Below are 144,179 nucleotides of genomic sequence, written 5' to 3'. Positions count from 1 at the left end.
CACCTGGGAAGCCTTTCTCACTCCAACCATGCTCCTGCAAAAGGAAAAAGAAACTTGGAAGCAGGAATGGTCGTATCATACGAGAGTGTTGATTTATCTCTGAGCATTGTCCTTTGGACTGTGAGGAGGGCACTCTGTGACCCGGTCGGCTTCTCTGTCACATCTCTTGCCCTGTTTGTATCCCAGAGAGATTACATTCCAGCCACACATGCTAATTCTGGGCCTTTGAACCTTCTTCTCTGCCTACAAGAATTGGACACAACTGACTGACGAACACACACACACTGCCTACGACACACGGGCAGAGTAAAGTCTGAGCTGTCTTTCAAAGCTGGACCAGGTACCACCACCTTCAGAAAGTCTACCCTGACCTTATCCCCCTTTCTCTGGACTTACATTGTACCTTTTGTTTACTTTCATTACTGCATTTATCACACACTCAATCTTACTTGTTGTTAATATCTCTCTTCCTTACACTCTGCCTTTTATTCCTAACCAATCACTTGGCACAGTTCCCGGCCTAAGCTAAACAATGATAAATGTTGGATGAATGAATGGTGGTGGGCGATGGATACATAAGGAGCTCCCCTGAGTTGACCAGAATAGCTGACCCTTGCTGGGGTGCTGCTGACCACACCCCAGGAAGGCTGAGGAGGAGCAGACAAGTTGGTAATATGCTCAGCGCAGGGAGAGCAGCTAATGGCAAAGTCAGATGACCTCTCAGATCTTCTGACTCCAAGTCTAGAATCTTTTCACTCTCCCACTAATTTCACTCTTCTAATTCATTATTAGGTCTCAACTGCTATTTGCTTCACTATGGTCCCAAATGCTTTACCCTTGCCATTGGAGAGAGAGAGAGGAGAAAAGTACACAACTGAAAGGCTATGAGGAGCAACACAGGCTGAAATTCCTGTTTCCATAAATATAAGCTTAATTTTACCTTAATTCTACACTGAATTAATTTAAGCTTAATAAGCTTAATTACTCTAAAACTCAATTAATAAATATAAATAATTTAATACACATTGGTTTTTAGTTTAATAAATAATCCCTCAGAGATGCCTCACATTTTCATAGCTTCATGCCTCTGTGCCTGTTTTCTCTCTGCCTGGGATAGTAGTTCTCTCAAGCAATACTTAACCAACAAGTATTTTGCATTTTTGCAATATCCTGTTGGCTACACAGGTTGGCCCAGCGTATTCAGTGGGCGTGGGGACCATCAAGGGGGAGAAACCCAAGAAAGGGAGGGATCACATGAGACCATCGTGGAGGCGGGGCACCTCAGCAGTTTGTAGATGACACCAAAACTACTACATATTTCTAATCTGAACAGTAATATATGAAGGAAGGGCAGGAGCCCTGGAGTTACTCAGACCTGTATTTGAATCACAATTCTAGCACTTACTGCATTACCTTAGTCTAGTTACCTAATTTTACCAAGCCTCAGTTTTCTCATCTGTAAAATGGGGCAAGCAGCACCTCTTAGGACTGTTTTGAGGATTAGGCATGTGCAGTGTGTGGCAAGCAGGGCACTCAAGAACTGCTGTTACAGTGACAAGGTCGGCGAAGTGTTACTATAGAAATACAATCAGTTCAGTTCAGTTCAGTCGCTCAGTCGTGTCCGACTCTTTGCGACCCCATGAATCGCAGCAGGCCAGGCCTCCCTGTCCATCACCAACTCCCGAGTTCACTCAGACTCACATCCATCGAGTCAGTGATGCCATCCAGCATCTCATCCTCTATCGTCCCCAAATAGGAAGTCATAATCCAGACACTGAGTCAAATCTTAAGAGTTCCACCCCCCGCCCCAATTTGTTTTATTATCCGAATAGGATTTCCCTTGATAACTCAGTGGTAAAGAATCCACCTGCAATGCAGGAGACCAGATTCTGGGTTGGGAAGACCCCCTGGAGAAGGAAATGGCAACTCACTCCAGTATTCTTGCCTGGGAAATCCTATGGACAGAGGAGCCTGGCAGGCTACTAGTCCACAGGGTCCCAAAAAGAGTCAGATATGACAACTTAAACAACAACAATAAGTAATACCAAAAGTCCATGTGCCCAATACACAGAGAACAAACAATACCAAAATGTCAGAGTTTGGAACAGAGAAAGGTTTACTGCAGGACCATGAAAGAGACAGGTCACTTATGACTTGAAAACCCCCAAGCTCCCTGAAAGTTTTCAGCAAAGCCCTTTTGTAATAAGTTTTGCAAACTTTTTGGTGTCACATCCTTCATTCTTGAGTTCGGGTCATGGTCAGGTAAGGATGTTCCCGTAAATCTCTATCAAATGAATGTTTTTCTCTGTTCTGACAAGAAAGGGCAAGATTCCAAGGCATAGTTTTCACCCTCCAAGGTCCCAGTCCTGGCTAAGGAGGCAGATATCAGTTGGCAGCTCCCTCAGGGCCAGGTTCCCAGACCCTGTCCAGCCAACTGGCCCTCAGGTCCTCAGGCCACCCAAATGATGGGAGCCAGGTCCCGAAGACTGCATCTTAAGCAAACGGCTCCTGCCATTAGGTCGCAGAGGCAGGGATCGGGAGAGGCTCCACCGTGGCCCGACCAGCCTTGCTGAGGGCTCTAGAGCCCTGCAAAACATAGCTCTTAGCCTGTTCCCTGGGCCCGCCACCCCCAACCCCCACCCACCACTCACCTGGTGGCCCAGAGCCTGTGAACTGGAGGGTCTGGGGTAGAAGGCCAGGAATGGCCTCTTACATTGCTCTCTGTATGAAGACTGCCACTTTGCGCAGGCCCACCATTGATTCAATGCACTCGCTAACCAGCGGCTCTTTGACGGTTGCTTGTGGGCAAGTCCAGCTGCGGCGCTGACCAATGACTAAGTAGGACCACGAACAGTCCCCCTGGCTCAGCGTTCAAGACTCTGCCTGCAACGCAGGAGACCCGGTTAGATCCCTCTCACTTTGACTTTCACAACCGTTGTCTGGTAACAGGGTAGGTAGGGGCTGTTGCACGGGTGATGCACAGGTGTGGATGTTTGTTGCTCAGTCGTGTCCGACTGTTTGTGACCCCATGGACTGGAGGCCGCCCGGCTCCTCTGTCCATGGGATTTCTCAGGCGGGAATACTGGAGTGAGTTGCCATTTCCTTCTCCAGATCTTCCCAAAGTCAACTAAACAATAAAACAATTCAATGAGAGCTAAAAACAGGGGGGTAAAGTAGATGAAGCTAAAAAAAAATACTTTTTTATTTATTTGAAACATGGAAACACTTGAGAATTTAAGATTCAAACTTGAAGAGCCAAGCAGCTGTCAAAGTATTTCATTTCTTAATTGTGACTGAAGTCCATGTTATGATGGTCTTAGAAAAATACGAAATAAGAATTAAAAAAAAAAAAATAATAACAACCGATGCTGGGCTAAGTAGTTTCCTCAAAATTACACTACTTTGTGTGGAGGCAGGGGGCAGGGAGGGATGTGATTATCTCTAGGGAAAAAAAAAAAAGGTTCAAAATGTCTGTGTCACATGAAAATGAAAGGTTTTCCCAACATTGCTACCAGTTACAAGGTAAAACAATGTTCTATACTCAGGAATTCGACACTTTGGGCTTTGAATTTTGTTGTAAATTTGTCCAACAATGTTCTGTACTCAGGAATTCCACATTTTGGGCTTTCACTTTGTTGTAAATTTGTCCCAGCTTAGCTTCTTCTCCAGTAAAGTAACACTAATGACCCTAAGAAAAGAAGCTTCTTTGTGTCTGATACAAAATATTCTTTCTTAAAATTCATCTGCTGAAAAGAATAGTGGAAAGACCCCTAACAGGCTTCTGTGACATAGAGCAAATCACTGACCCTTTCTTCTTCCTCATCTCACAAAATGGAGAGATCTGTTGTGAATAAAGTTTTTCCAGACAACTGAGAAATTAAAAGGAGAAAAAAAAATCAGATGAGGTGATATATAAAGTTTAAAATTACAAGATCCTTCTGAGGAAAAAAAAATGTGAAGTACTCTTTTGGGGTATTTTATTCTTGTGGAATTTTTTTCAAATTTTATTTTAGTTACTATCTGAAGTGGTGCTTTATCATTTAGGCTAATTAAGCTGAAATTTTTAGGGCCTATCAGAATGAAGCACTTCTAATTCAATATTCATTCTTTGCACCTAATTTTGTAGTGCTTCTGAAAGAAGTCCTCCATATTGTTTAGGCTTTAGACCCTACAAAACTGAGCCTGCTGTAGTTGCTGAAGTTTTCAGTCAAGACTAATAGACATTATCATCAATATTTCATAAAAGCAAAATGGGAAATAATCTAACAGTTTAAAAAATCTATGCAGGAAGCTATTGTGATGGTATGAAAGGGTATTTGCAAAATTGGAAAATATGGAAATAAAACGTATTCCCTACACAGACATACTTTGAAGGAGACCATTCATACTGTCATACAAGATGACCACATTATATAATCCATATATACTACAGTATGTGACATATGCTTAATGTAGAATGTAATTTTAGAGTAAAACATAAAGGTGGTAACATCTTTAAAAGAGAGAAAGGAGTTATCAGATCTTTTATTTATATGCATTATTATATCCCACATCTGGGGAGTTTTGAAGAAGTAGAGGTTCCACAAATCCAAAAGCTACTCTACTAATAATAATTCTTCTCTGAGTTAAGAAGTAGCGTAGGAGAGTAGTTAAGAAGACCAATTCCTCAGCCAGATTGCCTGGGAGCCCACCTCATTTGAGTAGCTTGTCGTGTCTGTACTTCATTTGCCTCTCCTATTAAAGTGGGGGAAGGGTGATAGCGCCTACTTCAAAAAGCCATTGTAAGGATTGAATGAATAACTGGATTTAAGTGCTTAGAAATCTGCCTACCATATATAAGTGCTACCTGTGAACTTGTATGCTCAGTCATGCCCAACTCTTTGCAACCCCATGAACTGTAGACCACCAGGCTCAGCTGCCCATGGAATTTTCCAGGCAATAAATGTTACTTAACACACCTTTGGCTGATTTCTAACTTTGGCTATCACCTCACAAATTGCTTTATCAACTTTATGAAATGTTTCATCTTATCCTACTGTCGTTCTCCCATTAATGATAGCATGTTGCCTCTAGATCACCTACTGAATTGCCAAATTTTTAGTCAGAAAGAATGTGTTATTCATCTTTGTATCCCCTTAAGTTTATTGGCTAGTCTTCTGGCCTTATTAAGGACAGAAGTAATCACTAAATATTTCTGAATTGCAACTTAACAAGTGAAATAGAAAATCGTGTGGCAGAGCTTAAATGTTTCACAGCATAGGATTATTATGGGTTTTTTCAAAAGGGTTTTTAATATTTGCTAAATTTTCCACATTAAGAAGTATAATTATGCCAATTACTGAGCAAGAGTTGAACTTTTCGATGATGAATAAAATAACAAAATTTTAGGTCGAGTTGGTTAAACAGAAGATATTAAAAAGCTTCTTTCTCTTAAGTTATCAATAAGATATTTCTACTGGAAACTGCCTCATTTATTAGTCTAACTGCCACACAGGAGAAGCCTATTAAGATGGTTTTACTTTGAACTTTCCCCAATACCTGGGTTTTTCATAATAAAACAGAGTATGTTTTTATGCCCTAAACTACTCTGTTTATGTGAGCACTAAATGACTGGGTTAGTTCTAAAGTGATGTTGTAAAGTATGGAAAATATTTAACGGAAATATTGAGTGACCATTCTTAAAGTCTCTTACCTAAGTGACAGGTAGAGAGTTTTGTTCATTTCATAGTTGTATAAATGGCCCTAAATTAATGATAAATAATAAGAAACACATGCTGATGCTGACACCACAGTTTTTTGGGTCTAGGTCTCTCCTTTGGATCCCAAAGAGAAATAGCTTTGTTTATTCCTGAATTCAAAAGAAATAAAATTATCCCTACTGTGTGCCTATCAGGTTTTTCCATAGTGCTGGAAAACTATATAATAATAAGCAAATCTGCAGTTCTATGTAGTTTTAGCAGCCTATCCAAAATACACAGAAACAGAGTGATAGCTCTACTTCTACTGAGTAATTCTTGATTAGGTCCAGGCTCAGTTCCACCTTCTCCTAATAAAAATGACAATAGACTAGTGTATATTAGATACCTCCTATGTGCCAGGTACCACGGTAAACTCTTTTTGCAGTTTAGCTAATTCAAATTTCACAATAGCCTTATGAAGTAGTAACTACCCAATTTTGCAAATAGAAAGCTGAAGTTTGGAAAATTAAGTACTTATATTCCATGACAGATGAGTTGGGCTCAATCTTTAGATTTTAGGCGCATGCTCTTTCTATCTCGCTATACTCTAACCCCTTCCACTTTTAATCTCCTTCCATCACGGAGTAGCAGTACTGGCTAATGGGTGTGGACATTCTAAAGTAAGTGGGGTGATCTAAATCCCCACCAAAACTGGAGAATTAAATGTGACGCCAAAAGCCTAAGTTACAAAAGAAATAATAAATTGGACCCCATCAACGATAAATACCAAAGACCATCAAGAAAATGAAAACAATCCACAGAATGAAAGAAAATATTTATAAACTGTGTTTCTGATAAAAGTATAGCATCTGGAGTATATAAAGAATTTCTTACAACTCAATAATGAAAAGACAATTCATTTTTAAATGGGTAAAAGATTTGAGTAGCTTTTTCTTCAGAAAAGATGTATAAATGTCCAATAAGAAGTAATATGGTGATCAACATTATCATTCACTAGGAAAATACAAATTAAAGCCACAACGAGATGCCACTTCCCATCTAGTAGAATGACTATACTCAAAAAAGAGAAAAAAACAAGTGTTAGTGAGCATGTTTGAGAAACTGGAACCCTCATACACTGTTGGGAGTGTAAAATGGTACAACCACTTTGGAAAAAATTTGGCAGTTCCTCTAAAATCTAAACTTAAAGTAGCTGTGTGACCCATCAATTCCACTCCCAAGTATATACCCAAGATAACTGAAAACACCTGTCTAGGCCAAAACTTGAACATGAATATTCATAATAGCTAAAAAGTGGGAAAAACCCAAATGCCTATCTATTGATCAATAAAGTGTGGTATATCCACAAGATGGAATATTATTTGGTATAAAAAAGGAATGAAGTACTGTTACACGTCACAACATGGATGAAAGAAGTTAGTGACAAAAGACTTCATCATTCTATTTATATGAAGTGTCCAGAAGAGGCAAATCTATGGAGACAGAAAGTAGAATAGTGGTTACCAAGGGCTAAGGAAAAGGGACAATGGGGATTTACTACTAATGGTGACAGGGTTTCATTTTGAGGTAATGAAAATGTTCTGGAATTAGTGGTAACAGCTGCATAACTCTATATAATGATACTAAGACCCCTGAATCACATAGCCTTCAAAAGAATGAACTTGATGGTATATGACATATATCTCAATTAAGCTGTTATTTTTTTAAATGCTAGTGAAAGATTATAAGAAATCATTTATTTTTTTTGCAAGTTCATATTCTGTAAGTATAAAGTATGTAAATAAGTTTTCCATGACTGATGAATTGGCTTGTGCATGCATGCTCATATCCGACTCTTCGTGACCCCATGGACTGTAGCCTGCCAGGCTCCTCTCCCCATGGAATTTCCCAAGCAAGAAAACTGGAGTGGGTTGCCATTTTCTACTCCAAGGAATCTTCCCGACCCAGGGATCAAATCTGCATCTCCTGCATTGGTAGGTGGATTCTTTAACACTGAACCACCCGGCAAGCTCTTTAAATTGGCTTCCTGACTTTTAAAAGGAATGACATGTTTTTACTGAACCAGAACTTCTAGATCAATATTTTCTTTATTTGACACTTAACTTTTTAAAAATGCTTCCCTTTTACCCTTTCACCAGAATTGTGTAGCATTAGGATAGGAATACAAGAGTACTATAAGAAAGGGGTTGTGTCAGAGGTCCCCCAGAACAGCCCACACTCAGAGATTCATATTGCAGGGAGATTCTTTACCATCTGAGCCACCAGGAAAGCCCCAGAAAGACTCACAGAACTCAGCATATGGTTGTACACGTGGCTAGGATTTATTACAGTGACATAGTAAGTTGGGCCATAAGGGGAAAAGATACTGGTGGAGTCAGGAGTCTGTGTATAGGATTCCTAATGCTCTCTCCCTCCCTGGGTTACAGGGAATGCATTCCTCCCCCAGCAACAAAAATGTAGCAACATGCTTATGATATTTCTGCCCAGAGAAGCCCATTAAAGATTCAGGACCCAAGGTTTTTATTGGCAGCTAGTCACTTAGGCACCCTCTGCCTAGTTCATACTCCAAATACAAACTCTCAGAAAAAAAGGCAGATGATCAGAGAATTCTATGCTGGTCCAGTGGTTAGGACTCGACACTTTCACAGCTGAGGGCTTTGATTCAATCCCTAGTTGGGCAACTAGGATTCCACAAGCTGTGTGATGCAGCCAAAAAAAGGCAGATGATAGGCATAAATTATATTATCTGTATATTCTAGGCTCAGTGAGGTGGAGAACAGTGGAAATACCCCAAAATCCAAATTCCCAAATGCCAACTACGAGTCAACCTTGCAAACAGGTCTTTCTTAGAAGTCTCAGACATGCTATGTTACCTCATCTCTGCACAGGAGTGGAAAATGAAGATCTCAAAACCAGCATCCCATGAAAATAGATTCTTGAGGGAAAGAGGAAGAGGATTAAGAGTTTTGAAATAGACTCAGAAGGATTTCAGGGCCAGGGGGACACTGTAAGCTTTGGTTTTCAAGTCAGAAGTCTATTGACTCCACAACCTTGGCAAGAAGATTGATTCACTAGTCTTAGGACCACTTAGGCCTGATCACTTTGAAGTAGTCCCAGGAGTTTCTAGCTTAAAGTCCTGTCTGTTACCACCATCATGGCCTTCCACTCTCCAGCCTTCCAAGTGAAAGTAAACCCCTGTTCCTTTCTGGGCATCTACATGTTCCAACAGAAAGAAGAATGTCTGAATTACAAACATTCTTTGATTCTTACCAAAAGGTAAGAATGGAATGCCCTGGCATTCCATAAAGAATCCTCACAGATAAACAGATGCTGAAATGGTTATCAGTAAGAGCAGAGTTCATGACACACCCTCGGAATACTTATCAGCCCAGCAGTTCTTATTAGCCCAGATGTGATCATCAAAGATGTAAGCTTGAGGAATAAGCCCTATGCAGGAGGGCTCCAATTTAGTCCTTTTCTTTCCTGCAAATACTGAATAAGAATAATCTTCTATCTCATGGAAGTGTAGAACAATCTGTTGGCTGTTCCCGCTCTTTTTGGAATCAACTAACACCATAAATCAACTAGAATACGTCTAAAAAAGGAAGTGAAAGGGAAGTGAAAGGGAAGTGAAAAAGTCTTTTTTCCCAGGGCAATGAATTTCTATTACATAAGAATTGTTTAACTTTGACCATTGAGTTACTAAATATATCATAATGCAGAACTCAAAGTGCATGCAAGAAAGCAGGAAAGGACTCTCTGGCCACTTGGAAATACTTAGACATTCTACCTTCACCGTCCCATTTCACTCCCCACCCCTCTCCTCCTTTCCACTCCCTACCTTCACCCATCAGCTTCCTTCTCTTGCTCCTCCTGTTTTCCATCATCCCACCTCCCCAAACAATTATAAACTGACTGTAATTTCAGAGGATTCAAATAGATGCAAAGAATTTTGTTTTCCTTTACAATTTTATTTCTCTACCCAAATGTGAACATTTTATCTCACTCATAGATTATTTCTAGCAAAAATACCTACATATTTACATGTACCTGCATCTTCTACATTAATGTCATTGTTACTGTTCAGTTGTTAAGTCGTATCAGATGCTCTGCAACCCCATGGACTGCAGCGCGCCAAGCTTGCCTGTCCTTCACTATGTTCCAGAGTTTGCTCAAACTCATGTTCATTGAGTCGGCGATGCCATCAACCATCTCATCCTCTGTTGCCCCCTTCTTCTCCTGCCCTCAATTAATAGTTTGATTTAAAAATTATCTTTAGACAATATTAAAGTTCATGAAAAATCAATAAATTCTTTTTGCTAAACTGTGTCTTTTTAGCCCTATGGGGGAAAAATATGGTAAATTCATTTTTAGCAACTGCCTTTCAAAATCTTCAGAATTCTATCATAACTGTCAGGCATCCACATGGGGAGACCTTAGTTTCCCAGAATCAGACTTGGCAGTCCTAATGATTGGCTTGGATGCCACAAAAGAAACATTCCTGACAGAGATCACACAGGGAGAAATGCTCCATCTAACTCCCTAGATTTAATCTTCACAAAGATTCAAATTATCTTGAATCCAGATAAGTCCTCTTGGAAACAAGACACAACAGATAAACCATTAGCAGATTAAACCTACCTCCAAGATAATAATTATCTCCCATTTAATTTGCCTTCCTTTTAGGTAGGATCTGTCCAGACTAAATTAGAAGTTCTCTCTGAAAAGCTGAAAAAATGGATTTATCAAAAAAATTAGAAAGTTAATTTGATATTAAAAAGCACCAATAGACTCTAGAATGCAGAAGGTAACCAGCCCATGCAAGTCAGGCCTTCTCTGACCATCCTGCCTACTTACAGGTGGGGGAATCTGAAAGCATGCAGAGACACTAATATCTACACCACTTGTGGATGAACTAGGGTTATTAGTCTGCAGAAGCAAAGCCCAGAGGCCAGGCGGGGAGAGTAGGGCATGAGGGTGAGCTCAGATATTTAAAGGTTTGTCACATTGTAGAGCAAGTCTGTGCAGCCTGATGGGGTAAAATGGAACAAATATGTGGGAAGAGATAACAACCGAACCATTGTAAAGAGGAACTCTGAACAACCAGAAATGCCCAAGCATGAATTAGGCTGTTTTGAATGGTAATGAGTTCCTGTAGTCAGAGTTTTCAAGTCTTTGATAGTTTCATTCAATATTCTACATTCCTTTTATCAGATACTTACTCTGAAGGCTCAACATAGGCTGCTGCTGCTGCTGCTGCTAAGTCGCTTCAGTCGTGTCCGACTCTGTGCGACCCCATAGACGGCAGCCCACCAGGTTTCCCCGTCCCTGGGATTCTCCAGGCAAGAACACTGGAGTGGGTTGCAATTTCCTTCTCCAATGCATGAAAGTGAAAAGTGAAAGTGAAGTAGTTCAGTCGTGTCCGACTCTAGCGACCCCATGGACTGCAGCCTACCAGGCTCCTCCGTCCATGGGATTGTCTAGGTAAAAGTACTAGAGTGGGGTGCCATTGCCTTCTCCACAACATAGGCTACACACAGGTAAATTAAATAACCATGGTTCCTGCACTCATCCAACAGAGGAGACTCAAACATACATCTAAGGCAGGACCTGTGAAATTTTTCCTAACCTCAAGAAACTATGAAGTAAAATCCATATTTTTTCCTACATTTGAAGAGCCCCAGATATGTTTTTATTCTTACCAAGAATGAGCCAACCAGATTGATAACACTTACTTATGAAACAGCTGAAGGCTAGCATAAAGAGTATTTGGGATACTATTGGGATCAAGCCATTGAAGTTATAACTGTTGGTCTCCAAATTGCATTAATAAGGAACCTCAAGTCTATCTTCCTAAAGTGAATTATTTAGAATCATCCTGTTGCTCTTGCAACAGGTTTCATGGTTAGAAGATATTGAGTTGGCCAAAAAGTTTGTTCAGATTTTCTGAATAACTCTTTGGCCAACCCAAAAGTTTTCCTTTGGAAAAATGGAATAACAGTATTTCATAATTAAGAAAGAAACACAAGGCTGGTATATATCGAAAAAGGTTTTTTTTTTAATGGTTAACATTAAAAACATTAGTCTCAGAATTAAATCCCTTAATGAACAAAGCTGGTTAAGTATTTATAATCTATCCTTGCCTATTAATGTTGGTTATTGAAGTTCATTTCTAATTATTTACCTAATCAGCACATTCCAGGACATGATTAGTTTACCTTAATCTGAATTTAACAACTATGATCTTAGACTTGGATCACATGATAGCTTGGAAAAATGACCTTTTGTAGCTAAAAGGCACCTTAGAGTTTGCATAGATTGTCAGGAGGTAGAGGAGAGAAACTCTAGGGAAATTCCAGGGGGTTAGACTCACTGAACCTCCCAGCATGGCTCCAGGCAACAGAGTACTCACAAATATGCCTTCATGGAAAATATTCTGGCACTAACAAAAGCTCATTTCTTTAAAAAAAAAAAAAAAAAAAAACACTTTACTTTTATTGCTAAGACTAATCCCCAAAACTTCTAAAAGCGAGCTATGTGTTAATCAAAGCTAGAATGCAGAAGAGAATAAGAAAAAACAAAACAACGTCAGGGATTGAAAAGTCAAAAGCAGCAGGAGAGAGCCTGCTATCTCAGTTTCTAGAATGAGAAGCAGTGTTTTATGGAAACTTCTGGATTTAGGTCTACTTTATTTCTACTTAAACAGGAGAACGGGCTTCCCTGGTGCCTTGGTGGTAAAGAATCTGTCTGCCAATACAGGAGATGCAAGAGACACGGGTTCAATGCCTGGGTCAGGAAGATCCCCTGGAGAAGGAAATGGCAACCCACTCCAGTATTCTTGCCTAGAGAATCCGCATGGACAGAGGAGCCTGGTGGGCTACAATCCATGGAGTCTCAAAGAGCTGGACACAACCCAGAGCACATGCACACATTGCAGAACTGAATTGAAGAGATTTAAGGCTATGAACAATGTCTATTTATCTCACTTCATGGGAATATTCACTCATTTAGCTAAAGAAATATTATTGTGTTGAATTACAAGCTGGTGATATTATATAACATGCAACATATGTCATATTACCTGCCTAAAATCCAAAAATCTCTCTGAATTCCAAAACACACCTGTCCCCAGGAATTTTGGATATAGGTTTGTTAGATCGGTAATAGAGTCAAAATTAGTTCTAGAGGTTTTTTTCAATATTTTATACAGGATTGTGGCTAATAGAGAGAGGCCATGTATAGAAAATTAGAAGTCCTCATAATTGAGTGGAAAGTGCTCGGAATTTAATGGAAAGTGAGTACCTCTATAGAGCTTGACTTAGGGTAGAGTGTCTCCCAAAGCCCTGGAGAAGACAGTGTTTACCCTTTGACAGCCAGTTCCTTGTCTTTCTGGACGCCTGTGTGCATGCTCAGTCGCTTCAGTCATGTCTGACTCTTTGCAACCCTATGAACTGTAGCCCACCAGGCTCCTCTGTCCACAGGGTTTTCTAGGCAAGGACACTGGAGTGGGTTGCCCAGCCCTCCTCCAAAGGATCTTCCTGCCCCAGGGACTAAATCTGCATCTCCTGCAGTTCCTAAGGCAGATTCTTTACCTCTGAGCCACCAGGGAACCCTATCTCTCTAGATTCCTTTGACAAATATTCACCCAGGGAGGAAACTACATGGAGAGAAACCTGTTCTTGAAGTCAGTGCAGAATTCCCTGTGGGATAAAATATCTCATCGCTGTACAAATTTTAAAGTGATGATTTGATTCCTGAACTAACCCCCCAAAAGTTTGCTCCTAGCATAGCAAAAGCAGTAGAATTTGTAATATGGGATAAGCTCACTTTTAAGAATGAATCTATGGATCTGAGTTCTTTTTCACAGTACTGTTTAATATGAAAAAAATGTGTTCTGCATCCCAAATAATGATATTCAAAATGTCATTTAGAACACAATGCATTTCTACATTGGATGTTGCCTGTGATACGCAGTATTTTCCTAATTGTCATCATTCATTGTTCAGGAAATATTTACTGAGCACTACTCGTAGGTACTGGAAATAGAGAGTTCAACAAGAGACAATGAACCAGCCCTCATATAGTTTAGATGCTAGGGGGAGAGACAGTAGGAAAAAACATGAAAGTAAGCTTTTCTTTTTAGATTGAAGTAAAGTTAATTTACAATGCTGTGCCAATCTCTGCTATACAGCAAAGTGATCAGTTATACACACACATACATTCTTTTTTTTAATTTTCTTTTCCATTACGGTTTATCCCAGGAGATGGATACAGTTCCCTGTGCTGTATAGTATTCAATTGGACCTTGCTGTTTATCCATTCTTAATGTAATAATTTGCATCTACCAACCCCAAACTCCAAGTCCATCCCTCTGGCTCTCCCCTCTCTCCCTTGGCAATCACAGGTCTGATCTCTATGTCTATGAGTCTGTTTCCATTTTACAGAAAGGTTCATATGTGCCATACTTTAGATTCCACATGTAAGTGATGTTATATAGTATTTGTCTTTCTCTTTCTGATTTTCTTCACTCAGTATGATAATCTCTAGTTGCATCCATGTTGCTGCAAATGGCATCATTTTGTTCTTTTTATGGCTGAGCAGTATTGCATTGTACATATGTACCACATTTGCTTTACCCATTAGTCTATTGGTGGACATTGAGGGTGTTTCCATGTTTTGGCTATTGTGAATAGTGCTTCTATGAACAGAGGGGTGCATGTATCTTTTTGAATTACAGTTTTGTCCATGTATACATCCAGGAGTGGAATTGCTGGTTCATACGGTAACTCTGTTTTTAGTTTTCTGAGCAACCTCCCATACTGTTTTCCATAGTGGCTATACCAACTTACATTCCCATCAGCATTGTAGGGGGGTTCTTTTTTGCCACATCTTCTCCAGCATTTGTTATTTAGGCTTTTTAATGATGGCTATTCTGACTGGTGTGAGGTAGTAACTCAGTGTAATTTTGATTTGCATTTCTCTAATAATCAGCAATGTTGAACATCATTTCAAGTGCTTACTGGCCATTTGTATTTCTTCTTTGGATAAATGTCTATTAAGTCCTGTCCATTTTTCAATTGTTTGTTTTTTTTGTTATTGAGTTGTACAATTTGTATATTTTGGAGATTAAGCCCCTGTCAGTCACATCACTCGCAAATATTTTTCCCCATTCTGTAGATTTTCTTTTTTTTTCCCCAATGGTTTCCTTTGCTGTGCAAAATCTTGTAAGTTTGATTAATTCCCACTAGTTTATTTTTGTTTTTGTTTCTATTGCCTTGGGAGACTGACCTAAGAAAATCTCGGTACAATTTATGTCAGAGAATGTTTTGCTTATGCTCTCTTCTTGAAGTAAACTCATCTTAATGTAAAATTAAGTATTCATAAAGTTACATTTCTCTTGTAATTTATACATCAAAACACTTGCATGATGAGTTCTACCTTATTTAAAAGTAATTTCAGATTTCCTGATACTGAGTTTGACACATTCAAAGATTCACACCGAATAACTCAAAAGTCTCCAAACTTGCAGAGAAGGCAATGGCACCCCACTCCAGTGCTCTTGCCTGGAGAATCCCAGGGATGGGGGAGCCTGGTGGGCTGCCGTCTATGGGGTCGCACAGAGTTGGACACGACCGAAGCAACTTAGCAGCTGCAGTAGCAGCTCCAAACCTTCACAAAGGCCAGGGAGGCTTTCTGAATACATGTATTCATCCTCCGGGTTCTGCTATTAAGGAAGAGGTTATCTGGAAGGAACAACTTACGCAGTGGAATAATAGCGTCATTTTTCCAAAACTCAGAGACGTTAAACAATATTTGAATCTTAAGACAATAGTGCTGAATTTGTCATTAAACACACACACACACAACTTTGCCAAAAAAGGATAGAATGCTAATTATGTTTGATTGTGGTAGTCCACATTTTTAGAAATATTCCATATATCATACTTTGGAAAACAATAGTTTCGTGCTACTGAAATGCCGAGGTTAAATTTTCTGAGTGGAAATCAAAAAACACCAGCGACCTCCCTGAAATCAGGAAATCTCAGGATTCCAGTCTCGACACAACCCAAGGAAATGAAGCCTTGGACTTTTTTGTGATGGGAATACTTGATAGAGAGTGTAGTGTGAAGGGAGGCAAAAAGAGATAAAGACCTGACTTTTTCTCCTGGCAGCTTGAAGGTGGAGTTAAAGAAACAGTGCCGGTGGAAATGGGAAGCTATAGGCAGACAGCACATGCTGGGATTCCTTGCTTGTTCCAGTAATCCAGTTAGCATCAACCACATAACACCAAGGATAGAAAGGCAACACATGCTTGATGTTAATCCCCTAAAGGAACGACAGAGAAATAACTAACTCCTGAATTGAATCATGAGCAAATGCAACTACCCCTGTACTTCTAGATTTCTAAAAGCAATGAGGATTTCTTGGGATACATGCTAACTGAGAAATCTTTTCATCAGGGTTGTCAAGAATAGCAGGATAATGTTTGGATTCTGCCCTTGATGGAGTTGTTGATGCTATGCTAGGTCGCTTCAGTCGTGTCCGACTCTGTGCGACCCCATAGACGGCAGCCCACTAGGCTTCTCTGTCCCTGGGATTCTCCAGGCAAGAATACTGGAGTGGGTTGCCATTTCCTTCTCCAATGCATGAAAGTGAAAAATGAAAGGGAAGTCGCTCAGTCATGTCCGACTCCTAGCGACCCCAGGGACTGCAGCCTACCAGGCTCCTCCATCCATGGGATTTTCCAGGCAAGAGTACTGGAGTGGGGATGGAGTTGTTAACTAGTGATATTTGGAAGATTTGAAAACTCGTTAGTTAGGTAAATGAAATCAATTCAACAGGTCTTTGTTCTATGTCTAGAATTGGTTTTTTGTTTCTTTTTTAAATTTTTTGTTGTACCCCTCCATTTCTGACATGTGGGACCTTAGTTCTTTGACCAGGGATCAAAGCTGCACCCCTTGTATTGGAAGGCAAATTCTTAACCACCAGAGTGCTGAGGAACTCCCGTGTCTAGAATTGTTAAAAATCAATCTTAGCACTGAAGGGAGAATTACCAAGATGTGCCAGACCCATCTCAATCCCACCAGAAAGGCAAGCCTACACACATTTAACCATAAATCAAGAGAGAAATATTATGCTACATAACAACAAAAATGAATCACTGATATTCATGAGACACTTATTACATACCATACCCCATTTTAAAGGGCTACCGGTGTTTTTTTGTTTGTTTGTTTTTCTGGTAGAGGCAGATTCTGTGTCCCCAGGGCCCTTAAATTTCTATAGCATCTGCTGCTAGTAGACTTCCAAAGGGAAAGAGAAAGGGAAAGTACAATCTGATGCAATGAACATTTTAATCACATGACAATATATTGCTGCTGCTGCTGCTGCTGCTAAGTCACTTCAGTCATGTCCAACTCTGTGCGAAATAGATGGCAGCCCACCAGGCTCCCCCATCCCTGGGATTCTCCAGGCAAGAACACTGGAGTGGGTTGCCATTTCCTTTCCAATGCATGAAAGTGAAAAGTGAAAAGTGAAAGTGAAGTCGCTCAGTCATATTGTTCCACTTGTAAATAAAGCCTATGAAGCATATCACGAACATCAATCTACTTGTTTTTTTCCACTGTTAGTAAATGGTCTAGGAGAAAGGTCCTGTTTATAGAGACTGAACAGAAATACCCTGAAACATATGAAGTGAGCTTATACTGTGCAATGAATAAGAACAAAATTTCAGTGTCTCTAACAAAGTTTCTTGCTCACTACACATGTCCAACATAGGTTTATTGGGGGAAAGGCTATCTATGTTTTAATACATTAAATTTAATCCATGTTTTATTAATACATTTAATTATCACAACCACTCTACGAGACAGGTACTATTATTTTCTTCTTTTTCACAATGAAGACACTGAAGCTCAGAGAGGTTAAGTAACTTAATCATGGTCACGCATCTCGTACATGGTAGATAGGGGATTTAAACTCAGGCTCCAAAAGTCATTCTTTCATACCATAAAATATATACAAATGATTTTAATTCTGATTAGGGTAGGTTAGTGAGGCAGGATGAGGTAGAGAGATGAGAGAAGTAGAGGGAGCTTCCAAAAAGAAATAACAATTGAGCTGTGTGCTGTCCAGGTAGACAAAAAATAACCTCCTTAGACCCAGTTCCTTACCTCCAAACAAGTGGGACTGATGAGATTATCTCTAAAATCCCTTTGAATTTTTTCATCACTTCAGAACCCACCTCTTGTGATACTACTGGAGATAACACAAAAGGAGTAAGCTTCAAAAATCAACATAACTGAATTATTAGCTGTGTGATCTCTGAAGAGTCGTTTATTTTTCTGAACCTTAGTGTTTTTTCATTGATGCAATACGAAAATCCTCATAGGGTTGTTGTGAAGATTAGCTATCTACGCACAGTGCCGGGCACATAGAAGGCACCCAAGTAATTTTTATCTCTCTTTTCCCTTAGCTATGTGTACTATTCTCAGTCACTCAGTCATGTCTGACTCTTTGCGACCCCATGGACTGTAGCCCGCCAGGCTCCTCTGTTGATAGAATTTTCCAGGCAAGAAACTGGAAAGGTTGCCATGCCCTCCTCCAGGGGATCTTTTCAACACAAGGATCAAACCCTCATCTCTTGGGTCGCCTTCATTGGCAGGCAGGTTCTTTACCACTGTGCCACCTGAGAAACCCCTTCCCCCTTACTTTTTCTTTAACTGTATATAATTAAAGTTCTTGAACTGACCTAAATCTTAGATCACTGTGTGGCTACACAGTAGTAGGGTACCATTTGGAGGCAGATAGTAAAGTAAAAGAGGATATTTGAGGGCATCGAATATTTTCTAAAATATACGTTAGATCTAATTTGCAGTGCATTTGTTTGGGGAAGGGAATGGCTACCCACTCCAGTATTATTGCCTAGAGAATTCCATGGACAGAGGATCCTGGTAGGCTATAGTCCATGAGATTTCAAAACTCAGAGTCGACTGAGAGACTTTCACTTTCACTTTCTTCAAATGCTATTTGCTTCTTTTGCTGTTTTTGTTTCTATAACTCAGCTGACTTATTAAACCATCACATGATAAACTGGAAATCAAGAGGTGAAGCTACATACTATTTATAAGCTGTGACTGATATGGCTCAGGAAGCTTTCAGTAGATACTGCATGGGTTGTGCAAAAGGTTCATAGTTAAGAGTTTTAAATTTTGTAATGTCACATACTGAAGTAAACATGTGAATGGAAGTAAGAAGAAAAAGTCCTATTAAAAAACTCTTTTGTCATAATTTCAACTTTTATTATCAAAGATGGAGATAATAAGATATACATCCATAGAAAAGAGTAAGAAACAAAGATCATATTGATACTTAAGAGAAAAAATATATATAAAGAACTTTATTTATGTAGGTGTTTTGTTTCTTCTCTCTGTTACTTTATTAACCAGAATACATTTTTTTAAACTAGCTCTGACTAAAGAGATTTGATGCTCTTCATTTTACTTCTTTTAATTGAGGTTTACCTTATATATACATCTGTGTTTCCCGGGTGACTCAGATGGTAAAGAATCTGCTGCAGTGCAGGAGACCCAGGTTCGATCCCTGGGTCGGAAAGATTCCCTGGAGAAGGGAACGGCTACCAACTCCAGTATACTTGCCTGGAGAATTCCATGGTCAGAGGAGGCCGGCGGGCTACCTGGGGTCACAAAGAGTCAGACACGACCTGAGTGATTTTCCTTATTTCATTATACACATTAAAATGCACAAATTTTGGCGGTACACTCAAAAACTTTTACCTAGGCATATGCCCATGTAACCACACTCAAATATATATATAGAACATTTCTAGTGCCCTTGAAAGTTCTCTACCCTCTTCTTAGTCCATACCCACAAGGTAACTACTATTCACATTTTAAACAAAGCAGGTAACAAAAATAGAAAATGATAAATGAAAAAGTAAAGGAATCCTAAACCTGATATTTTGTTTTCTGTTCTAAGAGTTTTTCTTTACAAAACTTACATTGGTGGTTTAGTAACCATTAGATACCCAAGGCTCTAAGGAATTAGCTCATTAAGTGGTAAACTAAAAACCACAGCCTGGTTAACAGAGGCAGCAGACTTCAAATTCTTTCCGTAGACGAGTCAGGCGGCCAGTTCTTTCTTCCGAAGACACATGATAAAAGAAGACATCTGGAGAATTAAATTGGACTGTCTACAACTTCAGTATCAACATAAGTACAACTCAATTAGGTCTAAGCAAAAAGTCTGCGTTGTGTTTAGCAAAGTCAAGATAAGTAATAACAGTGAGACACTTAAACCCAAACTCCTGGTTGGATCATGAAGCTATCAACTCTGTGAACAATTTGACACTAATGGAGCATGAACTTTGAGTTGTTTTTCAAGTAACTGTGGTAATTTGACGTTCTTGTATACAACGATTTTCACCCCAGCATTCCATACTTTCAGGTTATTAAATAAATTTGGGGGTACAGTGAGTGACAGAGGGTACTCTACTGAGCAGCAAGACAATAAGATCCAAGAGTCTGGTCCATCAGATGCCTAGCCTAACAACTGAACTGACATGATATTTCACTTTGGCCAGTACTATATGCTGGCTATCAATAAATTATCCAAATAGGCACACCTTTTGAGAGTAAAAGGGGCCACTATCATAAGTATGCCAGAATAGTAGAACTAAATCAGGACTAACCCAAGCAAACCAGGATATACAGTCATCTTAGCTATCACAAGCCTTCAATCCATAAAAGTTCATGCTGATTAACTCTTGATTCCAACGATTCATTTACCAGTTAAGCTAAAGCTTTTACAGTGGCAAAGACATCTGAGCAAGAGGAGGGAAAAGAAAAAACAAAGGATGACCCAGAGATTATAGCTGAGTTCCAACAAGTTAAACATATCGAAGCCACTGATACAAGGATGCAGCCTTGGCTTCTGACATGAGAAAAACAACCTGAAGAGGGTCGAGGACTCAGAGGAAGAGAAGTTACATCTATAGCTTTTGTAAATCTGTCTAGCATGTGATATAATACTCCACACACTGTCTTTAAATACTGAGAGCTGATGAACTAAGGAGGGCAGTACCCTCATTTGTTAAGATATTATCTTGCTCAGTAATAATGTAATAAGGATCATCAGTAGTTTATACAACTTGAGTGCTTACTATGTACCTGGCAATGTGTGCTAATTCCTTTATATATATTTGCTCTTTAAATTCCCCAATGAGCCTTCAAGATAATTTAACTTCTGTTCCCATTCTTTCCCCACAGATAAGGAAACTGAGGCTTAGAGGAGGTTAAGGCATTGGTCCAGGATGTACGGTGCATACTAGGACTCTAAGATCTGTCTGACTCTTAGCTGTGCTCTGGTTTTACACTACATCCACCCCTCCTGAAAGTGAAAATGATAGTCATTGAGTCATGTCCAACTATTTGCAACCCCATAGACTGTAACCCATCAGGCACCTCTGTCTTTGGAATTCTCCAGGCAACAATACTGGTGTGGGTAGCCATTCCCTTCTCCATCCCTCCTAGGGCTCTTTAATTGGGGATAAATTCATTCAACTAGCTCAAACAAGGGATATGTTTACTGACAGGATAGCATGGGAAAACACTTAGATATCAAGGGCAGAAAAGCAAATACTGTAGGACCACCTGGGGCAGGCAACTGAGAAGCTAGGAACCAAAACCATTCCCAACAGCTCTCATCCCCTGTTTCTCTGCAGTGTCTACTACAATTTTTTACAATATATTTTTGAAACCTGGGGACTTGGGATTCTATACCACCAAGCATTTCCAATGTCTAAATCTCCCTCTACTATATGTCATTTAAAAAAAAAAGAACACACATTTATTGATACGGAGGATGAACTTTTCATTTTGTTGACTACTACTCAAACTAAAAATTAAATTCTGATTTTAATTAGTCTGTGATCTTAACACATAGGAAAACATTCTCTTTTCATCTGGTTTGCTTTTAAAAGTAGAAATGAATGCAAAGAAGCACAAAGTCCTACAGGAAGGAGGTCAAGGCCCTAGCTTCCCACAGGAAATAGGTTTCCATGATTACTCTCTCCTCATGAGAGAGTGAAAAATTAATTTATTTAAAATTGGCATTTTGCAATGGGTAAATGCAACATTTCTGTGTAAAAGGTGTTTTGTTTTTTTTTCCTCATTCTTACAGTCAATCTGTGTAAAGCAGAAAGTGATGAAGCTATAACTGTGAGATATAGGGTCCTTCCCTTGAGGCCAGTGTTGTTACTTCAATGCCATGTTCCATGAATAGATCCACATTCCAGCTCCAAGCACAGTGCTTGGACTAGAGCCCAGTCCTCCTGACTTCCAGCCTAGAGCCTTTTCAACAAGTTGTGCAGATGTCTGGGGATGGAGGAGGGGGTGGCTGGTGTATGACCCAAAAAACAAGAACCTGAAGACTCAAATGTCCATCTCCTGCCCCTCCCATGACTTTACATCATGATGTTACTTGATCCAAGTGTCTTGTTGTGATATATGAAGGTGAGTTTTTGACTAAGGTTTTGTATGTGTATGTTTTGTAAATATCTGTATAATGAACTTTCCCATTGCACTGCAAACTCACAGCAAGCAGACTGTGTGACTACGTGCGTGCTCAGTCATGTCCGACTCTTTGGAACCCCATGGACCGTAGTCTACCAGAATCCTCTGTGGGATTCTCCAGGCAAGAATACCAGAGTGGGTTGCCATTTCCTTCTCCAGGGGAACTTCCTGACCCAGAGATCGAACCCACACCTCTTGAGTCTCCTGCATTGGCAGGAGGATTCTTTACTGCTGAGCCATCAGGGAAACCACACCCAGAATATAGCCTTGCACATAAAAGGCATCAAAAAGTGTTGATTGGAGGGAAGGGAAAAGGAAAGGAGGAAGAAAGGAAGGGAAAAGGGAAGGACAGATAGACTGCACAATTTGCCTCAAATGTAGGTTCTATTTATGAATCAGCCAAAAAGTAAAAGCAAAGTAAACTTGAGAGATAAATAAACTTGATTTGCCTGAGGTGTTTTTTGTTTCCCTCTCCCATGTTCCTTCTTTGTCAGGTTATTTGTTAGACAAATTTTTTAAAATAAATAGTGCTACATGGAGAACAGATTGGAAGAAGAGATAACCAAATGCTAACAGGAATTGTCAAAAAAAAAAAATGAAGGTATGTAAAAAAAGAATGAAAAGCCATTAAAAGTCTATGATATTGGTGACATTAAGAAAAAATGCAACTTGAAGAAACTAATAATAATTAAATGTTACCTGGCTTTGAAACAGTGTGCTGATTGTGCTACACAGACTGCCTTGTCAAACATTTCATAGGGAGGGAAACAGAACATGCCAAACCAGGGTGCAAAGAAAGAGAAAGGTCAGTCGGCATGCTGATGGCATGATCCTTAGTTCCCAAAACAAGCAAAGGAAGTAGCTGTATGAATGTTTCTCTACGAAAATAGGAGTGATTCCATCACTTTAAATTGTTGCCTGTGGGTTATAAACAGTAATTCTTGGACTTCCTCCGGAGCTAGACCATCTGGGAGTCATGTGACCTCTCTGACCTGTTTGAAGCACTTGTCCTCAGCTAGCAGACAAGCGAGAAGCAGCACAGGCCTAAGGTTTTCCTTCCTAAATTGGGAGGGAGGATTTAGAAAGGATTTAAGTTCTATTTCTTTTCATGCACTCTTTTTTTACCCCCTGCAAATTGAAAAAAAAAAAAAAAAAGACTGATATTATTCAACATCAACATCTCAGGAGAGCTGGAGTGTGGTTGAGAACCACTGGCTGGAAACAGTCATTCAATGATTCATTCATTCATTCAGCACGTATTTATTGAGCATCTCACATGAACCAGGTACTGTGAATACAGTGGCTAACACAACAGACAAGTCTTTTATTTTTGAAAAGATTTCATTCAGGCAGGAGAGGACAGATAATAAACAAATGGGCAGAGAAGATAATATCTCTATGAGACCATCTCCCTCCACCCTTCTCTTCCCTCCTTTTACTCCAGGTGAGGTGTACAACAGTGACCTTCTTGCCCCTCCTCAAATATGCCAAGCTTAGTCCCACCTGGAGGCCTTTCCCCATGTCCTTCCCTGTGGCTGGTAAGCTTTGCCCCCAGATATCATATAGCTTCTGTCTTCCTCTCCTTCAAGTCTCAGCAGAGATGTCACCTGTTACAGAGGCTTCCTTGATCTTCCTATGTAAAACAGTCTTTGATCTCTTCCACTAGAATGTAAGCAGTATGGGTTTTTCTTGTTTTGTCTATGTCCATATCTCTCAAGTTTAGAACAGTGCTGTTAGAAATGCCCATTTACGCACACGCCCAATGACAATGTATCTAGCCTCAGAGGACCTCATCTCTTGTCTGCGCTGTAGTAGCTGGTCTCCAAAGTTGGCCCACAGTGAACTGCACTCCTGGTATTCACACCTTGGGTAGTTCTTTTGCCTTGAACCTGAGCTGGCACTGTGCCTCATCTGTGTCCAACAGAATGAAGCAGAGGTGACACCTGATGTCCCAGGCTATCGCATAGGAAGCCTTGCAAATTCCATCTCGGTATCATGGAACACATATTCTGGAGGAAGCCAACCCCCAAGTTAAAAAGTCCAGCTATATTGGGACTTCCATGTGTAAGAAAGCCCAATCTAGCCACGTGGAGGGCCATGCAGAGAGACTCAAATGTTCAGCTGGTCCCCAGCCAGTTCACTTATCTCAGTTGAAGCGTGGATATGAGTGCGCACATCCATCAGCTGAACTTTCAAATGGCTCCAACCCTGGGGCCATCCGACTGCAGCTGCATGAGAGGCCCCAAATGGGAACTAGCCAGCTGAGCTCCATCAGTACACTGAACCATAAGAGAAAATAATACATATTGTTTTAAGCCACCAAGCTTTGAGGTGGTTAGTCATGCAGCAATAACTGCAGATAACTGTGAAATGCGGCCACCAAAGCTAGCTCCTGGTGGCTCAGTGGTAAAGAATCCACCTGTCAGTGCAGGAGACAAGGGTTCAATCCCTGATCTGGAAGAATCCCACAAGATGCAGAGCAGCTAAGCCTATGTGCCACAAATATTGAGTCTGTGCGCCACAACTACTGAAGCCCATGTGCCCTAGAGCCTGTGCTGCACAATGAGAGTAGCCACCACAGTGAGAAGTCTGTGTTCGGTAACTAGAGAGCAGCCCCCACCCACCACAGCTAGAGAAAACCTTGTGCAGCAACAAAGACCCAGCCCAGACAAAATTAATAAATAGATAAAAAATTTGAATTGTATAGAAAAAGATAGCTCTAGATTCATACATTATGTTCCTTGTAAGCATAACATATGTCTAAGGGTCCTTGGGCTTTGCCCACCCCCAACTCTTTAATAAGGCAGGTGTCTCTGCAATTAACAAACTTTGTTTGCACTGTTCACTCTCTTATTCTCCTTTATAAGCACCCACTGGAAGTCAGAAAAGCTGGTTCTTCATCCTCATGGGACCACTGTAATTCTGGGTAAGTCACTAAACTCTAGTTCAGTTCAGTTCAATCACTCAGTCATGTCTGACTCTTTGCAACCCCGTGGACTGCAGCATGCCAGGCCTCCCTGTCCATCACCAACTCCCAGAACTTACTCAAACTCATGTCCATTGAGTCGGTGATACCATCCAACCATCTCATCCACTGTCATCCCCTTCTCCTCCCACCTTCAATCTTTCCCAGCATCAGGGTCTTTTTAAATGAGTCAGTTGTTCACATCAAGTGGCCAAAGTATTGGAGTTTCCGCTTTAGCATCAGTTCTTCCAATGAATATTCAGGACTGATTTCCTTTACGATAGACAGGTTGGGTCTCCTTGCTGTTCAAGGGACTCTCAAGAGTCTTCTCCAACACCACAGTTGAAAAGCATCAATTCTTCGGCGCTCAGCCTTCTTCACAGTCCAACTCTCACATCCATACATGACTACTGGAAAAACTATAGCCTTGACTAGATGGGCCTTTGTTGGCAAAGTAATGTCTCTGCTTTTTAATATGCTGTCTAGGTTGGTCATAGCTTTCTTCCAAGGAGCAAGCATCTTTTAATTTCATGGTGACAGTCACCATCTGCAGTGATTTTGGAGCCCATGAAAATAAACTCTGTCACTGTTTCTATTGTTTCCCCATCTTTTTGCCATGAAGTGATGGGACCAGATGCCATGATCTTAGTTTTCTGAATGTTGAGTTTTAAGCCAACTTTCTCACTCTCCTCTTATATGAAAAATCATAGTAGGGGTTTGATTTTTTAACTCTGGGCAGTGTGTGATACACAACCCGTTCCCCCCTCCCTCCAACTGAAACTAACACAAAAAAGAAGTCAATGAAAGAGATACAAGCGGAAGAGCTCTGTTGGAAGCAGGACAGGCTATGTATTGGTGTAGTGGTCAGAAGTAGAGACTGGAATCAGAAGACCTAAGCTCAAATGCCAGCTCCTCCCCTAACCATCTGCCAGAATCTTATAGTGTGAAAAGCACTGTACGGGGTGGTCTCAGAGGCCTCCCCACTTTACATGTTGTGGTTTTTAACATTTATCACACAGAAAATAGATACATAACTTCAGGGTAGATTTTAATTCATTGTTCATATGGTGGTACTTTATTTTTTGTTTATATAAGAGTTTATTTATTATTACTTGTTTATGTGGCTGTACTGGGTCTTAGTTGCAGCATATGGAATCTTTGAGTTGCAGCATTCGGAATGCTTTGTTGTGGCATGTGGGATTTAGTTCCTTGACCAGTATCAGACCTTGACCCCCTGCATAAGAGTGCAGTCTTAGTTACTAGACCACTGGGGAAGACCTCTCCTTTTTTTTCAATTTAAAAACAGAGTACTGAGCTGGAAGAGTTTTGTTATTGCTTCTGCTTTCTTATAGAAACAGATTTATACTAGTTTTTCCCAACCACTATCTGCCCCTAGAGCAGTAAGCCCTTATGATCTTGCCTGTTCATTTCAATACAGGTGCTAAACTTAGTTCTTGCCTCATCCTTAGAGAAAGAAATCGAGTATTTCAAAAAAAAAAAGAAATCGAGTATTTCAAATTTCCCCATCTGCAGAATAACTTGGCTTGGGAAATACTGGCTTGAAATCATTGTATTTGATTTTTTAAATTAATTCATTCATTCATTTTTGGTTCCACTGGGTCTTCATTGCTGTGTGCAGGCTTTCTCTAGTTGCAGTGAGAAAGGGGGCTGTTCCTTGTCGTGGTTCACAGACTTCTCATTGCTGTGGCTTCCATCATGGAGCAAGGCTCTCGGCACACAGGCTTCAGGAGTTTCAGCATTCCAGCTCAGTAGCTGCAGCTCTTGGACTGTAGAGCTCAGGCTCAGTAGCCGTGGCACAAAGGCTTTTTTTGCTCCTTGGCATGTTCTTCCCAGGCCAGGGATCAAATGTGTGTTCCCTGCATTGGCAGGTGGATTTCTATTCACTGTACCACCAGGGAAGTCCCATTCTATTTGATTTTTTAAATATTTTCAAAGGCCTCTACAGTAGGAGACTTCATAGCCTACTATATACATTCCCACTCCAACATTTAATGAGTGTATTCATTAGGAAACTTTCCTTAATTTTTGACAAAAATCACTCAGTAGAGGTCCCCTTCACATAATGCTTCTTAACTTTCATATAAGTTTTTTTAAAGTCATCTAATTAAGTTTTTCAGTGTCACTGTACTACTACTACTAAGTCACTTCAGTCGTGTCTGACTCTGTGTGACCCCAGAGACAGCAGCCCACCAGGTTCCCCCGTCCCTGGGATTCTCCAGGCAAGAACCCTGGAGTGGGTTGCCATTTCCTTCCCCAATGCATGAAAGTGAAAAGTGAAAGTGAAGTCGATCAGTCGTGTCCGACCCTTAGCGATCCCATGGACTGCAGCCTACCAGGCTCCTCCATCCATGGGATTTTCCAGGCAAGAGTACTGGAGTGGGGTGCCATTGCCTTCTCCAGTCACTGTACTAGCGCTCCTCTGAACTCTCTCAATCTTTTCTCATTTTCTCCTCTGCATAGTGACCTTAAATTGAAAACAGGAATGGTCCGAAGAGAGTTCCTAAAATTATTTGACTTGTGATGTATATTAAATAATATGCATAGTTAAATTATTACAGCACTTCCAGGTTGCATATTGATAAGAGCATCAACATCTTCTAAGACATACGTCATCAGACATTATGCATAAAATTACAGGATTGTGATGACACTTTACATGTGCTAATATTGACTAATAATTACATACCCTGCCCTGTGTTGTAAATTACATAACTACTTGACCATACATTGCAACCAAATAGCCACTCAAATCTCCAAACTCATATTTGAACTCTGCCCCAAGACTATGGACAGATGTCCAGTGTATCTGATCATGTTAAAAGCAGACCACAATCTGATCAATATTTGACTGAAGAAACACTGCACAACTTGAAAGTTTCGAGTTGAGCTTTATTTGAGGATCTTACTGAGGACTATGTCCCAGGAGACAGTCTCTCATAGCAAAGAGGTAGAGGAGGCAACAGAGGAGCCAGGATATATACGAATTTTTTGCTGGGGGAAAAAAAATATGCAGTCAAATGTCAAAAAGTCACTGCTAATCACAAAGAATAGACATCTCAATGTTTTTAATGTTTTTCTATATGCTGGAAGATATAAGACTCAGTTCATTACAATTATTCCTTAGATATGTATGCATCTTAACTATCTAGTATCTAGGACCACTATCCAAAGTACATAAAATCTTCCTGGTTTTCTCTATCCTGAATTCCCCTCAGGGTGCACCATCTATGGTTACCTGGAGTGGCTAATGGCTTGATCCTTGTAGAAAAGAGATGATGGGCAACATACTTTGTTTAGGAAATGTCAGGCAATGTTCTCTATTCACAATATTCTAAGCTATTGAATGGAAACCCCTATATCCTGAAAGGCGATAGGTTAGACATTTTCTGCTAGAACTGCTTCAACACCTGGAAAAAGTATCAGCTAGAATTTTTCTTTGATATCAGAAAGAAGAAATTTTGTTCCCAGAGGCTTGTAGGAAGGAAAATAGAGGGTAGAGCTTTTTTTTCACTGGTGTGAAATCAAAGGGTATCCCCAAAATGTATTTTAGACATAATCTTATGTCTATTTTATCACACTATAATTAAGTTTCCCCTATTGTTTCACTGCTGTGCATGCTCAGTCGCTCAGTTGTGTCGACTCTTTGAGACCCCTTGGACTGTAGCCCACCAGGCTCCTTTGTCCATGGAATCACCCAGGCAAGAATACTGGAATGAGTTGCCATTTCCTTCTCCAGGACATCTTCCTGATCCAGGAATCGAACCTGGGTCTCCTGCATTGGCAGGAGGATTCTTTACCACTGAGCCACCAGGGAAGCCTTATTGTAGAACAGCTCAAATTATGAAGCTGTCTGACAGCATCTTTTACACTTAATCAAATGCCACTAAGTAAAATAATGTCATTTACTAGCTCCTTTCTTTCTTTTTTTAAAATTCATTTGGCTTCACCAGGTCTTAGTTGCAGTACACAGGATCTTTGTTGTAAGATCCAGGATCTGGTTGCCTGATCAGAGATCAAATCCAGGCCCCCTGCACTGAGAGCAGGGAGTCTTAGCCACTGGACTAAGGGAAGTCCCCCTAGCTCCTTTCTAATTCCTCCCCACACTATCAACTATTTTCCCCACCTGCTCCTCTTCAAATCCCTCCCTTACCCCTACCTTTCTCTCCCTTTCTCACTTAAGATCATACTTCTGGAATTCCTCATCTCAGGCACTGAGGAACATATTTCAGGGCAATTGAACTCCTTAGTTCAACTGTAAGCCTGTGCAGGGAAGCTATGAACACTTGCCCTTACTCATGCATCAGAAGAAATCTGACCATGGTTTCTGAAAAGGTTGAACCTAGAACTACCAAAAGATCCAGCATTTCACTCCTAGGTATATACCCAAAAGAATTGAAAGTGGGAACTCAAACAGATATTTGTACATCAGTGTTCATTCCAGAATTATTCACAATAGCCAAAAGGTAGAAACAATCCAAGTGTTCCAGGGATGAATGAATAAACAAGTGTGGAATATGCATATACAATCAAATATTATTTAACAACAACAAAAAAGAGAATAAAATACTAATAAATGCTACAACTTGGATGGACCTGGAAACATTATGCTTCATGAAATAAAGCAGACACAGAAGGAAAAATGTTGTCTGATTCCACTTTCATGAAGGCCCCAGAATAGAGAAATTCATAGTGACAGAAAATAGAATAGACGTTACCAAGGCCTGGGAGAAGGTGGGATGGAGGAATTATCGTTGAATAGATATAGTTATGTTGGGGTGATTTTTTTAAGTTTTGAGTCTAGATGGTGGTGATGGTTACATACATCATGAATGTAATGTCCCTAAATTGTACACTTACCAATGCTTAAAATATTATGTTACATACCTTAACAGCAATAAAAAAAAAATTACTTAGGGGGCCGAAAAGTCATTTCTGATCTGAATCCTGCAGTGAGGGTGGCTTGAAGTACACCTGAGTTTTAATGAGAGAGTCACTACCCAGAGTTTGGGATGGTGATAACCTCCTCTATATTCTAAATCCACACCCATCCCAAGTACAATGGTGAATTAGAGAAGGGACCGGGAGCCTGAAGGCATGAGTAATATCTCCAAGCCTCTGGGTCACCCAGAGCCTTCCCCACCCTGCCCAGAGAGGCTCGTGCAGAGGAAAAAAAAAAAAACAGGGAGAGAGAGAGATCTGACCAAGCCAACTCAAATGGAATTTCTGTAAACTTTTTTCTTTTACTTACTTTTCAAGTGTCATGAGAGTCATTTTTGGAGCAAGAAGGTCACAAAAAGATGTTTTTGTCCTCTCAGCTACTAAACATAGAGGGAACAGGAAAACTTCGGAAAGGACTTTCACTTTCAAAATGTTTGAGGTTATTTAGAAGGATACGTTTTGGTTTTTTTATACACACATTGTTGACTGAAAAAAGTGCACAACCTAAAAGCTGAGAATTATATTGTATTCCATGGAATGGGAGACAGTTTCTCAGATTGCTCTGAGGCACTGTTCCAAAGAGGTAAGGGGGGAGCCAGATTATAGTTTTTGCAAAAAACAAAAACAAAGCCCTAACAACACAGGTAGTTGAACCAAAAGATTACTGTTAAAGAAAGCCAGAAACTTCAAATTAATAAATTTAGCATTTTTCTATGTAAGGGAAGATGCAAGAATCTGGGTTTATTGAAATAATACCTTTGATGTGCACGTTACCTGTCTAGGGCCAGTATCCTGTTTTTCTCCATCGTGAATCCCCTCAGGGTGCACAGTTGTGGGTAGCTCCAGTGGCTTGTTGGCAGGCAACATTTTTCCTCCACAAATAAATGTTATGGTTGCCTATTCTTTGTAATTATTCTTAAATCTAAAATCATTTTTAAAAGAAAAATTGAAAGCAGCCCCAGAGCATAGAGTCAGTCATTTTTTTCCCAGCCATAAAGTTAAACCTCCAACAATAAGGTTTTATATTCGTTTTTCTTAATCCTAACTACTCTGTAGTAAATCAGAAATCTACCAACACATACCTTATTTGCTATTGTAGGGGAGCAAAATTTGCCATTCCGAAATGTATCCATTTGGCATGCAGATTATTTCAAGCTAAAAATAATCAAGGCTCAAAAGATTGGAGAAGAATCTTTGACCTCTCCTCTAACTGCCAAAGAAAATTTAGCTAGAAGACCTGATCCAGGAAGGGACTTGTCACTGTAGATTACTACAGTATGATACAAACTAGGCATGTACACAGGGAGGAACCTAAGCAGAGTCTGTTTGTTAAAATTCCTCTCTGTGTTCCATTGTTTCTGTATGGCCCAGCAAACATTTTATCAAATATTTGCTCATTTTAATCTTTTTGTGAATGGCCTTCCTTCCCTTTTGTGGATAAGAATGTTGCCTGCCGTATTAGTAAACAACAGATATTACAGCCCCATCAAGTCATCAACCACATGGCACCCACAACTGTGCACCCTGATGGGATTTAGGATGGAAAAAAGGACACTGGCCCTAGACAGTTAAGGTGGATATCAAGGAACGATTTCAATAAATACAGAGTCTTGCATCTCCCCATACATAGTCAGTTCAGTCAGTTCAGTCGCTCAGTCGTGTCCGACTCTTTGTGACCCCATGAACTGCAGCACACCAGGCCTCCCTGTCCATCACCAACTCCCGGAGTTTACCCAAACTCATGTCCATCGAGTTGGTGATGCCATCGAGTCGGTGATGCCATCCAGCCATCTCATCCTCTGTTGTCCCCTTCTCCTCCTAGAAAAGTGCTAAATTCATTAACTGAGATGTCTGTTTTTTCTTTGCATGCTAAGGCACTTCAGTTGTGTCCAGCTCTTTGCCACATTATCAACTGTAGCCCGACAGGCTCCTCTGTCCATGGCATTCTCCAGGCAAGAATACTGAAGTGCATTTCCATGCCCTCCTGCAGGGGATCTTCCCCACCCAGGGATGGAAGCCACCTCTCTTATGTTTCCTGCATTGGCAGGTGGGTTCTTTACCACTAGAGCCACCTGGGAAGCTCAATTATTCTTTGATTAAAATTATTCTTTGCCAAAACTCCTATACATCCCGGCTCTTCCCTTACTTCAAGTCAGCCTTTTAGTACTATCTGAAACGCTGTCTGTTGGGCTTAAGTCTGCCAAATAAAACATAATTCTCAACTTTTAGATTGGGCAGGTTTTTGTTTTTGTTTTTGTTTTGTTTTCAGTTGACACTTTGAAGTCCCAAATCCCTGCCTGCCCTATTCTCTTTTCTCAGGTGGCTCATAAATCTCAATTGCCTGACTTGTTCTTGGGTCTCATATGTTTGGGCAGTTCCCTGAACGCAGGTAATTAAATTTGATTTTATCCTGTTAATCTATCTCACTTCAGTGTAATTCTTCAACTAGCCAGAAGAACCTAGAAGGGCAGAGGAAAGTTTTTTCTTTCCTCTCTCTACTAAGTTAAGTGGATGTTTAGAGTAATGCCTGGAACATGGTAGCTCTGAGTAAGTGGATGCTCCAAACACAAAACTTCAGACAGAATCAGCAAGATGGGGAAGAAGAGGCATTCGTTTCATTGGCTGGGTGCATAGTAGGCAAGTTGCTGGTGAGATTGTGATGGCTGCTTCTCCATCTGCCCCTCTGCCCTCATCAACTAGGAAGGGTTAACCAGGCAACCAGCTCATATCACCTCTGCTGCACGACCGACCTATTGCTTAAGCTCTGTCAGGCAGTCCTCAAGAAGGCTACACCCTGCTTGAATAATGTGGGCTGGGGAACAGGCCAGCCTACCCAGCGAATCCGTGCGCGATAAGCCCTATGGTTTCCTGTATCTACAGCTGGTTGCCCACTGTTCAACCTCCGTAGTTACAGTCTAAATAGGAGAAGAAAAAAAAAGGCCCAGTTTCCTAGGAGGCTACTTATAGGGCTCCGGGTTAGGCAAATGTTTCACCTGCTTGGCCAATTAGCTTCCTCTCCCAGAAAGACGAGTTCTACAGGTTTCCTTTTTCTCTTCCTCTGCCTCCTGGGTTGGGAGGAGAGGCTGTCACTTCGCTTCGACCCTCCCCTTCCCTCCCTCCCGGCTCGGCCCCTCTCGCCCGGACCAATCGCGCCGGCCCGAACGTGTCCAGGTTGGCGGCCCCCGGCGCGGGCGGCCCGGATGCACCGAGCGGCCCAGGGCGCGGGGGAGGGCGCGGCGGGCTCGCGGGGCCTGCAACCCGGACGGTGGGAGCCGGGGAAGCGGGGAGGAGGAGACGGTGTGAAGGTGCCCTCCAGACGTGGCCCTGATGACCGAACTACAGCAAGATGTGGACGACACAAAGTCTGCCAAAGTGCTCGGGAAGAGGGAGAGCAAAGTTGGCTCAGCCCAGTAAGTATCCTCCGGTGGACCCAGCCGGGGCGGGAGGACGCGCGCTGCCCAAACTTCTCCGCCAGGGGCGAGTTGGAAGTGGACACGGCTTTCTGGAGCTTTAAACGTGGACAGACTTGTGCTTGAACTCTTTCTGTGGCGCCCGGCCTCTTTTTTTGCCCCCGATTCTATAGTAGAGAAAAGGCATGGCAGAGTTTTGTGGAATGCACTGCAGCATACATTCCCGCGGGGCTGGGAATTATTTGAGCCGAAAGCACCGTTGGTGTTTTATAAATCCCTAGGGAGGTCTGGGGCGAACTTTCAGATTTCCAAGCCGAGAAACAGCGCTTCACATTTATTCTAATTGTCTTACTTCTTAAGGACGCGTGTGGAGATGCCGCTGTCCCGTAGATGGCATCTCATCAATAGCTTCACAACGATGCGTATTTTGGCATTCTGATTCGGACGTGAGGGTGTTTTTCCCTCATCCCCTTCCCTGTTTACCCTCTAGAGACCGCAAAAATAGTGGAAAACATGAAACATGTTTTATTTCTCCCCTTCAAAGACTGCCTACCTTTGTTGGATACTTAACACAAACTTGTTACACAGTTTTAAAAAGTGTATAAAAAGGGAGGATGCGGGGGTGGGGAAGCACAATAAAAGTATAACAAAATAAAACACAACAAATATTGGACGGTGACTGTCCTCTTAGAGGACTCTTGTGGGTAATAGGATTTGCACATTGTTTGACCTATAAACTCTTCTGGTTTAAGAAACTCAAATATTTGATCACAAGGATTGGCTTCGTGTAACATTTATCGCGTGTACTTAAAAAAAAAAAATCCAGCATTATGGTTGTTGTATGATTGTTATTCCTAAACTCTTCTTTTAAAAAGGAGAAGAATCTTTATTTGCTTATTTTCTGCATCACTCTAACATTAAGTAGGAGTAAAGTAAATATCTAAATAAGCCCAGTTTTACTTTTTATGGTACCAAGCTGTTGGGTATCTAAAATGCTTTATTGATACTAATATAAAAAGATGATACACTTTTTAATAGTAAAGATTCAATCCAAAAAAAAAAAAAGAAAAGATTAAAAAAATCCAATCCCCATCATTCATTATTTCAGCACTTACTGGTTTTTTAAAAACACAGCCTGGTTCAACATAAAGATGTGCATTTGCAAAAGCATATTCCACCTATTTATTGAAGTTTGAGCTGACCTTTTAGAAAAAAGAATAGCTTTTATTCACTGCTTTGATTTGTGGTTTCAAAAGTTTTGGTCACATTCTCTTCCAGTGTCTGCTTTCTTTGGCTTCTCTTACGTTTTCCCTCCATCTTCGTCAACATAAACTGATGTTCTTTCCTTTCTATTGATTGAAAAAAGATGATTGAGGGGAAAATTCCTATAGGTATAACTCTCACAACATATTCTTGTTTCCTCGCCCTCAAATAAAATCCATATTTTATACTAATAATTCAAACCCAAGAAAAAGATGAACTAGCAAATGATGTAGATTTCCTTTATACTTAATCATTCTTTTATGAACTTTACTTCCCTGAATAAGAGGTGTCACCATTTCATAGATGTCTGAGGTGGTAATGGGCACAGGGAAGACTGGAACTCTAAACTCCTAGTTCAGAACTCATCCAAAGGCAGTATTTATTTCCAGCTACATAAGGCAGAATGAGTCAAGTCTACCCCACAGATCTTAAGTTTTAAGTTGTCACATTCCTAGTCCTTTAGGTACTCAGTCAAAGAGCTCATTTTGATTGATTGCAATCATCTAGACTAAATGTCTGCTATTTAGACTAATTTAGTTAAACTAAAACTCTTTAGATATTGAGAAAATAATTATGTAGAATATAAGCACAACAGCACTGAAGCTCAAGGCCCCAAATGGCCAGCCCCTTCCTTTGAAGCCCATTCTATTTCACAAATTCATTTCAGTTCTATAAATATTGGAATATTTACTGTTTCTTCAATAACGGTGGGGGAATACAAGAATGAATGTGATTCGGTATCCATCCTTCTGTACCTCCAAGAGTAGTGTTTAGGGGAGGCACATATGTGTATTACCATTAAACGCAAAAGAATCTATAAAAAGTTTGGCCTACAACTGAATCTTCTCCACAGTTCGGATGTTTATCCACTTGGCAGTCCTTGGTTTATTGGGGTTTTGGTTTGCTTTTCCCAACAAAATGGTAATTCCTAGATCCATTGAAGTCACTTCTGATTCAGTCTAAGATTTTAGACACCATTTTATTCTGAGCTCTTAACCTCTTGCTTTGGTAACAGAATAAATATCATTTAAAGACATAGGTAGATATATTATCACAGTGATATTGCTGTGATGACTCCATATTTGAAGTCATGGTGACATTTTTATGCTTGGAAACTCAAGTCTAACTTCTCTGTTTTGAATTTCCTGTTTTAGATTAATTATCACTAAACTCCCAAGTTGTTGAAACCTGGGTGTCCCAAGGGACATTTTCTTCAAGAGTGTTAGAATGGCTTGCTCCCTCCCCAGTCTCTACATCTGTAACTTCACCCACAGGAGCCTCATCACCTAAGACCTTAGCCTCTTAATTAATAATAGATGCCAATTATGGAGAATGCCTGCTATGTTACAGACCACGTGCTCAAAACTTCGCATTCATTTTCATACAAATTCAGGTCGACACTATGACTATGGCCATTTTTAAGTAGTAACATTGAAACTCTGAGAAGTAACTCGGCAGGCAGAGACACAGTTAATAAGAGAACAGCTCATATTCAAGTCCAGGACTCCTCTAAGTCTAGAGCCTGAACTTGAATCTTTATCTCTACTCCTATACTTCAGAAACTTTGATGGCCCTCTATGACCTACTCTAAGAAACAGGGTCCTCTGCCAAGATTTTAAGACCATTGGTGATCTGGACACACATAGACCATTTCCTAATATACGTTTCCTAGTACTAGTCAGCTTGCACGGAAGCTCGCACCGATTCTGCAGCCAACAGTCACAGCAGCAGCTCTGTAATTCAGAGGTGATAACGCAGAAGAATAAGTAGTATTCAGTCGTAGTACTGAATCAAGCTTCCTCATCCTTCCTGCCTCCTCAGCTCTATTACTTTGCTCAAGCAGTGTGCTCTCTTCTTTCTCTTAAGATACTTCTGTAAATCAGCTCAAGCTTTCCTTCATTTAAAGCCTCTCCTATCACTGGCCATACTCTCCTCTTTCTTACCAGTGCTCGCTTTGTATGTATGTGGTCAGCCCAGAGACGTGAGCTGCTACTGTTATTAATTTTTATTAATAGTTAATGTTTACATAACATTTAGTATGTACAGAGTACTGCTTTGTGAACATGTATTAATTCAGACACTAGTCCAGTGTACCTTAGTTAACTGTCCCCAAATAAATTGCAAACTCCAGTCACATTTTTTTTGTATTGAATTTCTCAAAGAACTTGGCAAATAATCACTTTCAGTAACTATCTGTTGATGAACTATGAAGGCTAAGACCCATCCCACCTACTTAAGGTATGTAATATGCTTATAGCTGACTTTCAGTTTGACTATCTCAGGGGGAAATTATACTTTTAATCAAATTTTCTGTCAGTAGCAGGAGAATTTTTAGATACCTTTACTTGCCTGCGGAGAAGGCAATGGCACCCCACTCCAGTACTCTTGCCTGGAAAAGCCCATGGACGGAGGAGCCTGGTGGGCTGCAGTCCATGGGGTCGCTAAGAGTCAGACAGGACTGAGCGTCTTAACTTTCACTTTTCACTTTCATGCATTGGAGAAGGAAATGGCAACCCACTCCAGTGTTCTTGCCTGGAGAATCCCAGGGACGGGGGAGCCTGGTGGGCTGCCATCTGTGGGGTCGCACAGAGTCGGACACGACTGAAGCGATTTAGCAGCCATAGCAGCAATTACTTGCCTGAGAGCTGTGGCTTATTTATTCATCTTTGTGCTAGAAGTGAGACTGCACATTTGCTTACCACCAAAATACATATTTGACTTAAAAAATAACACTCCCCCTTTTTTTAACCAAGAATTGGTAGTTTTCGCTACATATTTCTTTTTGAGAGCCTAGTTTTTCTCTGCTTTATCTTTTTCATTCTTGATTTCTTTCATGTTCACAATACATAGATATTTCTAACATAGACTAACTTTTTTAGATACACTTTTATGTCTTAAAGTCTCTGATGGATCTAAGTTACTTTTAATGAATTTCAAAAAGTATCTAAAACTAATACAGAATTCTGGGCAGTTGATTCATATTTCAAATAATGAATTATATCACATATATACTTGTGATACAATTTGGTTTTTTTAATACTAGTTTTTTTAGTACACAGCTGTTGATTTATTTTTGGCTGCACTGGGTCTTTGTAGCTGCAGGCTTTCTCTAGTTATGGCGTGCAGGGGCTACTCCCTAGTTGCAACGTGCAGGCTTCTCATTGCAGTAGTGGGTTCTCTCGTTGCAGAGCACAGGCTCTAAAGCAGTGGGCTTAGCTGTGCCTTGGCATGCCCACACGAGCAGGGATCTAACCTGTGTCCCCTGCATTGACAGGTGAATTCTTAAATATTGGACCGCCAGGGAATTCCCTGCAGTTTGAATTTTAAACATGTAAGCTTTAATACCTTAGGACATAATAATTCTAGAAATTTATTCAGTTTCTTATACGTGGAGAAAGAGAAGGTAAATGAAAGAAAAAGTGAATTTGCTCAGTCGTGTCCGACTCTTTTCGACCCTGTGGACTGTAGCCTACCAGGCTCCTCCATCCATGGGATTCTCCAGGCGAGAATACTGGAGTGGGTTGCCGTTTCCTTCTCCAGGGGATCTTCCCCACCCAGGAATTGAACCTGGATCTCCCGCATTGCAGGAAGACTCTTTAACCTCTGAGCCACCAGGGAAGTATGCAATACAAGCATTTTTACCTTAAAAGGAAGTTCTCTGGGATTATCAAGAAATAATAATTATTTGCGACATATACTTTAACTTTAAATAGTGAATTCAAGTAAAAATAAATTTCCTGTAGTGAAGGTATTTATCTTCCAATTACATTGTCCTTGTGGGTACTTGACAAACAGAAGGGTTGCAGTTGGGGCTTGATCTTGCATTGGAAGCAAGAGGAGTAAAGATGAATACTTATTGAATGTAGCTTGATTTTTTAGTGCTTTCTTAACTCCAGACTTTGAAAGTGCCTATTTAGTAAGAAAATCTCTATAATTATCTGTATATTATATATCTTCCCATAGGTGTGTATATTTTTTTCTTTTTTAATTCTAATTTTCAGGTAACTCTGACAGGATGTCCACGGTACTTTTTAATATAAACTTCTGGATAAGAGGAAAAAATTATAACATATTAGAAAATATTTAAATTATATTAAGGTACAGTGCTTAATTGAGGAGTTTGAAAAAATGGAGAAAAATAAACAGTGTTTTAGTTTGAACTGTTTTGAAAAGAAATTTAATGACCCAAATCAGCTCCATGGCTAAATGTCATTAGAAATTGCTAATTTGTCAAGGCAGTACAGATTAAGAACGCAGGCTCTAGAAAACGAGGATTTGAAATATGACTTTCTTGTCTTCTAGGAATGTGACCCTGGAGGTGTTACTTAGCACCTCCAAGCTTTGTTATATAAAGAATAATAAAGTCAGCTGTGGGAATTCCCTGGCAGTCCCTGGTTGGAACTCCAAGCTTCCGCTGCCCCAGAGCACAGGTTCAGTCCTTGGTCGGAAATCCAGCAAACCCCATGGCACGACAAAAAATAAATAAAGTCAGCTGTTTCGTATAGGTTTACTTTGAGGTTTAACTGGGAAACATCAGAAACTCATTTCACCTAGTTCCTGAAATGGTTGTGAGTAAGTGAGTGAAGTCACTCCGTCGTGTCCAGCTGTTTGCGACCCTGTGGACTGTGGCCCGCCAGCCTCCTCTGTCCGTGGGATTCTCCTGAAATGGTTAGTGTTCCAGAAACCATGTGGTAGTGCTTGCTGTTGAAGGTCTGGGACATGCTGTGGGGTGGGGAAGAAGCGTGACATAAAATGTACTTAAACAAAATAGTCAAAATTCAAAAGGCCTAGTTCTAACAGTCACAGGTGCCAGTCCTGTTAAGTAAGCCTCTGTTCCATCAACTAGACTTATCTGGCACTCATGATAGCCACTAAACATTTCCACGAATCCAACTTGGCAGCTTGGTCGTTACTTTATGCTAAAAGGATCCCACGCCATAACTCTTCAGTGGCCTGCAAGCTCATTTCCATGTTGCTTACTGATTTGGTGTTCTCCCATCTACAATCAGGGCTTCTCAGATGGCTCAGGGGTAAAAAATTCCACCTGCCAATGAAGGATACACAAGAGACGTGGGTTTGATCCCTGGGTTAAGAAGATTCCTTGGAGAAGGAAATGGAAACCCACGCCAATATTCTTGCCATGGCGTCACAGAATTGGACAAGACTGAGTACACACACACGCACACAGCTATTATCAGTGCATTTCTCTCTGACCCATTGATTATACATCCTGCGTCCTGGTTCTGAGCTTTTCTGCATGGCTCCTCATCTTTTTTCCTTTGATAAGCAAGCAATATTAATAGATTTATTATTATAGGACGCTTGTAAGAGATGCTGGTGGGGAAGCTCTGCCTCATGGCTCCTCATCTTTAAACTGCTGAGTTGTTTCCATGAGCTAAATTTTCAGTAGACTTGTCCTTCAGCATCTTCCTAATTCTTTAAGTGCCCAGCTTTAGGCATTTTACACGTTTTCAAGTGCCATAAAGCACAGGTCCTCAGGAGAAACTCCTCCACCGCCACTTGAGTGACTTAAAGTGACTTCTTACTCCTTAAAGAAAAGAGGGTATTTTTATCTATGCCTAAATTTGATTAGGAGAGAAGAGAAGCAGAACCAACTTAAACTCCAGTCCCTAATTTATTAATAAACTAATTCATATGTTCTCATTGGTCACTCCACACATACTAGAGGTTCCCACATTCACGATGGGACACGATGACCAAAGATGCTGGTGATTTTTAACAGCTTTATTGAGGCATATTTTACACATCATAAAATTTACCTGTGTCAAGTAGACAATTCAGTGACTTGTAATAACTTTACTGAGTGGTGCGCCATCACTATAACCAGGTTTTAGAACATTTTCACACACTTCCCCTTTAAGAGCCATTGGGCCCATTTATACTAACTACCATTAGCACGACATAAATTGTAGTTTTAAAAATAGTTAAAGTTCATCCCCAGCCCCACTATTTTCTGTCTCTCTAAATTTCCTGTTTCTGAGCTTTTCATACAAATAGAGTCACATGTAATTTGTGACCTCTCGTGTCTGCTTCTTTCACTTAATATCATGTTTTTGAGGTTCATCCATGAAGTAGCATGTGTCAGTGGCCCATTCCTTTTCGTTCCCGAATAGTATTCCACTGTGTGGATAGACCATTTGTCTGTATGTCCACCTGTTCATGAACATAATGTGTAATGCTGCCTTGAATACTTGTGTGAAAGTCTTTCTGTGGATATATGTTTTCATTTCTCTCAAGCATGTACCTAGAAATGTGATTACTGGATCATATTGTAACTCTGTGTTTTAACTTTTTGAGGAACTGGCAGACTGTTTTCTGAAGCAGCTACACCATGTTACATGCCCACTAGCAGTGTATGAGGGCCCGTGGTTAGATTTAAGAGAAAGTACTTCCACATAGCAGGGAAACAAGACTGTAAGCACCTTAAAGATATGTCAGTACCTTACACTTAATAACATAACAGGTATCTGTTGCATTGTTAACTGAGTGACATTAATACTTATGATTTTGAAAACTTACCCCAAACGACAGTGTTAAAAAGTTAACTCAGGCTGTCATACTTGGGACCTGTTTTTGCAATCTCTTAAAATTTTGCAGGTAACATTTATTACTGGATTATTTTTAATGATGAAATTTACAAAGAAGAGATTTTTAAACAAGACTATAGCGTTCCCCCATATGTGCTAACATATTTAAAAGCTAAAAAATTAAAACAGTATAGATAGGTATAAAATGAAAAGTGAAAGTATTCCTCCTCTCTTCTACCTGACAGTTCCTGTTCCTTGTCTCAAAGGTAACCACTTGCCAAGAGTTCAGGTTTTGTTCTTTTTTTTTTTTTAAATAATGTATTTTGTTTATTTATTTGGCTGTGCTGCTGGCTCTTATTTGCGGCACTTGAGATCACTGATCGTTCCGGCATGCAAGATCTTGTAGTTGCAACATACAGGCTCTCTTTTTTAGTTGGGGCCTCAGAATCTTTAGTTTCAGCATGTGGGATCTAATTCCTTGACCAGGGATCGAACCTGTTCCCCTTGCATTGGAAACACGGAGTCTTATCCTCTGGACCACCAGAGAAGTCCCTTTGGATTTTGTTCTTATGCTATTGTCATTTAAAGCCAGAGTCAAGTTTTTTTGTTGATTTTTCTTTTTCTTTAGAATAGCCACCTCCCAGTATGACTCTTAAGTGTGCTGTACTTGGCACAATGAAGCACCTCGTGAGGTTGTCAGGACGATTAAGTGTGATCCTACAGTATCTGGACTGTACACCGTAAGAGAGCTCAATAAACAGCAGCCATTATTCTCATGAGCAACTTTTCCCAAACTTCTTTGCAGAATAATTAATTATCTAGGTGACCTGGGCTTCTCTGGTGGCTCAGAGGTAAAGAACCCGCCTGCCAATGCAGGAGACACAGGTTCCATCCCTGGGTTGGGAAGATCCCCTGGAGAAGGAAATGGCACCCTACTCCAGTATTCTTGCCTGGGAAATCCCATGGACAGAAGAACCTGGCAGGCTACAATCCATGAGGTCGAAAAGAGTCAGACACAGCTTAGTGACTGAGCGTGAGCAAGATGACATACAGAGTTTAAATATTGATGAATAAATAAATCCATGAGAACAGAGGTTTGCCTTAGCCAGGTAGACTTGGAGTGTTAGATGGAGGAGTTGATGTCCTACTGACCTATCCTCAAGTTACCAGTTCATCTTCTAATCTTTTCTTTGCCTCTGTCCTACCTGGATGAGCCTAGAAAGACTTCTGGTCAAATGAAGCAGCAAGAAATCTGGACTACCTCGTGAACAACTAGATAAAAGTCACAGTAGTGACGAGACAAGAGCAGAGCAGAGACCAGAAATGGAGAAATGGAAATGTGACATTGGAGGCAATGAGTAAGCAGATGGGGAGAGAATAGAAGAGCTTTAGAAAGACGAGAGGAAGATTGAGTCATACTGAAAAGGTGAAAAAACAAATGGTACTTCACCACTGACCTGTCTAATCTCCCCCTTCTCTCCTGAAAGATGCTCCTCCTTGTCTCTCCCGGTGCTGTTCTGTGTCTTGTCACTGAAGCTGGGTGGCTGACATGCCTCTCCTTCCCTAATGGAGATGCTAATCTCTGTACAAGTGTTGGTGTTTTCTTAAAGTCTGTGTATGTCAGGTTTATGATTATATCCATGTTTATTACCTTCTAGATTTTTCAAATTGTGTCTTGCATCCTGTTCAATGAGTTAAAAAATGGGAAGAACTCAGAATACTCTAATTTTTGTGTCTTTTACTGTTAAGGATTATTATCTGAAAACAGTTATCTTATGATCCTACAGATTATTTTGAAACATCTAATGTGTAGAGCTATAAAAGCTGCATTGTGAGTTGAGTTGCCATGTCAACAGTGAAGGAAAACTATTCATCATGACAACTTTTATTATCACTGTACTGTTTCTGTAATTCATAGGAAAATGGTTCCTCATTTGATCTTAACAACTTAAATGTTTGTATAACATGTAAGGTGGTCCTCTGAGAGCCTATGCAAACTGTCAAGCATGTTTTTTCCCCTCCCTCTTCCCCTTCCGCTCATCTGAAGTTGAACTAGTTTTTACATGAACCTGGTAGATAGCTTATATTTTTTCCTGATTTGATCAGAATCTTTTCTGAAATTGTTATATACAAAGAATCACAACACATTTTCTAAATTCAAATTCTGAAATCACCACATGTCATACTTCTCAACAGAACCTGAGATGAGAGAGTAATAAATGGTATATGAGCCAGGAGAAAGGCAATATTTTAACAGTTGATAAGGACCAGAGAGATTTGCTCATGTTGTCAGCTGACATTTATTAAGGAGTTCTGTGTATTGGGCACTGTGCTGTGTCATGGCAGTGACCAAGATGAAGATGGGGCCTTTGCCCATACAAAAAAGAGTAAAGGAAAGGAATATTTTTTGGGGGGATTTCTTTCAAAGAAGAAACTAGGTAGCTCCAGAAAATGTATATCAAATATAGCAGCTGATATATTTAGATGAGATGAGATAATATTATTGTTATATGCTAGATCCTTTTCAAAGTACTTGTATATATACACATGTACAATGGAAGGGACAGTTAGCATCACATTTTTATGCATAACAGAGACACAGTGACTTGCCCAAGTTTATAATAGCTGTTGAAATGTTGGAGCCAGAATTCAAATATAGGCAGTCTAATCTGAGCCAGGCTCCTAAAATCATTAATTCTACAGGCTCACTAGAGCTGGGAAGAGCGAAAAATGCAGAAGACAAAGTGGCTTCCATTAGGTATCTGTGCAGCCCAGTTTAGATTTGTTAACTTTTATAGGTCTGCTTTCTCAACTATAAAACCAAGACTCATTTCCTTTCTTTCTCATTTCCTTCCTTTCTACAGTTCTAACACTGAAAGGATTTCTAATGGTCTTTTAGAGGACAGAGTAGAGAGAGCACCTGTAGCTGCCAGGTGGGAGCCAGTGCTCTGTGTACTGTCAGACACAGGTGCCTTTCTGGATTCTTTTGTCTCTATCTGAGCTCAGACCTGACTATGTAGACCTGAAACTTTATTGTTTCAGTTCCAGCTTCACATGGTGATTTGCATAGCAGTCATTCAGATTCTGATTTTTAAAAACCATGCTTAGGTTCTTCTTTGCAGAAGTACATAGTGTTTCTGTGAAGTAATGTGACCGATTTTGTTTTTAAAACCATGTGAATTTTTTTAAATAATTGCCGAAGGGACCAAGAACTTTTGTAAAAATTCTGCAATTGCACAGAATCTTTTTGAAATTTTTGTGAAGTTACTTTCAGAGCCTGGAGCTCATTCTTTGAATAGTCATAAGGTTGGCAAATCCTCTTTCTTTGAAAATGAATTCAACTTTGGGAAACAGCCTGAAACCAAATTTGGTGAATAAGAATAGTTTAAACACCTTTAAACCAGTCTATGGATAAGATCATTTTTGATCCAAAAAGATGTGACTATAAAATAATAAGTCGGAATTTCTGATGAGACTTACAAACCAATTTCTACACCCAATTTAGGCTTATTACTTTGTAACCTCATTATGAAAACAGTAAAATGTTCTACTTATTGTTCTGTTCTAAAATCTTCTTCAGTGTATATAGACAGTGACGTAAGCAAAAGGCTCAGCTATCACAATCATCTTGTTCTCTCTTCTGCTTCGTTACACACTGTGGGAATTTGTATACACATTATATTTTCTCAGGTCCACTCCCCATATCCTCAGTTTATACCAGATGGACTTTCCCACTGGTGTATTCAAGGCATGACTCATGCCTTTCCCATATGATAGCAATCAATTAGCTATGAAGCTTGTGAGGCTTTCCATTTTTCTGTTCTTGTTTTTTTCCCATTCTAATTACCTGCTAGTTAATATCTGTGAGCTGACTGGTCTACTACCTACCAGTCCTGGAGCCTACTTAAAAACAAGCATATTTTGTTATTCCCTTTTCTTGCTTTTGAGTTGGAATGGATTCCTTATCATAGCATATCTCAGATCTGATTTGAATCTCATGTTGTTTGGTAACTGCTATGTAACATATCTCTACTCTTCTCTAATTCAGTGTAATTAAGCAAGCATTTCTTTTTTTTTTTAATTTTAATTGGAGGCTAATTACTTTACAATATTGTGGTGGCTTTTGCTGTACATGCACATGAATCAGCCATGGGTGTACATGTGTTCTCTATCCTGAAACCCTCCCCCACCTCCCTCCCCATCCCATCCCTCAGGGCCATCCCAGTGCACCAGCCCTGAGCACCCTGCCTCATGCATCGAACCTGGACTGGCGATCTATTTTACATATGATAATATACATGTTTCAGTGCTATTCTCTCAAATCATCCCACCCTTACTTTCTCCCACGGAGTCTAACAGTCTGTTCTTTACATCTGTGTCTCTTTTGCTCTCTCGCATATAGGGTCATCATTACCATCTTTCTAAATTCCATATATATGTGTTAATATACTGTATTGGTGTTTTTCTTTCTGACTTATTACACTCTGTATAATAGGCTCCAGTTTCATCTACCTTATTAAAACTGATTCAAATGCATTCTTTTTAATAGCTGAGTAATATTCCATTGCGTATATGTACCACAGCTTTCTTATCCATTCGTCTGCTGATGGACATCTAGGTTGCTTCCATGTCCTGGCTATTGTAAACAGTGCTGCAATGAACGTTGGGGTACACATGTCTCTTTCAATTCTGGTTTCCTCGGTGTGTATGCCTAGCAGTGGGATTGCTGGGTCGTATGGCAGTTTTATTTCCAGTTTTTTAAGGAATCTCCACACTGTTCTCCATAGTGGCTGTACTAGTTTGCATTCCCACCAATAGTGTAAGAGGGTTCCTTTTTCTCCACACCCTTTCCAGCATTTATTGTTTGTAGACTTTTTGATAGCAGCCATTCTGACCGGCGTGAGATGGGACCTCGTTCTTAATCATGTACTCTGTGCTGGGAATGCATGACTGAGAGAGATGTAGACAGTGCATCTGAGTGAGAGTTGTAGGAGCTCTCAGTCTGGTGAGAGGAGCGTGGAACACACATACACACACACATACACACACCCCCCACACACAAGCAATATTATGTGATAAAAATTCCGCAATAATTCTCAAATGCTAATAGAAATGGTATAGTTCATTACCTCCACACAGCTCCCTTAGAGACTTTGAGTGTCATGTGCCAGACATAGATTCGTCAAGGAATTGGGGGCACCACAGTAAGGAGACTTCCATCTCTCTTCTACACCTGGCTTCTGAAAAGTTTGCGGGTTTTGTTTCTGGCCTTTTTTTTTTTTTTTGAGGTGAGCTGAGCTAAGTGCTGGTGTCTAAAATGCAGCTGATGGGTAAGAAAGAATTTGTCCTCAGCTAAGGGAAAAATTATTCCAGGCGAGGGGTGAGCAAGGGCAGGCTTGGAAGTTCAAATGTGTGTTTTCGATGAATCCTTAGGGTCTGCTGTGGCTGGACTGTTGACTGGTCGGGGCAGGAAAGCAGAACTGGGGAGGACCTGGAGCCCCCATTTACCAATAGAATTCCCCTGCTTGGCTCTCTGTGCTTCGCTTCTGGCTTTGGCTATACTGTTGATTCTTTGAACTTTGGGGAAGCTGTTTTCTTTGGTCTTCAATTAACTCCTCTATAAAGAGAGAGGGCTGAGTGACCTGATTTGTTCAATCCCTTCCAACCTGAAGAGTATGAGTTCTTTGAAGAAACTGCCCTACTTCTCTGCGCTCTTCTGGAGCCTTTATGTGAAGAATTCTATCAGACTGAACACGCTGAGGAAAGTGTTTTGAATAAGAATAGAATCCTCGCTTTCTTACTTGGTTTGGCCTCCTTTTTTTTTTCCTTCTTTTTGGTTAACTTATACTTGGCTAAGGCAGACTGCCGCTGAAACATACCTCAAGTCCCTCCCACATATTTATAGATACACATCAGCATCCATGTCGGTTTTGGACAACACTGGCTTGCCCTTTGGCTACAGGTGGCAGGACCACAATGCCTTCTGAACAACTTGTAGTAGAAAGGTCTAAGCAAGTAACAATGTAAAACCTATATAACACAAACGGGGAGCAAATTCATTACCAGTGGCACTGCAGGTTTCTCTGGTCTACTTCAAATCTGAAAGTAATCATATATAGCACTTGAATACAAAAGACAATTTAAAGTTAAAAAGCCCTTTCCTCGGATACGAAGTCAGGGATACTAGCTTATCCTTTCCAATTAGTAAGTATTAACAGCATTTTAATTGGAAAGAGTAAGCTGGTGTCCTTGACTTGGTATCTGAGTCAGGAAGATCCCTTGGAGAAGGGAATGGCAACCCACTCCTGTATTCTTGCCTGAGAATTCCATGGACAAAGGAGCTTGGCGGGCTACAGTCCATGGGGTCCCAGAGTCGGAGACAACTGACTAACACACACACACACACACACACACACAGCAGTTTAACACACTTTGTATCCTTTAAAGTACTTTTATTTGTAGCAGTAGTTGGAATTTAGCACAGTTTTTGTGTTAAGTGCTTGACACTATCGTCAAGCACTATAGTGTGTTATAGGAATATTAGGATATAGTAGATGTGGACCTTGCCCTCAAGAACATCACAGCAGATTTCACTATAACTTGAGCAGTATCTTACCATGACGCTAAATACCAACTTCAGCCTATTGTGATAAATAAGAATATTGTACGGGCATTTTAAGAGAATAGTGGAGAACCAACCAGCCCAGTGCAGGAATTGTATAAAAGCCTTCTTAGAAGAAATGGTGATACCCAAATTTTGAAGGAGGAATAGGAGTTAGTTAGCTAAAAAAAAAAAATTAGAGAGATCATTTATTCCAAACAGAATAGCCTAGATGAATGCAGAGTAATGTGAAACAGTCTGGTGATTATGGGGAACTAATATTACTAGAACATAAAATATATGTTCAGTGGCAGTACCTGGGCAGACGCAATGGACTGAAGGAAGGTCACAGAGGATGACCTTGTATGCCATGAGAAGGAGCTTGGACTTACCTATAAGACATGGGAGTCACTGAAAGGTTCACACAGGTATGTGATAAAGTCAAGTTTTAGTTTTTCAGGTCCAGTAGCAAGGTTTAAAGTAGACTTGATGGAGAACAAAATAGGAAGCAAGGATTAGCTGTCTGTGAAACAATCCAAATGAGATTGATTTAGTAGGAAAATGGGAGAACAGGTTTGAGAAATGTCAAGGAGATAAAATCGGAAGAACCAGGTGATGGATTGGATTGACAGAAGAAGGAAGGTAGAGAGACTCTTATCTTCTTTCTCCATGAAGGCTGCATGGATTGTGATGCTGTTAATTAAGCCATGGAAGATAGGAAAAGAGAGATTGGGGTGGAGGTTTGTTCTGTAATAAATATATTTGGTCTTTATCCCCAGTTTCTGGCACAGAGTCCCAGAATTGGAATTTCCTGATAGGAAGGAGTGTCCCTTATTATTCATAATGATGCGTTTTGATCACACCTGAGTTTATGCTAATGAGATGGTTTAGGGCAGTACACCTAGATAGCCTCAGGGTGGGGCTGGCCACCAGCAAGGCCAGGTGATTAGAGGTTGGGAGCTTTTGGCCCCATCCCTGGCCTCCTGGGAGGGGAGGGCACCAAGAGATTAAGTAGTATAATAAGATTTGATGCACTTGATTGGTGAATGAACACATCAAGATACTAGAAGGGCAGTGCACCCAGAGAGGACATGAAAACTCCACACACCCCCATACCCTGCCTTATGCAACTCTTCCATCTGGCTATCCTTGAGTCGTCTTGCATAATAAAGTAGTAAATGTAAGTTAAGCATTCCCCTGGGGTCTATGAGCCATTCTAGCAAAGTATCAAACCGAATGGGGAGGAGAGAGGTAGCTTGGAAACCTCTGATTTATAGCCACTTGGCCTGGGACTTGCAGCTGACATCTGAAGCAGAGGCAGTCAAGCCTTTAACCTATGAGATTGGATCCAACTGTGGGCCATTAGTGCCAGAATTGAACTGGACTGTTGGATATCCAGTTGGTATCTGGAGAATCAGAGAATTGGTTGTTGGTGTCAGAAAATACCCCAGAAGGTCAGAGCTGGGACACAGAGCTGGGAAATGCCAGCATAGAAGTGATAGTTAAAATCCAGTGGATGGAATTTCCCAGTGGATGGAATGGATGGAATTTCCCAGTGGAGCAAAAAGGACCAAAGAGAGAACCTAGGAATGATGCTGCGTTGAAATAAAGGTCAAAGAAGAGGCTGCAAAGGTGATGGAGAATAAATAGTAGAGCAGAAAATAAAGCAAAGGCAAACAAACAGAATGGTGTAGAAACAGGAGGAAAAAACAAGAGAAGGGAAATCTCAAGATACAGTCAACAGTGAGAGGTGCCACCAACAGCAGCACTGAGAGAGCTCCTTACATGCCACCGGCATTTAGCAATGTAGAGATTGCTGGTGAACTCTGCCAGAGAAATACTAGTGAAGCAGTGGGAATGGAGGCCAGACTGTAGTCGAGTGGGTTAATGGGAAATGTGGAAACAGACCCAGCATGGGTGGACTGGCTTTGACAGCCTTGACTGAGAACTGAAGGGAAAACAGGAAGGTAACCCTTAGGAAGTGAGAACTAAATAAGATTTTGGCTTTTTTGATGGAGAGCTTTGTGAGCCTGTATATAAATTAGGAGAAAGAACCAGCAAAGAGGAAAAGATGAAGATGTGGCCCAAAGATAGAATAACTGATAGAACAAGGCCAGAGTATCAGAAAGTGGGCTTGGACATCAACTGGAGGAATGTATGATGCAGTAGATGGAAGTTTAGGTGATGGTAGTCAGGGGAAGACATACCCTTGTCTGAATACTTCAGTTTTCAGTTGACTCAGCACAGTGATAAGGTAAGCCGTTTCATCCAAAGGTATGAACTGTGTTTGGTTAGAGACTTGAGAGCCTGCAGAATGTTTGGCACACAAGTTGAGGGAATAGGAGAGAACTGGCAAGGGCCCAGCTGACAACAAATGTACCAGTCCAGCATAAGGGCTGATTTCTCCCCCTTTAACAGTGTGCAGAGCTGGTCTTGGGGTAGTTGTGCTGAATGGCTGTGCAAAAGAATGGGCACAACTGCAAACTAAAGGTGATCAGTCATGTGTGTGTATATATATGTGTGGTCTGAGCTGCTTCAAGAAATAAATCCAGAAGGGATTGATTCAACTAGAAGAACATGGAAATATCAAGGACTGTAGTCTGTGTGAGGCCAAAAAGTACATGAGGTGGAAACTGGAGAGATAACAGGCTGAGAGTGGAAAGTTAGAGATGTCCTCAATTTCTGGATGGAACAATCTGAATAATGTTGAAAGCAAGACACTGGTGGTGGTTTATTCTATTGTATTCTGTGCATGGCTGCCCAGTCGTGTCCCACTCTCTGTAACCTGTTAGACTGTAGCCTACCAGGCTCCTCTGTCCATGGGATTTTTCAGGCCAGAGTACTTGAGTGGGTTGCTGTGTCCTCCTCCAGGGGATCTTCCTGACCCTAGGATCTGGCCCACATCTCCTGCTTTGTAGGCAGATTCTTTACTACAGAGCCACTGGGAAATTGTGAAGTGAAAATAAAGGTCACTGGACTTAATGCCAAGTTGTTGGATGCCATCCCTCTTGAACATTGGACTTTGAAGGACCAAGATGTCAACATTCTCAAGAAATGGAACATGACCAGTATGTTAGAGGATGAAAGCAATAAAGAACTAGGTCAGTGTAACTCACAGGAGGTTGGACCTTCTGTATGCTGAGCACAGGTAAAAATTAATTTTAGTGTTTAAAATCAAGTAAGCTAACAAATTTAGAAACAAGAATATTCAATAAGTTAATTATCTGAAATATTTTTTTAATTTAATTTTATTTTTAAACTTTACAATATTAGTTTTGCCAAATATCGAAATGAATTCACCACAGGTATACATGTGGTATGTGAAATATTTTAAAAATTAACAGCAGAAACTAACACACCATTTAAGTCAACTATAGTGAAAGTGAAAGTCGCTCAGTTGTGTCTGACTCTTTGTGACCTCAAGGACTCTAGAGTCCATGGAATTCTCCAGGCGAGAATACTGGAGTGGGTATAGTCTTTCCCTTGCCCAGGGGATCTTCCCAACCCAGGGATCAAACGCAGGTCTTCTGCATTGTAGGCAAATCTTCACAGACTGAACCACCAGGGAAGCCCAATAATACTGGAGTGGGTAGCCTATCCCTTCTCCTGAGGATCTTCCTGACCCAGGCATTGAACCATAGTCTCCTGCATTGCAGGTGGACTTTTTACCAGCTGAGCTGTCAGGGAAGCCCTTTAAGTCAACTATAAGCCAATAAAATGTTTTTAAAGAATCAATTACTTTCTAACAATGCTAATTTGAAAAGTAAACTGGAGGAAGAAAAGACCCTGAGAGCTGAAAACTCCCAGAAATAGATGTTAGGACTTAAAGTAAAACTATATACCTACTAAAGTGAAAGTGAAAGTCACTCAGTCATGTCCAACTGTTTGCAACCCCGTGGACTATACAGTCCATGGAATTATACCTACTAAATGGGACAACTTAAACGGAGTGGTTACCTCCTTTTAAAAGGAAACCTTCACATTATAAAGATAGCTTCATTCCTTAAATTTATAAATTCAGTACAACCAAACAGAATCTCAGTGACTCTCTTAAGAAACATTAAGGGTGGTCCAATGGCTAGACAATGCAGGGAGAACGATTCCATCCCTGATCAGGGAACTAGATCCCACACGCGGCAACTAAGAATTTTCATGCTGTAACTGAAAGACCCCCTGTGCCGCAACTAAGACCCAGCACAGCCAAATAAATAAATGTGTTTTTTTTTTAATTACAGAATGATTCTAAAATTCTTCCGAAAGGATAAGCCTGTAAGAATATCCAGCCTAAATCTACATGACAGAAGAAAGGCTCATAACTTGTCTCCCTGATGTATTGTCAAGCTATTGGATTTAAATTTACCATATTAACCCATTAACTCCTAATCTCATATTCAGCTGCCTTCCTTACCTCAGTATTTACATCAGTCATCATTTTGAAATAAGCTCCTTCAAAACCCTATTTAAGATGTAAAGAACTTTTAAACAATATCTTAGCGAAAGTCACTTATGTCTGATCTGCAACCCCATGGACTCTTAACAGTCCATGAAATTCTCCAGGCCAGAATACTGGAATGAGTAGCCTTTCCCTTGTCCAGGGGATCTTACCAACCCAGGGATCGAACCCCGGTCTCCCTCATAGCAGGTGGATTCTTTACCAGCTGAGCCTCAAGGGAAGCCCAAACAACATCTATGATTATAGTAAGTTCCTCTGCGTTTTCTGCCGTAAGGGTGGTGTCATCTGCATATCTGAGGTTATTGATATTTCTCCTGGCAGTCTTGATTCTAGCTTGTGCTTCATCCAGTTGGCATTTCACATGATGTACTCTGCATATAAGTTAAATAAGCAGGGTGACAATATACAGGTTTGATATACTCCTTTTCCAATTTGGAACCAGTCCATTGTTCCGTGTCTGGTTCTAACTGTTGCTTCTTGACCTGCATACAGATTTCTCAGGAGGCAGTTAAGATGGCCTGGTATTCCCATCCCTTTAAGAATTTTCCAGTTTGTTGCGATCCACACAGTCAAAGGCTTTAGCGTAGTCAATGAAGCAGAAGTAGATGTTTTTTTGGAATTCTCTTGCTTTTTCTATCATCCAACAGATGTTGGCAGTTTGATCTCTGGTTCCTCTGCCTTTTCTAAATTCATCTTGAGAATCTGGAAGTTCTTGGTTCACATACTGTTGAAACCTAGCTTGGAGAATTTTGAGCACTACTTTGCTAGCATGTGAGATGAGTGCAATTGTGTAGTAATTTGAACATTCTTTGGCATTGTCTTTCTTTGGGATTGGAATGAAAACTGACCTTTTCGAGTCCCGTGGCCACTGCTGAGTTTTCCACATTTGCTGGCATATTGAGTGCAGCATCTTTTAGGATTTGAAATAGCTCCAACTGGAATTCCATCACCCTAGCTTTGTTCATAGTGATGCTTCCTAAGGCCCACTTGACTTCACATTCCAGAATGTCTGGCTCTAGGTGAGTGATCACACCATCGTGATTATCTGGGTCATTAAGATCTTTTTTGTACAGTTCTGTGTATTCTTGTCACCTTTTCTTAATCTCTTCTGCTACTGTTAGATCTATACCATTTCTGTCCTTTATTATGCCTATTTTTTCATGAAATGTTCCCTTGATATCTCTAACATCCTTGAAGAGATCTCTAGTCTTTCCCATTCTGTTGTTTTACTCTATTTCTTTGTATTGTTTAATTAGGAAGGCTTTCTTATCTCTCCTTGGTATTCTTTGGAACTCTGCATTCAGAAGGGTTTATCTTTCCTTTTCTCCTTTGCTTTTTGCTTCTCCTCTTTTCTCAGCTATTTGTAAAACCTCCTCAGACAACCATTTGCCTTTTTGCATTTTGGAGGGTGGGGGGGATGGTTTTGATCACCGCCTCCTGTATTGTGTTCAGTTCAGTTCAGTTCAGTCGCTCAGTCGTGTCTGACTCTTTGCGACCCCATGAATCGCAGCACGCCAGGCCTCCCTGTCTATCACCAACCCCCGGAGTTCACTCAGACTCACGTCCATCGAGTCAGTGATGCCATCCAGCCATCTCATCCTCTGTCGTCCCCTTCTCCTCCTGCCCCCAATCCCTCCCAGCATCAGAGGCTTTTCCAGTGAGTCAACTCTTCGCATGAGGTGGCCAAAGTACTGGAGTTTCAGCTTTAGCATCAGTCCTTCCAAAGAAATCCCAGGGCTAATCTCCTTCAGAATGGACTGGTTGGATCTCCTTGCAGTCCAAGGGACTTTCAAGAGTCTTCTCCAACACCACAGTTCAAAAGCATCAATTCTTCAGTGTTCAGCCTTCTTCACAGTCCAACTCTCACATCCATACATGACCACAGGAAAAACCATAGCCTTGACTAGATGGACCTTAGTTGGCAAAGTAATGTCTCTGCTTTTGAATATGCTATCTAGGTTGGTCATAATTTTTCTTCCAAGGAGTAAGCATCTTTTAATTTCATGGCTGCAATCACCATCTGCAGTGATTTTGGAGCCCCAAAAAAGTCTGACACTGTTTCCACTGTTTCCCCATCTATTTCCCATGAAGTGATGGGACCAGATCTTCGTTTTCTGAATGTTGAGCTTTAAGCCAACCTTTTCACTCTCCACTTTCACTTTCATCAAGAGGCTCTTTAGTTCCTCTTCACTTTCTGCCATAAGAGTGGTGTCATCTGCATATCTAAGGTTATTGACATTTCTCCGGCAATCTTGATTCCAGCTTGTGCTTCTTCTAGCTCACCGTTTCTCATGATGTACTCTGCATATAAGTTAAATAAGCAGGGTGACAATATACAGCCTTGACGTACTCCTTTTCCTATTTGGAACCAGTCTATTGTTCCATGTTCAGTTCTCACTGTTGCTTCCTGACCTGCATACAGGTTTCTCAAGAGGTAGGTCAGGTGGTCTGGTATTCCCATCTCTTTCAGAATTTTCCACAGTTTATTGTGATCCACACAGTCAAAGGCTTTTGGCATAGTCAATAAAGCAGAAATAGATGTTTTTCTGGAACTCTCTTGCTTTTTTGATCATCCAGCAGATGTTGGCAATTTGATCTCTGGTTCCTCTGCCTTTTCTAAAACCAGCTTGAACATCTGGAAGTTCACGGTTCACGATTGCTGAAGCCTGGCTTGAGAATTTTGAGCATTACTTTACTAGCGTGTGAGATGAGTGCAATTGTGCAGTAGTTTGGGCATTCTTTGGCATTGCCTTTCTTTGGGATTGGAATGAAAACTGACCTTTTCCAGTCCTGTGGCCACTGCTGAGTTTTCCAAATTTGCTGGCGTATTGAGTGCAGCACTTTCATAGCATCATCTTTCAAGATTTGAAATAGCGCCACTGGAATTCCATCACCCCACTAGCTTTGTTCCGTAGTGATGCTTTCTAAGGCCCACTTGACTTCACATTCCAGGATGTCTGGCTCTAGGTGAGTGATCACACCATCATGATTATCTTGGTTGTGAAGATCTTTTTTGTACAGTTCTTCTGAGTATTCTTGTCACCTCTTCTTAATTTCTTCTGCTTCTGTTAGGTCCATACCATTTCTGTCCTTTATCGAGCTCATCTTTGCATGAAATGTTCCCTTGGTATCTCTAATTTTCTTGAAGCGGTCTCTAGTCTTTCCCATTCTATTGTTTTCCTCTATTTCTTTGCATTGATCGCTGAGGAAGGCTTTCTTATCTCTTCTTGCTATTCTTTGGAACTCTGCATTCAGATGCTTATATTTTTCCTTTTCTCCTTTGCTTTTCGCTTCTCTTCTTTTCACAGCTATTTGTAAGGACTCCCCAGACAGCCATTTTGCTTTTTTACATTTCTTTTCCATGGGGATGGTCTTGATCCCTGTCTCCTGTACAATGTCACAAACCTAAGTCCATAGTTCATCAGGCACTCTGTCTATCAAATCTAGTCCCTTAAATCTATTTCTCACTTCCACTGTATAATCATAAGGGATTTGATTTAGGTCATACCTGAATGGTCTAGTGGTTTTCCCTACTTTCTTCAATTTAAGTCTGAATGGTAATAAGGAATTCATAATCTGAGCCATAGTCAGCTCCTTGTCTTGTTTTTGTTGACTGCATAAAGCTTCTCCATCTTTGGCTGCAAAGAATATAATCAGTCTGATTTCGGTGTTGACCATCTGGTGATGTCCATGTGTAGAGTCTTCTCTTGTGTTGTTGGAAGAGGGTTTTTGCTATGACCAGTGCATTTTCTTGGCAAAACTCTATTAGCCTTTGCCCTGCTTCATTCCATATTCCAAGGCCAAATTTGCCTGTTACTCCAGGTGTTTCTTGACTTCCTACTTTTGCATTCCAGTCCCTATAATGAAAAGGACATCTTTTTTGGGTGTTAGTTCTAAAAGGTCTTGTAGGTCTTCATAGAACCGTTCAACTTCAGCTTCTTCAGCATTACTGGTTGGGGCATAGACTTGGGTTACCGTGATATTGAATGGTTTGCCTTGGAAACGTACTATGTTACAAACCTCTATTCGTAGATCTTCAGGCACTCTGTCTGTAAGATCTAATCCTTTCAGTCTGTTTGTCACTACCACTGTATAATCGTAAGGGATTTGATTTAGGTCATACCTGAAAGGTCTAGTGGTTTTCCCTTCTTTCTTCAGTTTAATTCTGAATTTGGCAATAAGGAGTTCGTGATCTGAGCCACAGTCAGCTCTTCGTCTTGTTTTTGTTGACTGTATGGAGCTTCTCCATCTTATTTTTTTGCTTTTTTTTTTTAAACCATAAATCAGCAAAAAAAAAAGGAAAAGAAAAACAACCAGTAATTGTGTCTACCAAAAAGTTTTAGATAGTACATTTAACTAACATAGAAACTTCATTCCTAAAGTATAATTACACATTCTTGGTAAGGGATTATTTTTCCAGAAGTACTTGTTTGTGCTGATAAATTAACCCTTCTCTTCCAGTCCTCATCATACAATTGCTGGTTTTAAAGAAATAAAAAAGTCAGTTGTTTTCCACTCAGCTCAGTAATCTTGGCTTGGTTGACACTCAGCTCAGTAGTTTCAAGATTTTAATGATTATAAGACTTCAAGGGGTCTGAAGGTGGGCTAAGAACATGCATTTTTACGTTAACGTGTGGTTAGACCCTCCCCTAACCACAGATGGGTCTGAGATAGAAGGTCCTTAGGTCCCACTCTGAGAACCGCTAAATTGTAGAATTCACAGACTGATCTTACCAGAAACTGCATGGCTCAAGCACACCTAAAATACACACCCTGGAGGACAGAAACATTTTTTAGCCTAATTTGTCTTCTCGGTCTTGGTTTTGGTACGTGTTGTTTTAGTCTGTATATTTGTGTCCTGAGCCCAGGTTCCATTAGCTAGTTAAAAGAAAAATAGGATCCAGGCAAAACCTTGAGGACCCAGAGCCCTCCCACATCCTCTTTCACATCTCTCTTCTCTTGTGTTTCCAAAGACACCTTCTACCCAGTCACCTACTGTTGTCCCTGCGGAGAGGTTGACACAGTGATGACTTTGACCTTGCTGTGGTGGAGAGACACCTCAGTTACTTCACGTATCAGTAGGTTCATCAGAACCATTTTCTAGATTCCACATATATATATACACATATATATGTGGAATTCCATATATAGATTAATATATAGATTAATCTAGATTCCATATATATATTAATATACGATATTTGTCTCTTTCTGACTTACTTCGCTCTGTATAACAAGCTCTAGGTTCATCCCACCTCAGTTCAACTCAAATTCGTTCCTTTTTATGGCTGAGTTTTTGCATTGTATGTATGTACCACAACTTCTTTGTCTATTCATCTATCAGTAGACATCTAGGTTTGCTTCCATGTCCTGACTATTGCAAATAATGCTGCAGTGAACACTGGGGTGTGTGTGTCTTTTTCAATTATGGTTTCCTCAGGGTATGTGCCAAGTAGTGAGATTGCTGGGTCATAGAGTAGTTTTAGTCCTAGTTTTTTATGGAACCTACATACTGTTCTCCACAGGGGCTGTGTCAGTCTGCATTCCCACCAACAGTGCAAAAGGGTTCCTTTTTCTTTTTGATGATGGCCATTCTGACCCGTGTGAGGTAGAATCTAATGCTTTGAGAGTGCTGCTGTTTGCACCTAGAACTCCAGATTGTGTTTCAAACCTACATCCTGCTTGCTTTTTATATGGTGCAGAACTGACACTCTTCTGTGCTCAGGAGGTGTGACCTAACGCTGTAAATTCTCAAGGCAGAGGACCACATGTGTGGGAAAGCCCAGAGAGTCTCGGTGCCAGGATAGCCTGAGGCTTTGCTGACACCTACTGTTGATGGGCCAGAGGAAATGGCAGCTGCACTATCACATCACCAACTGTGTCTGCTCTGCTCAGGTTTCTCTCGAGGCTGTCCTTTGGATGTGAGCGGGGGGAGGTTGGAGAGGAGCAGCTGCTGCATGAGGCGCAGGCAGGCTACAGGCGTGACTCCATGGTCCCACCTAGAGTTACCGTAGCTCATTCAGTTGGATGCTCTTTTGCTCATAATTACAGTCGGGAAATGACTGAGCAACTTCACTTTCGTTTATGTTCATGTTAACCCATGTAAGTTTGAATCTTTTTTCCTTCACCCCCAAGAAAACCTAATCTGGCCCACATATTGAGATTAGGGAATTTCACGTCTGTTTTTTACTCTCCCCAGAGTAGCCAGGGCACCTAGGCTCCCAAGAGAAAAGGTACGCCTAGCAAGTAAAGATACCAAGGTGGGTTCCTTCTACTGCCAAGCTGGTAACAGCCACATGGACTCATACAAGAAATGTGAACTCTCCCAGATCCCATATTGGATGCTCAAATATCCATTTCTGTTTAGAGATGATTCAGTTCCTACAGTCCTAAATACTGGACAGCAAGAAAATAATTTTCTCTCTACCCTTCTGAGTTCTTAGCTATATATATATATATATATATATATATATATATATAGGTTCTGAGACACCTATAATACAAGACAGGTTAACAAGAGAAAAGCAAAGAGAAGTTTATTAACAGGTAGAATTCATGTATACCTGGGAGATTCCCCAGGGGAAAATGAGTAACTCCAGGTGGTTGTAGAATTCAGGATTAAATACCATCTTAAAAAAGAAAGAGGAGAGAGGATATAGTCCTCCTGGGGGAGAGTAAATGATTTTTAGGAAAGATGAAGGGCCCATAGAATAAAGGGGAGGTGTTATAATTGTGACAGAATTTGTCTGGGTGTGGTGTAAGCTCCTAGTCTCCTCTCTGATGAAGTCAGTCCTCCCTGGTTGATGAGACTTGGGGAGGAGATTTATGGCAATTGAGTTCCTCTGGGAGAATCTGTCTTTAGGCAGACATGAGACATTCAGAGAAAGCCCCTCCTGGAATTCGCTGTTCTTCAGGTACCTACAAGTAGCTCAAAATCAATATATAATACCAAATTGACATCTTTTAGGGTAGCATGCTCTGCTACTCTTCCTTAATAATTCATAATGCTAGAGACTTCCCTGGCGGTCCGATGGTTAAGACTCTGTGCTTCCATTGCAGGGGGCACAGGTTCAATCCCTAGTCAGGGAACTAAGATCCTACACGCTGAACAGCGTGGCGAAAAAAGAAAAGAAAGAAAGAAATTGTCTTCCACCCTGAAATAATAAAGTGTTTATTCTAAAAAATAATAATTTGTAATGCCAAAACCTTCCCTGAAGAACAGCTAGATTTCACATGTTTTTTGTTGATTACAATTAGTTAACTAATCCTTTTTTGAGTGTTACTGGTATTGTGTTTATCTTTTTTGAAAAAGTGCTTATCTTTTACAGCTATGTATTAATTACAGATGTGAAGATAATGTGGCTATTTGTTGCACAAAAATATGAAGTGGGAGGAATGGACAGAGATACGGGTGAAAAAAGATACTTATCTGAGCTATGAGTAGATAATCATTCTTCTGCCTACTATATTTCATAAAATTTTCAAAGTAGGTGGTTGGAAATTTTTGCAATCATTTATGAAAGTAAGTGAAAGGGTAGCTTTAATTACTCAGCTATGATGTAAATTGGGCTTTCCTGGTAGTTCAGCTGGTAAAGAATCTGCCTGCAATGCAGGAGACCCCAGTTTGATGCCTGGGTTGGGAAGATCCCCTGAGAAGGGATAGGCTACCCACTTAAGTATTCTTGGGCTTCACTGGTGGCTCAGTTGGTGAAGAATTTACCTGCAATGCGGGAGACCTGACTTTCATCCCTGGGTTAGGAAGATCCCCTGGAGCAGGGCATGGCAACGCACTCCAGTTTTCTTGCCTGGAGAATCCCCATGGATAGAGGAGCCTGGTGGGCTGCAGTCCATGGGGTCGCAAAGAGTCGGACACGCCTGAGCTGGGCTAAGCACAGCACAACACATGATGTAAATTACTAACCCCAAGAAGTAGAGAGTCCAAGTTTTTCTGATGAAATCTATGCCTGATCTTCAAAAATTGCCAGTATTCCTCTTGTCAGTGCCACCTAGCTTCATTTAAACTCCTTTATTTCCTCCTCCTCTGCTTTTTTTTAAATGAAAACAGAATGTGTTTTCTAAAATCAACTTTGATGTGACAGAGAGCAGCTCTGTACAGTGCTGCTTAAACACATGCTGTGGAAGGAGGATCTGTGTGAGATGAGAAAGTCAGGCTCTTATCAAGACACTGAAATATGATAAATATCCCTTGTGAAGATGCCACCCCAGAAACCATGCATTGGGTGCTCTTAGAAAGTCACAGCATTGATTCCCAGTGATGCCATCAGCCATCTCATCTCTGTTGTCCCCCTTCTCCTCCTGCCCCAATCCCTCCCAGCATCAGAGGCTCTTTCCAGTGAGTCAACTCTTGCATGAGGTGGCCAAAGTACTGGAGTTTCAGCTTTAGCATCAGTCCTTCCAAAAGAAATCCCAGGGCTAATCTCCTTCAGAATGGACTGTTGGATCTCCTTGCAGTCCAAGGGACTTTCAAGAGTCTTCTCCAACACCACAGTTCAAAAGCATCAATTCTTCAGTGTTCAGCCTTCTTCACAGTCCAACTCTCACATCCATACATGACCACAGGAAAAACCATAGCCTTGACTAGATGGACCTTAGTTGGCAAAGTAATGTCTCTGCTTTTGAATATGCTATCTAGGTTGGTCATAATTTTTCTTCCAAGGAGTAAGCATCTTTTAATTTCATGGCTGCAATCACCATCTGCAGTGATTTTGGAGCCCCAAAAAAGTCTGACACTGTTTCCACTGTTTCCCCATCTATTTCCCATGAAGTGATGGGACCAGATCTTCGTTTTCTGAATGTTGAGCTTTAAGCCAACCTTTTCACTCTCCACTTTCACTTTCATCAAGAGGCTCTTTAGTTCCTCTTCACTTTCTGCCATAAGAGTGGTGTCATCTGCATATCTAAGGTTATTGACATTTCTCCCGGCAATCTTGATTCCAGCTTGTGCTTCTTCCAGCTCACCGTTTCTCATGATGTACTCTGCATATAAGTTAAATAAGCAGGGTGACAATATACAGCCTTGACGTACTCCTTTTCCTATTTGGAACCAGTCTATTGTTCCATGTTCAGTTCTCACTGTTGCTTCCTGACCTGCATACAGGTTTCTCAAGAGGTAGGTCAGGTGGTCTGGTATTCCCATCTCTTTCAGAATTTTCCACAGTTTATTGTGATCCACACAGTCAAAGGCTTTGGCATAGTCAATAAAGCAGAAATAGATGTTTTTCTGGAACTCTCTTGCTTTTTCGATCATCCAGCAGATGTTGGCAATTTGATCTCTGGTTCCTCTGCCTTTTCTAAAACCAGCTTGAACATCTGGAAGTTCACGGTTCACGTATTGCTGAAGCCTGGCTTGGAGAATTTTGAGCATTACTTTACTAGCGTGTGAGATGAGTGCAATTGTGCAGTAGTTTGGGCATTCTTTGGCATTGCCTTTCTTTGGGATTGGAATGAAAACTGACCTTTTCCAGTCCTGTGGCCACTGCTGAGTTTTCCAAATTTGCTGGCGTATTGAGTGCAGCACTTTCATAGCATCATCTTTCAAGATTTGAAATAGCGCCACTGGAATTCCATCACCCCCACTAGCTTTGTTCGTAGTGATGCTTTCTAAGGCCCACTTGACTTCACATTCCAGGATGTCTGGCTCTAGGTGAGTGATCACACCATCATGATTATCTTGGTTGTGAAGATCTTTTTTGTACAGTTCTTCTGAGTATTCTTGTCACCTCTTCTTAATTTCTTCTGCTTCTGTTAGGTCCATACCATTTCTGTCCTTTATCGAGCTCATCTTTGCATGAAATGTTCCCTTGGTATCTCTAATTTTCTTGAAGCGGTCTCTAGTCTTTCCCATTCTATTGTTTTCCTCTATTTCTTTGCATTGATCGCTGAGGAAGGCTTTCTTATCTCTTCTTGCTATTCTTTGGAACTCTGCATTCAGATGCTTATATTTTTCCTTTTCTCCTTTGCTTTTCGCTTCTCTTCTTTTCACAGCTATTTGTAAGGACTCCCCAGACAGCCATTTTGCTTTTTTACATTTCTTTTCCATGGGGATGGTCTTGATCCCTGTCTCCTGTACAATGTCACAAACCTAAGTCCATAGTTCATCAGGCACTCTGTCTATCAAATCTAGTCCCTTAAATCTATTTCTCACTTCCACTGTATAATCATAAGGGATTTGATTTAGGTCATACCTGAATGGTCTAGTGGTTTTCCCTACTTTCTTCAATTTAAGTCTGAATGGTAATAAGGAATTCATAATCTGAGCCATAGTCAGCTCCTTGTCTTGTTTTTGTTGACTGCATAAAGCTTCTCCATCTTTGGCTGCAAAGAATATAATCAGTCTGATTTCGGTGTTGACCATCTGGTGATGTCCATGTGTAGAGTCTTCTCTTGTGTTGTTGGAAGAGGGTTTTTGCTATGACCAGTGCATTTTCTTGGCAAAACTCTATTAGCCTTTGCCCTGCTTCATTCCATATTCCAAGGCCAAATTTGCCTGTTACTCCAGGTGTTTCTTGACTTCCTACTTTTGCATTCCAGTCCCCTATAATGAAAAGGACATCTTTTTTGGGTGTTAGTTCTAAAAGGTCTTGTAGGTCTTCATAGAACCGTTCAACTTCAGCTTCTTCAGCATTACTGGTTGGGGCATAGACTTGGGTTACCGTGATATTGAATGGTTTGCCTTGGAAACGTACTATGTTACAAACCTCTATTCGTAGATCTTCAGGCACTCTGTCTGTAAGATCTAATCCTTTCAGTCTGTTTGTCACTACCACTGTATAATCGTAAGGGATTTGATTTAGGTCATACCTGAAAGGTCTAGTGGTTTTCCCTTCTTTCTTCAGTTTAATTCTGAATTTGGCAATAAGGAGTTCGTGATCTGAGCCACAGTCAGCTCTTCGTCTTGTTTTTGTTGACTGTATGGAGCTTCTCCATCTTATTTTTGCTTTGTTTTTTTTTTAAACCATAAATCAAAGCAAAAAAAAAAGGAAAAGAAAAACAACCAGTAATTGTGTCTACCAAAGAGTTTTAGATAGTACATTTAACTAACATAGAAACTTCATTCCTAAAGTATAATTACACATTCTTCGGTAAGGGGGATTATTTTTCCAGAAGTACTTGTTTGTGCTGATAAATTAACCCTTCTCTTCCAGTCCTCATCATACAATTGCTGGTTTTAAAGAAATAAAAAAGTCAGTTGTTTTCCACTCAGCTCAGTAATCTTGGCTTGGTTGACACTCAGCTCAGTAGTTTCAAGATTTTAATGATTATAAGACTTCAAGGGGTCTGAAGGTGGGCTAAGAACATGCATTTTTACGTTAACGTGTGGTTAGACCCTCCCCTAACCACAGATGGGTCTGAGATAGAAGGTCCTTAGGTCCCACTCTGAGAACCGCTAAATTGTAGAATTCACAGACTGATCTTACCAGAAACTGCATGGCTCAAGCACACCTAAAATACACACCCTGGAGGACAGAAACATTTTTTAGCCTAATTTGTCTTCTCGGTCTTGGTTTTGGTACGTGTTGTTTTAGTCTGTATATTTGTGTCCTGAGCCCAGGGTTCCATTAGCTAGTTAAAAGAAAATAGGATCCAGGCAAAACCTTGAGGACCCAGAGCCCTCCCACATCCTCTTTCACATCTCTCTTCTCTTGTGTTTCCAAAGACACCTTCTACCCAGTCACCTACTGTTGTCCCCGCGGAGAGGTTGACACAGTGATGACTTTGACCTTGCTGTGGTGGAGAGACACCCTCAGTTACTTCACGTATCAGTAGGTTCATCAGAACCATTTTTCTAGATTCCACATATATATATACACATATATATGTGGAATTCCATATATAGATTAATCTAGATTCCATATATATATTAATATACGATATTTGTCTCTTTCTGACTTACTTCGCTCTGTATAACAAGCTCTAGGTTCATCCACCTCAGTTCAACTCAAATTCGTTCCTTTTTATGGCTGAGTTTTTTGCATTGTATGTATGTACCACAACTTCTTTGTCTATTCATCTATCAGTAGACATCTAGGTTGCTTCCATGTCCTGACTATTGCAAATAATGCTGCAGTGAACACTGGGGTGTGTGTGTCTTTTTCAATTATGGTTTCCTCAGGGTATGTGCCAAGTAGTGAGATTGCTGGGTCATAGAGTAGTTTTAGTCCTAGTTTTTTATGGAACCTACATACTGTTCTCCACAGGGGCTGTGTCAGTCTGCATTCCCACCAACAGTGCAAAAGGGTTCCTTTTTCTTTTTGATGATGGCCATTCTGACCCGTGTGAGGTAGAATCTAATGCTTTGAGAGTGCTGCTGTTTGCACCTAGAACTCCAGATTGTGTTTCAAACCTACATCCTGCTTGCTTTTTATATGGTGCAGAACTGACACTCTTCTGTGCTCAGGAGGTGTGACCTAACGCTGTAAATTCTCAAAGGCAGAGGACCACATGTGTGGGAAAGCCCAGAGAGTCTCGGTGCCAGGATAGCCCGAGGCTTTGCTGACACCTACTGTTGATGGGCCAGAGGAAATGGCAGCTGCACTATCACATCACCAACTGTGTCTGCTCTGCTCAGGTTTCTCTCGAGGCTGTCCTTTGGATGTGAGCGGGGGGAGGTTGGAGAGGAGCAGCTGCTGCATGAGGCGCAGGCAGGCTACAGGCGTGACTCCATGGTCCCACCTAGAGTTACCGTAGCTCATTCAGTTGGATGCTCTTTGCTCATAATTACAGTCGGAAATGACTGAGCAACTTCACTTTCGTTTATGTTCATGTTAACCCATGTAAGTTTGAATCTTTTTTCCTTCACCCCCAAGAAAACCTAATCTGGCCCACATATTGAGATTAGGGAATTTCACGTCTGTTTTTTACTCTCCCCAGAGTAGCCAGGGCACCTAGGCTCCCAAGAGAAAAGGTACGCCTAGCAAGTAAAGATACCAAGGTGGGTTCCTTCTACTGCCAAGCTGGTAACAGCCACATGGACTCATACAAGAAATGTGAACTCTCCCAGATCCCATATTGGATGCTCAAATATCCATTTCTGTTTAGAGATGATTCAGTTCCTACAGTCCTAAATACTGGACAGCAAGAAAAATAATTTTCTCTCTACCCTTCTGAGTTCTTGCTTTATATATATATATATATATATATATATATATATATAGGTTCTGAGACACCTATAATACAAGACAGGTTAACAAAGAGAAAAGCAAAGAGAAGTTTATTAACAGGTAGAATTCATGTATACCTGGGAGATTCCCAGGGAAAATGAGTAACTCCAGGTGGTTGTAGAATTCAGGATTAAATACCATCTTAAAAAGAAAGAGGAGAGAGGATATAGTCCTCCTGGGGAGAGTAAATGATTTTTAGGAAAGATGAAGGGCCCATAGAATAAAGGGGAGGTGTTATAATTGTGACAGAATTTGTCTGGGTGTGGTGTAAGCTCCTAGTCTCCTCTCTGATGAAGTCAGTCCTCCCTGGTTGATGAGACTTGGGGAGGAGATTTATGGCAATTGAGTTCCTCTGGGAGAATCTGTCTTTAGGCAGACATGAGACATTCAGAGAAGCCCCTCCTGAATTCGCTGTTCTTCAGGTACCTACAAGTAGCTCAAAATCAATATATAATACCAAATTGACATCTTTTAGGTAGCATGCTCTGCTACTCTTCCTTAATAATTCATAATGCTAGAGACTTCCTGGCGGTCCGATGGTTAAGACTCTGTGCTTCCATTGCAGGGGGCACAGGTTCAATCCCTAGTCAGGGAACTAAGATCCTACACGCTGAACAGCGTGTAAAAAAAAAGAAAAGAAAGAAAGAAATTGTCTTCCACCCTGAAATAATAAAGTGTTTATTCTAAAAATAATAATTTGTAATGCCAAAACCCTCCCTGAAGAACAGCTAGATTTCACATGTTTTTTGTTGATTACAATTAGTTAACTAATCCTTTTTTGAGTGTTACTGGTATTGTGTTTATCTTTTTTGAAAAAGTGCTTATCTTTTACAGCTATGTATTAATTACAGATGTGAAGATAATGTGGCTATTTGTTGCACAAAAATATGAAGTAGGAGGAATGGACAGAGATACAGGTGAAAAAAGATACTCATCTGAGCTATGAGTAGATAATCATTCTTCTGCCTACTATATTTCATAAAATTTTCAAAGTAGGTGGTTGGAAATTTTTGCAATCATTTATGAAAGTAAGTGAAAGGGTAGCTTTAATTACTCAGCTATGATGTAAATTGGGCTTTCCTGGTAGTTCAGCTGGTAAAGAATCTGCCTGCAATGCAGGAGACCCCAGTTTGATGCCTGGGTTGGGAAGATCCCCTGAGAAGGGATAGGCTACCCACTTAAGTATTCTTGGGCTTCACTGGTGGCTCAGTTGGTGAAGAATTTACCTGCAATGCGGGAGACCTGACTTTCATCCCTGGGTTAGGAAGATCCCCTGGAGCAGGGCATGGCAACGCACTCCAGTTTTCTTGCCTGGAGAATCCCCATGGATAGAGGAGCCTGGTGGGCTGCAGTCCATGGGGTCGCAAAGAGTCGGACACGCCTGAGCGGCTAAGCACAGCACAACACATGATGTAAATTACTAACCCCAAGAAGTAGAGAGTCCAAGTTTTTCTGATGAAATCTATGCCTGATCTTCAAAAATTGCCAGTATTCCTCTTGTCAGTGCCACCTAGCTTCATTTAAACTCCTTTATTTCCTCCTCCTCTGCTTTTTTTTAAATGAAAACAGAATGTGTTTTCTAAAATCAACTTTGATGTGACAGAGAGCAGCTCTGTACAGTGCTGCTTAAACACATGCTGTGGAAGGGAGGATCTGGTGTGGAGATGAGAAAGTCAGGCTCTTATCAAGACACTGAAATATGATAAATATCCCTTGTGAAGATGCCACTCCCAGAAACCATGCATTGGGTTACTCTTAGAAAGTCACAGCATTGATTCCTCTCCTCGAGCCTTAATCCAGTTCAGAGGTGCAAAATGAAAAAAAGCAGTCCTGTTCTCTTTCTGTTTCTTAGAATCTGCAATAACCAAGCATTGCCCTTTAAACTCTTAAAGGAAAGCCACTTAAGGTGTAGCAGCCCCTCCCAGCTGTATGACAGCTCATTTGCCCTTCCTAAGGTTGACTCCATTACCTTTCACCCAGTTTGGGAGGAAGGAATGGTTGAAGCTTCCTCAATGGGAATGTTTCTTCTCTGCCCCCAACATTTGCAGGTTCCGTTTGTCAGATCTTTGTCTGGCAGGCTTGGAAAGGCAGGGCATGGCCCCACTGAAACTGCTACTGATTAGTTTTAGTCTCAGATCAGATCAGTCGCTCAGTCGTGTCCGACTCTTCGCGACCCCATGAATCGCAGCACGCCAGGCCTCCCTGTCCATCACCAACCCCCGGAGTTCAGTCGGACTCACGTCCATCGAGTCAGTGATGCCATCCAGCCATCTCATCCTCTGTCGTCCCCTTCTCCTCCTGCCCCCAATCCCTCCCAGCATCAGAGGCTTTTCCAATGAGTCAACTCTTCCCATGAGGTGGCCAAAGTACTGGAGTTTCAGCTTCAACATCAGTCCTTCCAAAGAAATCCCAGGGCTGATCTCCTTCAGAATGGACTGGTTGGATCTCCTTGCAGTCCACGGGACTCTCAAGAGTCTTCTCCAACACCACAGTTCAAAAGCATCAATTCTTCAGCGCTCAGCCTTCTTCACAGTCCAACTCTCACATCCATACATGACCACAGGAAAAACCATAGCCTTGACTAGACAAACCTTTGTTGGCAAAGTAATGTCTCTGCTTTTGAATATGCTATCTAGGTTGATCATAACTTTCCTTCCAAAGTTTTAGTCTAAGTTTGCCAAATATGACCCAGCCTCCAGCAGAAAAGTTCCCTGATCTTTCCCATGCCAGTTTTCCTGAGTCCAGGAATTCACAGTGGAGTATATCGCTTCTTATTGCTATTTATAAGGTCTTTGTAGTTAAAAAGGGTTCTGGGCTAGAAATAACATATCTGGCCTCAGTTGTGATATAAGGAACATGAAATGAATAGAGTCCCCCCTCCCCGGACCCCACCCCCACGTCCCATACAGAGATAGATAATACCCAGGCCCTGCCCTCCAGGGGTTACGGTCTAAGAGTAAAGGTGAACAAATAGTAGCCCATTCATAATTCTTAAACCCCATATTAAAGCATACAGTTCACATGGCAGTCATACCTTTGAGGGTACTGGGGGGAATCATTAAGTAAAGGAGGGTTGGTCCTTAGGGCACAGAAAGGACTGGGGAAGGCTTCCTGTAGGAGGAGACCCCAGCCAGAGCTAAATCCTGGAAGATGCCCAGTGCTTGCCAGAACCATGAAAGAAGGCTTGGGCAGCCCGAGCACAGGGCTGGACAGAACATGGCAAGAGGGTGAATGCCAGTGAGGAGGCTCCAGATTGCAGAACGCCTCCTGTACTCAACTTCAGTTTTATCCTGTAGGCAGTGGAGGTGAGGTTGGGGAGATGATGTGAATATTATAGTATATTTGGGCTTTTCAAAGATCACAGGACAACGTGATCTTCCACACTGATGGAAGGAGAAAGTGTTGGATATCATTCAGATGAGGTGGGGAAGTTTAGGGGTATGGACAGGAGACACTGAGGACCCTAGCTAACCCAGTAGTCCTGGGAAAGAGCGGGAGGGGTCATAAGTGGAATATGTTAAGGATGTAAAATCCACAGTTTTTGGTGTCTGACTAGCTTTGGTAGGAGACGGATAGTCAAAGTATTAGAACTATGGAGGTTCCAGTCACTCAGATTGTTCTTTGGTCACTCAAGGCTTTCATCTGAGTTTCCTTATGTGTGAAATATGGATAACCCCTGTCTTACATACCTGGCTCATAAGGTTGGCATGAGGACTAGTATGGCATGGTGGTGTGGGTGTGAATGCTCTTTAAGAACAATGCAACTGGAAAGTCATCTGGAAAGTCCACCAGGAGGGTGTGGCAAGGAAGAGGGGAGGGGCCAAGAATAGGTGTTTTCCAAAGCAATATATGTTTTAGCACAGGTAGAGAAAATGCATATTTGTAGTGGGAGAGATAAAGGATAGGAAATAAGGATATCAGATGTAAGATTTATTAGACTTTTACTATTTATTTCCTTGAAAGAGGTACTCATTATTATGTATAAATTACATTAATTATAATTATAAGCATTTCTTTTCAACAGAGTTGCTAGTTCTACAATTATTCCATACTTTGATACATATATCAATTATACATTATATAATACATGTTATACAGCATATAATATGTATTCTTTTAATGATATTTTATGATATTAATATTCTGATATATACTACTTATATATATTATATAATTATGGAATTCCATATTGAAATAATTAAAAATGTACTCTCTTATTTTCACCATAGGGTAGCATGAACTGTTCTTCCCCTAAGTATGTCTAGTTTGGAAGTGTTTTGGTTAAACCAAAGCCTGTTAATGAAAACTGTTTTCTCTAATGTAGAGTTTTCCCATTTTTTAAAAAGTGATAGTCTCTGTCTTCTTTAGAAATTGAGTCCCATTACTTTTTCATTAGGAAGAAATCCTGAGTTTCAGTAATACTGTCTAGCATTCAAGCAGAGAGAATTTTCCGCTGTGGTAATGACATCCAGAAGGTCCCATGCCCATTTTCTTCACTGGGGATGATGTGGCATTTCCCAGTGACCTCTGGGAAATTCCTGTGTGCTCCATCACGAGCTGTCCTCATACACATGTAGTTCTGCACCTTGAGATCAGAATACAGGACAGTGAGACAGTGGTTCTGCCAGTTTTAAGTGGGGGGAATCAAAGGAGAAATAAGTTTCTAGATGGCTCTCTGGTACTATTTTGGACTCTTGTGGCAACTTTTAACTCTCAATGCCTACGTACCTTGGTCTTTCAGCTCTCTTGCATTTGATCTTTTCTCCTCCTCCCCTACATGAAACTGAAAGATAGAGTTCCAGGAAATGAAGGGTATAAGAGGAAAGAAAACACGTAAGTCATCACAGATGGCCACCAGGGTAGTAGGAGACAGCTCATATCTCCAGTGCTTCCAGTCCAAACACCTCCTGCAATAGCTAAGGGCCGGAGGAACACAGCTGGTCTCTACAGGGACCAGGATTCCTGAAAACAAAGCAAATGTTTCTCTCTTCCCAAGTCGACTTCTAAATGGCCTTGTAGTGTTAGAGTTTTCTTTAACCTTAAATGTTACTGTGCTATTCATTGGTAAAATATTCCGTTCTGGCTAAATGCATGCATTTCTGGCATGGTACGTTCTGTTTCTCTGTTGCTCTCCAGATAAAAGTTATTACTGTAGGTATGGTAACAAGAGAAAGGAAGTCTAACTCAAAAGGAATTTCCGTGAACATAAAACACTGTTCTACCAATGCAGTTTACTAAGACTCCATCCCTTTGGGGTGTCTCTCCCTCCTCTTCCTTTTCCCATTTACCACTTGGTCCTCATTCCTTCTCTTTCCTGGAAGAGTGCCTCTAAAATGGAACTCCCTAACGGGATCCTCTTCCAGCACCCACGTATCAGAAAATACACACCAATCTTCTCAGGAGTAGCATTTCCATAAAGCTGAGCCTCATTTCAGGAGACCGTGGCAGGGCTCTGTTAGTCTCTTGCAAACTCAGAACTCCTCTGCTCTGCTGCACCCTCATCCCTCCAGGCTTAAGGACAGCACCTCAGACACCCAGTTCTTTGTAGTCCTACTCACCTCCCAGATTCTAACACTACAGATACCTTCTCATTGGCATTCCTGATACAAAGCACTTGTTCTTTTTTTTCCTCCTTCTTTGCATACTGTAAAGTTTTTATGACTTTGCCTGCAATCCTCATCCTTCCAGTTCTTGATCCTCTGTTCCTTTAAAATGGGGTTCCAAACTGATCTACTGTGAGAAGGATTCCACTTACTTCTGAAAAACCCAAAATAGAGGTCTTAACTTTTTTTATATATTCTGGATTTTAATGGGGTTCTTTTGACAGTGGGTTTAGTTTTCTTCTGTGTGTGCTTAATCTACAGTTCTCAAGGCAAGAATACTGAAGTGGTTTGCCATTCAGAAAACTAAGATCATGGCATCTGGTGCCATCACTTCATGGCAAATAGATGGGAAAACAGTGGAAACAGAAACTTTATTTTTCTGGGCTCCAAAATCACTGCAGATGGTGATTACAGCCATGAAATTAAAAGACTCTTACTCCTTGAAAGGAAAGTTATGACCAACCTAGACAGCATATTAAAAAGCAGAGACATACATTGTCAACAAAGGTCCATCTAGTCAAGGCTGTGGTTTTTCCGGTGGTCATGTATGGATCTGAGAGTTGGACTCTAAAGAAAGCTGAGCATCGAAAAATTGATGCTTTTGAACTGTGGTGTTGGAGAAGACTCTTGAGAGTCCCTTGGACTGCAAGGAGATCCAACCAGTCCATCCTAAAGGAGATCAGTCCTGGGTGTTCATTGGAAGGACTGATGCTGAAGCTGAAACTCCAATACTTTGGCCATCTGATGCAAAGAGCTGATTCATTTGAAAAGACCCTGATGCTGGGAAAGATTGAAGGTGGGAGAAGGGGACGACAGAGGATGAGATGGCTGGATGGCATCACCGATTCGATGAACATGGGTTTGGGTGGACTCCGGGAGTTGGTGATGGACAGGGAGGCCTGGTGTGCTGCGATTCATGGGGTCACAAAGAGTCAGACACGACTGAGTGACTGAACTGACTGAATCTATAGTACCTGAGTAATTTCCAGTCTTATTTGATATTTATGATTTTTTGAATATTTGCTGTAATGGATGAAAATTTGTTAATGCTGTGTTGTTGTTTAGTTGCTGAGTCGTGTGTGACTCTTTATGGCCCCACTGACTGTAGGCAGCCAGGCTCCTCTGTCCATGGGATTCTCCAGGCAAGAGTACTGGAGGGGGCTGCAATTTCCTGAATTTCATGCCCTACCTGAAATTTTCATTCTTATCTTTCTGTTTTGGTAAGTTTCTCATTACACTTTTAAAAATCTAAGTCGTTCGCAAACACTTCCTTCTGGCCAAAGCCTTAATTAAATAGATTTCCTTTAACGTATCTTAGGTATATTAAAAGTGTCAGTTGGTGGAAGAACACTTTCAAAACAAGAGTAGAGATAGAAATACAAAAAAATATTTAAAGTTCTTGCCCCTGGGAAGATTATTAGTTTGAAGGAGATATATATATTTTAGAAACTTTGTTAGCATGAGCAATGTACTATACAGAATCGTGTTTACATGCTGAGGGTATAAATAACAAAACAGAGCTATCAGCAGCATCAATCTACCTTTCCTGGAAATTGGAAAAGTCAATTGCTGTCTCCTTGATTCATTTTCTTGTCACTTTGTTTTGTTGTTTTCCAGTTGTGCTTGGCGTCAAAATACCACTGTCGAGAAGTTATTTAGTTTGATTATGATTTTGCTTACAATTGTTTCTTCCAACAATGAAGACAGTCAGTTTTCATATATTTCAAATTATTCCTCACCTAACTAATGATCATTTTGAAAGATAAGTTTGCACACAATCAATGAAAGGAAATCAATGAATCAATGAAAGGAAAAGATGACTTTCTTTCTCCCCCTTCCATCTTCAGCCTGGTCCTCTTCCAACAGAATTTAAAATCACACTTGGAGTTTTGTACATAGTTCTTGAGATTAAATTTAAGCTCAAGCCCCTTTTCCAGTGCTGATTATTGTTCTGAACTCTATACATACTCAAAATTGTCCAGTCAATGAATAGTAATTACATAATTTTTTTATGTCCAGACATTAGAGGTAAAGAGATAGGGGCTAATATCTAGAGGGACACATCCTAGGCATGGAACAATGAATAGTTGTGGGTCGTTAGGAAGGAGCAGAAAGGACAGTCTAGGCTAGACGAGCCAAGAGCCATACACAGAGGAAGGATGAAATACATAAGCAAGGCTATGGGCTTCCCTGGTGACTTAATCAGTAAGGAATCCGCCTGCAATGCAGGAGACCCCAGTTCTATCTCTGGGTTGGGAAGATGCCCCGGAGAAATGAATGGCAACCCACTTCAGTATTCTTGCCTGGAGAATCCCATGGACAGAGGAACCTGGCAGGCTATAGTCCACGGGGTTGCAAGAGGCAGGCACAACTTAGCGACTAAACCATCATGGTGAGAGGCCCAACATGCCTGGAATGGAGGAATCATTTTAGAAAGTAGAGAGAGACTGCAAAACTCTGGAGAGTCTTGACTCACATCCAGATGCCTCATTCTGATGCTCAATAGGAAGCCGTTGTTAGTTCTGGAACAGGGGCATGACATAATGGAGGCAGTGTCTCAGGGGGATGAATGGGGCATTGATGTCCCAGAAGACTTGGAGAGGGAGACCCTGGAGATCACTGCTGCGTGTCTCCAAGGTTGTGTCTGCAGCTGCAGCTCTTCTCTACTGTTAACTTCATCCTCAAGCAGTGACAGAAGCCCTTGTGGGTGGCTTTTTAAAAAATAAAAACATAAGCCAGTTTGAGTTGGGCTTCTCTTCTTTCAGAATCAAAATCTTAATATTTGAACACACTTTAAAGTTATTGTGAGTTGCCTTAGGCTTTGAAAGAAAATCAAGGAAAACAGAATTCAGTTCAGTTCAATCACTCAGTGGTGTCCGACTCTTTGCGACCCCATGGACTACAGCACCAGGCTTCCTTGTCCATCACCAACTCCCACAGCTTGCTCAAACTCATGTCCATTGAATCAGTGATGCTGTGCAACCATCTCATCTTCTGTCATCCCTTCTCTTCCCACCTTCAATCTTTCCCAGCCCAGCAGCAGGGTCTTTTCAAATGAGTCAGTTCTTCACATCAAGTGGCCAAAGTATTGGAGTTTCAGCTTTGGCATCAGTCCTTTCAATGAACATTTAGTACTGATTTCCTTTAGATGGACTGGTTGGATCTCCTTGCAGTCCAAGAGATTCTCAAGTGTCTTCTCCAACACCACAATTCAAAAGCATCAATTCTTTGGCGCTGAGCTTTCTTGATAGTGCAACTCTCACATCCATACATGACTACTGGAAAAACCATAGCTTTCACTAGATGGACCTTTGTTGGCAAAGTAATGTCTTTGCTTCTCAATATGCTGCCTAGGTTGGTCACAGCTTCTCTTCCAGGGAGCAATCATCTTTTAATTTCATGGCTGCAGTCACCATCTACAGTGATTTTGAAGCCCAAAAAATAGTCTGTCACTATTTCCACTGTTTCCCCATCTATTTGCCATCAAGTGATGGGACCAGATGCCATGATTTTTGTTTTCTAAATGTTGAGTTTTAAGCCAGCTTTTTCACTCTCCTCTTTCACTTTCATCAAGAGCCTCTCTAGTTCTTCTTCGCTTTCTTCCATAAGGGTGGTGTCATCTGCATACCTGAGATTATTGAGATTTCTCCCAGCAATCTTGATTCCAGGTTGTGCTTCATCCAACCTGGCATTCTGCATGATGTACTCTGCATATAAGTTAAATAAGCAAGGTGAGAATATACAGCCTTGATGTACTCCTTTTCCTATTTGGAACCAGTCTGTTGTTCCATGTCCAGTTCTAACTGCTGCTTCCTGACCTGCGTACAAATTTCTCAGGAGGTAGGTCAGGTGGTCTGGTATTCCCATCTCTTTCAGAATTTTCCACAGTTTATTGTGTCCCACACAGTCCAAGGCTTTGGCATAGTCAATAAAGCAGAGGTAGATGTTTTTTGGAACTCTCTTGCTTTTTCGATGATCCAAAGGATCAATTTGATCTCTGGTTCCTCTGCCTTTTCTATATCTTGTGCCTCTTGAATAGCACAAACAAAACCTTGTGTGTACCAGGACCCAGGAGAAAGGCGCTATGACCCCACAAGAGACTGACCCAGACTTCCCCATGAGTGTCCGAGAGTCGTCAGCGGAGGCGTGGGTCAGTGGTGGCCCCCCTGAGCAGGACTGGGGGCACTGAGTGCAGCAGTGCATGCGGACATTATCTTCATTGCCTCCACCTGATTTTAGCCTCTGGTCAAACAAAAGGGAGGGAACACAGCCCCACCCATCAACAGAAAATTGGATTAGATTTACTGAGTGTGGCCCCGCCCATCAGTACAAGATCCAGTTTCCCCCTCAGTCCCCCTCAATCAGGAAGCTTCCATAAGCCTCTTATCCTTATCCAACAGAGGGCAGACAGAATGAAAACCACAGTCACAAAAAGAAAGAAAGTGAAAGTGAAGTCCCTCAGTCATGTCTTTGTGACCCCATGGACTGTAGCCTACCAGTCTCCTCCATCCGTGGAATTTTCCAGGCAGGAGTACTGGAGTGGGTTTCCATTTCCTTCTCCAGGGGATCTTCCCAACCCAGGGATAAAACCTGGGTGTCCTGCATTGCTGGCAGACACTTTACCGTCTGAGCCACCTGGGAAGCCACAGTCACAGAAAACTAATCTAACTGATCCCATGGACAGCAGCCTTATCTAACTTGGTGTAACTATGAGCCACGACATGTAGGGCCACCCAAGACACATTGGTCATGGTGGAGAGTTCTGTCAAAATGTGGTCCACTGGAAAAGGGAATGGCAAACCACTTCAGTATTCTTGCCTTGAGAACCCCGTGAACAGTATGAAAAGGCAAAAAGATAGGAAACTGAAAGATGAACTCTCCAGGTCAGTAGGTCCCCAATATGCTACTGGAGAACAGGGGAGAAATAACTCCAGAAAGAATGAAGAGACGGAGCCAAAGGAAAAACAACACCCAGTTGTGGATGTGACTGCTGATGGAAGTAAAGTCCAATGCTGTAAAGAACAATATTGCATAGAAACTTGGAATGTTAGGTCCATAAATCAAGGCAAATTGGAAGTGGTCAAACAGGAGATGGCAAGAGTGAACGTCGACATTTTAGGAATCAGTAAACTAAAATGGACTGGAATGGGTGAATTTAACTCAGATGACCATTATATCTACTACAGTGGGCAAGAATCCCTTAGAAGAAATAGACTAGCCTTCATAGTCAACAAGAGTCTGAAATGCAGTACTTGGATGCAATCTCAAAAACAACAGAATGATCTCTGTTCATTTCCAAGGCAAACCATTCAATATCACAGTAATCCAAGTCTATGCCCCAACCAGTAATGCTGAAAATAGAATTGGGAGTAGGTATAAAAGTAGGAATGAATAATGTGATTGTTCATGGAACCAGGTTATAGGGCCATGTTGGGGCCAGCTGGTGGTCTGTGCTCAGCCATTCCTCCAGCCCTGATATTGCAGCTAAGATTTAGAACTTCCCTGATAGCTGAGTTGGTAAAGAATCTGCCTGCAATGCAGGAGACCCTGGTTCAATTTCTGGGTCGGGAAGATCCACTGGAGAACGTATAGGCTACCCACTCCAGTATTCTTGGGCATCCCTGTGGCTCAGCTGGTAAAGAATGCGCCTGCAATTCAGGAGACCTAGGTTTGACCCCTAGGTTGGGAAGATCCCCTGGAGAAGGGAAAGGCTACCCACTGCAGTATTCTTGCCTGGAGAATTCCATGGACTGTATAGTCCATGGGGTCACAAAGAGTCGGACATGAATGAGCATCTTTCATTTTCACTCGCTATGGCAGTGTGCTTGGGACTCAACAGAAATCATTTCCAACTGAAAGAAACCTTCCTCTGCGAAGACAGTATCTTTTTGTTGTTCTCTGGGCTCTGCTGGTTTTTATATATAGTTTTTTTACCTGCTACCAATATATGTCTATTATATAGCAAACTAGATTTGCAAAATCACTCCCACAAAACTACAGTTCTTCTTGTGTTCGCTGTAACTATCCCTGGTGGTGCTGATCTTCTCCACTCCCCAGATAACCTTTGGGTTATCTTGGATGTTCCTCTTCATTGCTTGTTCTCCCACTTGATCTGGTGTTATCTCTCAATTATCTCTCCAGCGTCTGCCTCTCTGGAGGTCAGACTCCTCCCCCATCTGCCTTTCTGTGTTCTCACTGTCTCCAGCCCCCACCTGCGCCCATTCCCTGTTCTTGTACATTGATGCGAGTGTAACCCTCCATGAGGACGTGTATCATCAGGCCCCTTATATGTGCCAGAAGAGGTAAGCACTGAGTAATATCTCATCTTCATCGTTTCATCCCTTCTGTCTAAAAATCTTCAATTAATCCCCACTGCCAACCAAATAGGAGAAGGCAATGGCACCCCACTCCAGTACTTTTGCCTAGAAAATCCCATGGATGGAGGAACCTGGTAGGCTGCAGTCCATGGGGTCGCTAGAGTCGGACACGACTGAGCGACTTCACTTTCACTTTTCACTTTCACGCATTGGAGAAGGAAATGGCAACCTACTCCAGTGTTCTTGCCTGGAGAATCCCAGGGACGGGGAAGCCTGGTCGGCTGCCGTCTATGGGGTTGCACAGAGTCAGACACGATTGAAGCAACTTAGCAGCAGCAGCAGCCACCAACCAAATAAAGTCTAAACACAGCCCTATCTCATTAAGAACCAAACTTAACAACAGTTTAATTTGCTTCTTTCTGCTGCCTTACTCCAGAGAAAAAACAAACTGCTAAGTTTTTCATCTGCCTCCCCAATAACTTTTAACTCTGCTTGGTTTTAGTGGTAGTGTTACTTCATTATCTATAAAAATGTATGCATCCTGTTCTTTCTTGCTTACTAATTCTCTACTTTCTCAGCTTCCTGTTTTGATGGAACATAAGTGTCAACTCATTTATACTAACTTCCCTGCTTGCCTCTCTTGCTGCATATCACTTTCTCCTTCCTATTTTCATGCATTTGCCTCTTTAAAAAACACCCTGACCAAAATATCTTGTGAAGTTAATTTGACTCCCAACTTTTTAGAATAAGAAGTTAGGAACCTCTGCCCTTCTTTGACCTCTTTACCACTCATATTTTTTGTTTAATAATACCTTCTCCTTTTTTTCTTTTCTGTTTAGAATTCCTGTTCATTTGATAAGGAAGTACCTGGCTTAAACATGTCTTGTTTTTCCCTCTTACATTTTCTCTTTTCAGATTTCTGTATCTTGATGCTATTTTCCAACCCTTTGATTACGTAAATAGGTCTCATTCAGTTCAGTTCAGTTGCTCAGTCGTGTCCGACTCTTTGCGACCCCATGGACTGCAGCGCGCCAGGCCTCCCTGTCCATCAACAACTCCCGGAGTTTACTCATGCCCATTGATCGGTGATGCCATCCAACCATCTCATCCTCTGTCATCCCTTCTCCTCCAAGCTTCAGTCTTTCCCAGCATCAGGGTCTTTTCAAATGAGTCAGCTCTTCACATCAGGTGGCCAAAGTATTGGAGTTTCAGCTTCAACATCAGTCCTTCCAATGAATATTCAAAACTGATTTCCTTCAGGATGGACTGGTTGGATCTCCTTGCAGTCCAGGTGACTCTCAAGAATCTTCTCCAACACTACAGTTCAAAATCATCAGTTCTTCGATGCTTAGCTTTCTTTATAGTCCAACTCTCACATCTGTACGTGACTACTGGAAAAACCATAGCCTTGTCTTGATGGACCTTTGTTGGCAAAGTATTTCTCTGCTTTTTAATAATAAGCTGTCTAGGTTGGTCATAACTTTCCTTCCGTTGAGTAAGCATCTTTTAATTTCATGGCTGAACTCACCATCTGCACTGATTTTGAAGCCCCAGAAAATGAAGTTTGCTGTTTCCACTGTTTCTCCATCTATTTGCCATGAAGTGATGGGACCAGATGCCATGATCTTTGTTTTCTGAATGTTGAGCTTTAAGCCATTTTTTTCACTCTACTCTTTCACTTTCATCAACAGCCTCTTTATTTCTTCTTCACTTTCTGCCATAAGGATGGTGTCTGAGGTTATTGAGATTTCTCCCAGCAATCTTGATTCCAGCTTGTGCTTCTTCCAGCCCAGCGTTTCTCATGATGTACTCTGCATAGAAGTTAAATAAGCAAGGTGACAATATACAGCCTTGACGTACTCCTTTTCCTATTTGGAACCAGTCTGTTGTTCCATGTCCAGTTCTAACTGTTGCTTCCTGACCTGCATACAGGTTTCTCAAGAGGCAGGTCTGGTGGTCTGGTATTCCCATCTCTTTCAGAATTTTCTACAGTTTATTGTGATCCACATAGTCAAAGGCTTTGGCATAGTCAATAAAGCAGAAATAGATGTTTTTCTGGAACTCTCTTGCTTTTTCCATGATCCAGCGGATGTTGGCAATTTGATCTCTGGTTCCTCTGCCTTTTCTAAAACCAGCTTGAACATCAGGAAGTTCACGGTTCACGTATTGTTGAAACCTGGCTTGGAGAATTTTGAGCATCACTTTACTAGCATGTGAGATGAGTGCAATTGTGCGGTAATGAGCATTCTTTGGCATTGCCTTCCTTTGGGATTGGAATGAAAACTGACCTTTTCCAGTCCTGTGGCCACTGCTGAGTTTTCCAAATTTGCTGGCATATTGAGTGCAGCACTTTCACAGCATCATCTTTTAGGATTTGAAATAGCTCAACTGGAATTCCATCACTTCCACTAGCTTTGTTCGTAGTGATGCTTCCTAAGGCCCACTTGACTTCACATTCCAGGATGTCTGGCTCTAGGTGAGTGATCACACCATCATGATTATCTGAGTGGTGAAGATCTTTTTTGTACAGTTCTTCTATGTATTCTTGCCACCTCTTCTTAATATCTTCTGCTTCTGTTAGGTCCATACCATTTCTGTTGTTTTTCAAGCCCATCTTTGCATGAAATGTTCCCTTGGTATCTCTAATTTTCTTGAAGTGGTCTCTAGTCTTTCCCATTCTATTGTTTTCCTCTATTTCTTTGCATTGATCGCTGAGGGAGGCTTTCTTATCTCTCCTTGGTATTCTTTGGAACTCTGCATTCAAATGGGTATATCTTTCCTTTTCTCCTTTGCTTTTCGCTTCTCTTCTTTTCACAGCTATTTGTAAGGCCTCCTCAGACAACCATTTTGCCTTTTTGCATTTCTTTTTCTTGGGGATGGTCTTGATCCCTGTCCCCTGTACAGTGTCACGAACCTCCGTCCATAATTCATCAGGCACCCTGTCTATCAGATCTAGTCCCTTAAATCTATTTTTCACTTCCACTGTATTATCATAAGGAATTTGATTTAGGTCATACCTGAATGATCTAGTGGTTTTCCCCACTTTCTTTTAAGTCTGAATTTGGCAGTAAGGAGGTCATGATCTGAACCACAGTCAGCTCCTGGTCCTGTTTTTGCTGACTTTATAGAGCTTCTCTGTCTTTGGCTGCAAAGAACATAATCAATCTGATTTCGGTGTTGACCATCTGGTGATGTCTATGTGTAGAGTCTTCTCTTGTGTTGTTGGAAGGAGGTGTTTGCTATGACCAGTGCATTCTCTTGGCAAAACTATTAGCCTTTGACCTGCTTCATTCTGTACTCCAAGGCCAAATTTACCTTGTCACCTCAGGTGTTTCTTAAGAACATAATATTTGAGTAATGACTTAGGGAAAGGAGAGAGAAAATTATGTGTTGCCCTTAATGGGGACAACGGCACTCCAGGCAGAGGGAACAGCCAGTGCACAGATTTTCTTGTGGGAGCATAAACTGAGAAAAGGGAGTTAGAGGAATCCGGAGGGGCAGAGAGGGCAGATCCGGAAGTGCTTTGTAGGCTATTAAGGATTTGAACTCAGTCCTTTTGCATAATACTGTGGTCTGTTTTATGAGTTCCGTCTTCTCTCTGAAGATATTAATTAGAAGGTTTTGGGTTTCTGTTTTTCTTGTTTGCTTGTTTATTTTCTTCTATTCTCTGAAGTCAGTTTTCTAGAGGTTTTACCTTCTTGTTGGTTTATCCTGGTCTTTTCTTTAAGACTTCAGATTTTCTTCAAGGGTCTAGCAATCCTTTGCTGTCATTTCATATGTAAGAATGAGGGACTGGTGGGTGGTGGGGGGTCAGATGAGGAATTAGAGTAGTTCAGTAGAACATGGATAGGGAATTGGTACTTAGCTTGGGACCACTTTGTTCAAAATGGAAAAAAGAGAAGGGATTTATTCTGGGGTTTCACCCTCCGTACTAGGTACCCTGATTTCCTGCTGCTAAATTATCCGTTTTTTTAAATTGACAACCTTTTGACGGTGAGGGTGGGATGATTTGGAAGAATGGCACTGAAACATGTATATTATCATATGTGAAACGAATCACCAGTCCAGGTTCAATGCATGAGACAGGGTGCTCGGGGCTGGTACACTGGGATAACCCAGAAGGATGGGATGGGGAGGGAGGTGGGAGAGGGGTTCAGGATGGGGAACACATGTACACCCGTGGCAGATTCATGTCAGTGTATGGCAAAACCTCTACAATATTGTAAAGTAATTAGTCTCCAATTAAAATAAATAAATTTATATTAAAAAAATAAATTGACAACCTTTCTAATTTTTTTTTTTTTTCCTCACGGTCTGAGTAGCTGACTGACATTTCGGTATTGAGGTTGGGCAGGGGGTGGTGGTGAGTTGGAGGATGGGCAGAGATTTTGAGCACCTACACACACACCTTTAATTTTGTTTAATGTTTTCCACACTTCTTGCATCGTCCTCTTATAGCATTTTATTGGATTCTGAGAAACAGGTTGCTATTCTCTTATCTTCTACTGATGCCCAAATTCTAAAATACGACTTCCTCTGCTTTGCTGCATGAGTTCACGTTGTACTTCACTTTCATTTTCCAGATATGTGGGGAAATCATCTTCTGTGGATGGTCTCCCACCATTATTGTAAGCAGGATTATTATTTCTCTTTTTAACAGGCCTCAGAAAGGAGAGGCAAACACCTGTGCTCCTGTTCTCCATCCTGAGCTGGAAGCCTGTCAGGTTTCATCACAGGTTTTGCTGAAACCAAAGAATACTATGTTTTTGGCTTTTCTTTTTAAAATCTGCCAGTAAGCCTATCCAGAAAAAAGGAAAAGTTAACTTGTCATTAATGTTTTATTTTAACGTTATGCTGACCTCTAATATCCATTTAACTTTTCTAAATGTTTATTTATTTAAAAGGTCAATTCCAGGATATTGCCAAGAATTTGGTGATGCAGTCATAACCAGAATTGTTTTCCCTAAATGTTTCTATCAGCAGCCCATCAGAAAAATTGGCAAAATGTACATACAAATAGCTAATTTGCAAAACAGGAAATAAAGAACACATATGAAAATACACTCAACCGTACTCATCAGAAGAGAAATGTAAATCAAATCAAAACTATGATGGGATTTTTTTTTTTTTTACCTCTCACATTTGTAGAGATCAAAAATTTTAGCAGTTTAAAAAGAAAAACTTTAACACTAGTCATTGGTAAGATTGTTATTCTCTGTGCTAGGTACCTGCTAGGCACTCTGGATTATTTTTTTAAGTTTAACACTTTGTTAGAAATGTGTAAACTCTGATACATATTATGGGTGTGAGTCACAAAACGTTTACTAAAGGCAATTTGACAATAACTATAAAAATTTTTTTATTTGTGTACATTTTAACACAGCAGTTTCATTTCCAGGAAATTATACTGTGGATGTATTCACACATAATAACATACGAGGACATTCTTAGTAATGTTTGTATTTATGATAAGACTGAAATCACCTAAATGCCCATAAATAAGGAACTGGTTAAATTATAAATCAGCCATTACAGTGGAACTCTATGCTGTCATTAAAAAGAATGAGGAAGCTCTATGGGTACTAATAGGAAAAGAGTACCAAGATATCGTAAGTTGAAAAAAAGGGGGTCAGGGGTATAGAATAGCATGCTGTCACTTATGCTTAAAACACACACACACTCGTGGGCACTCAGATTCCCTGGAAGGATACACAGGCGCTGGGAACAGTAGGTGCCTCTGCAGAGAAACAGGGTGACCGTGAAACAGGGGTGGGCACAGGGGAGGTTTGTTTTTCCATTTGTAACTTTGAATTGTATTGTTGTGCTTCTAGTACCTGTTCAGGAATAAATATGTCAATAGATAAATACAATGTAACGTTTCCAGATAAAGATATACTTACATCAGAATTGTAAATGAAAGACCATTCTTCCTGACTTACAAAATCTAGTTTGCTCCCAGACTAGACTGAGTTTGCTTTGCACTTGGGAGAGGCTCAGAGGTCTTGGAGAGGTACCGATTTCCATCACCAGCTCCTGCACCTTGTGTACCCCATGCTGCTTTCTGCTTCCCGTTACTATGATTCTGGTTACCGTATGGCTGCTGAACAGTGGTCCCCAGGGTCCTCCTCTGTCCCTGCAGCCCATCGCTCTGCTTCCCAAGTACTAGCCACTCTTGCCCACCGGCCACGGGGTCACCAATCAGGCAGCATACTAGGAGCAAGTCTGAGGCTACAGATCTTGGCAAGTCCAGGGGCAGCCTACTTTTCAGCACAGGGTTTCCGTGTCATTGTGCTTTCACACACCTGACCTTAATCATGACCATCCAATTTCCAGGATTTTATTTTCTGGTGAAACATATGCTATCTTCAGGTCACTTCTTAACCTTTGCTGGGCAAGACTGTGGTTTCGAGAAATGATAATCAGGGAGTTTTTTAAATGATAGTAGATGTAAAACTATCTCACTGGTACTACCATAAAGGAATTTAGTGACCTTTTTTATGCCCAAGCTTAGACTAATTTAACTTGAAGGGAGACAAACACAGGTTTATCACTGTAGTTAGGAAGGAACACAGCTTCCTGGACTGAACCAAAGTGAGGCACTTGTTTGCATTTATCTGAGATACAGTATAATCATTCACCTGAGACAGAACCTAATCGTCACTGAGATGTGATGGTGCCTGAGTACAACACAGCCTCAGCAGGAGAGGCAAAGAGCCTGGGAGATAGAAATGACAGGAGAGAGGTGTTGAGTTTACTCTAAACTCAGAGACTTTCCAGGAGGAATAATAGTGGACTCCACATAAAAATTCTAATTCTGAAACATTGTGAAGTCTGAATCAACTCATCATCAAACTAATGAGGTCCAGGAAGTAAGGAATATCAGACTGTTGATAGGGATTGTCAACCTGGTTTTTTAATTTATAGATTGTGTAACAGTGTGTGGCAGTGTATTATTGAAACCATCACTGGTTTCAATGTGGTAGCTGGTAATACATATGCTACTGCCTAGCAGGTGAAGTCAGGCTTGGTTAGTATAAGTGTGTCTGTCTTATCTCCCAAGCATTGCCACCCTTGTCTCTCTATGGCAATTGTTCAGAAACTCCCTACTGAGAAGGTTTCAGGGCCCATAACTGATGCTTAAATTGGGTTCGAGATTGGAGAAGATTGGTGAAGATGGATCCCCTGTTCCCAGCATCTTCTCCCGCTTCTCTGCTTCCTTAAAACGGAAACTCATTTATCCGTCTCACCAGCAGGGCCAGCAGGGACCCATAAACAAGCGTTTGTTGAGAGAAAAGGATCCTTGACTTGGCTTTTTTTTTTTTTAGTTAATTCTTATAGTCAGTGTCCTTGAAAGAACCTTATCTTCTTGTTTCTGGTTTGTTTGTTTTGTTTTTTAAAGTGATTTCCTTGTTTTCATGACTTAAGTGAGACCTGTTATTTCATCTCCCTTGTCAGTGAGAGTTCAGCTTCACTGATGGTAACTTTACGGTGACTGAGAGGCACTGAGGAAGTGGTTTCTTTCTTCCCCTACACCCTCCTCACTCAAGCACAGGCAAGTCTCTGTTTTTCGGATTCTAGCAGTTAGAGTCTGCTGCTGACAAGACGACCTCTGGGCTAAGGGGTGCCTCCAAGAATCATCTCACCAGTGTTAGGAATTAGCTTGCTTGAGTTTCCTTAGCATCTTTGAGTAAACAAAAACCCCAAATTGAATTGGCCATAGACATTACAGAATCAGTAATTGTCAATCCCATATTGATCAACACCAGCAAATGACCACAGTAAGCAAAATGCTTCCTCCAAGTCTTGGCACTGGGCTCTTTCTGCCCAGAGCGAGGGGCACCATTTCTCTGGCAGGCCATGTGTCCACTGGGCTAAATCAGACAGACAGCACCGTTTCCTGGGTGCCTTTGACTGGGCATGGCTCTTTCTGAGTCCACAAAGGTGCTGTCCAGGATGGGCCTGAATCTGACCCTTCAGAGAGGTTGGTAAATATTTGAAGGAATGCTAAAGTGGATTATTGAAGTTCCACACACACTTTGTCTCCCTACTTCAAGAGGGACTATCGAGTGGATTTCTTTTTCTTTTTTTGGTTTATTCAATTTCCTTGACTAGGTTGTGGGAACTTTTTTCCTGTGTCCACCGCACTGGCCCTCCTCCATCCTTAATGGTTCAGCATGTGGCCCTCTGACTTACTGTCCCCTCTTCTCCCTCTTTCACCAAGGTCAGACCTAATTTTCCTAAAGCCCATTAGGCACGATTACATACCAGCACTGTCCTAGACCCTGAGGTCAGTAAAAAGATCAATGACATTTTCACCCCAGCCTGGGGATTCCACATCACAGAACTAGTAAGAGGGTTCAGAGGATAGATTAGGTGGTTGGGGGGATGGATGAATGCAAAGAAAGAAAATTTGAGTATGGCCTTCTACACAAAGGCCTCTCAGATGGACAGACCTGAGTTTGAATCACAACTCAGACAGGCCAGTTCTATGAACTGGGGTGAGTAATTCACCATGTAAGAGCCTCAGGTTCTTCCTCTGTGAAATGGGGGTAGTAATTCCCACCTAGCCTAGGTGGTGGTATGGATTAGAGATAATAATTGCTGAGAGAGGCACTTGGTGAAATTAGCAACCACCCAAGCCAAGTCCTATAGGTCTACAACAAAAGATGATAAGTGACAAATGCAAACAAAACGGGTGGGGGCTCCTGGGGGACAACTCACACCTGGCAGGAGGCCACACGTGAGCAGGTTCAAGAGGCCCTCCCAGCCTCCAGGTGATCTGCCACCTCCGTGCTGGGCAGGGCCGAGCCAGGCAGTACAGGGCTCATGGGCGACAGACCAGGGAGCCAGCGAGTCCCTACAAAGTCGGACATTTACCTCCATGTAAACCTGCAGGTATGTCTGAAGCCAGCATGACCCAGAGCTCCTCCTCCTCTGGCACCAGCGGAGGGGCCAGAATGGAGGGATGGGAAGGGCACAGCTGTCCTTGTTGACTTCAGCCTGTCGCAGGATTGAAGGTCATTCCACTCTCAGAAAAGTGAGGTCACGTCATCATCTTTCCATCCTCCCCACCCTGGATGTCTAAGGTGAAGCGTTTTCTCTTCCCCAGCTCAGAGGCTGAGAATGGTGTGGAGGAGAAGAAGAAGGTATGCAGGTCGCCAGCAGCGCTGTCTCCCACCCCATCCAGCGAGGCTGAGTCCCAGGACCAGAAGAGAACCATTTCCCTGCGGTGAGTCCTCACATGACTCCCTCTGTTTGTTTGTTGTTTTTTTTTTTGGCTTTTCAGAGGGAGGGGTTGCTGGAAAGAGCTGGTATTTCTAGTTTTATGGTGGTGGCTAAGACGAAAGCTCTCCTACAGGCAGGGAACACCCCTGAGAAAGAAGTGAGGTGTTTTTCCTTCACATCCGGACACTGGCACCTGCTTTCTCTCTGAGCTCTTCCTAGCGGTCTCTCTTCTCCTTCCCACCCCAGTCTTCTGCAAACTTTCTGCCCCTTTCTTAAGCACTGATTTTGCTACGTGATAAAGCCTGGGTGGCACAGAGTTAGAAAGCACCTGGAAAGACTGGCAGCGTTACTGATGAGGCCACCCCGGCTGAACTGTGTGCTCAGCCTTTGGGTGTGCACAGCTGCCGTCTAGCTTCCCTGGCAGCTGCAGAAATGAGAGGAGGGAAAAAGCCTTGCCCGGGATCCCTGGGCAGGGTGTGCACTGCCTGTTTCCGGGGGCCAGTGCTGGAAACCAGGCTCAGTTTGATCGTGGGACTGTGAGGAGAGAGGAGGTTTGAGACATGGACTTCTGCTCCCCATCACTCTCAGGGGCACCAATTATGTGCTTTTTTTCACATGGAAGAAAGAAGTAGGAATTTCAAGTTGCTTTTCTGCCCTTAAAGGAGAATGGTTAAGCCAACAATCACAGGTAACTCTGGCCGTTCATCTACACCGAGTGGAGTGATAGTTCTCTTCCCCTTATTAGAACTGTCAGAACTGCTGCCTTCTACGACTTTGGGCCTCTGCTAAAGGATGATTCAATAACTCCTACTTTTCCTTTCCTTCCTGGCCACCCCAGCCCACGTCTTCTCTGCTAATCTATTCCTCACTCAGGACCAAGCATAAGTCTTTACTGTGCCCCCTGCGTGTTCTTTTCTCCCACTCCCAATTCTCTCTCCATCTTTTCTGCAAGTCTGTTGTGGCGCATCTCACTTTCAACCATTCTTTCTACAGCTGTTTTCCTGTCAGAGCATCCTGCCTTACTCAGCAAAGACATAAAGCCCGTTGTTTCTTGTGACTTTCGGCACCATTGAGTGCCTACCACAGGTGCTCTGAAATGCACTACACGTGTAACTCCACCTTCCCCAAGCTTTACACGAGACTAATACACTCATCGTCTTACACCAAACACCAGGGCTTGTGAAACTTCTCCAAAGTCTGATCTGTGTAGTGCAGAGAGCTCTGCACTTGGTTGAAGGCTCTGCTCTCACTGTCTGGAAGTTCTGAATTTTTGAATAAAAATATCTGCACTAGGCTTCAGGTCCTGCTCATAGTCATTTGTAAGAAGTGAGAAGTTGAAAAGGCACAAAGAAATCATGTGTGTAAATGAACATCCCTCCCACCCTTACTTCAGGCCAGTGCTGTGCAGACAAACCCTTCTGCCTGTACCACTTGGAACCAAGGGCACAGTGGCCCTTCTGTCGCATTTGCGACAGTTCTTTGAAAGGTCTGATCATTGCCTTGACAGTACCATTAACATTTATTAATTTGAATCCATAGAGGTGATAAATTCAAATTAGTGGCTAATATAAATAATAGGTAATTTGACATTTGTAAAAAGTTTTATTTTCAAGTAGAGTACAAATGTTTACTCATAGTTTTTTTTTTTTTTTTTTAAGTAATTCCTAGAATTCTAAAGGCATTTATATCCATAAATTGGTTCAATGGCCAGTACTTGAATCCAAATCTCTGTGCCTTGAATTGAATGATAGTATCTTGGACACAAACTGTTGGGGCTGGCAGAGGCCTGGGGCATTGCATGCTCCATAGCCTCATAGCTGAGAAAACCAGAGCCTAAAGTCTCTCTAACTTCATTTCTGTTTCTGGGTCACACCCATATGCCACCCCAATTGCTTAAGAGTCTTCTTAAATTCACTTTGAACCAAACATTGTTTTTAACTGCACCTTGATCTAAAGAATCCTGTTGTGGAATCATGAATTTCATGTGCCACGTTCCCCCCAAGAAACAGAAAAAAATCTATATAGCTGTATCACAAAACTTATTCATGCATATACCTCTAAAAGTCATGCACTCAATCCACACTGACATGGCTGTGTTTTGCTGTATGGTTGAAGATGCAAATGCTACCCAAATGGATAAGCAGGACTGGAATCATTTTGGAAAGAAGTCGGGGAGCTCTGACCTCTGCCCTTATGAGAACAAAGGAAGGACTTCCAAACATGGTCTTTTTTTATCATGATTTCACTTCTTTATTCCCACTCTGTGATGATCTGTCTCTCTTTTCCTCATACCCAGTTCCTGCTCATCCTGTTAGGCCAAGTATATTAAACCCATGTTGTCCTGTTGGTCTCTTCTCTTCCCTCCTGTTGGACTTATTGTCTCTGTATCTCCTCCTAACGCCTGTGATAGGCATTGTTTTGATGCTGTATCACATCCTGCCTCTTTAAAGAGATGCTTGATGTGTGCACAGGCTCCTTAAGGATAAAGACTGTCTTGTCTGTTCTGCTGCATTTAATGCAGCACCTCACTGAATTAACACTTGAGAAGTATTGACAGAATTTTGAAACCAAATATTCCTGGATTGAACTGTAGCTGCAGCTTCCATCATTGGCCTCCAGTACTACTCTGTATACTGCTTGACGTACTTTTGAGATGATATAATTACTTTCACAGCTCGATCAATACTTCTTTCTTCCATAAGATATGATTTCTGCAGTTTGGGATGACCAGCTGCTGAAATCACCCCGTCACCCACATCACTTGCTGGGTAAATGCCCTTAGAGTACTGAGTGATCATTGATATCTAGAAGAGAAAAACCAATGAAAGGCTTTGTTGTGAGCTGGCGTGATAATTAAGATGTAGTAATAAAATTAGTGGGTAGCATAAAAAATTTCATTTTATAGACTCCCTGGATTTTCTTTCCTCAGGTCAAAATCCAGTTTCGATGGGGCCCCTGTAGCAAATGAGAAAAGCGACTGTAAAACTGAAAGCAAGAATGACTCTAAGATTGAAAGGAAAAAGTCCTCATCTTCAAGCCAGGTAATTTAGGAACGAGATGTGTATCGTCTCAGAGGGCGAAAGGGGCATTGATTTGAAGCCAGCTGGAGGAAGGAACGCAAGGGCCAGGACTAACGCTGGTACAGATTTAGAGAACAAGGGATTTCACAGCTGACCTTCCAGCATGTGCTGAATGGTAGTGAGTCCCGCACTGTGGCCCCGTACTCTGACAAGTACCCAGAGAGCAGGGGCCAACCCAGATTCATGTGCTTGTCTAATAATTAGCCAAGCGCAGGAGAACTGTGACATCCTCACACTGCAGTTACAGCCTGATAAGGCATCTGTGTGAATAGAAGGCCTCCCAAGTACACACAGAGGAGCAAAGCCTGGAGCAGGGTGATGATTCTTCTCCAGAAGAATATACCCAGACAGATCTGTGGCATAGAGTATGACATACTGGGGTTTTTTGACACTTTACTCCTAAAATACTTGAATATGTGTCTCCTAACAACTAGAACAAGAAACTGTTGACTCACCCGAGAAATTTAACTAAATAGTAAATTTATGAAGATATTACTAACGTAAAATCCATTTTCAGTTTCCACAGTTGTCCCAGTAGTCAATGTCTTTTACAGAGGTGTTTTCCCCCCCACTCTCTAGAATCCAGTTGAGCCATGCATTGCATTTGTTTGTCATGTCATGTTTAATTTAGATCAGTCCCTGCCTTTTTTAAATTTGATTTTTATCCACATTTTTGAAGATTTCATTGCCCAGATATTTTTAAATCAAGCATGCAGCCAGTACTCACTGTAGCCATTAAAAAGAAAATTTCAGCAAAGCTCTGAGAGAACACCTAGCTTTTTAAATTTTTACTGGAGTATAGTTGATTTACAGTGTTGTGTTCATTTCTGCTGAACCGCAATGTGAATCAGTTATACATATATCCACTTTTTTAGATGCTATTCCCAGATAGGCCATTACAGAGTATTGGAGTTTCCTATGCTATCCAGTAGATTCTTATTAGTTATCTGTTTCTTTAGAACAGTGTGTATATGTCAATCCTAATCTCCCCATTTATGCCTCCCTCCCACCCCCACTTTCCCCACTGGTAACCATAAGTTTTAGAACAACGTCTAGCTTTAATCAGAGGGAACTTTCTGGATGCCAGACGTACTCCAAGAAGCAGCATGAGCGAACCTACTTTATGTGAAGTGTTCATCCATGAATTAGTTGTCTCGAGGGGACTGTCTGTCATATGAATGACCTTTGTGGCCATACTAGGACCATTTATGCCATTGAGACCACTTCTAGTTTAGATAGTAAATCATCAAGGGCCAATTTGTGGCATCTCTTTTCTGCTCATAAGATTCTGCCTGCTGGATGCTTTTGAAGAAGAGTGATCCTGTGGACAGAGGGCCCAGCTCTACCTCTCAGTAGATGTGTAGAGCCAGTTAAGTCCCCAAGTGTCCCTGAGGCACAGGTCCCTGGATGGTGCAGTACGAACATCAGTTCCCAGGTTATTGTGGAGCTGGGAGTGGTGTTTTGTGAATGCCCTTTACAGGCTGTAAAGGAGAAGGCGATGGCACCCGACTCCAGTACTCTTGCCTGGAAAATCCCATGGGTGGAGGAACCTGGTAGGCTGCAGTCCATGGGGTCACTATGAGTCGGACACGACTGAGCGACTTCACTTTCACTTTACAGGCTGTAAAGTGCTGTCTGTACATTGTTATCATAACTGGAAACAGGTGCCTTGAAAATGAAGTGATTTGTAGCATTTCAGACTCTTGGGCCTTCTACTGCCCTGGAGAGCTAAATCTTTCATGTGAAATCCTGTTTGTCATCTCCCCCAACACTGGTTAAGGAAATACCTTCACCACAGTAATAGTGATAGGGACACACCCAGTAGCAGGTCCTGGAGATGTATCACCCCATTTAAGCCCTAGGACATCCTTCTGACGCAGATACAGAAAACTGAGGCCCAGAGAGGTTAAGTTACTAGGCCAGGATCACATACCACAGAAGAGGTGCAGCCAAGACTTAAACTCAGAGTTATCTGATACAGAGCTTTTAACCACTACCCTCTTCTGAGAGTACTCACTGGGATCTTGAGTGCCCTGGGATTCACACTACCTGGTGAGATTCTGACAGTTGTACCTCATTTCTTATTAGGGATACCCTTGTCCAGCCACTTCTGCAGAAAGCTGCCCACTGGCTACTTCATGATTATAGATACATGTCCAGTCATCAGGTCACTAATCTTGTTGGAAAATGAAACCTTTGTGACCTCTACTGTTTTTCCCTGAAGGACTGTGTTGGAGACTATAAGATCAGGGAGAAGGAATTCCTAAAGATTCTTTATTTAAGAGTGGGAAGACTTGTTATATAATTTCAATTGAAGTTAAAATTTGTTTATGTTTGACAAGAATGCCGAGAACAGTACTTCTGTCTGTGTTTTGTCTTCCTTGTAGGACAAAGCAAACATGCACTTCCACAAACTGTTTCTAGATGTCCCCACGGAGGAACCTTTGAGACAAAGTAAGTTCTGACCTGGTTGACTTTGAAAAGATGCTAATTGGTTTTGGGGGTGAAAGAGCCTGGGGACTGAATCACCAAGGGGAATAGGTTTCTGAAAGTCATGATGTGACAGTAATGCTGACCTCACTCAGCTCTCACCCAGCACCTTGAGAGATAAGAGAGGAGAATGGGGAACTGACTCCCTCCATGTGATACAGAGTTATCCCAGAGGTTTCCAGAATGTCCTCGCCTTCCATTTTCGTGCTAACATGCATTGTGATTAGACTGTGCTGAGTTTTAGGATAACAAGACCAAGCAAGACCAGACTGGAAGAAAGCAACACAGACCTAGGTCGACAGACATGGTGACCCCTGCACTGTTCAGGGCTCAGCGGTCACACCTAAACACCCGGCCCAGCACGCCATTCAGCACCTGCTTGTCTCCTCCTGGGAGCAGAAGGACCCAGGGTTCCATTCCAGCCTCCCTCAGTACACAAGGCTAAGGCAGCGTGCTGGGTTCCTGCCATGGTCTCCACACAGGAAGGTGTGGGTCATGCGCTCTTCCCACAATGAGACCATCTATTTCGAAAGAGTCATTATGACCATCCCAGGGAAGGAGGGGCAGGCAGCAGTGTCAACATTAGCACAAGGGTGACACACGTCCCCAAACGGAGATTTTTGAAACACCATTCTGAACCCTCATCTTCAATGACAGACTTGCCTTTCTGTTTTGATGTTTATACTGAAGTTTGTAAGACTTGGAATTAAAAAACAAACTCTCATCTCCTAGCTTTATCCCACTAAAGATGACTGAAAAGCAGGGGAGAGATCTTTTGAGCATGAGTGTGTTATCTGCCCATCCCTGAGTCATCAACAGATATATGCAATTTTCGTCTTAAATGGAAATTGTAAATGATGTTATACCTGTGTATATCTTCCCAGGTTTTACGTGTGCTCTACAGAAAGAAATATTATACCAAGGGAAGCTCTTTGTATCAGAAAACTGGATTTGTTTTCATTCCAAGGTCTTTGGAAAAGACACTAAGGTTAGTATTTTTTAAAAAAGAAAACTAACCCTGCATTTTCTTACATATTGTTAATATTAATTGTTAAATGTAGCAATGTTTATAAATATTTGTGTCGTTATGATACCTTTATACCAAGTTTCCTTTACTGTAGTCCCAAATACTACAGGTTCTAAATGCCTCTGCATGAGTGCTAAATCTCTTCAGTCGTGTCTGACTCCTTGTGACCCCATGGACTATAGCCTGCCAGGCTCTTCTGTCCATGGGATTCTCCAGGCAAGAATAATGGAGTAGGTTGCCATGCCCTTCTCAAAAGGATATTCCCAACCCAGGGATAGAACCAGTGTCTCTTCCGTCTTCTGCATTGGCAGGCGGGTTCTTTACTACTAGAGCCACCTGGGAAGCCCCCTAAATGCCTCTAGATGACACAAACTTCTCTTTTTCCCTAACTTACACTCTTTTCATTCTTTTCCTTACATACATATATCCCTCCTAAAATCCTGCCTTAAATCCTTTTTACCAAGATGTCACCAGCACACTCAAAGTTCTTCATATGGAGAATTTGTTTCAAAGACATACATTAAACCCAAAACAGTTCTTTAAAAAAAAAATTTTTACACCATATTCACACAGTTACCATGAGAAATCTAGGTAAACAGGCCTATAAATAAGCTACTTATTAGAGCTCCCTTTGTCACTAATACAAAATGAGCAGGCTTTGGAGCTTTTTGGTCCTGGTCTGGGAATCACATACAATCTCCAGTAGACGCAGACTGACATCTTTTCCTTCTCACTAAATACAGATTTGGGGGAGCAGAGTCCCATGATACCTGAGCCATTAAGGAGAAGAGCCTGAAGGAGTTGGTAGCTTTCCCAGGGCACCGCCTTTTAAAACAAGGCCCTTGGGAGTTTGATGTAAGAAAGGAAAAAGCTTATTCCTTCCCAGTGACATTCTTTCCCTTTGAGCTATGACGTCACATCACACAGTTCAGCCAGGCCAGCAGGACAAGGAGGCAAAGAAACACCTGGGGTTTGCGTGACTGTGGTGAGTTTTTAATCATTCTGATTCATGACTATGAATAAGCAACTTTTATATTCATGAAGTAGCTGATTAAAAACTCCTTTTGTTTTAACTGGTAGATATGTTTTATTTAAATACTCTTCCTAAAGCTACTGGCAGTCTTATAAATAAAGGCCACTTAACAAATATAGTGGAAATTCTTTATGTTGGTGTTGAGTCAGCAGACTAGCATCAAACATGTAATTTTTATTGTATAGAGTTGTGTTGAGATAAACGTAGTTTAGATTCACAGTATTATTTGAATCAGTGTAATGGAAAGCGATATTGAGTAATATTACACCATGTTTCTAGATTTCTGGATTATAAGCTCTTGTGCATAGAGTGGATAAGGGGACTGATTTCCGGTTCTGTGGGATAAAGATAATTCTCAGAAATAGCAAAAGCCAACACCTCTGACCAAAGCAGCAGGGATTGAAAACATTAGAGAACAAAGAATTAGCCTTTGTTAAGGGATGAGGAATTCACAAAGCCAGTAAGTGGTTTCAAGCTAATATTATTCTAGTAATGGTTTCAAAATCCCTCCTCTAGCTAAGAAAGAACTGACCAAAAAAAAAGGATTGACCTGGATTTTTCAAGACAAGGACACATGGGATTGCTTTTGCCTGTGCTGTATCTAATCTAAGAGGGGTGGGAAGATAAGAACCACAATAGTGACTTGCACATTCCTTCTCCACTGAGGATGGTGTCATGGAAACTTGGGCTTCAGTCCTCCGGCAGAATTTGCTCCCTGCCAACAGACCTTGGCCAAACGCAATCTAGCATGAACTAAAAGGAGCCAAGCAATCTGCACCAGGAAGGGGAATTTTCTGAGCACCCTACCCTGGAGAAATGTTAATAATAAAGTGTAACCTTAATTTAATCAAGACCTTTTCAGCCTGTGTGTATTTTCAGATGCTAGTAAAATTAAAGGCATGTATCACATTCCATCTAAGCTCAAACAGAGAAATGATTCATGCTTTATTTCTCCAGTGTTATGTAGTTGTCATTTTATACTTATGAAGCAATTGATTGAAAATTCCATCTTAAGGGTGTTCCATGCCTCAGATTCTGCAAAAATCCAAATTTATAGCTCTTGTCACTGTGTATTCGTGTTGCTGCTGAGAATCGAAATTAGACTCATTGTTATATCATCATCTTTCTTGGAAGATACTAAGTTCTTTTTTCCAAAGTAATCCCAGTGTATCGCCTCTGAATTATTTCCCCAACTTCAAAAGTTTTGTGGGTAGAGTTCTTTGGTGAAATAGCTTTCTTTCCTCTAGTGTCTAATTTAGATCAGCCCCTCTTTCTTCATAATCTTCCCATCTTGGGCAGTAGAACAACTCCATCTTGTAAACCTCAGTATGAACACAAATATCCTAAATTTAAGCGTAAGAAAATTACAAGTTCAGTTTTGGTCGTTCAAGCTGGAAGTACTAGCATAAGGCCCTCCTCCCCTCCAACTGACCCTGTTGATTTCTTTCAGAATATATAAAGCATTTTTACAAAATGTATGTTCACGTGAGTGTGTGCACCCATGGGTAAATTCAGGCCCTTATTACCAGGAGTGTGGGTGCCTCTGTTTTCAGGGATCAAAGTAATGTGATCCATTTTCCTTTGAGATCAAACCTGATTGATCTCATAAAAATTAACCAGGTTTGATTAAAATATGAGGAACATCTACTATTTATGGCATCTGGTACGTTCTTGCAGTACATTGTATAAAAAAGAACCCCTATTTTGGATCAGATTGGTTCAGATTCTATCTTTGTAACTTATTTATGACCCTGAGAAAGTCATGTGTGTTACTCATTCAGTCATGTCTTACTCTTTGAGACCACAGGGACTGGAGCCCACCAGACTCCTCTGCCCATGGAAATCTCCAGACAAGAATGCTAGAATGGGTAGCCATTCCCTTCTCCAGGAGATCTTCCTGACCCAGGGATCGAACCCAGGTCTCCTGCATTGCAGGCAGATTCTTTACAATCTGAGCCACCAGGAAAGCCCTGGTGAAAGTCATATACCTCTCTAAACAAACATCCTTATCTCTTTATATCTATATTATAGGAATGTCATAATTAAATGAAATTATCATCTAGTGAATAGGTATTGATAATGGTAGCTGCTGTAATTGTCATTACCTTATTGTTTGAATCAGAAAAGAACTTAAGAGTTCTTTTATTTCACCCATCCTCTTTTTTAAGAGACAGATGAATGATATTTTTATTGAGTGCTAGGTATTTTCCATCTGTTATCTCATTTAATCCACAGAAAATCCTGGGAAGTAGGTTAAGACTGTCCCTATAAATCAGGGAACTAAGGCCAAGAAAGGACAGCTTACGAGGTTGGATCGGTCATGTAGATAGTAACAGAACTGAGAATTCAGGTACCAGGATTCCTGTCCCCAAATGGATCTGCTACCCCAGTGCTTTCAGCCTCTTCCCCTAAGGACAGAGGAGAGCAGGGTGGTTGGAGATGAGCTCAGAGTGGGTAACCACAAGCACGTAACTTCTTTAGGGTCTTAGGATCACCTTTAAAATGACTGTACATTTTGCATTCTGTTCCCATGTCTAAAGATAAAGGTTTCCCACCAAACCCTTCAACAGACTCAGTGATCCACACTTATCCTCCTGCTTTGCAAACACCAGGTTGAGACCTCGGTGACACACCCATACCACTCTTTAAGATTCCCTTTTCTTCATGGAGACTGAAGAGCTGGCTGTTGGTTTTATCTTTTCTTTTTCCTTTAACATGAAGATTTGGAATGCTGCTCTGTGAAGCCTGAACCCATGTTAACTCAGTGATTCTGTTTCAGATCTCGATTCCAGCTTTCTCAGTAACCTTGATAAAGAAAACCAAAACTGCCCTCTTGGTGCCAAATGCCCTGATTATAGCGACAGTCACAGACAGGGTGAGTACGCGTGGGCACCCTGCTTTGTCCTTGTCTGGGTTTCATTGCCTTAGAGGCCTCTTGCAAAGTACCAAGACCCTGAACCATAAATACCATGAATTGGGAGTTACTCTAGAAGACTAATTTTTAAAATCACAGTTTCAGACATTTGTATAGTGTGGTTTCCCCTGACAAGGTGATTTATTCTAATCATTGCCTATTTTGAATTTCCTGCTGACTTCATTATACTTGCTTGACCAAGGTCCAAAAAATTAAAATTCTTTCCCAACTTCCCTTTCCCTAACATCTATCAGGTCAGGTCAAGCTAAAGGGATATATTTCATTTCTTTATTATTATTTAAAACACTACCACTGCCTTCCTTACAGGGTGAGGCAGGGTGATAGGAGAAGTCCCTGGGGTGGGGGTGGCCAGTCTCCCTGTAACTCCATTGGTGCCTCCAGAGCCAACCTGAAAACATTAAAGTGGGGTCTGCTATTCGGGTGCAGCTTCAGGCCCAGTCTAGGCCCTCTCTGCTTCCCTCTCTGCTTCTTTGATACAGAAGTTCTGGAGTTGTCATTGGCCTTGGGCTACCCCAGGCATGGACAACCTGAAATATTTGCATGGAGAGCAATGTTTCTTTCATCTTGGCAAGAGAGAGGCAGTGGAATGGTTTGGTTACTCATTTTTCACTTGAATTTTTTTTTTAAATCTTTTCCCTATTGTTTTTCTGAAAGCATAAAAGCTAATTTCTAACCCTACTAAATAACTTAAAGAGGGAAGGAAAGAGAAGGGAAGATTAAAATAAGCTATTCTGATGAGTTAGGAAATATGCTGATACCTATTGTGAGAATTTTTTTTTTTTAATACTAATGGCTAGCAAGCATCAGATACTTCTTGCCAGACAAACACAAGATACTTTCCTTGTATGTACACGTTTATTCCACACTGCCATACTATGAGGGTAGGGACTGTTAAGAAAACAGAAACTAAGAGGCATTAAGTAAGCAATTTGCCCAGTGTCACCCACTTGGTAAGTAAAGGAGCCAAAATTTGCAACTCGGTCCACCTACCGCCAGAACCCATCATGTTAACTACTTTGGAATACAGTATTTGCTTGGAAAGTATATCAAGTTCTCTCATGGGTGAGCAAGAGAGGGTAGTCACAAACTTTGGAAAGCAAGTGTGAAAAGACTGTGTGACTCGAACAGATGGAAAAAGAGTGAGCCTTTTTATTGTTAACATGTGGTTGATGGTAAAATCATTTTTCCTTATGTTATTTGTCTCCACATGACTTGTCTAGCTCTGACTTTACTTCTTTCTCATAACTTACTTATAAGCGTCCACTAGGAAATCTCCATATTTGTGCAAGAAAGAATCTGGAAGTGGCTTGAAAAAAAATGAGCCTGTTAGAGCGGCTGGGAAATTTTCAATGGAAATCTAGGTCAGAGCAGAGACAGCAGACCCTTGGGAACTGTTAAATACCTTCTCAAAAGGAGGTGGGGAGGGGCGGGAGAGAGACTTAAAAGAGGACTTGGCAAAAACACCACGGGCCTTTCTTTACTATTCAGGTCCCTTTCTGTCCAAGCTTGTCTGGGGCACCAAGGTTAGGGTATCAGAGCTTTCCTTTTGCTATACATTTCTCTATTATTTAAGTTCGGTTTGAGAGTTTTGTTGCTATTGTGGGAGAACATATCCACTTTATTCCAGGAATGGAATAAAAACTCTATGTGTGGGTGAGAGGAAGGAGAGTATAGACTCTATATAGAATATAGGCTACATTGTTTGAAAAAATATGGATAGAAAAAATTTTTAACTCTTATCTAGTCAAGCAGTATCTGTTAATAATTATTATTTTGTTTTTCAGTACATATTTGTCTCCTTACTCTCCAGAGATTCAACTTACAAACTACTGAAATCTGTGTGTGGACACTTAGAAGTGAGTATGACATCTCTGAGCCTCAGCTGCTCTCTCTCTTCTGTATTTCTTAGTTTGGGAGTTGATCTGGTTTTTCCATTTTGTAAAAATAATTTTGTTTCAATAATTTCAGAATACAGGTATTGGCAGTGGTCCCAGTCCATCTTCTCTTGAAAACAGTTTCCGGGCAGACCGCCCTTCATCTCTGCCTCTGGTGAGTTGCCTACATAATGATCACAGTGCAAGAAGGTCCCACAGTGGCTCTGCTCCTTACACCATGACCAGGGTGTGGGAGGAACGTAGGACCATGGTGTCTGAGGCAGAGTTGAAGAGGGCATTTCTGTCCTGAAGAAGAGAGGACCATAGGAAGTCATAAACTTATTCAGGTAATTGAAGAGCCATCCTGCAAAAGAAAAGAAACAGGTTAGTTGGCTGACTTGGCCAGTTACAGGCCCACAAAGGTATTCATCAAATCTTGATGTATTTATCAGTGTTGTTTAGAGGGATTCACCAATTTATTTGGGGAGGGCATGATTCAGTCCCACAAATCATTGAACGTCTTCTGCGTTCAAGGCACCATGCTAGCATAGTATAGCCATAAAGACACCAGGAAAAATCAAAACTAGTTCTTGCCTTCAAAGATTTTACAGCTTAGTAGATGATGAGGGATACCCAGAAATAACTGTGGAAGAAGAAAGCTGTAATGCCCAAGTGAAAGGCAGAGAGATTCTTTGATTCCCTTAGACGTTTTGACTATAGCGTAAATCTCTAATGGGAAATAGCTCCCCCCAATTTGTATAAGATTTATACCTGAGATGGTATAATATAAGACCAAGAAGTCCCAGCCATGTTGTTCAAATGGTTATTCCCGAATTGATGATTGTTAAATGTTTTAATACCTTTGGTGAAGTGGGATGAGTCCAGAGTTTCAGCATCTACACATCTTTATTTTTTTTTCAGAGCTGTTAAAAAGTACTGGGATTGAAAACATGTTCCCACAAGAACTTAAACCAGAATGTTCATAGCTGCATTATACATCACAGCCCAAAAGTAGAAGCAACCCCAATACCCATCAGCTGATACATGGATAAATAAAATGTAATATATCTATATAGTGAAATATTATTTGACCTAAAAGGAAGAACTATCAATACATAATACAGCATGGATAAATCTTGAACACATTATGCTAAGGGGAAGAAGGCAGACACAAAAGGCCACATATTGTATGATTCATTTATATGAAATGTTCAGAATAGATGAATCCATAGGGACAGAAAATGCATTGGTGGTCACCAGGGGACGAAAGGAGGCAGAAACTGGAGTGACTGATGATGGATAAAGAGTTTCTTTTGGTGGGGAGATGGGCATATCAAGAAATAAGACAGGGGTGATGGTTGTACAATAATCTAATTATTCTGAAAACCACTACATTGTATACTTAAATCGGTGAATTTTATCTCAATTAAAAAAAAAATCTACCTTAAAAAAACAGTGAGAAATAGGATAAAACACTTATGATTTGGAATCCATCAAACCTGGTTTCAAATCTCAGTTCCACCCAGCTGAGCTATGCCATCAGGCAAGCTCTTTAATTACTCTGACTCAGTTTCTTCATCTGGTAAAATGCCAAGCTCCTTACATGGCTGTGAAAATTAAATGCAGTCATGAAATCATAGGTATGGAGCTTTGCATACTGCCTGATCTATGGTAGGCATTCCATTAATACTTATTAAATTGAGGAGATTTGAATTGTTTAATTTTCCTTCCCCCATAAACTCTTGCATGAAGTTGCAATGGCTGTTGAAATGATCAAGAGACAGCTAATTGAAGGTGAAATGTTGGTTATTTGCTTACAGGCCATGTTTCCTTTTCTTCACTTGGTCGCTAAATAAATTGTGAAAAGCTCGCCTAACTGTACCTTTGCCTAATCGCTTAATTGTACTTTCACCGCACATTTTAGTGACGCCTCTTGTCTCTTCATTTCTTCAGCACTTTGGGGAACAAGTAGGGTACACAGCAAAAACATCCCACTTTTTCCCAACTCCACACTCCTGTATAACCCTTCTGTCATTTAGAAGTATGTTACTGACCCTGTTTTGATTTGTTTGAGGGAAGAAAAAAGCTAAAACTCTCCCTTCAGTGTCCAGTTTGCTTAAGCCATTTTCCCTTTTCTGTTTCCAATACCTCTGTTAAAACTATAATTTGAAAAAACCTTTCTCTGCATTTGTTGTTGTTCAGTCACTAAGTCACATCTGACTCTTGTGATCCCAGAGACTGCAGCACACCAGGCTTCCCTGTCCTTCACCATCTCCAGGAATTTGTTCAAACTCATGTCCATTGTATCAGTGATGCCATGCAATCATCTCATCCTCTGTCACCCACCTCTTTCCCAGCATCAGGGTCTTTCCCGTTGAGTCAGCTCTTCATATCAGGTGACCAGAATATTGAAGCTTCAGCATCCGTCCTTCCAATGAATGTTCAGGGTTGATTTCCTTAAGGATTGACTGGTTTGATCTCCTTGCGTTCCAAAGGACTCTGCATTTAGAACATACATTTAGAACTTTCTGGCAACTTTTTTGTTATATATATGTATTTCAGTCACTTTTTCTCATTACAAAATGCAAATGAGACTTCTCCAGCTTTACCCGGAAGCTTTTCTGCCATTAGCATTCCAGTTTTTTCCCTAGACATTTGTTGTTTCAAACAAGTTGGCCACTGTGTGTTAACAGAGTTCTGACTGCCCAGAAAATCAGCAATCAGATACTCTGATCTGTTGAGGAAACCCAGTAGGATGGGGTAATCCTTCCTTATTTGTATTTTATAGGTCAGGCCTAAGTGAAAGGCCTACATGTTGAATAAAGGATAATGGGCCTCTTTGCATTTCATTATTTCCCTTCAGGATTTCAATGATGAATTCTCAGATCTGGATGGAGTGGTGCGCCGAAGAAGGCAAGACATGGAAGGATACAGTAGTTCTGGATCTCAGACCCCTGAATCGGAGAACTCTCGAGGTCTGGGAGATTTTTGTATCTTTACTGAAACGTAATTCTCCACAAAACATCCTTACCTCAACCAAAAACAAAACCAACCAATAAACAACACATCTTCTGAGCTTACAGTTAAAATGGGACTCTAAACAAAGGGTAGTTTGAAAGTTCAAGGGAAACGAATTGCCTGTGTGGTAAAAACCCATTTCTGTTTAAATGCATGTAACAAATGTCTCTTTGAGAATGCCCTGATGGTCCAGTGGTTAAGGCTCCACGGTTTCACTGCAGAGGGCCCAGGTTCAATCCCTGGTTGGGGAACTAAAATCCCACAAGCTGTGTGGTGTCGGGGTTGGGGGGGGAAATCATCTCTCAAATAGACATAATATTGGAGTGGTCGAAAGACAGAAACATGCAATATTTTCTTACCTCTTCTTTATAATATTATTAATTATTATAGCCGAATGATCCCCATGAGTCAGTGGGATAAGGACAAACTGCCTTTGTATCATTTTATTTCTTATTTGCTTAAACATTGAATTTCATCCCCAAACCACTCAACCAGCTTGTGAGAAGATCCATTTATATTCCTGACCATTATGTGTATATTCAGGGATTGATTTGCTTTGTGGTTGATCCTACGTGTGTCAACGCACTGGAGGGAAAACTTACCCAGCCCTGTTTCATCTTGGTAGATTTCCACGTGACAGAATCCCAGACAGTTCTGAATGTCTCCAAGGGAGAAGCAAAACCAACTCGGGCAGATCCCCTTGTGAACAGAGTACCTGAGGGAAAAGCCAAGAGTCTCCCTGGGCATGGTAAGGAATGGATTATGATGCCAGGTGGGTAGTGGGGGCATCTGCTTGTAACTTTAAAAGGTCCTCATGTTTCACTTTATGACTGCCTTTCCTGTTCCCTCTCCTCTCTTCCTGCTGTAGGTCTTTGCATATTAGTTCATTTATTCACTCAACAGACAGTACCCAGTTCTGTGCTTTACTGTAAGGGATGCAAGGATGAATAGCTTCTGTAGAGGACCTTTCATCATTCTGAATACATTGAGACTATGATTCAAAAATTACCCATAAAACTAAATTACTTAATTATTATTTACTGATTATTATCATAACTGGTCACCAGTTGTCCCGGTAGGAGATCAAGGCTGGGGTCTCTATTGTTCACCAGTCACTCACTCTATCCCAAGGCTTGGCACAGAGAAGGCTCTCAACAAATATATACTGAATGAAACATGTGGGAAGGAATTGTAACTACTGATTGAAATGAAAACTGGAAGGCTTTAGGTAGTATTTTCTCTGATTCCAATTGCCTGGAAATAATTCTGTCTCTCAAGTACTTCTTCCCTATAAGGATACTGCTGCATGAAGGAGATATGTTATCACTTTAAAACATGTATTTTGTTTTCCATTCAGCAGGTCAGTCAGAAACCACTGGAATCATACCCAGAGTAAAGTCTGAGAAATGTCCAACTCTCCACCATATTCTTATATTCTATGCAATTGTGTAAGTAAATGTATTTATTGTGAATGACTTAAGACTTATATTTTACTGTTAATGACTTAAGAAAATGATTCATTTCACTAAAGGAAAAATCTCTTCACGTTGTCAAGAGCCATGAATGTCTAATGTCTCTAATATGACCCAGATCTTTCGGGGGGCAATTTTCATCTCCCACTTCAATATTTTTTTCTTAAACTTAGGTCATGTTTTCATATTCATCCCTTTTTATTTAAATAAATAGCGGAGAAGGGAAGAAAAAGAGCAAAATATGCCAGATCCAGGACTAAGTTCTGAGTAGATACTCTTAGTAGAGAAATTGTTGCCTGAAATATGATGCATCTTTGTTCTTGTTTATTTTTTCATCTATCCAATGTCCTCCGGTTAGAAACCAAAACAACTTTAAAATGTCATCCCCTTAAAATTGGACAGCTACAAGTAAATCAATGAAGTTAGAACACACCATCTCACCATACACAAAACTAAACTCAAAATAGCTTAAAGACTTAAACATAAGACATAACACCATAAAACTCCTAGAATAAAACATGGGCAAAACATCCTTAGCAATGTTTTCTTAGCTCAGTCTCCCAAGGCAATAGAAATAATAACAAAAATAAACAAATGGGACCTAGTCAAAATTTTACAAGCTTTTCCACAGCAAAGGAAACTGTAAACAAAATTAAAACCCACAGATTGGCAAAAGTATTTGCAAATGATGTGAACAAGAAGGGCTTAATTTCCAAAATACACAAACAGTCCATCCAACCCAACAACAACAAAAAAAACCACAACACAATTGGTAAATAGGCAGAAGACCTAAATAGATAGTTCTCCAAAGAACAGCTGCATATGGCCAAGAGGCACATGAAAAGGTGTTCAGCACTGCTAATTATTAGAAAATTGCAATGCAAAACTACAGTGAGGTACCACCTCACAGCAGTCAGGATGGCCATTGTTAAAAAGCTCAGAAATGCTGGAGAGTGTAGAGAAAGGGAACCCTGCTACACTGTTGGTGGGAATGTAAACTGGTGCAACCACTGTGGAATACAGTATGGAGTTTCCTCAGAAAACTAAAAATAGAACTACCATGTGATCCAGCAATCCCATTCGTGGGCAAATCTCCAGACGAAACTATAATTCAAAAAGACACATGCACGCCGATGTTCTTAGTAGCACTATTCATAGTAGCCAAGACATGGAAGCAACCTAAATGTCCATCAGCAGATGAATGTAAAAAGATATGGTGTATACACACACAATGGAATAATAGCCATAAAAAAGAATGAAATTTGCAGTAACATGGATGTAACTAGAGATTATATACTAAGTAAGTCAGAAAGACAAATATCATTTTGATATCATTTAAATGCAGAGTCTAAAATATGACACAAATCAACCTATCTGTGAAATAGAAACAGACTCATGGACACAGGGAGAAGGCGATGGCACCACACTCCAGTCCTCTTGCCTAGAAAATCCCATGGGCGGAGGAGCCTGGTGGGCTGCAGTCCATGGGGCCGCACAGGGTCAGACATGACTGAGCAACTTCACTTTCACTTTTCACTCTCATGCATTGAGAAGGAAATGGCACCCCACTCCAGTGTTCTTGCCTGGAGAATCCCAGGGATGGTGGAGCCTGGTGGGCTGCTGTCTATAGGGGTCTTACAGAGTCGGACGAAACTGAACCGACTTAGCAGCAGCAGCAGCAGCATGAACACAGAGAACAGACTGGTAGTTTCTAAGAGAGAGAGGGTGGGGGGATAAAGTGGGAGGTTGGGGTTAGCAGATGCAAATTATATACAGTTATAAAATATAATTGTATAGGAGAAACAACAAAGTCCTACTGTATAGGACAGAGAACTATATTCAATATCCTATAATAAACCACAGGATAATACAAAAGAATGTTGAAAAAATGGAAAATATTTTAAAAGAATATTAAAAAATAGTATTAAAGACTTTCTAAAAATATAAATATATGTATAACAATCACTTTGCTGTACAGCAGTAATTAACACAACACTGTAAATCAACTAATCCCCTTCAATAAAAACTTAGGCATTGACTTTTTTTTAAATCCCCCCTCAGCTTCCTCTCTGTAACCAGTTGTTCTTCTGAAAATAGCCTGACCCAGTTCGAAGCTGTTGCTCACAACCGAGGAGGATGTGCCCAGTTTGGTTTTCAGATAAAGCAGGGAATTTGTGAGTCACAAGACCTCAAGACCCAGACACTCCCTGGCCAGGACTTCCGACAGTACCTGGCGGGAGGAGGAGCCCCAGCTTGACAATCTACATTGGCTGGCTTTGAGTAAGACTCCTAAATGGCCATTATTTGTAAATTGAGGGACTAGAGAATTTAATATCCTAGTTCTAAAGTATGCTGCAAGCATCAGTCTGTTAAAAAAAAAAATGACCTTTTTAAAGTCTCTGTAGTCAAGTTAGTTTGGGTAAATTCCTTGCCTCAAATGTACAGAGTTTACATTTCTTCTTTAGGAACATCAATCAGGCCCTGGCCATTAACCAATTGATGATTTCTCTTTTATCCCTTTCCAGTGTCTGTGCACTGATCATCTCGACCTTCTACATGAGATACAGAATTAATACTCTGGAGGAGCAGCTGGGGTCACTAACCTCCATTGTGGACACCCATCAGACTGAGTAAGACAGTTCCTCCAGTGCTGTCTTCTGCTTGCTTTTCACATTGGTATAATGTTTGACCTGAGCATGGCATCCTTCTGGCAAGCATTAATTGAGGATACATTCTGTGTGAGACATTTTGCTAAGTGTACATGTAGAAAATAAAGAGGTAGGTGGACCCTGGAGAAAAAAATGAATGACCTGACTCTGCATGTTTTTGACTTGCTATAGTGTTGCCAACAAGAAGGCAAGAAACAAGCCTAATTTTACATTATCATGTTCTCTTATCCTAAGCTCCGTTGTGACCTTGGCCCATTTATTAAAATATTCAAGTTTATCTTTGTAAAATGGCAGTGAGTCAAGTCATTCATATAAAAGAAGCAATTCAAGTAACTCAGCACATTTCATCATTTATAGCTCTTTATAGGAACTCACTTATTTATAAAACTCTTGACCACTATAAAGATCCATGTGACCAGTAATTCACTGAATGTGTCTGTAAAGATTTTCTACCACAGTATTTTTAATAGGCCCCAACTAATTACCACCCTTATGGCAGAAAGTGAAGAGGAACTAAAAAGCCTCTTGATGAAAGTGAAAGTGAGAGTGAAAAAGTTGGCTTAAAGCTCAACATTCAGAAAATGAAGATCATGGCATCCGGTCCCATCACTTCATGGGAAATAGATGGGGAAACAGTGGAAACAGTGTCAGACTTTATTTTTTTGGGTTCCAAAATCACTTCAGATGGTGAATGCAGCCATGAAATTAAAAGACGCTTACTCCTTGGAAGGAAAGTTATGTCCAACCTAGATAGCATATTCAAAAGCAGAGACATTACTTTGCCAACAAAGGTCCATCTAGTCAAGGCTATGGTTTTTCCTGTGGTCATGTATGGATGTGAGAGTTGGACTGTGAAGAAGGCTGAGCACCGACGAATTGATGCTTCTGAACTGTGGTGTTGTAGAAGACTCTTGAGAGTCCCTTGGACTGCAAGGAGATCCAACCAGTCCATTCTAAAGGAGATCCGCCCTGGGATTTCTTTGGAAGGAATGATGCTAAAGCTGAAACTCCAGTACTTTGGCCACCTCATGCGAAGAGTTGACTCATTGGAAAAGACTCTGATGCTGGGAGGGATTGGGGGCAGGAGGAGAAGGGGATGACAGAGGATGAGATGGCTGGATGGCATCACTGACTCGATGGACATGAGTCTGGGTGAACTCCAGGAGTTGGTGATGGACAGGGAGGCCTGGCGTGCTGTGATTCATGGGGTTGCAAAGAGTCGGACACGACTGAGCGACTGAACTGAACTGAATTAAATCTATTGACATAGCAGTCTTTCCTATAAACCCATTTACATGAGGATTTTGACACATTCCCTAAAAAGTAAAATAAAAGCATACTGCTAGCTAAAGTTTTAAAAGTAGAGATATTTCTTTATAGAGTATGTATCATGTGCTAGAGAAACTGTTGAAATAGATACTTTCACACACCAACAATGTTCTCTCATTATATCTTCACCATAACCCTGTAAGAAGTGAAGTGACGTCACTTAGTTTTGCCAGACTCTTTGCGACCCTGTGGACTATAGCTTACAAGGCTCCTCTGTCCATGGAATTTTCCAGGCAAGAGTACTGGAGTGGGTTGCCATTTCCTTCTCCAGGGGATCTTCCTGACCCAGGGATCGAACCCAGGTCTCCACATTGCAGGCAGACGCTTTACCATCTGAGCCACCAGGGAAGCCCAAATCCAGTTTCTGATCCTGAGGGGTTGTGGTTCAGATATATGCTGGGAGAAATTTACTCTGTGAGGTCTGTAGTCTTGTTCCTTTAATCCCTGTGACAAACCCAGACATATCCATCTAGCTGAAAAAGTGCTTCTAAATAGTATTATCTGTGTGACGCCATGGACTATAGCCTACCAGGCTCCTCTGTCCATGGGATTTTTCAGGCAATAGTACTGGAGTGGATTGCCATTTCCTTCTCCAGGGAATCTTCCCAACCCAGAGATCGAACCCGGGTCTCCCACATTATAGACAGACGCTTTACCGTCTGAGCCACTAGGGAAGTAACCCTATAAGATAGGTGTTATTCCCTCCTTTACAGATGAGAAAACTGAGACTCAGAGAAATAGTTTGTAAAAAAAGAAATAACAGAATCAGGATTCAGGTCTATATGACCATAGAAACTTAGTCTACCAGTGGTTCCTTGCATGTAAGGAATAACTGAGAAGGGAGTCAGTATATTTTCATTGTGTATCAGAATCATCTGGACAGCTTATTAAAATAGACTGCAGGGCCCATTCTCCAAGCTTCTGGTGCTGGTCTGGGGTCTACACTTTAAGAACTATTATGCTATATCATTCTGGGGCCTTTCTTGACACTCGTAACAGTTACCTAAAAGTTTTGTTCTATGGCTTATGTGTATGCTGTTACACAGGTTATTTTTGTACCATGAACATACATTTGAAGCAATAATAAGAAGTCTAATGAATGGTTTGGGACAGATTTATACCCTGCCCTTACTCTCTCCCATGTTGTTCAGAATGTTAATGATACACCTAGAGCTAGAAGGTGACTCTACATTACTGTAAACTATTAGTATTAGTTCACTATAAATGATATAAGTGATTTTATTAGGGAAATGTACCTCCTGTCCTGTTATCATTTAATTAACTTGGTGACAATGAGGGGGAAATTCTATTAATGAAAGTCAAATGGAATATTTATTCTACTATTTAGTCAACCCAAGAGGAGGTAACAGTCTGAAAAACAATCATTTAAAAGGAAACTCATAGAGGTCACATATGACATGAGGTCAGGGAACATCTATGATGGGAAAGTCTGTTAATAGAGTAATTTAACAGAACCTGAATTTCCTCTGTATCTTACTTTATCCAGGGTCATCCATCCATGCTGCCCAGGTAGCTAAACCCACACTTGTAATCTGCTTTCATTGGTACAGAACCATTTTTTTTTAATATATACATTGTACTAGCTTTGTTAGTGGGTTCACAGCCTGTGGACTAACAGAATTTCATGTGGATAAATCAGTACCTTGAGTCTCATATCCCTCGTTTAGAAACCAAAAGATTTCACCAGGTACTTCCCCGGTGGTCCAGTGGCTAGCCCTCACACTCCAATGCAGGGGACCGGATTCAGTCCCTAGTCAAGGAACTAGATCCCACATGCTGCAACTAAGACCCAGTACAGCCAAATAAATAAATAATACGTATATTTTTTAAGATTTAAACTCAGTTTCCTTTCTGGGATATAAGACTTTGATACTATGGATCAAGGTTAAAGAAAAAACTGTTTCACCTCTGCTCAATGAAAAACATGTTTGCTTTCTTAACATTTAGATAATCATCAATAAGTTACCAAGTATCTATGGCTCAAAAATGGATCCTATGTAAAATAAATTAGACCAATTAGTGCCATCTAAAAACTTCACAGCTTATAACAAGCACATGAAAAGATGCTCAACATCACACATTATTAGAGAAGTGCAGATCAAAACTACAATGAGCTATCACCTCACAGCAGTCAGAATGGCCATCACCAAAAAGTCTGCAAACAATAAATGCTGGAGAAGAGGGGACGCTCTTTCACTGTTGGTGGGAATGTAAATTGATACAGCCCCTATGGAAGACGGAGAAGGCACTGGCGCCCCACTCCAGTCCTCTTGCCTGGAAAATCCCATGGACGGAGGAGCCTGGTGGGCTGCAGTCCATGGGGCTGCTAGGAGTTGGACACGACTGAGCGACTTCACTTTCACTTTTCACTTTCATGCATTGGAGAAAGAAATGGCAATCCACTCCAAGGTTCTTGCCTGGAGAATCCCAGGGACAGGGGAGCCTGGTGGGCTGTCGTCTATGGGGTCGCACAGAGTTGGACACGACTGAAGCAACTTAGCAGTAGCAGCTAAGTTGTGACCCAGCAATCCCACTCCTAGGCATATACCCTGAGGAAACCAAAATTGAAAATGACACATGTATCCCATTGTTCATCGCAACACTGTTTACAACAGCTAGAACATGGAAGCAACCTAGATGTCCATGGACAGATGAATGGATAAAGAATTGTGGTACCTATACACAATGGAATATTACTCAGCCATAAAAAAGAACACATTTGAGTCAGTTCTAATGAGGTGGATGAACCTAGAGCCTGTTATACAGAGAAGTAAGTCAGAAAGAGAAAGATAAATATCATATTCTACACATATATATGGAATCTAGAAAAATGGTACTGAAAAATTTATTTACAGGGCAGCAATAGAGAAACAGACACAGAGAACAGACTGATGGACATGGGGAGAGGGGTGGAGAGGGTGAGATGTATGGAAAGAGTAACGTGGAAACTTACATTACCATATGTAAATAGGTAGGCAACAGGAATTTGCTGTATGGCTCAGGAAACTCAAACAGGGGCTCTGTATCAACCTAGAGTGGATGGGGAGGGAGATGGGAGGGAGGAGGATATATGTGTACCTATGGCTGATTCATGCTGAGGTTTGACAAAAAACAAAATTCTGTAAAGCAACTATACTTAAAAAAAAAAAAACAACTTTACAGCTAAAATTAAATTACAACCAAGAAACAGAGAAAATACAAACCATGGTGCTTGACCTTAACATGAAAATCTGATCAATGGTTTTTGAGCAGCTCTCCAGGAAAATGTATACATATCTCTAAATGTCCTACAGTTTTAGCTGGTATAGGACCCCAGTGGACCCCAGAGTAAGAGCCCATGCCTTTAACACTCGAGTGGTAAATAGTGAATAATCAGTTATATTACTAGACAAGGGCAATTAACATTTATATGGCAGGTCTCAAGGAAGGAAATACAGAAGTCACATACATCAACAGAAATTTGATTAAAGACAGGCTCCTCTGTCCATGGAATTCTTCAGGCAAGAACACTGGAGTGGGTTGCCATTCCCGTCTCCAGGGGATCTTCCTGACCCAGGGATTGAACCTGGGTCTGTTGCATTGCAGGCAGATTCTTTACCGTTTGAACCACCAGGGAAGCTCAAACATGAAAGTTCTAGTGTAAATGATTGCTTCTCCCATAAACAGTACTAATATGACTGAGAAAAGCAATAGTCCTTAAAAATGCATGCCATCATGGACAGAGAGGAAGTATCAGCGGTTAATAAAAGGAGTCTAAGAAACCACATGCTTGAGAATAATTGATTCTTGTTTGGAAGCCGAGGTACAACACAGCCACTTAGACAAAAATAGCTTAAGAGATTTCCAGCTGATCTTTGTAGAATTAGTCTCCTAAACATCTAGTCTGGAGTTGTAGATTACTGCAGGGCCTTTCTGATGTTAGCAGGTTAAATGCACACTGTCTTCTATTATAACCTAGTTTTCTGTTCAGATAAATTTAAAATGTGTTCATTCCACTTGTTTCTTTGCCATTCCTGCCCACAGTAATTTTTCTCTTGGTTCTTACAGACAGACAGCACCATCTGGCCTGGGGTCACAAGTACAGTTAAATGTGGAGGCCTTGTGCCAAGAGCTTACAGCTAACATAATGAGATTAGAAAAGGTGAGTGCTTTCTTTCCTGTGTTGGGGCAGTCACTATACTTACTGCCTCAGTCAATCAGTTCAGTCGCTCAGTCATGTCTGACGCTTTGCAACCCCATGGACAGCAGCATGCCAGGCTTCCCTGTCCATCACCAACTCCCAGAACTTACTCAAACTCATGTCCATTGAGTCAGTGATGCCATCCAACCATCTCATCCTCTGTCATCCCCTTCTCCTCTCACCCTCAATCTTTCCCAGCATCAGGGTCTTTTCAAATGAGTCAGCTCTTCGTATCAGGTGGCCAAAGTATTGGAGTTTCAGCTTCAACATCAGTCCTTCCAATGAATATTCAGGACTGATTTCCTTTAGGATGGACTGGTTGGATCTCCTTGCAGTCCAAGGGATTCTCAAGAGTCTTCTCCAACACCACAGTTCAAAAGCATCAATTGTTCAGCGCTCAGCTTTCTTCACCATCCAACTCTCACATCCATACATGACCACTGGAAAAACCATAGCCTTAACTAGACGGACCTTTGTTGGCAAAGTAATGTCTCTGCTTTTTAATATGCTATCTAGATTGGTCTTACTGCTTGGTGACAGTTTTTATGCTAAGATTCCTGTGAGCAATGTGTGCAACTTACGACTATTTATAATGTCAATCCATGCATTTTGACCCAGAATCCTCTTTTCTGCTTCTGCTTTGGGACACAGGTTTATGTTGGTACTATAGGCCCCCTACCACCGTAGGGCAGGGGTTACACACACATGGGTGTGCAACAAGCCATTGAAATGACTAAACCTCGCCAGGGGATTTTCCACAAAGAAATAGGTTTCAGCTCATTTTCCTTATTATTAATAGTAGATTTTGTGGTTTTCCTCCTTGGTTAGAAATTATTCTCTTGTCCTAGGCCCCAAGGATAAGTGATACCTGACATGGGGATAAGGTCACTGAAGAGTGAGGCAAACAGGAGAAGATGGTGGGAGCCAGAAATATCCTGAAGTTAAACCTTGTTAACATTTCTTCTCTCTTCTTTCAGCATGTCTATTCCTTCCCATCTGATGCTTTGTTTTGATCCTTATCTCAGGAAAGGTTTAGTGAATTATTCAATTCTAATTGCTGCCACAAATGCTTGGTATTTGGTGGATTTCCATAATAGTACAGTTATGCTTACTTGGGAAGAAACATAAAACACAAATGAGTCAAATTAAGTTTGTCCTGTGATACCAAATGGTATCTAGCACTTAACCACTTAAGTATGGAGAGCAAAGGAGTCCACAGGTTTCTATTCTAAACCAAGGCATGACAGATAATTCCCACTGAATCACTGTATCAGTGGGCAGACTCAGACATTCTCTCTTTTTGATCCATAATCAAGCTAGAGAAGGTATGGAGTAGCAACCAGAACTGTTTTCCTTTCTAAAACATTAGTTGCTAGAATTGAAGATAAAATTTCTTTGATGAAATGCTTAGACATGTTTAGAGCTTCCCTGATAGCTCAGTTAGTAAAGAATCTGCCTGCAATGCAGGAGACCCCAGTTCAATTCCTGGGTCGGGAAGATCTGCTGGAGAAGGGATAGGCTACCCACTCCAGTATTCTTGGGCTTCCCCTGTGGCTCAGCTGGTTGAGAATCTGCCTGCAATGCAGAAGACCTGGGTTTGATCCCTGGGTTGGGAAGATCCCCTGGACAAGGGAAAAGCTACCCACTCCAAATTCTGGCCTGGAGAATTCCATGGACTATATCACAAAGAGTTGGACATGACTGAGTGACTTTCACTTTAGACATGTTTGACTTCCATGCTGACCTGGAGAATGGAGTGATAATTTTCTCTTTTGTTCATGCTGGCACATGGTGATGTTCTTTGGACTGGGAAGCATGCAGAACCCAGCCACCCTCTTGTGCATTTCTTCCATTCTCCTGTGGATCCTGGCAGGGACAACACTTTCTGTAATGAGGGACAGGAAAGCAGGAGAGACAGCTGGCCACGTCTTGCGCAGAACCCAGCCACTCGGCTAGGGTGCCAACATAAACCTGTGTCCCAAAGCAGAAGCGGAAAGAGGGGATTTAGGGTCAAAATGCATGTGTTGACCTTATAAATAATCATAAGTTGCACTCATTGCTCATAGGAATCTTGGCATAAAAAGTCACCAGGGCACACCCGTGTGCTTGTTACTCAGGCTGTACCCCCCAGCCCCGCCCTCCCCAGGCAGGCTGGTGATGACCTAGCAGTGCATGGCGGAGGTGGAGCAGCCATGGGGAGGTAGGAGCCACGTCTCGGCTGTTTCTACTCAACACCAGCAACTCTCTTTTATTCTCCCGCAGGGACTGGTCATGTCTCAGCCTCCTGATCTGCCTGCTTATATCTTACCCATTTCTGTTCATGGCATCACTGCCCTTTCAGTCATTCCTGTGGGAAATTGAAAAATATTTTAACTCCTTCCTCTTTTTTTTACTTGCACAAGACTTTGTTCACTAATTATCTTCAAATGTCTCCTCAGATTCTCTAATGTAGACACCATCTTAAGCCATTCTGGCCCCCTCCCACATCCTAGACCGAGTGTGAAGTCAGATCTCATGGTTTATATTTACATTTTCCTGATTAATATTGTGGTTGAACATCATTTCATATATTCTTCATATGGATTTCCTTTTGTAAACTGCCCGTTTATCTCCTTTGCATAGAAAACCTGCCTGTGTGTGTGAACGTGTGTGTGGTTAAGGTGAGCATACATGAAGTTCCTGGGACATACTTATTAGACCTCCTCCTCTCCATTTACTCTGTGGATACCAGTAGGACATCACAGAATATTCTTGCAAAAGAAGACTATGTTCTCTTTCTCTTGTTCCACAGAGTTCCCTATTCCCTTCACAGTCTTGATCCTTAAAAACACCCTGCTCTGGATTCTTTCAAATTCGTTTACCCACACATTTACCAAACCCATTTTCAATGCCCAACACTATCCTGTGGTCTTGAGATCCACAGCTAGGCAGTGTCCTGTGAAATTCTGTCTTCTGGGGAATGTTATATGGTGGTTTGTCCGATTCAGACCATCAGATGGGCTTTGTCAACGACAGTCTCCCATTGCCTCTGAGTGCACTTGGGTCACACCTGGTATTGCCAAGGTTTTTGTTCTATTTCTCTTAGTCTCTACTGACATCGTCACCTTTGTGCCATTCTTTCATTTTTTGCCCTGTCTTTTTTCATTTTAAAGTGGACTGTCCAACAGTTTTGTGCCATGATAGTGCATTTATTTGCCTGATCTAAATTTAACCCATGTGTAGCTTTTAATTCAAGGTAGAAGAGATTAATCTCAAGCATTATATGAACCCCCGCAAATACGCCATTACTGTATACTCCACTCTATGGACTAAAAGGAGCTTTTCTCTCTATTATTTCAAGATACAAAACAACTTACAAAAGCTGCTTGAGAATGGTGACTGAAGCTCAAGCCACGCAGTACCTCGCACTTCCCTTCAAGTAGGTGCTCCCAGGGTGTTCTGGTGGAGTGCTCCCTGCTGGCCAGAGGAGCTAGCGGGCGGGCAGCCTCACTTGCCCTTGGAGGTCTCAGGCTCAGGAAAGGGGGGAATGGGGAATAATTCTGGTTCCTGTGCAATAAAAGTTGACCTTGACTCTCTGAGGAAGTTTTCAGCGCTGGTGCCTGAAGAAAACACCCGTCTCTGGAGGTCTCAGAAGGGCCCGGCGGACACTTGGATGATTGTGGTTCGGCAGGTTATTGTGACTGTGTCAGCAAACATATTCCACTCCAGCCTTTTCAGTCCTACCCATCAGCCTTTTCTCTCATGTATCCATCCCCGCCTTAGCCAGCCTTCAACGGAAGGGATAAATCATGTGCCAACAAACTCGATACAGTCCCTTAAAGAATTTGCCATGACTTTCCAAAAGGGCAAAAAAAAAAACTCTCATGGACAAACTTGCTTCAAACAAGTAGCATTTGAGTTTTGGGGTTTTTTCCCTTTCTGATGTTATGTTCTGGTTTAAGTTACGTGTGTATCTTAACGTCTCAGCTGCGTATTGGCAAGAAAATCAGGCAAAGCTGATTAAACGATCCCATTTTATGTTTTGTTTTGTTCCTCTCATTAATACTTAGTAGGATTAATTCTCACCCACCCCAAGTCAAGAATCTGTGAGACTTGAGACTAAAGTACTAAATATATACTGACTCTGAAACCAAAACTAATCTTTAAACCAAAAAATATAATAGTGATTTGATACTGGATGGAAGATACTGCATTTTTAAGATTGTAGGTGGACTGTGTTTGTTTTGAAACAGGATGTCTATAATTAATGGTGAAACCCATCAGCATGATGATAACATGCTTTACTCTTTTGCTGACTAAAATATATAACTGGTAGTTTGCTAACTTCTATTTACCATATGGATTGGCTGGTTTTTATTAATAATTATTTAGGTACCCTAAGATTTGTTAATATAAAAGATATTCTGTTTATCTATAATGCATTTTATAATCATTTCTATGAAATGTATTTTGTTTAATCAGATAAGCTAATAAGTGAATTGGTTACATCATTTGTATTTGTTAGCCTAGTGGACAGGACTTGTACCTGGTGCGCCCCTGGCTTTTAATAAATACTCATTGGTTTAAATACCTTGCTAACATTGTCTTTTGTCAGTCTGTAAATTCTTGTAACTAAGACTTTTTAACTGCTTTTTAACTGCTTCTCATCCCTCTCTACTACTTCCAAATCACCCATTCTTTTTTCCTCCCTAGTATTCACTTGCAAAAAAATTGATTTAAGTTCTTATGTTACAACAATACAGGGGAAAGAAAATGAGCTTTGTTATCAGAACATCAATGCATGATTCCTGGGTCCTCATTTTTGAATTATGTGACTATAAGCAAGATATTTGGTGATTTTGCCCCATTTTGATGAGGATAAAAGTACCAAGGGAAAGTGTCATTGTGAGAATTAAATGTGATAATCTTTCTAAAGCTGATGGCCTTGTGGGGCAAGAAATATACTCTTTTAATAGGAACCGTATTTATTTTTTCTTAAAATGTTTGCATATCTGACAGTCCGGTGTTATCAAAGTTCTACGTCAGTGTTTTATACTTAAAACCATGAAAGATTCAAGAGTGTCAGCCACCTCTGGAGAGAAATTTTGCAACTGTGTGAGGAGCCTTTAAAAGTTATTTCACTAAATTAGTAAGGCTATCCAGGAATTTATCCCAAAGCAATCAGAGATTTCCTCAAAGATTTACATACAAGAATATTCTTTGAAGCCTTAAGGGCAGAACATTAGTGACATCTACTGAATAGTAGCAGAGCACTTAAATTATGTCACTGTGTAGAATGGCACTGTCAAAAATTGGCATAGAAAATAGCATTAAAAAGGTAAGCATTATGGAGATAATGTGGAGATAAGAGAACTCTCCTACACTGTTGGTGGGAATGAAGATTGGTGCAGTCACTATGGAAAACAGTATGGAGATTCCTCAAAACATTAGAGCTACCATATGATCCAGAAATCTGACTCCTGGGCATATATCCAGACAAAACTCTAATCCAAAAAGATACATGCACCCCTATGTTCGTAGCAGCACCACTCACAATAGCCAAGACATGGAAACAACCTAAACATCCATCTACAGATGAATAGATAAAGATGTGGTCCATATATACGACGGACTACCGCTCAGCCACAAAAAATGATGCTATTTGTACAACATGGATGCAACTAGAGAGTATCATACTAAATGAAGTGACTCAGAAAAATTCCATATGATAAAAATATGACACAGATGAACCTATCTTCAGACAGACTTACATAGAGAATCTGTGATTAAAAACATACTATTTAGGTGAGTAGAAATGACCAGTCTTACATATGGAAAGGAGACATGATTATTGATCTCTCAAGCTGTGTGAATGTTGAAGATATTTTCCTAAATATACACAACACTCCAAGGCATTTCCCAGCTATTCATTTATGTAGTTCTTTAAAACCATCCCTGACACATTTTTTATGTATTAAGCCTAATTTATTTCAAAGATAAAAATTATTCGTACACATACATACAGATGCAGAAAGAGCAATCTTTTCAAACAATAAATGCATTCCTGTCTCTCCTCTTTTTTTTAATCGAAGTATAACTGATTTACAATGCTGTGTTTATTTCTGGTGTACAGCAAAGTGATTCAGATATATATATATATATATATACACACACACACATATACACACCCTTTTCATATTCTTTTCCACTCTAGGTTATTACAAGAGACTGAGTATAGTTCCCTGTACCAGGACCCTGTTGTTTATCTGTTTCATATACAGTAGTTTATATATGCTAATCCCAAACTGCTAGTTTATTCCTCACCAATCCCTTTTCCCTTTGTAACCATAAATTTATTTTCTACCAAACACATTGGCGGGGGGGGGGGGGGGGGGGGGGGTGTGCTGTGAGGCTTAAGGATTTTAGTTCCCCGACCAGGGATTGAACCCTGGCCCCCTGCAGTGGAAGCACAGAGTCCTAATCACTGGACTGCCAGAGAATTCCCCACCAGACACGTTATTTAATGCTTTTTCCTTGCCTTCTACAACTCACCCTAATTCATAAATTCATAGAGTCAGACTGAAAATTTTCCAACCTATATGTTAATTGTGTTGTATGCTGTTTTGATTTATGTATCCTAAAATTTCAATTCGGGTGATACTTTCCTTGTTTATCTGTTTCTGGTGATCTAAAGGATGGATGGATACCTATAACATGGACACTAACATGTTGTAGACAGCCCAGTGGATTCTGCTCTCAAGCATTGTTTTAAAGTCAGAATTCTACTCATCTGTAACAGTTAATACTGGCATTTGGGGTCTGTAACCTGATCTTCTTACAAAGGAGCTCAGTGATGTAATACTTCTCATGCACTTCTTTTAGCCCTGTCCTTGCTAATAGTGATATTACCTTTCTTGACGTTACAAAACAAAATCACAGACATTAAACGGAGCATCTTTGACCACTAGTATTTCCAGCACTTTTGTTTTTTCCAGATGCTAAGCCTTACTCAAAACAATGTACAGATTCAATGCAATCCCTATCAAAATTCCAATAGCATTTTTCACAAAAATAACAATCCTAAAATTTGTATGGAACTACAAAAGACTCCAAATAGACAAACAAAGCAACCAAGAGAGAGGAACATAAATGGAGGCACCACACCCCCTGATTTCAGATTAAATTACAAAGCTACAGTAATCAAAATAGTGTGATACCAGCATAAAAACAGACACACAGATCAATGGAACAGAACAGAGAGCCCAGAAATAAATTCACACATATATGGCCAATTATGACAAAGGAGTCAAGAATATTCAGTGGGAAAAGGACAGTATCTTCAATAAATTATGAGCGGAAAACAAGACAGCCATATACAAAAGAGTGAAATTACACCTCTAATACACAAAAATTCACTCAAAATGGATTCAAAACAGTTATTGTCTAAATTGACATTTTTCTAAGGAAGACATACAGATGGCCAATAGGCACATGAAAAGATGTTGAATGTCACTAAACAGGAAAATGTAAATCAAAAGTATAATAAGATATCACCTCATATCTGTTAGAATGTCTATTATCAAAAAGATGAGAAATAATAAATGCTGGTGAGTTTGGAGGAAAGGGAACCAACCCTTGTGTACTGATGCTGGGAATGTAAGTTCATGCAACCAGTTTTGGAGGTTCCTCAAAAACTTAAAAATAGGACTACCATAGAATCCAACAATACCACTTCTTGGTATTTATATTAAGAAGATGAAAACACCAACTCAAAAAGGTATATTCACCCCCATGTTCACTGCAGCATAATTTACAGTAGCCAAAATATGGAAACAACCCAAGTGTCTATATAAGGTAAATGGATGAAGAAAACATAGTATATGTGGTGTGTGTACACACACCCATAAAAAGAATGAAATCTTGCCATTTATGACATTATGGATGAATCTTGAGGGCCTTATGCTAAGTTATATAAATCAAAGAAAAACAAATATCTATGATCTCATATATATGCAGAATCTAAAAAATAATAAAAAACCAAGCTCATAGATGCAGAGAACAGTTTTCTGGTTGCCAGAGTCAGGTGGGGTGGAAGTGGTTGAAATGGGTGAAGGAGATCAAAAGGTACAAACTTTCAGTTATGATATAAGTCATGGGGATGTAATGTACATACAGCATGGTGACTATAGTTAATAATACTGTATTCAATAATTATAAGATTCTCATCACACAAAAAAAATCATCAACTGTGTATGGTGACTGATGTTAACTAGACATATTGTGGTGATCATTTAGCAATATATACAAGTATTGAATCATTATGTGGTATACTGAAACTAATATATGGGATATGTCAATTATATCTCAATTAAAAAAAAATTTTTGGTTTTAGTTACTCTTGCTAAGGCAAAATTCTTTTTCAGTGTCTGTTTTTAATCTAAATGGCTGTTCTAGGTCTTAATTCTGTCTCCTGTAGAGAATAGAGAATTCTTCCTCAAAGAATATTTTTAAAAGCCACCAAGATATATTTGCTATTATACTGTTCGGTGAAAAAAGCTGAGTGCAAAATTATATGGCAACTTCTACATAAAAACATTCAGCTTTGTGGACAAATCCCTGGAAGGAAATAGAAAGTAATGAGAATACTTGTCTTATTACAGTGGTGGAATTGTGAATAGCCAGTAATCTCTGGACCCAAGCAGTATAGGCTCATTCTTGGTCCTGGCCAGGCAATGATCCCATTGGCCCTTCACCCTTTCTCCATACAAAGATTGTGACTGTGAACTCTATTCCTTTTTGTCTGCACATCCATGGGCCACAGTAGGAACTAACAGAAATCTTCCCCAGGACCTAGCACTAGGGATTGCTTGCCCCTGGATGAAAGCGACCTTAGTCAGATGCCTTCAAGGCAGTAGGAGAGTAACAGTTTTGCTGGCTGCCAAAGGAATGTTTGTGCAGTTTTATCTAACCAGCAGCATCCTAACAGTACTTCAATTTTTTAATATTTATTTATTTTTAATTGATTAATGATTGCTTTATAATATTGGTTTGATTTCTGTCATATATCAACATGAATTAACCATAGATGTACATATGTCCCCTCCCTCTTGAACCTTCCTCCCACCTCCCACCCATTCCCACCACTCTAGGTTCTTACAGAGCCCCAGTTTGAGTTCCCTGAGTCATACAGCAAATTCTCATTGGCTATCTATTTACATATGTTAGCGTATATGCTTCCATGCTACTCTCTGTTCATCTCACTCTCTCCCACTTCACCCCCACCCTTGTCTGTAAGTCTGTTCTCTGTGTCTGCATCTCTACTGCTGCTTTGCGAACAGGTTCATCAGTACCATCCTTCTAGATTTCATATATATGCATTAATATACAATATTTGTTTTCTGATGACACGTGACTCTGTATAAAAGGCTCTAGGTCCATCCACCTCATTAGAACTGACTCAAATGTGTTCCATTTTATGGCTGAATAGCATTCCATTGTGTATATGTACCACAGCTTCTGTATCCATTCATCTATCGATGGACATCTAGGTTGCTTCCATGTCCTAGCTATTGTAAATAGTGTTTCCAGTTTTTAACATCTTTATTGAGATATAATGTATGGGTATAGTAAACTATACATGTTTAAAGTACATGTTTTAAGTATATACCTGTGAAACCATCACAGAATCAAGAAACATATCTATCACCCCCACAAGTAATTTCTCTGGGAGCACTCTCTATGCCCCTCTCCACAGCCTCCCCCCCAGGCAACCACAGATCTGCTTTCTGTCTCTATATATTACTGTATTTTCTAGAATTTTATATAAGTGGAACCCTAGAGTCTGTACTTTTTTGTCTGGATTCTTTTATTCAAACTAATCTTTGTAAGATTTATCTACTTTTTGCATGTTTCAGTAACTCATTTCCTTTTATTATTTAATAGTATTTCACTGTATGTATAAGTAAATGTATTTACTTATATTTACTTATACATACAGTGAAATACTATATATATCTTATTACTTAATACTATTTCACTGTATGTGTGAATATATATATTTATACATATAATAAAATACATATCAGATCAGATCAGATCAGTCACTCAGTCATGTCCGACTCTTTGCGACCCCATGAATCACAGCACGCCAGGCCTCCCTGTCCATCAGCAACTCCCAGAGTTCACTGAGACTCATGTCCATCGAGTCAGTGATGCCATCCAGCCATCTCATCCTCTGCCATCCCCTTCTCCTCTTGCCCCCAATCCCTCCCAGTGAGTCAGTTCTTCGCATCAGGTGACCAAAGTACTGGAGTTTCAGCTTTAGCATCATTCCCTCCAAAGAAATCCCAGGGCTGATCTCCTTCAGAATGGACTGGTTGGATCTCCTTGCAGTCCAAGGGACTCTCAAGAGTCTTCTCCAACACCATAGTTCAAAAGCATCAATTCTTCAGCGCTCAGCCTTCTTCACAGTCCAACTCTCACATCCATACATGACCACAGGAAAAACCATAGCCTTGACTAGACGAACTTTTGTTGGCAAAGTAATGTCTCTGTTTTTGAATATGCTATCTAAAATATATATATATATATAATATACATATAATGAAATATATATATAACACAAATTGTTTTTACTTTTCAGCCTGTGGATAAACATGCAGGTTGTTTCTAATTTTAATTTATTACAAATAAAGCTGCTAAGAACATTTCTATAAAGACTCTGTGTAGATATACCCATTCACTTCTTTTGGGTAAACACCTAGGAGGGAATGGCTGGGTCATATGGCAGGTTTATGTTAACTTGTTAAGAAAGTGTCAAACTTTTTCCCAAATGTGCTGCTAAACATTAGCATCAGCAAGTCATGAGAGTGCCAGCCCCTCTGCATCTTCAACAGCATTTGGCATGATCAGTCTTTGAAATTTTAGACTTTCTACTATAGAAATTTTAGACTTTCTACTGTGTTGTGGTATTTCATTGTTGCTCTAATTTGCATTTCCTTAATGATTACCAATGCTGAGCATTTTTTCATGTGCCATTTGACATTATTTGTATACTTCTTTGATAAGAAGTCTTCTACCTGTTTTTTAAATTGGGATGTTTACTTATTATTAAGTTTTGACAGTTCATTAAATATTCTAAATAAAAGTCCTTCATCACACATGTGATTTGCAAATATTTTCTCCCAGACTGTGGCTTGTCTTTTCATTCTCTTTATGTCTCTCCAAGAAAGCTTCTCTCCTCTCCAATGCTCTGCTCTGCCAACTCTAGCCACCTGGGTTTTCTCCTACCTCCTCATTCTGCCTGGGTTCCCTTCCTGCAGCCTGAACATTCTCTCCAGGAAGTCAGCTGGAACAATCAGAGAACTCACCTCCATTGTTTCTCTTCTCTCAGGATTAACTGTCCTTCTGTACCTAATCTGCAGCATCTTGAAAACCATTGTTTATACATTTTTTCTGGATTTTTTTCATTGGGATGATATAATAAAAATCAAATGGAAATTCTTTGAAAATTCCCTGAGCAGACAAAACCAATTTAGACATAAAAGAGAAATTCAGTGTAGTTTATTTTATAAGACTCAGTTGACCTGGGTCATTTCTTCTTCATGCTTCTAGAAATCATAACCAAAACTTGAAGTGTTTCCTAAGGTTGATATGAGGTATATATCCTGACCAATTTTCCCTATCAGTTAGGAAAATCCTAATATGATAACCAATAACAGAAAATTAAACAGTTACTGCCTTTCCACTATTTGGAGAAGGCAATGGCACCCCACTCCAGTACTCTTGCCTGGAAAATCCCATGGACGGAGGAGCCTGGTAGGCTCTAGTCCATGGGGTCGCTAAAAGTCGGACATGACTGAGCGACTTCACTTTGACTTTTCACTTTCATGCATTGGAGAATGAAATGGCAACCCACTCCAGTACTGTTGCCTAGAGAATCCCAGGGATGGGGGAGCCTGGTGGGCTGCCGTCTATAGGGTTGCACAGAGTCGGACACGACTGAAGCGACTTAGCAGTAGCAGCCTTTCCACTATGTAAGTTGCTCCATAATATACCCCTGAGCCTCGCAGCATGAGCCTCGTTCCATGTTTGGGTTGAGTGCTCCCAATTCATGGACTGTCTTTTCGGTGTGTGCACAATCAACTTCTACTAATGACCACTTCAGTGGTTCACTGATTTTACTTCAGTTGTTGCTGAACTTTTGACACACAGAGATGGCAAATCAAGTCCGGGTTACTCCATCTTGAGTGGAAATGGAATTCCCACACCAGAGAAATTTGATCTCAAGTACTGTGAAATAGGTAGAAAGAACTGTTAACTTGAACACACCCCCACACCATATACAAAAATAAACTCAAAATGGCTTAAAGACTTGAACATAAGCACGATACCATAAAACTCCTAGAAGAGATCATAAGCAAAACATTCTCTGACATAAATCGTAGCAATGTTTTCTTAGGTTGTCTCCCGAGGCAATAGAAATAAAAACAAAAATAAGCGAATGGGACCTAATCAAACTTATCAGCTTTTGCACAGCAAGGGAAACTATAAACAAAATGAAAGACAATGTACAGAACAGGAGAAAATATTTGCAAATGATGTGACTGACAAGGGCTTAATTTCCAAAATATACAAACAGCTTATACAACTCAACAGAAACAACAAACAAACATCCCAATCCAAAAATGAGCAGAAGATCTAAATAGACATTTCTCCAAAAAGAAATAAAAACGGTCAGAAAGCACATGAAAAGATGCTCAGTATTGCTGAGTATTAGAGAAATGCAAATGAATACTACAGTGAGGTACCGGCTCACACCAGTCAGAATGGCCGTCATTAAGAATTCTACAAATAAATGCTGGAGAGGATGTGGAGCAAAGGGAACTCTTCAACACTTGCTGGGAATGTAAGTTGGTACAACAACTATGGAAAACAGCATGGAGAATAGAGTTGCCGTATCATCCAGCAGTCCCACTCCTGGGCATATATCCAGACAAAACTGTAATTCAAAATGATGCATGCACTCCTATGTTCATAGTCAAAACATGGAAACAACCTAAATGTCCATCAGCAGATGAATGGATAAAGTAGATGGGGCACACATACGCAATGGTCTACTACTGAGCCATAAAAAAGAATGAAATAATGCCACTTGCAGCAACAAGGATGCAACTAAAGAGTATCATACTAAGTGAAGTCAGAGAAAGAAAGACAAATACCACATGATGTCACAATATCACAAAATATGATACAAAAGGAACTATCTGTGAAACAAAAACAGAATTACAGATATAGAGAAGAGCCTAGCGGTTGCCAAGAGGGAAGAGGTAGGGGGAGGGATGGAGTGGGAGGTTGGGGTTAGTGGATGCAAGCTATTATGTATGGAATGGATAAAAACCAAGATGCTACTGTATAGCACAGAGAGTTATATTCAGTATCCTATGATAAACAATAATGGAAGAGAATATTTTTAAAAAGAATTATATACATGTATAACAACCACTTTGCTGTAAACCAAAATTAACACACTGTAAATCCATTATATTTCAAAAGAATTGTTAACTTGATGATGTAACCGAGCAGGGTCCTATGAAGCCTTCTCAGAACAAACTCCAACCTCCCCATGTCCTCTGCCTGTCTCTTGTCTGTAGAAAAACCTTAACCTCGTAGGCATTCCCTGAGTTCCAAAGAGTAAATTTAATCAGAGAACTGAGAAAATGCAGAAGGAAGGGAAAACAGTCAAGCAAGACGAAATAAAAGTTTAGCCATTAAACAAAGTCAAGGACCTTTTGTTCCTCCTCAAGGGCTATGGATGAAATTCTGAGTCCTGTCCTCTGAGCTGTTTTGCAGATCCTGACACCACCACCAAGTGGAAGAAGTTAACTGTATGCTGCCCACAAGCACAATAGAATCCCAACCCGTTGGAACCAGAAGGTTGATGATGTTGACTCTCAATTACCTCACCACCAGCCAATCAAAAGAATGTCCGTGAGCTGATCACACACCTCACAACCCAGTCTTTAAAAACCTTTCCCTGAAAGCCTTTAGGGACTTTGGGCCTTTTAAGTATTAGTTGCCTGGACTCCTTGCTTGGTGCAATAAAAGCTGCACTTTCCTTCACCACGACCTGGTACATCAGTAGATTGACTTTACTGCAGCAGGCAAGTGGACCCAAGTTTGGTTCAATAACAGTGACAGTAAAGGGAATCAGAACACAAAGACAGCATGGAAATAGCAAACCCAGGTTTGGAGGGAACAAGAGTCAGGTGGCTGAAAATATCCGAGCTTAGAAGCTGGGGACCGGCTGGGTGGAGCTGAAATTCAGCCTTCTGCAGAAGGGGCACGTCAGGGGGCAGTAATGTGTCAGAGGGGGCATAATGAGGCTGGTTCTGCAAATGCTGGATAAACTGCAAACCGGATCCACCTGCTGCTCCAGAACAAATTGCCAGTGCCAAGCCAAAGCCATGAGAATAAGATCACACTCACTGTAACAGGAAGAAGTTAAGAAACCGGAACGAAGCGCAATCCCTTCTTCCTGTCCAGCCTCACAGGCTCTCCCTAGAGCCCCATGTTAGCAAAATCTAATAGGGAGCAGCTGGCAAAACAGAAATATGGTTTGAAAAGTTGCAACTTTAGCAGCACAAAGCAGAGTGCAAAGGAAGGGCTTTAAGCTAAGAAAGAATCCCTTAATAATGGCTATGAGGCACCCCTTGGGCTATGCAGCATCCATACACATCCCTTCTATAGACACTTGAACTCTCACACAAGAAACACAACTTTGTTTCTAACAGGACGCAACTCCACTTCATGCAAAGGAAGGCAGCCTCATCCTTACCCGAAAATGATGAGAAGCAGTCCTGACACTGGTTGTATCCACTTCTGTGACACAGCAACTTCCACAAGCTACTTGGAGATCCAGACTACCTCCTCCGCCCAACCTCCTGCATCTCCTCCATGAGTTCCTTACTTCCCCCGTCCCAGCCCCGACCCCCCCCATGCACAGGTGTTTGGTGGTTCAAAGCCTCAGTGGTTGAGGTGCCTCAGAAACGGGCTAAGAACTCAATATGCTCCACAGTGCACGTGTCTGTGCTCAATGACAGCTCCCAACTCAATGAGTTCTTCTGGGGTGGGGAGGTGACAGTCTTCTGAAGTGTCCAGGGCCCTGTGAATCCTGCCACCTTCTCTGATCCCCACACCATCCCCTTGATGAGCCTGGGCTCCGGTCCTTGTTGAGTCCTGGTTGCACCAGCAACTCTCAGAGAAGAGGGCTGCAGAAGAGGAGGGGCCTTGAGGTGTTGAAATTGCCAAGGGACCATCCCCCACCCCACACCCTCACCATCCAGCTCTGCCCACCTTTAACTGTGGAAGCACCAAGGAGGCATCCAGTGCCCCTGCCAAGGCCCCCTCAGTGAGGCTGAACTTGCCCTCTTGGACTGCTTTTCCAAGGGAGAAGATGCAAGCCTCATGCCTACCCACATCGGTGAGTTGGCATCGAAGTGGACAGAGTCATACAGGCTGAATTGAGGTCTTGGGAAACAGGAGGTCAGGGAGAGGAAAAGAAGAAAAGGCCCATCCCTGCTGATCTGAGCTAAGCTTCAGGGCTTCTCACCCAGGGCTGCAGAAGGAGAAGGCAAGTCTGCAGCTCTGCAGGGTTACCAGGACAGCATGCACACGCTGATTCAGGGAGATCCCAGTGCCCCATCCTCTGGTCTCAGGGAGGGTGTGAAGAAGGCAGCCGGCTACCTGAAGCACCAGAGGCAATTCCACACCTGCAGCTGTCCCAACTCCCCCCCAGGAAGGAGTGGCTCCCTCCCCAGGGCTCTAGCACCGCCAGCCACCTCCTTCTCTCTCCCTGGTATCCAGCCCAGTCCCCAAGTCTTGTAACTCCAGGAGACATTTCTGTATGTTACTAGACCAAGGATGAGAAAAATAAAGAATTCAAAGCTCCCCAAAGAGTTTTAATTTAAAATAAATAAAATTATTTTTCATTATCCCTCAAATTTGGTCATAGTGCCATCTGAATATTCTGCTCTCTAGTGACTAAATGGTAAAGTTAGCCTCCAACAAAACAGTGTAGAATATTAAGGGGTAGGAAAAAGAAAAAAATTGTTACTATAAACAAATATTAATACAAATCATACAAATATACACACACATACACACAGGAAACAAGAAAATAGGCATAGCTGCAATAGCCTTCATTTTTGTAACTAATCACAAAAACAAATTTATAATCTCTTTCCATCTTCCACTACCCTTTACATCTTTTCTTTGACCTCAGAAAGAACCTCAGCTGATCAGAATTCTTTACCTGGCAAGGCGACTCAAATCTTTATTCCTGAAGGGTCTGAATTCCCAGCGCCTTTCTCTCTCTTCTTCTCCCCACCACCTTTTGTTGGTAGTGGTGGTGGTTGTGTATTGGCTCAATGGCATGAACAAACCAAAGTAGATATTTGGCAGTCTTAGCTTCCAATTCAATAGAGACATTTGTCCATTCGGACAAACATTTGTCTGCTCCAAACCAGCAGAGTTCAGAATTGCAGGGTTGGGGGGCAAGAATCCCACAAGTAGATTATTATTAAATAGTAATAGTGAAAGGAAGACTTCCCTGGGGGTCCAGTGATTAGGAATCCGCCTGCCAGTGCAGGGGACATGGGTTCAATCCCTCATCCGGGAACCACATGATGCATGGTGACTAAGCCAGGCAACTACTCAGCCCACGTGCCCTCGAGCCTGTGCACCTCAAGAAGAGCAGCCACTGCAGTGAGGAGCCTGAGCACTGCAACAAAGAGCTGCCACAGCTCACTACAACTAGAGAATGTCCACACAGCAATGAAGGCTCAGTGCGGCCAAAAAAAAAATTTAATTAGTTTTGAAAAATATTGAAAGGAGATACACTTAACTCCAACCTTGACTCTTGGGCCTGTGCCTATAGGAGAGGCACGCGTATGTTAGTTTCTTTCTTCACCCTGTAAGATAGAACCCTATGCTTTCAGGGTGTCTCTTCTAACTGGTAGCCTAACAGGCCTTTTACGAGGCCATGCCCTGTCTTATTAAGCCAGCAGCTTCTGAGTGATGGAGTATGTGGCAAAAAAAAGAAAAGAAAAAACCAGTGGATTCTGTGGGCACTAGTCCTCTGCTGAAATTCTGTATCATGAAATGAGTTCTTGGTCAGAAGCAATGTGGCATGCAGTGAAGTCACCACGATGGTGAGTAAGGCAGAAACATGGACAAGGAAGGCAGATCCATATCAAGAACACATATCTATTCCAAAGAGAAATCTTTCCCCTCCATGTTGGAAGAGGTCCCAAGCAACAAACAGTCTTGCCACCAAGTTGATGGCTGGATCACAGAGGAATGACGTTATATCAAAGGTTGTTGCCAGGTTAGGCACTCAGATGGAACACCCCTGGTGAAGGTAACTTTGTGTGGTTGAATCTAGAACAAAACTTCATGACAATCAATATTCATTCTCTATTTAAAGATTAACATCTGAATGCACTATTTTACAGGACTCTAAACAAGGACTCTAGCCCTTAGGGTCGCCCTTTCAAAAAACAGAGATAATCACAGTTTCCGGTCTGCCTCCCCACCAGCATTGGACTTGTTAAAACGCTATTTATTAAGTGGATGCCTAATTGGGCAGTCAATCCGAGATGGTCAGCTGTCAGGGAAGTGTGAAAAAATTTTCCAGATTGCTTGGCTTTGCATGGTTCTGCTGGCTACTCCAGGAGAGAAGAGCGGTAAGTGAGCCAGCTGCATCTCTTCCATGGCACACTTCCTCATTTTCAAGGCTGTGGCAAATTTCCATTCAAGGGTTAAAGCCGCCCATGGGGAAATTAAACCATTTCTTGCTCAACAAAGAAATAAGGACAACAGCCACATGATAATGCTGGGGCTCTGACACGCTTGATCTGTATAACGTTGCGTGGAGGACGTGATACGCTGCTGGCTTTACAGACAAGCTTATGTGACCCAATTTGTTTGCCATACAGTGATTCCAGAGAGGTAGAGTTTACTGACAGAAGAAAAATGAAGTCAGAGTACTGACTGCACAATCCAAGCCGAGTGGCTGCTTAACAGAATACAATGCTGTGTAAATCCTGAAGCCATCCCGGAGTAAAGAAAACTGAGTAACAAGGAGAAAGAAATACTAGAAATGAAATACTGGGTGATTTCCACTTACATCTCCCCCCAAATTTAGTTACCTTTGGTAACTAAAATAGGCATGAGCTCTATTTTCTTAGTACTACTTAAGGTATATATTTAATTTTCTTAAATTCCCTTAAAAAACTTAATTCTATGGTTTTGATTTTAGGTTGCAAACATTTAAAATCTGCAGCAGTAAGTTCTCAGTTTTGCCAATTCTTTTACTGTCATGTAACCAACTACGTTTGTATGTGGATTTCATGTTACTTTCTGTGTATTTAATCATGAAATTTAATTTTGCATACTTATTTGTAATGTTTCTTTTAAATAAAAGTGACTAATTTTGTTGATAAGAAACAGGGGGAATAAATAATGGAGTCTCAGTCTCCATCTGGGCTCAAATTCCTCCCCATGAGCAGAATCTGACTAGCAATCTTGATAAAAGTAGCAAATAAACTCTGAGTCACCACACACATCCTTTGTTGTCATTGTTGTTTAACTCTTAGGAATCCTTAAAAGAGGTTTTCAAGTGGATTTTTACATCCTTCTGTATGAATAATGAGTGGTATATGATATTGATGCTTTCCTCCGACACTGTTTTCTTTAATGTGAACATGAAATTCAACTTAAGGCAAGTCTGTTTTGCAGGCTTGTGACTGTATGATCTTACTGCCCAAATGGATTTTTAAATAAAGTTTTATATATATAAAAAAATAACACAGTCTATGGACTTTTTGAGGGGACCGAGCTTCCTTAAGACTCCTGATCTTTTTCCTTGTACTTTCAATATTAGTTTCAAAGAACAAATAATATGAAAACAGGTATCCAAAAATGAGATGAATTTGGCCTAAGAAGCAATCGTAAACCTTTCTGAGCAATTGATTCATTTCTCCATTTGAGGGACAGATAATTAAATTGGGTGGGAATCCACCTATGTCAAGTTGTAGTCTCTAGAAGAAGGGTTTCGTCAGGTAAGGAGAGAACATGCCTGGCTCCAATCAGAACTAGACCCTTCCATTTCTGCATGGAGCCTAAATGAAGGTTAAAAGTTTGCTAGCTTCAGATGAAGATGGCAGAGTGGGAAGACCCTGGGTTCACTTCCTCCCGTGTGCACAGCAAAACTACAACTATTTACAGAGCAACTACTGATGAAAACAACCTGAAGACCAGCAGAAAAGCTTCTCTACAACCAAAGACATAAGGAAGGAACCACAATGAGACGGGCAGGAGGGGTAGAGATGAGGTATAGTCAAGGTCCACATCCCTAGCCAGGCAACCCACAAACAGGAGGGTAATCCCAACTGCAGAGGTTTTCTCAAAAGAGGGTTTTGAGCCCCACACTGGGCCCCCCAGCTCAGAGTCCTGCAATAGGAAAACAAGTCCCCAGAACATCTGGCTTTGAAGGCCAGATGTTTTGGGAGAGTCAGAGGGTTGTAGGAAACAAGCTCCATTCTTAAGGGCTCACATGAATATCTCATATGCTCAGAGACCTAACACAGAGGCAGTAATCTGAAAGGAGCCTGATCAGACCCCTTCTGAGCCTCCCAGAGTGGGAGGAGGCAAATGGGATTCCCCTTGGGACATAAATAATAACAGCAGCCATTTGAGAAGCTTGTTCTACCACAAGGACACTGGTCCTGCAAAGTGCCATTTTGGAGTCCTCTCTCCAACCTGTTAGCACCAGGGCTTACCTGCCCACCAGCTGGGTCAGAACCAGTCCTGGAAACCCTAGACTGCATAGCCCCCTTACCTCTGAACCCAGCCCTGTCTACCAATAGGCCAGCCCCAGCCCCAGGGTTCCCTGGGATGTGCAGCCAGCAGTGCCATGACCCTACCCTACCCAACAGCAGGCCAGCAGCTTATGTATGAGGCAGGGTCTGGCAGCCAACCAGACCAGGGCCCAGCCCTACCTACCCGTGGGCCAACAGTAGTCAGCCACACCACAGCAGATGGACCCATACAGTCCACGCAGGGGCAGCACTCAGTTCAGTTCAGTTCAGTCACTCAGTCATGTCCAGTGGTTTGCGACCCCATGGACTGCAGCACGCCAGGCATCCCTGTCTACCATCAACTGCCAGAGCTTACTCAAACTCATGTCCATTGAGTCAGCGATGCCATCCAACCATCTCATCCTCTGTCATCCCCTTCTCCTCCTACCTGCCTTCAATCTTTCCCAGCTTCAGGGTCTTTTTAAATGAGTCAGTTCTTCACATCAGGTGGCCAAAGTTTTGGAGTTTCAGCTTCAGCATTGGTCCTTTCAATGAATATTCAGGGCTGATTTCCTTTAGGATGGACTGGTCCAAGGGACTCTCAAGAGTCTTCTCCAAAACCATAGTTCAAAAGCATCAATTCTTTGGCACTCAGCCTTCTTAACAGTTCAACTCTCACATCCATACATGACAACTGGAAAAACCATAGCTTTGACTAAACAGACCTTGGTTGGGAAAGTAATGTCTCTGCTTTTTAATATGCTGTCTAGGTTGGTCATAACTTTTCTTCCAAGAAGCAAGCGTCTTTTCATTTCATGGCTGCAGTCACCATCTGCAGTGATTTTGGAGCCCCCCAAATTAAAGTCTCTCGCTGTTTTCATTGTGTCCCCATTTATTTGCCATGAAGTACTGGGGTCAGAAGCCAGGATCTTAGTGTTCTGAATGTTGAGTTTTAAGCCAACTTTTTCACTCTCCTCTTTCACCTTCATCAAGAGGTTCTTTAGTTCTTCGCTTTCTGCCATAAGAGTGGTGTCATCTGCGTATCTGAGGTTATTGAGATTTCTCCGGGCAATCTTGATTCCAGCTTGTGCTTCATCCAGCCCAACATTTCACATGATGTACTCTGCATGTAAGTTAAATAAGCAGGGTGACAATATACAGTCTTAATATACAGAACTCCTTTCCCGATTTGGAACCAGTCTGTTGTTCCATGTCCAGTTCTAACTGTTCCTACTTTGCCTGCATACAGATTTCTCAGAAGGCAGGTAAGGTGGTCTGGTATTCCCATCTCTTTAAGAATTTTCCACAGTTTGTTGTGATCCACGCAGTCAAAGGCTTTGGCGTACTCAATAAAGCAGAAGTAGATGTTTTTCTAGAATTCTCTTGCTTTTTCGATGATCCAACAGATGTTGGCAATTTGATCTTTGGTTCCTCTGCCCTTTCTAAATCCAGCTTGCAAAATACTCCTTATTGCAAAATTCAGACTTAAATTGATAAAAGAAGGGAAAACCACTAGAACATCCAGGCATGACCTAAATCAAACCCCTTGATTATACAGTGGAAGTGACAAATATATTCAAGGGATTAGATCTGATAGACAGAGTACATGAAGAACTATGGACAGAGGTTCATGACATTGTATAGGAGGCAGTAATCAAGACCATCCCCAAGAAAAGGAAATGCAAAAAGGCAAACTGGTTGTCTGAGGAGGCCTTACAAATAGCTGAGAAAAGAAGAGAAGTGAAAGGCAAAGAAGAAAGGGAAAAATATACCCAACTGAATGCAGAGTTTCAGAGAATAACAAGGAGAGATAAGAAAGCCTTCTTAAGTAAACAATGCAAAAAAATAGAGGAAAATGATAGAGTGGGAAAAAATACTACAGAGCTCTTCAAGAAAATTAGAGATACCAAGGGAACATTTCAGGCAAAGATGGGCACAATAAAGGACAGAAATGGTATGGACCTAATAGAAGCAGAAGATATTAAGAAGGTGGCAAGAATACACAGAAGAACTATACAAAAAAGATCTTCATGACCCAGATCACCATGATGGTGTGGTCACTCACCTAGAGCCAAACATCCTGGAATGCAAAGTCAAGTGGGCCTTAGGAAGCATCACTACAAACAAAGCTAGTGGAGGTGATGGAATTCCAGCTGAGCTATTTCAAATCCTAAAAGATGATACTGTTAAAGTGCTGCACTCAATATGCCAGCAAGTTTGGAAAACTCAGCAGTGGCCACAGGACTGGAAAAGGTCAGTTCTCATTCCAATCCCAAAGACAAGCAACGCCAAAGAATGTTCAAACTACCACAGAATTATACTCATCTCAAACACTAGCAAAGTAATCCTCAAAATTCTGCAAGCCAGGCTTCAATAGTATGTGAGCCCTGAACTTCCAGATGTTCAAGCTGGATTTAGAATGGGGCAACTAGAGCATATAAATCTGGTAACCAGAAGGGAGTGCTGCTGGGTCCCACAGGATATCTTCTATGTAGGAAACATAACTGATCCACCTAACACAGAAAAATAAAAACAGAGAAAGGCAAAATGAGATGACAAAGGAATATTCCAAACAAAGGAATAAGAAAAAGCTCCAGAAAAAGAACAAAGGAAAGCAATTATAATGAAGAGATCGAGGTAATGATCGTAAAGATACTCAACAAACTCGGGAGAAGAATGAATGAATACAGTGAGAAGTTTAACAAAGAGTTTGAAACTAAAACGAAAAGCCAAATAGAGTTTAAGAATATTGTAAGCTGGACTTCCCTGGTGGTCTAACTGTGAAAAATCCACCTGCCGGTGCAGAGGACACAGGTTCGATCCTTGGTCCAGGAAGAGTCCACATACCCTGGGGCAACTAAGCCCGGCCCCACAATGACTCACACCCTGTTAGTGGGAATGTAAATTGGGGTAGCCACTATAGAAAACAATATGGAGTTTCTGGGAAAAAATTAGAACTACCACCCAACCCAGCAATTCCACTCCTGGGTATTTTTCCAGAGAAAACAAAAACTCTAAAAAAGAAATAACACACCCCACTGAAGCTTTATTTACTAGCCAAGATATGGAAGCAACCTGAGTGCCCATTGATAGATGAATGGATAAAAAAGATGGTATACACACAGACACACTGGAATATTGTCATTAAAAAAAAAAAGAATGAAACCTTACCATTTGCAACAACATGTATGGAGGGTATTATGCTAAGTGAAATAAGTCAGGCAGAGAAAGCAAAATACCATATGCTTTCACTTATATGTGGAACCTAAAAACAAAATAAATGAACAGCACAGCAAAACAGTAACAGACATAGATACAAGAACAAACGAGTGGTTTCCAGAGGGGAGGGAGATGGGGAAAAATGAAATAGGTGAGGCATAAATTCCAGTTATAAAATGAGTCATGGAGATGTAACACCCAGCACAGGTATACAGTCATTTTGTAGTAACTTTGTGGGGTGACAGGTGGTAACTAGACTTATCACAGTGATCATTTTGTAATGCCTAGAAATACTGAATCACTATGTTGTGTGCCTGGAACTAACATAGTGTTGTAGGTCAATTATCCTTCAATTTTTTTTTTAAAGTTTGCTAAATGTCATCTGGGGAAGTGGTGATGAATATGAAATAAGGACACCTGAAAAGCCTCTGAAGCTATAAAATGACATAAAAACTGTAATAAGATGATGGCACGTACAGGGCTGCCTTTTCGGAGGCGAGTAACCTTAATGGCCTGAATAGATCTGTGTGAAAGGTTGTCAGCTTTCTGTCTGGTTCTGCTCCAAGCAAATATTCCCCATGACCACGTCGGCTAGTGAGGTGTGCTGTGTGCTTAGTCACCTAGTTGGGTCCAACTCTTTGTGAATCCATGGACTGTAGCCCACCAGGCTCCTCTGTCCATGAGGATTCTCCAGGCAAGAATACTGGAGTGGGTTGTCATGCTCTCCTCCAGGGATTTTCTCAACCCAGGGATCAAATCCTGGTTTGATACAGGTCTCCGCATTGCAGGCAGATTCTTTACCATCTGAGCCACCAGGGAAGCCCCAACGTATAGAAATAAGAACGCGGTCTTCCTGGAAAAAGAGGAGACTGTATCAATTTCTTTTTTTTTTTTTTAATTTTAATTGGAGGCTAATTACTTTACAATATTGTAGTGGTTTTTGCCATACATTGACATGAATCCGCCACGGGTGTACATGTGTTCCCCATCCTGACCCTCCCTCCCCACTCCCTCCCCATCCCACCCCTCAGGGTCGTCCCAGTGCACCGGCCCTGAGCACCCTGCCTCATGCATCAAGTCTGGACTGGCGATCTGTTTCACATACGATAATATACATGTTTCAATGCTATTCTCTCAAATTATCCCACCCTCGCCTTCTCCCATAGAGTCCAAAAGACTGTTCTATACATCTGTGTCTCTTTTGTGGTCTTGCATACAGGGTCATCGTTAACATCTCTCTAAATTCCATACATATGCGTTAGTATACTCTATTGGTGTTTTTCTTTCTGACTTACTTCATTCTGTATAATAGGCTCCAGTTTCATCCACCTCATCAGAACTGATTCAAATGCATTCTTTTAATGGCTGAGTAATACTCCATTGTGTATATGTACCACAGCTTTCTTATCCATTCATCTGCTGATGGACATCTAGGTTACTTCCATGTCCTGGCTATTATAAACAGTGTTGTGCTGAACACTGGGGTACATGTGTCTCTTTCAATTCTGGTTTCCTCAGTGTGTATGCCCAGCAGTGGGATTGCTAGGTCATAAGGCAGTTCTAGTTCCAGTTTTTTAAGGAATCTCCACACTGTTCTTCATAGTGGCCGTACTAGTTTGCATTCCTACCAACTGTGTAAGAGGGTTCCCCTTTCTCCACACCCTCTCCAGCATTTATTGCTTGTAGACTTTTGGATAGCAGCCATTCTGACCGGCATGAGATGGTACCTCATTGTGGTTTTGATTTGCATTTCTCTGATAATGAGTGATGTTGAGCATCTCTTCATCTGTTTGTTACCCATCTGTACGTCTTTTTTGGAGAAATGTCTGTTTAGTTCTTTGACCCACTTTTTTAATTGGGTCGTTTATTTTTCTGGAAGTGAGCTGCAGGAGCTGCTTGTATATTTTTGAGATTCATTCTTTGTCAGTTGCTTCATCTATTATTTTCTCCCATTCTGAAGGCTGTCTTTTCACCTTGCTTATAGTTTCCTTCGTTGCGCAAAAGCTTCTTTCAACAACTCAGTGGACATGAGTTTGAGCAAATTCCGGGAGATAATGAAGGATAGAGTAGCCTGTCATCCATGAGGTCGCAAAGAGTTGGACACAACTTAGCTACTGTACAATACTATCTAGACCTTGGTTTCAGGAAGTAAGCAAGCATAGAAGTTAGTTTTTTCTTTCATGAATTTGATTTTCATTAAGCATGTAGGATCCCATGAACATTATATTTCATGTTTAATAGTATTATTTATTTACTGAAACTTGGCACCAGACAGTACAACTAGACATTGCAATTCCCTGGTGAGACTAGTTTGAACAGCTAGGACACAAACGCTGGCTGAGTTTGAAACACTCAGCTCAAGCAGCTCATTCTCCCAGGTACTTAGGTTTCATCTACCTTCAAGCTCTCCTAACTTACTCTGGCACTGGGAAAAGCACAGGCCTGCTGCAACAGAAGTGTTCTTATCTGCCTCTCTTCTCAATCTGATTCTGTGACCACAGGCCCAGTCTGAGAAGGAATTCTTTGATTATTGGGCCATTCTATTTAGCAACTCTGCATTTCTCAGGGATAAACTCACAATGGAATTAAAAGCATGGTCCTCGCACCAAAACTACATGGTCAGTGCCAACCTCAGCATCCCAGGGAGGATCCTGAAACCCCGTCAGATCTCCTGAATTAAAATTTCTGGTGATGGGTTTGAGAATCTGGTCTTCTCACTTAGAGTAAAATGGTTAAGTCCAAACGCATGCTAGTTGTGAACCATGAGTTCCTTTACATTTGCAACAGATGACAGTAAGTCTAAATATCACATTTATTAGGTAACTTAAGAACTTCATTCTCAGTCAAATGTACTAAAAAGGATCACAATATGGTGTCCCATTTGGACATAGAATTACTTTGTGCTGAAGGCTTTTGAGTCTATGAAATCTCTTATCTACCAAAAAGCAGAGTCTCCCAACAGAACTCAATTGTCGTAAGTCCACTCCCTGAGAAGAACTCTAATTTAATCACACCCAACAGACATTGTTGGACGACTAGCATTTTTCCACTTAGTCTCCTAAGTGAGCCCATTTACCTTTCCAAAACTTCATTTGTTTTCCCCTAAGTGCCTTTTCTCTCCCTCCCTTTCTCCTATTCATCTAGGTATATAAGACTCCAACTATGTAACTGCTTCTTTGGGGTTTTCACTTCTTTTCTGTGAAGTCCTTCATACATGTAACATTATTTATATCAGTAAAATCTGTATAGATTTTCTCCTGTGAAGCTGCCATTTATCAATTTAATTTGCAGGTCTCACAGACTGAACACAAGAGGATGGAGGAAAAGCATTTCCTCCCCTACAGTGTCAAGTAAAGTCCATGGAAATTTGTGACATTCATCCAGTAGAACAACAGTAAGAAGAATTTTTTATTTTTAGATTAGAACTGGCCCAGACAAAGGACATAGATATTCTTGATATTCCCAGGAGTTCTGGAAGAAGTGATATACCAATTTCTAATTCTAGTGACTTATGAGCTCAAAAGTAGTTAGCAAGTGTCAAGACCATAGATTCTGGAACCCAAATCGCTACATTCAATTTTTTTTCCAGTGACTTACTAACACTGAGGTTTGGCAAAGTTCCCTGTCTTTCTGGCATTCATCATATTGCCTGAAATGGAGATAGTGACTCACAATTCTGCATGTTTATTGGAAGCATTCAATGAAATAATGGGCAAGAGAATCTGGGAAGCGAATCTGAGCCTCATCTTCCAGGGATGCAAAATCCCCCCTTTATGATCATTTTTACTTGATTAAGGATCACTTGTGTTGGAACTGAGTATCTCATCATAGAATGCAATTAAGAACATATCTGAGGTTTCTCCTTATGAGTCACAAATTATATGAACACTGTCTTTCTCACACAAATAGTAACAGGAACTTGTTACAAAGCTCTTTTTTATATATATAATATGCCTTCAAGCCATAGAAACATCTGGCCAAAAATGAATTTATTCCCATATCAATATTAAAATTTTACAGATGAGGAAGCTAAATTCTGAGAAACTAAATGACTTTACTAAGGGACTAAATGCCAGGGGAACACACTTGCACCCAGATGCTCTGATTCAAAAATCCCAGCCTCTTCCTACCACACACTCTGCCTCATGAGCTTGTCCTAAATCCACACTGTAGTCCTTTGAAAAATCTCCTAACCAGGAGGGTGGGGGGAAAAAAAAAAAAACTAATCCCAAAAGACTCTCAAATTAAAATTATTGTAGACTTCATGTTATATCACATTTCATTAACCATAATGAGATGTCACATGTCACAAACCAGCTATTATATGGACAAGATTAATACAGCCATTCTTTAAATAACTCAGTTTGCATTTTTTGTTAAATATAACAGTAACTTAAGAATTTACATTTTGCCTTAAGTTATGCAAACTTTACCCAGAAATTCTGAAGTAAGTTTGATTTTGATCTAGTGGGAACAACTCTCCTTTGCTTAAGGGCAAAGTGTTGGGCCCATTAACCTTTCAAAATCCATTTAGTGCAACGATCCTATGATTTTACTGAGACCTGAAGTTTAAGTTCAATTGTATGACCAGTATTTGTGACTGTGGTGTTGCCATAGTAACTTACATCATTATAAAGAAGTTTAATGCACATACAAGGCTGCTATTAAGGGGGGAACAAATTCATTACAAAAGTATCTTTGATAAGAACTAATTGAAGTCCACATAGTAATGTGAAATTACTATTCTCTGGACTTTCAGTTCAGTTCAGTTGCTTAGTCATGTCTGACTCTTTGCAACCCCATGGACTGCAACACATCAGGCCTCCCTGTCCATCACCAACTCCCGGAGTTCACTCAAACTCACATCCATCGAGTCAGTGGTGCCATCCAACAATCTCATCCTCTGTCATCCCCTTCTCCTCCTGCCTTCAATCTTTCCCAGCATCAGAGTCTTTTCCAATGAGTCAGTTCTTCGCATCAGGTGGCCAAAGTTTTGGAGTTTCAGCTTTAGCATCACTCCTTCCAATGAATATTCAGGACTGATTTCCTTTAGGATGGACTGGTTGGATCTCCTTACAGTCCAAGGGACTCTCAAGAGTCTTTACAACACCACAGTTCAAAAGCATCAATTCTTCAGCGCTCAGCTTTCTTTATAGTCCAACTCTCACATCCATACGTGACTACTGGAAAAACCTTAGCTTTGACTAGATGGACCTTTTTTGGCAAAGTAATGTCTCTGCTTTTTAATATGCTGTCTAGGTTGGTCATAGCTTTTTTTCCAAGCAGCAAGCGTCTTTTCATTTCATGGCTGCAGTCACCATCTGCAGTGATTTTGGAGCCCAAAAAAATAAAGTCTGTCACTGTTTCCATTGTTTCCCCATCTATCTGCCATGAAGTGATGGAACCAGCTGCCATGATCTTAGTTTTCTGAATGTTGAGCTTTAAGCCAACTTTTTCACTTTCTTCTTTCACTTTCATCAAGAGGTTCTTTAGTTCTTCGCTTTTTGCCATAAGGGTGGTGTCATCTGCATATCTGAGGTTATTGATATTTCTCCCAGAAATCTTGATTCCAGCTTGTGCTTCATCCAGCCCAGTGTTTCTCATGAAGTACTCTGCATATAAGTTAAACAAGCAGGGTGACGACATACAGCCTTGACAGTAATGTAAATCAATTCATGTATTACTGGTATCAAATATCTCACATGAATCTAGTCCTAACACATTAAGATTTAAATAGCCAGATTCTATTCCAAGCATCCAGGGCATTTTTGAGCTTAAAAACATTTCTACACCTCCCAGATTTCAACGTAATTGCTCATTTGCTCTATTAGTTTCTACTCCTACAGAATTAATTTACATCACCTCATTTATCCAGATTTCAACCCTCCAGAACTCTCAAGCAACCAGAGCATCTCATACTCTGATAGTTCAAAATAAAAGAAAGCAAGAAACAGTAATAAAAAGGCAAAAGTTAACCAAACAATTAAAAAGAGAAACAGCCCGAAGAATAACTGAACACACAACTTCTGGAGGTTGTTAGAAGGCAAAATTCTGGTTTTCTAATGACCAGGCCTGGCCTTTTGCATAAAGCTCATAAAACAATGGGGAAAGAAAAGATGATTGGAGAAAAAGAGCAAAGGAAATGGGAAATGGCTGTTGATAAGGAGAAAACAGGATGGGTCAGGGAGCCAGGCAGCGTCCACTTAGTAAAAAAGAGAGCAGAGGCACCCATCTGAGAGGATCCGCCTCTCTGAATGGGTCACTCAGGCTTCCACCAGCCCTGTGAGTGCCAACACCAGAGCAGGGTGTGCCCCTGCACCCAGAATGCAGTCTGAGGACAACCAGTTCCCACTGTCACCTTGGGGGGAAGGCTGGGAGCCAGACCAGGCCAGGAGAGCCCTCAGACCTAATTGTAAGTCTAAGCCCAGGGAGGAGACAGAGAGAAGGTTGGCTGAAAACATCATGAAAGGTGGGTTAGGCAAAGCCGTCAAGAAGTCCTTAGGCCAAAGGGGCAAAGAACGGAGCTCCAAGCGGTCCAAGATTGGGTCTGTCTTCACGTTCTACCATACGCAGTGGGCTAGGAGCAGCCGTGGGGGCCTGGCCTCAGTGCACCTCGGTGATGGATGTCAGAGTACAGTGGCTGGCGCCCTTGGCCAGTCATGCTTCCTGCAGCCAGAGGTCTGCAAAGCACATCTGAGTGACCACCACGTCCCCCACCCCACTGGATAAGTAGTGAAACTGAGTCACAGAGGGAAGTTAAGTAACTTCTGAAAAGTCAGAACTAGTAGTAGAGGAACCAAGGCTTTGATGCTCTGGTTTCAGAAGCCATGCTGCTGAGCACTATGCTATAAGCTGTCTCCTGCCTAAGCCTACGTTTTTCACACCTTCAGAAACTGTTTAAAATTCACAACATTGTCTTTAACAGACAACTGCGTGTGCTTCACTGGGAATACAGCCTTCAAGAAAAGGCACTCTATAATAGTTTCGGTAGATGCCCATCAAAGCACAGTTACTACATTCATAAACCACCAAAATTAGGACAGCATTTCCTAAGCCTAGATAACTATAGAGCAGTCTAAAAAACTAAAATAAAAATCATACATCCAGAATGACTCCTGAGCCCATGATGTGGAATAATTGAAATGATCACTATTTCTTGTTTTATTTCCATCCCACCTCCAGCCCTTGACAACCACAAATCATTCTCTATGTCTGGTCACTATTCTTTTTAATAGCACAACATCAATCAACTCTATTTCATTAGGTCCCTCAAATCTTAGAATACCTGATGTATGTTTCCATTCTCTAGGACCAAGCAAGGCCAAATTCTGAATGAGAAACCACGTATCACTGGGTGAAGATTTTCTTAGTAGACTTGGAAACACGTCTCAGTATCCTAAGTTTCTTTCCTACAAGTAAACATTTCTAGAAAAATTTTCTTTATGGAAAAGGGACTACAGAACTGAAAGCCCTGGAGACAAAAGCTGCACAAGGCTCCCCCAGGGCCTCTCATCACATCTCAGGCTGAACCAAGTCCACCTGCCACTTGCTGTCTGGCTCCAGCTCTGAGGGTCAGTGCAGGCACCCCTGGCCTCCACAGCAGCCCGGGACCCTCGTCTAATTCCCTCTGTGGCCAGGATTGCAGCCAGCACCCAGGGCCCTGGGAGCAAAGACATAAGGAACCAAAGCCACTCCTCATTCACGCCTCACACCCAGGAGCTCCAGGGGCCCAAACGTCCCATTTCTTTAAAGTCACCAGGGAGTAAACCTATTAAATTGTTCAAGATTTCAAGGGCCAGTGAAAAGTTATCCCAAACTAAGTAAAGTCTCCTCCTGGAAGCCATTCAGTGGAGAACATCCATGCTGTGGCTTCCATCCATCTATCCATTCAAATTTTGCACCCAAGGGCACTCATTTGGGAATCACTGTCCCTGGACTCAGAATCATACAAATGGCAGGTCTTTTGTCCTCTTTCTGGGCCTCAGATTGCTTAATAAAATACATTTCAAGTGTCTTACTCCCTCTGCATGTGACAGACAACCAGGAACTTTAACTTTTATATAAAGAAAATCCACTAAAAGCAAAAACCTATTTGTATTAATTTGATTTGTTTTCCTTATGATAATTCAGGAAAATAACTGCCAAGAATAATGGTCCCAAATCCTCTGAGTTTGGTCTGAATTTGCAATGTATGAGGCCACCCTCCATCCACCCCCACAAACACACTGATCCCAGAATGCACTGGGCCCCTGAGACTACAGCTGGAAGCAGCTGGCACATCTCAGATCTTAGGTTTCACCAAAAAGTGTATCAAGTGGGACATTTCAGCTGGGTGGGGATTGTGGGTGGTTTTTCCCTCAGAATGGGTGTGTGAGAATGTGGTGTCCTTTTCTCACCATCCACCAAGCGAAGCTTTCCAACGCACAGACAAACGTGAAAAGAATCTCCCTTTTCTAACACCCTGTTAAACTCTGGGAAATCGCCCATTTGCAAAGAAAAAATGTCCTTGGCTTTTTGTTTGCTTTTGTCTTGCGTAAGCCTGCCATCAAGTACCACCCAGAATACGCCAATCATTTTTGCCATATGTGCCTCTTAAAACACTGTCTTTTTCACTATGAAGTTTGACTAGTCAGGACTGGATACTGAGACTCTCAGCACTGAAACTCTGAAAGTAACTCATGTCAGATGGGCACACGCCATAGTCCCTGTCTCCCTTTTGGTGATTATCAACTGAAAACAGTGATGATGACCCAAAAGAGGATAGTGATGCAAAGCAAGCACAGTATCTCCCCAAATGCCCCACTGATCTACCACCTGAAAGGCAGAGGGGCATATTACTTTCTCAGAGAAATCAGAGTATTACTCTGGCTAAATATCAAGTTATGTGATATTCTGAAGAAAATAAAAGTAGACAATAGACAATACAATGTTAATTAATAGTATTAACACCGTGTACAAATTAAATTTTATCCTCTATTTGGGCTTCAGAGAAGGCAGGAGACAGGCCAAAAACAAAAAAGGGTCTTTTCCTCTCAGGAAAAGGCCCACTTGTGAATTTTCACTCAGTTCCAGGGAAACAACCTTCATAGCTCCATATACAGGTAAGGGGCAGTTTTCCCCTTACATTGGTAGGAAGGAAGAGCTAGTCTAGTTCCCTAGGTTACAGAGGCAGTGACAG

At 41.1% G+C, this 144,179-nt stretch overlaps 1 protein-coding gene and 1 long non-coding RNA gene across 6 annotated transcripts; one reads left to right on the top strand and one right to left on the bottom strand.

Annotated features, from left to right (window-relative positions):
- Window positions 1-33,348: 33,348 nt before the first annotated feature.
- GRAMD2B (GRAM domain containing 2B) lies at window positions 33,349-118,297 on the top strand. Of its 5 annotated transcripts, XM_070374063.1 has the most exons (15): window positions 33,349-33,625; window positions 86,701-86,820; window positions 89,746-89,857; window positions 92,284-92,350; window positions 93,271-93,374; window positions 97,226-97,321; window positions 99,166-99,237; window positions 99,350-99,430; window positions 102,119-102,230; window positions 102,899-103,045; window positions 103,631-103,721; window positions 106,271-106,375; window positions 111,812-111,905; window positions 115,285-115,362; window positions 115,528-118,297. In XM_070374063.1, exons 1-14 carry the CDS (start codon window positions 33,543-33,545, stop codon window positions 115,324-115,326), a joined length of 1,326 nt encoding a protein of 441 aa, XP_070230164.1. In that variant the 5' UTR covers window positions 33,349-33,542; the 3' UTR covers window positions 115,327-115,362; window positions 115,528-118,297. The 5 variants fall into 5 exon arrangements, with proteins under 5 accessions (XP_070230164.1, XP_005887457.1, XP_070230163.1 ...); XM_005887395.3 differs by lacking the exon at window positions 115,528-118,297 and having other exon boundaries at window positions 33,350-33,625; window positions 103,634-103,721; window positions 115,285-115,514; XM_070374062.1 differs by lacking the exon at window positions 115,528-118,297 and having other exon boundaries at window positions 33,350-33,625; window positions 115,285-115,514.
- Window positions 99,437-102,991, bottom strand: LOC138988527 (uncharacterized). The gene is made up of 3 exons (XR_011464797.1): window positions 102,876-102,991; window positions 101,602-101,754; window positions 99,437-99,619 (listed from the first exon to the last, which is right to left on the bottom strand). It is a non-coding gene; the product is annotated as an uncharacterized lncRNA (long non-coding RNA).
- Window positions 118,298-144,179: the final 25,882 nt, after the last annotated feature.

This window comes from Bos mutus, chromosome 7 (genome assembly GCF_027580195.1).
Source record: "Bos mutus isolate GX-2022 chromosome 7, NWIPB_WYAK_1.1, whole genome shotgun sequence".
Taxonomy (NCBI): domain Eukaryota; kingdom Metazoa; phylum Chordata; class Mammalia; order Artiodactyla; family Bovidae; genus Bos; species Bos mutus.
The sequence above is the reverse complement of the archived record's forward strand: the minus strand, read 5'-3'. Positions and strand labels throughout refer to the sequence as shown.

Bases quoted from the DNA above. Each gene is read 5' to 3' on its own strand.
- GRAMD2B (XM_070374063.1), top strand. From the start codon at position 33,543: ATGACCGAACTACAGCAAGATGTGGACGACACAAAGTCTGCCAAAGTG. The intron at 97,322-99,165 runs GTGAGTACGCGT...TTTGTTTTTCAG, and splicing joins TAGCGACAGTCACAGACAGG to TACATATTTGTCTCCTTACT. The intron at 103,046-103,630 runs GTGGGTAGTGGG...TTTTCCATTCAG, and splicing joins GGAATGGATTATGATGCCAG to CAGGTCAGTCAGAAACCACT.